This window comes from Protopterus annectens, chromosome 17.part0 (assembly GCF_019279795.1).
Source record: "Protopterus annectens isolate FY-2018-M chromosome 17.part0, PAN1.0, whole genome shotgun sequence".
Lineage (NCBI taxonomy): Eukaryota > Metazoa > Chordata > Ceratodontiformes > Protopteridae > Protopterus > Protopterus annectens.
Window position 1 is genome coordinate 381,479,299 of NC_056751.1, and position 144,179 is coordinate 381,623,477.

The following is a 144,179-nucleotide window of genomic DNA, read 5'->3' on the forward strand; positions in this document are numbered from 1 at the left end:
AATATCTTCATATCCACATAGGCTGTAATTATAGTAAAGGCAGCATAAATTAATATATGTTCAATTCTCCTTTTAAGTCTCCATTTGTAGTATATTGTATTCTAACTGAGCAATATATATATATATATATATATATATATATATATATATATATATATATATTTATTTTTTTTTTTTTAAGTGAACATGTTTATTACTTCATCTGATCAAAGTGCTATGCATTTATTAGCTATCTGCTAACAGTAGTTAATCCTGTCTTCTTGTGATCCTTTTCATATTTAGTTGGGTCCTTTATTATAAAATGTAACACTGACAAACATGGAGCTGTTAAGTTACAGTGCTTTGTTCATTCCTTTTATATCTGTTGCCCTGTGGCATGAATTTCATAGTTGCCACTGGCCATGTTTAAGCAGTCTTTTAATTGTCAAAAATAGACTCCAGAAAGTTTTGATTTTTTAAAATGTTTTAGAAAACATTCTATATATTGTGCCTCTGCTTAAAACAAGCCATTGAGTGGTATTTTTTCATAAAAATATATAAGGGCAGTGCTACATATCACAATTAAAATAGTAGATTACTAGCTTCTCTTGGTTAAGTGGAAAAGAGTGCAGATAAAATTAATTTACTTTGACTCTGGTTTTAAGACGTATATTTATTTTCTCAATTTCATTAATTTACACTCTGGGAAGTTTTATTAACTAAATACAGTTTTAAACTGTGGGACTGTGACCCATGCAAATGAAACTATTTAAAAAAAATGTCCCTATTCTTTCCATAGGCTACGTGCATTTCAGTTAAAGTAGCTTATCACTGGTAGAATTCAGAATTATAAATTAACTTTCAGGGGGTGAAAGATGATCAATTAATTTATTAAAATAGATCTTTTGACTAAATCTTCTATTGAAAATCAAGTCTCCAGCTGTGTGTTTCTCAAGAGTAACTGTTATTGTGCCTTGCAGCTTGGCATATCATCACTGGTGTTAAATTCAAAAATTTTGTTCACTGGCTGTGAAACTCACCCTCGTCTTTCAAACACCAAATATTTTGAATAAAAATATATATTCTGTTATGGCTGATGTTTTCCAACTCCTCTTACTCTATTAACAGTTAATTAATGAAATCTTTGCACTTTAAACATATTGGTAATATAGACTTTTCACATTAATGTACTCATTTTCAAAGTGACCCATAACAATGTTTACATATAAAGAACTGAGAGAGTCCTTGCTGGAACTCCCACAGACCTAACAGATAAATTCATCCTCTGGATTTCAAAATAATGCGCACATGAGGTAAGACGTATACCAAGTTGTAACTTACTTGTGAAAGCTTGCAGACTCTGTATAAACATTTGTTCCAAGCATAATTTTTGGGGACTCTAGGGAACTGTGAACTACTGTACGTTAGTGGACACACTCCAGCTGACAAAAGTAATCCTTAAAAGCACTTAGGGAACATATGTAAGCTCAGTTTCACAGAATTTCATTATAGAGTATGTCCAATACTCGCCTGCAAATCTTGCATGACATTGGCTTATCCAGAAATATGCTTAATCCAATCTGAAGCCTTATCTTTTTATTTGAAGTTGGTGATATCTTTTTAAAAATAATCCTTCCTGTTTCTTAGGTATAAGCAACCAGTCCGTAACCTGTTCCTGCATTTCCTATAATTGCAAATTATACATCCTGAAATAATGAAATAGTGCTGAACAGTTGTTGAAACACAAAAAGAAAATATATTATTGTGTAATGAATATAATAATTTCCATGCAGCTTTGTAACAATGCTTTTAAGATTTTTATATTATTTATGAAAGCATTTTAAAAGACTGTTCTAGAAGTGTATATTGTATCTATGCTATATATCTGTATACTATGACTACTGCGGCCCTTTACTCGAACCCTTTAATTTTCATATCACAGACACTTCATGCTCATCCATATTTTCTTATTTTGTACTTTAAATGTTTTTGTTTGTTTTTTTGAATGGAACTATTTATTTCCAATTATATGAGGTATTGTGATCATGCCTGCAACTTTCCTAAGTCAGTTATCACATGAGCATCATCTTCTCAAGCATACTCGATCTATTAAACAACTTATTCATTTATTTGTTTAATTTTAGGAGAAGATCCCAGACGCAGTGGCCCTTTTTTCAGCCATGACCTTGTTGTTAGCAAGTAAGAAGTATAAATCAATTAATAAATGCAACAAGCTCTACAAGATAAGTAACAAGCTAAAGCACTTTGCGAAAGTAGCACACAGAAGTTTATACAAAGAAAGGGCAATCACCTAAAAAATACAAGGAAATAGTAAGCAGAACTAAATTAGAGTCATATCATGCCAAGGCTGCAACCGCAGCATGCATCTCTGAGTAAAAAGTCTCTACTATTGCTCTGAAGTGATGTAAGTATTCCTATTACCATATTCATACCCCCGCAGAACTGAAGGGGTCTGGAAAGTTATATGTTTTTGGCATTAAGGATATTTTCATTGCTCTGTCATATATAGTATCAGCTGTTGATCCCCCCAAGTGCAGAATAACAATATTCAGGATGGTCCTTCCTCGTACAATATTGGTTGTAAGAGGAGGAGCTAGTACCCTGGAAAACTATTATATACCTCAAATGTCTAAGTCCTACTGGTTGAGGAAAATGGAACAACAGGAGGGTGGCCTAATGGTTAAGGTGTTTGTCTTGCAAACACAAGGTGCAGGGTTTGAGTCTCACAAGGGATGATTGGCTAGGCTTAAAATGGCTTGCAAGGGCAGTTAGCTTAGTACTAATCTATTATGGCGAAAGCCATACACACTCTGGCTAGGCTTATAAATGCCCTAGGGCAGATAGCCTAGTATGAACCTATGAACCTATACTAACCTCGAAAAAGGGCATAGCAAAATTAATTTAAAATGGGTGGCGAAAGCCATACACACTCTGGCTAGGCTTATAAATGCCCTAGGGCAGATAGCCTAGTATGAACCTATGAACCTATACAATCAGATCTAGTTTTACAGTAAGTTTGTAACTTTCATTCTCTGCAGCCATGCTAAAGTTGATATCTACATTTCCTTCTGTATATTTAGATATATTTCAGCATGTTAACTGTATAATGCCTAAATGATATTTGTAAATCCAGCCTTCCATGTTTAAAGTCGGTCTCCTTCAGATAGAATATTCATATTCATTTATATTCTCTGTGCATTCCCTTGGTAATAGTGCCATAAACCAGGGTCTGTGATGTTTTTTCCTTATACAAAGCATGAACATTTTAGCATGACACCTACACACAGTTGACATCAGAACAACACAAGTGGTAGCCTCAGGGATAACCTAGGGCCAAAGTTACATCAGCTATGAAAGTGGTAGCCCGTCAGCTCTGTAGAAAAGGACATAGAGCAATTCTCTGGAAAAATGTTTAACGCACTGCTGATGAACTGGTTTTCTTGTATTTTCTTTCTTTCCATTATTTCTTTTATGAACAAGTAAAGAGAGGCATTTGCAGCTTTCTCGTTTGTTCTTTGCCCCCTTGCATGCTGGCTAAATAATAGAGTTGTGTGGGGTCATAACAGACAATGGAAATCAAAGTGTCTTTCTGTGCTACAGATTATTTTGATGATCTGTCCTACTTCTAACGTTTTCCTAAACTCATGCACTCGATCCTTTCTCCAAATCAAAGACTCTAACTTTAAGTTGATTGCAACCCATAGCTCTGTGCATCATACAGCTCTAACACATGCTGTTTGAAATTCTCAGAAAACACTGGAAAGTTTCTATTATGCTCATTAACCACAAATGGTAACATCGCATGTGAGCCATATATAACTGCAGAGATCTTAAACACTATATACCCAGACTTCCTGCAGGAATCATATGCTGTCCACATCTACCACAGAGCACATATAAAAATCATTTTCGTTTCACTTCTAAGAAACCACATATCCCACCACCCAAAAAAACCTGGACAATTCTTTTGAAAGAATCATCCTGAATGAAGCAAAATATTCAGAAGATCTGCTGATAAATTTACAAAAGACCCCCTTTGGTTAAAGCATTGTTCCCAGATCCATTTATAAAGGGGTACTGTTCCCTGTGTGCCGAAACTTTAGGTTTGAGTTTGTTGTACTTCAGGGTATAGGCAGAGCTTGAACAACATTTGTTGAAGGTATCAGCTGTTTGTCCAGCTATGTATTGTTACATACGTCATCACTCTGGAATTGCCTAACTCCTATAAAAAAAAACATGCTTGCTAAATGCAAATGCTACATCAGGTCTCATCAGGGTTTCCTCAATGTGGAACTTGTATGTGACTGCATGAAAATGTAGAGCTGCTGTCAAAAGAATAACTAATGTGCAACATAAAGTATGACACTGTGTAAGTAATAATAGCTTAACAAGTAGATGGCACTGAGGAATAGTGATTAATGTGGAGATGACATTCAACCTTGTACAACAGTTAAGAGATTAACTGTACTATTGCACATAGAACCAAGGTATCACAAAAATATTTTGGCATTCAAAATTTTATTTTAAATTCCATTGACTAATTTCTCTGGTTCCTGCACTGCCTGTGAAACTAAAAAATCCAAGTGTCGCTACAAGTTCTTATGTAGCACCCCCTTCTATTCCATGCCTCTTCCTTTGTTCCATTTACAATGGATGAGCATATCTAAGTCATTTTTTCTGACTTGTACTCCTTCTGATAATGATTCCATGGCTGGTTCATAGTTGTGTACTAGGCAAATGGCCCTGGAGCCTTTACAAGCCTAGCCCATAGGATTGCCCTGGCATCGTGCCACCTGACCTTATTTCCCAGTGACTCTGTCGAGTAGAGCCACTGGAGTGATTCCCAGGGTGAATTTTCTATTCAGTCATTAAGATTTCTCTTGAAGAGGGCCAGTGAGGTGCTCTGTTTGACATGTATGGGAAGTCTATTCCATAGCATGGGCAGTCTCTATGTTATGAACCTGTCTCTCCAGCATGTTCTATTGATTGTGGTAAAGAGGTTGAGGTCTCTGGGGCATGTGGTGCAGAGGGATTGGGATTTCTTTGGATGTAGCATTTCTAAAAGAGCTGGGTCAGACATGGCTTAGTAAGTCAAGCAGCGATGGCCTCTAAGTAGGCGGTATGAGACAGAGAATAGTAGGAGTTTTTTGAGTCTGTCCATATAGGACAAGTGTTTAAGGCCTAGAATCCTCTTTGTGAAGTACTTTTGCGGCCTCGCCAGTTGTTGCAGGTGTCTAGTGAGGTATATGCCAAATGGGCCATTGTACTCAATGATTGGCCTAATAAGGGAAGAGTAGAGGGAGGCAATGACCTCTTTCTTCCTCGATGCAAAACCCTTAGCAATGAGATGTGCCACATAGAAGGACTTTCTGACCGCAGTGGCAATGTGGTGGTCAAAAGAGATGTTGCTGTCAACCTGTGTTCCCAGATCTCTTATAACACCTTCTGTGGTCAGTGGACTACCATGGATGTGGTAATTAACGGGAACTGGGTTTTTCCCAAAGGGGATGACGACATTTTTTGGCATTGAGCTTAAGGCCATGGTTCTGACACTAGTCATTGGTCTCAGTGAGGCCTTTCTGTAGGATGTCAACATCACTTGGGGAGTTAATAATAGCTCCCAACTTGCAATCGTCTGCGCACTTTGTCAGCCAGAGTCCCTTTCAGTTGTCCTGGACTTCAGAGAAGTACATACCAAACAGGAGAGGACCCAGGACCAAACCCTGTGGGACTCCACTTGTGACTGTTCTGCAGTCTGACTTGGAGTCAGCTACTTTCACACTGTGGGTTCTATCTGTGACCCAGTTTTCAACTCACCTAGTAATATAGGGGTTGATGCCTAGTTTACTGTGTTTTTTTCTATGATTCCTGAGTGGGGAATGATATCAAAGGCCTTGGCCAGAAAAAGGAATGCTGTATGAACCACCTTGCCTTCATCCACAGCTCTGGTGACTGACTCAAAGAAGTTGACCAGATTGAGCAGGGATGATCTACCCTTCACAAAACCAAACTGTGTGGGATACAGAGTTTGGAGATTCCATATATCCTTGTTTATTAGGTCCAAGAAGATGCGTTCCATAGCTTTGCATATCAGATTCATCAGGCTAATGGGGTGATAGTTCCCAGGGTCTGTAGTCGTTACTCCTTTGTGGAGCGCGATGACTATAACAGTGCGCCATTCAGTAGGGACAAAGCCTGAGGTGAGACTGTGATTGAACAGGGCACACAGGTGAGGTGCCAGTTCACTCTGTAGTTCATGTAGAACACACCCAGGGATATTGTCAGGTCCCATAGAAGCTGTATTCTTGGCCTTGGGCAGTGTTGTTTTAACCTGTGCAGCAGTAATATCGGGTGCCTGGCAATCTACTGATATTGTGATTAGTTCTTTAGGGGGAGGGTAAAGTTGGCACTGAATCTGTTGGCCAGTATATTGACGATATCTGTTGGCTCTGTATAAGAGGTACCATTGTGTAGTAGCTCCGAGCAAATCTGGGTATTGCCATGGAGATTCTTTACATAACCATAGAAGGCCTTGTGGTTGCCTCTGCTGCAATTCTGTTTTCATAGTTAGCTTTAGATGATTTTATGAGGGATCTCAACTTTTTGTTGAGGCTGATAAGGGAGTTTTTTCCAGTCTTAGGACTTCTCCTTATTCGGCATCAGTTTCCTCCATCTGTTGCAGATTTTGTTTATGGCAGAGGACCACCAGATTGGCTTCATTTTTTTGGAGGAGAGCGTCTTGGTTCTATTGGATATTGCAAGATCCATGCATTTGTGTACATGTTCATACAGTGTAATGGTGTATGATTTGGCGGTCATGCAACTATTCTCCATTTGCATGGGTGCCGTGAAGTTAGCCACCTCTGGTTTTAGGAGCCCAAAGTTAGCTTTGGAGAAGTTTTTCATGGTGGTTACCTTTGTGGGGGGGGGGGGGATGTGGATTTCCAAGGTGATTAGTTTGTGGTCGGATCTAACCAGGGAGGAGTTGACTGTTGGTGTAGAGCAATGGTCGCCCATGTTAGTAATGACCAGGTCATGGACATTGCTACCTCTAGTAAGGGTAAGAATGAGCTGGCCCAGGGCATTGGAATTAATGAATTCCAGAAAATGTTGGGCAAGGGTATTGGTACATGAGTAGTTTTCCCAGTTAATGGAGGGGTAGTTGAAGTAGCCCAGTATGAGAGTGTTAGGTTGGACCCTAATATTCTCTAGGGTGCTTAGGAACGTGGAGTGTGAGTCTTGGGACATGGTTGGAGACCTATAGCAGGCTACAACCTGAATCTCTGTCTTACCCACTGTTAGCTGCACCTGAAGTATCTCTGATGCGTTGTGTTGGGCTACCAGTCTGGAGGTGTGAGCATCCTTTATGAATATGGAAACACCACCTCCTTTGGAGCTTCGGTCCAAGTTCTGTAGCCAAAAGGTGTGGAATGAGTTATAGCCTGGTAGTGCAGGGGTGCTTCCTGCTGCCCTGAACCAGGTCTCTGTTACAGCATAAATGTCTATGTTCTCCATTTTAAGGAGTGCTTCGAGCGAGTGCATTTTGAGATTTAGACTTCTAGCATTGAGCAGCATGACCCTCAGATTGCATTTGTTTTTAGCTGTTACAGTGGTAATTTGGTCTTTGGAACACCACCTAAAAAGGCACTATTGGGGTGACAAGAGCCTTGGCCATTATCCAGAAGCCCAGGGGTGATAGATGCAGGCCATCACTGACAAAGCATCAAGGTCTGTCAGTCATGTCATCCCAGGCAGACAGATACTGGATCCCCTTAGAATGACACCAGAAACTTAGCCAGTTGTTGAAATCAATAATTTCCTGCTTACACTTTAGTATCATTCTGGGTGATGGTAGGAGGCGGCTGCTCAGGGCTAGGGCCATACCCGCCTGAGTTACATAATCTGAGAGCTCTTCCATTTCTCTTTTCATGTAGTCCGGGGTGGTACGTCTCAGGTCATTCACACCCACATATACAATGACAGAGTCATATTTGTACCTGTTGTTGAGGGACCTGAGTGCATGCGTTATGTGGCAGATCCTGGCACCTGACAGGCAGCTGACTGTTACTTTCTTCTTATTCAGTCTAGTGAGTGGGACATCAGTGTGCCTCACTATCAAGTCACCTATGACTAGTGTGTTGGGCATGCTGTTTTTCCTTAGGGGCTTTGGTTGAGTGGCACACTGTTTAGGAGAGTTATGTGCCTCGTGATTAATGTTCTGTTGTGGTGGTCGAGTGCATTTCTGCCTTGGAAGTCTCTGCTGTTTGGATAGATTTTTATTGATACCAAACAGATCCATGACTTGAAAGGAATGACAGCTTTTATTCACAAATAAAATCACACTAAGTGCTTTCACCCAGAAATTGGGCTTCTTCAGAGTCAGTCACTTACAGAAAAATCAGCACTTTTATAGCAATTAACACCACTAATCATACCATTAAAAGATTACAATGAAATAGTTAACCCTTTAGCAGTTTTACACACATAAACCTAGCAACTGCTACATAAGGAAAAACTACTATAGTCTAACATGATTAATCCACTTCTAAAACAATGTACAACTTGATAAAACTTAAAAAATTGAATAATTAAATTTTCTGTAAACTTTTCTTTTAAAAAAATGTTTCCCATCTATTTAGTTACTAACCAAATTTAATTAAATATTAAATGAACTGGGATTTATACTTCAACACACTAGCTATAGAGATATTCTCATTGATGCCAGGTGCTGTTGTTGCATCTGGGCATAGCTGCCACAAACATTATCTTACTTCAAGTAAAGTTTTAATGTTACCTCTCAATTTTTTTTTAGGCAACCTGTCAATGACAAAAAATAAAAATGTTTTATGATTAACACAGTTCTTATCGTGATTAAATAGGGCACTTGTAGACTTCCTGTTTTTTTATGTCCCTGTTGTGTTCCAGTATACGTAGCCTTAGTTTCCTGATAGTCATCCCCACATAAAATGCCATACATGATAAACAAGTGGCAACATACACCACCATGCCAGTGTTGCAATTGCAGTACCCTGGGCATTTTAATGTTCTTTTGTAACTATGAACTTGCACATATGGTCCGTCATTAATGAATTTGCACACATTACATGTACCACATTTTTTCATCTGTAAAATATTCTGAAAAATGGCCACTGAGCCTCTTTCTAACAGATCTTTCAAATTCAAACCCCCTACTATTAATGAACCTCGGACTGGGACCTAGTGTGTCCTTTAAATCTTGAGTAAATACACTATCCCATATTGTGTAAATAATGTTCTTAACTTTTATTCCTGTGGGGTTAAATTCCAACACCATTCCAATAGAGTTGTTCGAACTAGAATTGTTTTTATCACTACCATTTAATAAAGTATAATTTCTACTAACATCCAAAAGAATATGTATAAAGTCACTACACCTTCTTTTCTCAATTTCTTTACTAAGCTTGGTCAATAAATCCATGGGATATCCTCTGTTTTTAAACATATCAATAAGCTTTGACAATTCAACTTTAAAGCAGTCTTCCTGACTAATCAGTCTTGCACTCGAATCAACTGCCCCTTAACCACATTTTTCTTTTGGAAGTGGGGGTGGCAACTCTCATAGTGTAAAAAAGAGTTGCTGTATGTTTTTTTTTTTGCTAAGGGTTCAGTTTTAGAGCCCCTAGAGGCAACAATGGGCCTAAATGGAGGAGAATTAACATTCTTATGAATTTGGGGTATACCAAAAATAAAGGGGATGATAGGATTTTCCACTGAAAGATATTTTAATTCCTCATCAGAAATTATCCCCTCGCACATGAATTCATACCCTGGCCAATCAATTTTAGTATAGGCCCTTTGTACATCAAATCTGGACATCCTTTCATAAGTTACCGCATCGCTTAGTAACACTTGCATTTTACATGCATAGTCAGTGTTTGTCATGATGACAAGCCCCCCCACCCTTGTCTGATTTCATAATTCCGTATTGGTTTGTATGTGTAAGCTGTCTCAAACATAATTTTTCTGCGCTAGTTAGGTTATTTGGTTTACGGGTATGACGTTATTTTATTTTTCAGATTTTTATTAAGAGCCCCAGTGAAGGTGGGTGTGTGGTTTATGTTTTTATGTGAAGGCAGTGCTGGTGTGTGTTCTGGAGGGCTATGTGTTCCATGTGGTGTGGTGCAAGTGTTGACCTTCTCCTCTTGACCAGCTATTCCGGTCTTGGCTGGAGAGTGCGTGGCTTCCAATTTGGAAATATAAGTGCATCTCTCACAAGTCTGGGTGTTGGGAGGTAAGAGCAGAGGGTTGTCAGTGTACATGAGGTAGTTGCTACATTGTCTCAGGATGCCCAAGGTTCACCAGGTTAATAGAATAAAGCACAGGGAACTAACCTTTAGACATGCCTGAAGGAGTGGACATTAATAATAAGCACTGGAGCTGTTTCCTTGTAGAACGTTTAGTGTTGGTAGCCCTTTTGTGCGCTACAATAATTGCTACAAGAAGTCTGGTAAAGTGCTAGACTAATAAGCTAGTAAAAGTGCAGGAGAGGAGATAACTAGCAGATCTAATGGAAAAATCGAACAGCAGATGTTTTGGCACTGCTCAGAAGCTTACAAACAGTCCTGGATACAGAAAATTTGTATCTGGACTAGACTAGTTACAGGAAAGACAGGAAACAAGTGCAAACACAAGCTTTTAAACCAGAAAGTTGAAAGAGATGGAAAAACTGCTGAAACAGCCAATAAACTACAATTTCTGGGCCAGAAACCACTCCTCTTCTCAGTCTTCTGGTAGATAGGTTACCTAGTACTTACCACTCCCACTGACAACACAGAAAGGCTTGGTGGACTCAAAAGCTTACAAACAGACCTGGATACAGCAAATTTGTATCTGGACTAGACTAGTTACAGGAAAGGTGGGAAACAAGCACAAATGCGGGCTTTTAAACCAGAAAGTTGAAAGAGATGGAAAAAACTGCCCAAAAGGCCAATAAACTAAAATTTCTGGGGCCAGAAACCACTCCTCTTGTGGTAGATAGGCTACTTAGTGCTTACCACTCCCACTGATAAGCTAGAAGACTTCCCTGCAATAGAGAAAGACTTGGGGGTTTCAGAAGCTTACAAACAGACCTGGATACAGCAAATTTGTATCTGGACTAGACTAGTTACAGGAAAGGTGGGAAATAAGCACAAATGCGGGCTTTGAAACCAGAAAGTTGAAAGAGATGGAAAAAAATGCCCAAAAGGCCAATAAACTACAATTTCTGGGGCCAGAAACCACTCCTCTTGTGGTAGATAGGCTACTTAGTGCTTACCACTCCCACTGATAAGCTAGAAGGCTTCCCTGCAATAGAGAAAGACTTGGGGGTCTCAGAAGCTTACAAACAGTCCTGGATACAGCAAATCTGTATCTGGACTAGACTAGTTGCAGGAAAGGCAGGAAACAAGCGCAAACACGGGCTTCACCATGTGAGACACTGTTTTTTACAACTTTATTTTCGTTCTTTCCTTCTACTGCCCATTCCCTGGTCCAGCTCTTCTCATTCCTCATCTTTATCCTTGGTCATTTCATATTGGCCCTGAAAATATTGTACATCCATGTCATAAACCTTTCTCTGGGGAATATAGGTAGGACTTTCATTTATTTGTAATAAGTATGCCCCCACCCCAATGACATCAAGAAAGTAAAGTCTACCCACTTTTTGGCAAAGCTTTCTTGTTCAGGCAGTGAGCACTTTGCAGAGTAATGCCCCATCACCATGATATTGTGAGACAGGTTTTCACTGTCAGTCTGTACACTAATCACAGCACCACCCCACTGAAGTACATAATAGGCCAATTAGCCAGATAGTTCTTATGTTCCAGATGCCTGCATCTCTGCTGAATGTACAAGCTCCTGCAGTCATTCTGCATGCCTCCACCATTGGTACTGGTACAGTGGGGGAGGAAAACCCTGTCCATCTCCCAAGAAGATGAGTTTGCCATATATCCATCTATCTTTTTATTTCCCTCCCGCCCCTCATCCCATTTTGTGTCAGACTATTATTTACACCTGGTCACCAGAAGTATAAGCACATCTTTTGCTTCTGTACTATCAGACTGCTTATAGATGAGAATTTTACATTTGTTCTCCAGGCTTCTCTGATTCTTGTCCTCTTAACATGAATGTGCATGCTTCCTCATCCCATCATGCACCTGTTGTCTGATATGAAGTGCATATTTTAGAAACAGTGAATACATTTGTGATAAGCATGTCTGCATTTCTATACTGCTCTAAATAGTTTTAATCAAGTAGGATATAATATAAAACAAAATAAATAACTAATTTACCTTATTTCTTGAAATGGTTGCATTAGTTTATTTAATCACAACCTTCTGTTGCACCAGACCACAAGATTATAATTTATTTTGCTTTAAAAGCATACAACACAGTTCTTTACCAAATATCTTGTCTTCTAATGAATACATTTGCACAGTGTTTAAGTAATCACAACATCACATTTGAAGGTTAGACACACACTACTATAGGAATGGGAAAAATGCTGTCCATCAGAATTAAATTTGAAACAGTGTCTTGAATGATGATTTTTTTTTAACTTAAACCTCATATGCCTTTCCCTTCTACCATTACCCATATTCCTCGGTGTTATATATGAACAAATTGCTCTTAATTACACTCTCTAGCATGTTACTGCTATACTTTTGTTGAACATCATGGGTGCTTGCAATAAACCTTGTGTCATTACAGTCGATACCCACTTTTTCCTTTGCACTTTTCTTCCCGTTAGCCATTTTGCCATTCACTGAGCCACCTTTGATCACAATTTCACAGACATAAAAAAAGTTTGTTTCGCACAAATGTCATTTATTACTCCCCTGATAAATATTGTCTGACAAATGATAATTGGCCAGTGTCTGCCCATGAAAGGATGGGACTTACAGATCTCTGTACACAATCTACTGTTCCACTGCAGTTCTGATGTCAGTGGCAAATCAATACAGGATGAAATTCTGGGAAATGCCACTTCGATCATTCAAAACACAATAACCAATCTGACTGGCAAAATTTGTCTTGTGGTAATATCACACACTAGCAGTTCACTACTTTGGTGGTATTATGCAAAATCACCTGACTGCTTTTGTGATATCACAAACTGACACCTCACAGGTTTGGTGGTATCATGCCACCTGACTGCTTTTGTGATATCACACACTGGCACTTCACTGCTTTGGTAGCACCACATACATGTCACAACTTTGCTGGTATCACCCAATGACACTTCGTTCTTTGTTAATAGTACACACTTCACTGCTTTAGCGGTATCGCACACTGGCACTTCACTGCTTTTGTGGTATCGCACACTGGCACTTCACTGCTTTAGTGGTATCGCACACTGGCACTTCACTGCTTTAGTGGTATCGCACACTGACACTTCATTGCTTTGTTGGTTTCACACTAAATTGCTTTGGTACTGCCACATAGTGACACTTCCCTGTTTTGGTGGTGTTACACAGTGACACCACTGCTTTGGTGGTGTTACACACTGACACCAGTGCTTTGGTGGAGTCACACAGGGACACTTCACTGCTTTGGTGGTGTTACACACTAGCATTTCATTGCATTGGTGGCATTGCACACTGACATTTCACTGCTTTGCCATATAGATTTCACATGCCAAGTGTTTCCTCTTGCTTATGTTTACAGTTTACCCTGACATCATACAAAGTGAAACATGCATAAAAAATAGAAAAAAGTAAATGTAAAATAGAGGTTTTTATTGTGGAAAAGACAGAGCTCTCAAGCTATTACTTAGCTGATGTATGATCTTTTCAAGTATATGTTTAAAGAAATGGGTTTGAATTCTTTGTGTGAAAGATCTTGGGGGGAATTGAATGTACAGAAACAATGGATATAAATTTGAATTGTAAATATGACACATTATGCTTACAAAAATTGTTGGGCTGCTAAAATGTATAAAATAAATGATTTAATTTTCCAGCACACTCCCATTCTGTTTGGCTGAAATGATGTTTCTTCCACCTATGATAAAAAATGCTCAACTGGTGACAAGATTCAGGAATGAACAAGTTAATCCCAATATTCCAAATCTGGCAACAAACTTTTCAACAGGTAAACAAAAAATAAATAAGAAAAAATGGGTGTAGGATATCTGATTTGAAAATGAGCTCAACAAAGACAGTGAATTTAATCATATTTGCAACAAGTAAAAGAAATATTTGAAAACAAATTATTTGAAAATTTATACACTCATCTAAAATGCCCAAAGCTTAATGACAAAGAATTATCTGCAGCAATTGTCATAATAGGCAATGCTTTCTTAGCTCAGACACCCACCCAAATATGCTGCCTGCCTGATAGTCCAAAACCTAACATAGTGGCAAACCTAACCTAAAATTCTAAACCCACCTGTAATCTTTAAGGTCAAAACCTCAGTCACAACTGTAATGCAAACCCAGAACTCAAAACTAATGACTAGTATATTTACTATAGCAACTAGCCAGAGTTGGTCCCTCGGTTCTGGGGACATTTAGGCCCTCTCTTCCTAAGGGATACGTTTGCCACATACAACATTTTCTCAAATGGTATGACATGTCTTTACTTACATTAATTGGAACACCATTTATCATTGAACATACTGAAAGTGTATATATCTTTTTAGTAGCTTTTTTGAGTCTTACGGTTGTACAGATAATGTTATTCGACCTCCACATTTAGCTGATAATATTTATTTTGTGCATGTAGCTCAGTGGTGTATATAGAGCCACAGAGAATGGTTGACATTGTAATACTAACCTGTGATGCACTCACATCTTCTGTAACACTTCTGTTCTTTATGCCATTGTTTAGAATAATTTCCACTTATCTTTTACCAGCCACTTATTCAGTTACATAGCAGTTAATCTTCAATTAGTGCAATTTCATTATAAATTTGTATAACATTACAGTTATTATTGTAACATATTTTATCCATTGCATTGGTGTAGTCTAATAAATGTCATTTGTTTGTACTTAATTATCTTTAGTAGCTATTGCCCCTCTGGTAATCCTATAAAGTGTTAAAAACAGATGAATGAGTTTCCTTCTATGTAAATGATGTATCATCAGCTAACCAAATCTTTTTAATTCATCTCACATTATGTCTACATATTAAAGTTCATACATTTTTTCCTAAGCACCTCATTAAACGTATCAGGTGATAGACACTTGTGCCTTTTTATCAGTTCCTTTATACATTGGTGCTGTCAGTGCATGCCTCTGTGGTTTGGGAGCATAGGCCTACTGTAACACTATATTAAAGATGAAATGCATGGAGGTACTTGCTCAACTTAAATCATCTTTATTTGTTATGTTATCCAAAGCTGACAGTGTTTTCATCTCTACCTGCTTTGCATTTGTATCTGTATGCTGTATTGTTATTTTTGCAATCTCTCAATGTTTCAGGTCTGTTTCTATTGCTTCTTTGTCTTTGCTGTCTTCAGTATCATGAATAAGTCACTGGAATTACATAAAATAGTTACAGCATTCTTTTATTTTTTTTTTCTGTTACGAGTAAATATGTTACTGCTGTTATATATAAGCCAAGAACAATAGTGACTACCACAGCAATTGTTACAAACGTAAAATCCTTTAATAAATTGCAGCAGTAAAACAAAGCATAAAATGAGTGCTTTCAGACTTAAACTAAGTCCTTCATCAGATTTACCAGTTTCAGACCTCATACCTTTTTTATAGCAGAACTAGCCAATAGCAGCTTAACTTGAAGCCACACCTCTAACTTCACTTGGAAATTATGTAAAAAATTAAATCAGCAATTCTACTTCCTTCACTTTGTTTAAACTGCTATAGATACATCTAAACACATATTACAAAAATGAAATAATAAAATAATAAAACTAGAACATATCGATAAGAAATATCAGTAAAAATATATTAAAAAATATATAAAACAACAAAAATCTTGTTATTCACCTTACCAAATCAGGTGGTTCAACCAAAGATATTGTCCAATCAAATTAGAAAGCAAAAAAGATGGTTAGCATATCAACCCATTGGTTTAACAAGTTCTGCATCTGTACTAATCAAAAACTCTAATCCAGAATACTATCCAATCATTGATTTACCAACTTACTCAAATTAGCATAACTATCTAGTAAATAAAACATTGCCTCATACTATTCATTTTATCCGGTTACAATAGAATAACATAGCAGCTGATCAAATATATTTAACCCCTAATCAACCAAAAAGGTATCATATATTCTTCTTGCAAGAAATTAGCATACATATCTAAGGCATATCACCTAAAAACATCAAACCAACTCATTGCGTGAGTTTATCTAATGAAACGCATTGCACTGTGTGCAGTATCAAATATAAGCTCAAAGAATGAATAACCTGTTAATCTTTAATTACATGTGGCTGAAAGCCCGTATTCAAAAGCCTTTCAATAAAATGTTATGGCAGTAAAGTTCTATCCTTCACAAAACAAAATAAAATAAATATTCCTGTACATCCAATGAAAATGTCATTTTTACTCACAAACCTCTTGGTGTTCCTTTACAAAAAAAAATGTTGTCTTGTAAAATGTGTTCTATAACAGCAAACTTGAACCTATGCCCTTCATTGGCAATGATATGTCTACTGAGCACATTTGTTGACTTCCCTTTTCTTATGTCCAATAGGTGCTCATAAATCCTCTCTCTTAATTTTCTCAGTGTTTTCCCAACATAAAATGCTGGGCATTGCACACAATTGGCTACATAAACAACTTATTTTGAGTCACAATTAAAGTGGCCCTTGATAAAATATTTTTGGTTATGTATAATAATATGATCCATCCTCACAATATTAGGACACTGTGTACACCTCCCACATTTACACATAGCCACTTGTTTAGCGTTAATAAAACAATAATCATTAGCCATTGTAGGTGATGTTTTGTTACTTCTAACAGTTTCTTAAAAGAATTGTCTTTTTATAAACTATTAATGGTCTTTCCCATATTTTTTGTTCCAAATTCTGGTATTTTTAAACTCATTCCAGTTTTTACATAAGCTTGATATTACCTTGCTATCCAAATTGTAAGTAGTAACAAATAATTTCTTATTGTGGTTCATAAAGTTATTCTTAACAGTACTGAGTCCTGTACACAAAAGGTCAGTCTTATTGAACATTGTATTCTAGGTAGCCGAGCTACCCAAAAGTAGGCTGTAAAAACCTGAAGCCATTTTGTTCAATACTTCATTCTTTATTCCATTCAATACATTTAATGGATAGCTTCTATGTAAAAACATGTCCAATACCTTATCACATTCCTTAATAAAAAACTTCAGATACAGAAATCGTTTTATCCAGTCTAACTAGTTGGCCTTTCACTATAGCTTTTTTTCTGATAAAAGGGATGCCAACTAGTGAAGCATAAACAAGTGTTCGAGAAAGTGAGTATTCTATAAATAGTGGAGGTATATTTCCCATCATTCAAATTTTTACTTATTTTTATGTCTAAATGTGCCACTTTCTCACTACTAAAAGAATGGGTGAACTTTAAAAATCCAACTGTATTGTTAATATAACTAATGAATTCAGCCATTGTATCGACTGTGCCTGTCAATAAAATAAAGATGTCATCTAGGAAATGTGTATAAAATACCCATGAGTGACTAAGCTCACTATTAAACACGTAATGTTCCTCCCAAAAGGCCATTACTAGGTTTGCAAATGATGGGGCACAGGCCGCCCCCAATAGTAACTCTCTTCATTTATTTAAAAATCTGGCCTTCAAAATAAAGGTGTTTTTCAATACAGCTTCCATTAGTGTAACAATGACATTAATCTTGTCATCTTCAAGTCTACCCAAACTCATCAATTGTTGCTCAAACCAATCCAAGCACACATCATGTGGGATGACAGAAAACAGATTTTGAATTTCTATTGTAACAAATATGCTTGACTTCAATACTGAATTGAAAAATGTTGCTACAACAAATGTTTTCAATCTCTTAGCATCTGTGATGTGCCTTAATGGGGGGGTCATATCTCCTCCCCACTCTTCTTCCTTACTAATCTCCAGGCTTCAGAAAAATTAAAAGTTGAACAATGCTATAACAAAGTTACTATATTTGCATCACATAACTGTTTCAGAACCCACCACAGTATAGCACCAAAAAGCCTTAATTGGTTAGAATTGCAACATCAAGCAACATAGCAACAACTTTTTACCACCTATAAAATTATTCCGCAGCCATTTGCCTGTCCTGCATGAAAAAAACATTCTAATCAACTATGTTCCCAGTCGATCATTGTGATTCAGTAAACAAAACTCCAGGCTGTCTACAGACCTAGCAAATTTGCTGGACATTGTCTGTACTCATACAAGGTTGTTAAGGTCTGGAACTCCTTACCTGTATCCATCAGGTCTCTGCTGTCCCTCCCACCTTTCAAAACCACTCTGAAAGACTTTCTAGCAATAATCTGGCTTTATTCTTCCTCAAAAGCTAGAATAAACTGTATCCATAAATGTGAGCAAGTACCTTCTCATTCCTTATACCGCCTTACTCTCCTGTCTTCACTGACTTCCTTACTGCTATTTAATTCTCTTCCCTGACTTTCTCTCTAAATATACCATTCGCCTGTTTTTTCCTCACTTCATATTGCAATTCCTGTTTGTAACTACCTTTAATTTCTCTACAAACTGTCTAAAATTTCTCTAAATATTAAATGATTTTTATATACCTTGTATTGATTCTTAACCAATGTTTTTATATTATGTCTAATTTGTTATAAGTATTTAAACTGCAGGTGTTTTTGTTTTATTATTGAAGATTGTAAAAATATTGCTCTTAAATTTTTTTTTTTTAATAATTTGGAGCTTTTCTTCCCGGGCCTCCACTGAAAATGAGCTTTTAACCTGTTGGACTTTCCTGTTAATCACATTTCAATAATTAAATAAATAAGTTTAATTAAGTTCATTCGTGGTCATAGCAATTTCAGTGTGAGTTAAAGAAGGAGAAAGTAACACTGTAAAGCCTGGATTCATATAGATGCACCATGTGATGGAGCAAGGCTTGTGCTACATAATGGCAATCCACTGTATTGTAAAGTACATTACAATATCCAATTGGTAGCACAGTACATTCCTAAGCAGATAGCTGTGTTCTGATGTGGAAAGCTGAGTAATGCTGAAAAGCCACATGTCAACCACAGTGGAGCAGAGTAACTAGTATACTGTAGAGCAAGGGAGTAGCTGCATGCCAGGCTAGCATGGACTTCTTGAGACTGGAAGGCAACAGGTAGCCCAAATTGTCTTGGAAAAGGCTGTCAACAAATGGTGAACAGTAATTACATTGTAAATATCCAATCTCTGATGTTTAGTCATAGGAATCCATTGATTGCAAAAAGGGGAAGGAAATGGGAGAATAAAGCAAGCAGAGATACATTCAGAAGGAAAACATAGTTGAAGGAAGGCAGGGTACATTTTTTTGTGAGGATAGGCATCCAATATTATATGTATGGAAAGACAGGGGATTGTGGGAAGAGTGATAGGAAAGGGGAAGGAAAGGTAGAGAAGGATAGTCATTTGGGAAATACAAACTGTACAGGCAGAGGTGGATGTGCACACACTAGGTGGGGAAACGTGCTGAAGAGAGGTAAACAAATGGAGGACAGACATTGATGAGAAGAAGTAGGCATTAGACAAGGGCTGTGTTGGGGTGCACCTGGCTGGGGATAGGGTGGAGGTATATGCATCATTCTTGCTGACAACTTCTCCAGAGAAATGTCAGTGTGACACATCAGATGGCAGACATGGCTCAGGATGGTCAGTGACAAGAGCCACATGCTCCTCTGGAGGCCATGTGCCAGGTGCATTTTGGTCAAGTGAATTTTTGTTCAGTCCACAAGGTGCATGGTAGCAGCTACTGAGCATGCCATTGCCCTGCCAAGCACCTCCTCCACCATCTTCCACATAGACAGCTGGACCACGATAGAAGAATGAGCTGTGCTGTGCTACCTGCTTGAAGAAAGTGAGCCCCCCCCCCCCCCAGAAAAAAGCACTTTCAGCTCTCCCACTCACCACAGACACAAGAGCAGATAGGGCAGGGTAAGACAGAGGCTGACACTTTTGGGGAGTATTGGCATCATCATGACCTACAGGTGATATACAGTGGGAAAGGTGACATAAGTGAAGATATCCTATGAATGGTACAATTAATACAGAACATGTCACTAAATAATGCACAATTTAACCCCAGTGTGATAAAAGTCTTTACTAACTCCTACACCAGTCAACATCATGGGCCTCTCACTGTATTCATGCTGAAAGACAAAAAGGTAAAAAATCTTCGCAGACAAGTATAGATCAGATGCAGACAAGAGAACAAAGCTGCATTCCAACATAAACATGCAATATAGCAAATGCTTGCAAATGTACCACCAACCTTGCAACTAAACTACTGACCAAATTTTAGGGCATTTCACATTGTAAGGTAATGAAGAACTGTTAATTTGTGAGATTATGGACACCACTTCAAACCCCTACTGTAATGCACTTACAAGTAGGTCAGTGGTTTACATTAGAATGGCATATTGGCAGCATGTCAGTTTGATCTGGTGGAACATCACTTCACATTATATCACCTATGTGCTGCACTGAATTATAGCAATTCATAGACATGCACTGAACCAGCCCTCAGCTGAATGCATGCAAGATAAGCAGATGTGCCACCATTTTAAACATCAAACCACACAGCATAAAATCAACAGGAAAAGCACTAATGCAACAATTTGAGTCAAGCAGCTGGACGCAGAAAAGCAGAATTTAAAGACAACTCAACCCAGAGGAGGTGCACAGTTTTCTGCAGTGCTGTGATAAGATATATTTTTAGATGTGTTGTACATGTGAGCCCTTGTATTGTAACAGAATACAGGTGCATAGACTACTCTAGCCTATATCTGTCTGCAGCTTTTGCCTTCATGTAGCGCATACGTACTATATATAGACTGAATCTACAATGTACAAAAAACACTTGGGAACTACCAGGAAAACGGAACAAAAAAAAAAACAAAACCCAGCAAAAATATCTTCGGTTTGCCTCCACGGCCTGCCAAATGCTGTAAAGAAGTGTGAAAGCTTTAAAAGCAAAACTTTAATCTTCTTCTTCTTTCGACTTTTCCCGATTAGGGGTTGCCGCAGCAGATCACCTGTCTGCTCATGATTGGCAGTGGAGTTTTACAGTGTCGAGTTACCAGCCTGGCACCCAACCTTCCACAGAAGGCACACACATGCACACACACGCACCTAGGGCCAATTTAGTGTGTCCAATCCACCTACAGCATGTCTTTGGGATGTGGGAGGAAACCGGAGCACCCGGAGGAAACCCACGCAACCACAGGGAGGACATGCAGACTCCGCACAGAAGGCACCCCAGCCGAGGATCGAACCGGAGAACCTCTTGCTGTGAGGTGGCAACGCTAACCGCTGCACCACCGTGGCCACCCTAAAAGCAAAACTTTAATAAAATAATTAAAATAAAGCACAAGGAAAATCATCCACAAAGGTGAGCTATAAAACTATGATAAGCGCTTTCGGCTCTTGGCCTTCATCAGATCATAATTTCCTTCAGCTTGCCTCCTGAATAAAACTTTTAAGGCAACCAATAAGATGCATGTTGCTAAGTGACACCTTCAAACCAGTTGCTAAGGAATATACCAAACATTTACTAGGTAGGCACTTGCCTTTTAGATTATACCAACTGATATCCTTCTGTTTTTAAGTATAGGTTTAAATGGGACTACATTATTCAAGCCAGGAAAGCAATCTGCTCGCAAATTCACTGTCCAATTAATTTCTCTTAACTCTGGGCAATTAATAACATCACCTTCCTTTAGAGTTTGAGGTACACATTCAATCACTTTGAAAATAAACTTATGTGTAGGCTTGTCAAGGACATGTAAAGCTAATGTGTTGTTAGGGTCTAGTTTATTGATATCCCTTAGGTGTTGTAGAATCCTATCCTTAAGGCGCTGGTCCATTTTACCAATGTAAAATACATTACATTGGCAATAAGAAGCAAGATAAATTAGATGTCGAGTATTATAATCTGCATAAATATCAAAAACAAACTTTTTGTTGGTAATGGGGTGACAGAAAACATTGCTACTATCAATTGATGTTCAGGCTTTGCATCTATTACATTTAAAAGCCCCCTTCTTATCAGATAATGTTTTATTATTAAATCCATCTTTACCACAAAGTAATCTCTTGATGTATTTCTTATTCTTGAAGGAGAACCTCGGGTGGTCACCTAGAATATCTTTTAACTTACTGTCTTCAGCCAGTATCGGCCAAAATCTCTTGATTACTTCACAGATCTCATGGCTATCTGAGCTATATGTAAGAGTGCATCTCAGAGAATCATCCTTTTGAATAGTTTGCCTATGGACAGTAGAACCTTGGTTATTATAATATGGATGCCCTTTGTCAGTCCTTAGTTCTTTAAAATCTGATCTCACTTGCAAGTCTTGTTTCTTATATCCTCTGTCACAAAAGTGCTTCTGCAACTTTTCACATTCATTCAAAAACTCACTGTCATGAGTACAAAGTCTAGAAATATGAACCATCTGGATCTCCATAATATTTTTAAAAATATAGTTTGGATGCATGCTATTTCAATGCAAATAGTGGTTCTTGCAAGTGCTCTTTCTATGCAGGGTAGTTTGCAATCCAACACTTTAATGCAACATGAGCGTACCATCCAGAAAATCAATTTCAGTTTTGGAGAAGTTAACCTTAAATTCTAGGAAGGTAGTGCTTGAGTTTAAAAACTCATCAAACCGCATTAGCTCATTCTCATCCCCTCTCCACAAAATAAAAATATCATCAACAAAACGACCATAGTACAATAAATGTGAAACCAGGGGCTGGTATCACTAAGTACTTTTGATTGTTCCCATTGAGCAAGCACCAAATCCGAGTAACTATTAGCACAGGGGTGCCCATGGCAACCCTCCAAACCTGCTAATAGTAGTCTTTACCATACACAAATACATTATTTTCAAGAACTAGCTCTAATAAAGAGCAAATTAAATCCGCTTTAAATCCAGCCTGATGTAAAAATTCTAGAATGGCTTCAATGCCATAACCATTTGGGATGACAGTAAATAAGCTGTTAAGATCCATAGTGACAAGGAGGAAGTCTGTCATGTGGTAGGTTTTCCATTTTCTTAAACAAATCAGTCGGGAATCTCTCTGTGTCCTTCAAAACTGAATTGGCTCTTGGCAAGATAGATTTCAACTCATTTTCTACACAGGTAGAAAGGGGTTCCGTAACCGTTATCCATCCTTGACAATAGGCCTCAAGGGTGGGTTGTCATAACCCTTATGAATTTTAGGTAAACCACTAATACGTGGAATAATGGGTTCCATTACTTCAAAAAAATCAAAATGTTCCTGGCTTACACGCCTCTCCATGAGTATGTCAGACAGATAATGACGGAATCTATTGATCATTACTTCCATTTCCTTCTTCCTTATTTTTCTATAAGTACGTTCATCGTCCAACATCTCATTCATTCTATTTCTATACCATTCCGAGTCCAAAATGACAATAGCTCCTCCTTTGTCCACAGGTTTCACAATAACATCTTCCCTTTCTTTTAGCTGGAACAAGGCTGTTTTTCCAGCGTGTGTAATGTTATGAAAGTGCCCACCTTTCCTTTTACTTCCCCTGATCTATTCCACTTGATTCTCACATAATCTTATGAATAACTCAACTGTAGGATGATTAACAGGCACAAATGTGTCGGTCATTTGTACTGTACTCGATTATCTTTCTCATCATTATCAAAAATAGATTTTAGGGTGACATTCCTTCCAAAGAGTTTAATATCTGTCAGAAATTCATTAAGGTCTGAGCCCAGAGAAGGGATGAATGTAAGACCTTTCTTAACAAATCAGTTTCATCATGGGTAAGTGGAATGTGTGAAAGATTTACCACCAGGCACTGGTGCATTTCTCTCAAAAAGTCAATTTCTTAATTTTCCTTTCCTGTCTTTGGGATCTCGAGTACCGATGTATCTGCTGCTTCATAAAAAACAGGAGTTGACATGTGAATGGTGCATAAGTTTCTCCTTCTTTTGGTCTAGTTCCCATTGATGTACTCGCAGTTCCTTCTGAATTTTTAGCTGGCAGAATTAAGGAAGTTGCAACAATGTTGTTATCTATTGAGTCTAACATTCTAATATCAGACTCTCTTTGTGATGTTGCACATAATTTATTTAAAGGTGTCTGTCTATCCAGATCGACTACACTTCTTCTGATATCTACTTCTTTAACTTGCCCCAGCATAGCATCAGGAACTTCACTAGCTTTGTTCACACTAGGTCTCCTTTTGAAGGAAGGTCTGTCATGTCCATTATTACTTGACTCTGCTTTAGGCCATTCAAAAATATGACCTGACTTAAATTCCTGAAAGTCACAGAAAAAAATGTTAGTCTTTTGCTCTTTACATTTATCATCATAAATACTAAGATTAAACTGTCAGGTTTCAAGTTTATGTATACATGGTTCATTGAAATCCATCCGTTCCAGTTCAGCTTGTTTCTGCCTGATTATTTCAGCTTCTTTAACTTCTTCCAGTTTAAAGTAATCAAGGAGTAAACACATATATTTGAAGCTAGTTTTCAAGTTAACGGCCTGCCACTTGGCAAGTAAATCTGGAAAGCTATTCACATAAGTGGGTAAACATTTCACTCTCATTCCCCATGGTATAACCTTATAATACATACTAGCTTCAAGATGAAAACGCTGCCATTGCAGACTTTTAAGGTGGCAGGCAGCATTCTCTACCTCCTTAATTACTCAGTTAAAGTTTTCCTCATTAGCAACCAGAAGTTCAGGTTCAATTGCTTCATGCTCAAGGTTTAACTTTAAAAGAGGATTCATAGTTTCACCCAAAAACTCTGGAAAGGTTTTACTTCTCATCCCATCCTTGGGAATATTTTTTTTAGCCATGGTTTGATGATTACCTTCGGCCATGTGTAGTTCAAAAGAGAAAAGCTGAATATACAAAAAACACTTGGAAACTACCAGGGAAAACCAAACGAAAAAACAAAACACAGCAAAAATATCTTCAGTTTGCCTCCACAGCCTGCCAAATGCTGTAAAGAAGTGTAAAAGATTTAAAAGCAAAATTTTAAGAAAATAATTAAAATAACGCACAAGCAAAATCATCCACAAAGGTGAGTTGTAAACATCCAATAAGCGCTTTTGGCTCTTGCCCTTCATCAGATCATAATTTCCTTGAGCTTGCCTCCTGAATAAAACTTTTAAGGCAACCAATAAGATGCATGTTGCTAAGTGACACCTTCAAAAAAGTTGGTAAGAAATATACCAAACATTTACCAGGTAGGCACTCAACTTTTAGATCATACCAACTGAGATCCTTCTGTTTTTAAGTATAGGTTTAAATGGGACTACATTATTCAAGCCAGGAAAAATTATTTTATTAAAGTTTTGCTTTTAAAGCTTTTACACTTCTTTACAGCATTTGCAGCCCATGGTGGCAAACCGAAGATATTTTTGCTTTGCATCTACAATGTGGCTGGGAGACGGCAGCCAACCATCAGGATTGTCTCTCCCTATATTATCCTACATGTCCTGCAAAGAAATGCTATATGTATATGTTGTGCTATGGGGACACTTGTAGTATGCCTTCCAATGTGAAACTCCCTCATGGCCTAGTAGCCCAGTGTCACTGTAATTCTCTACATTCTCCCTCCCATTTCTGGATGCGAATCCCACCCTTTAATTGTATGTCCTCCTGAGCCTCTGTGTGTAGCCAACTCATCTGTACATGTGCAAACGTGTGTCCCTACCACTCACTGGGGTGTCAGTGGAGTACTCTGCTCTCCCTAGCATAACATATCTATGGCATCTACAGAGCTCCTAACCCTGTTGAAACCCACAGCGTTATGAATACTTATGCCAACTCACTGCTTCTAACTGTTATCCTACTATCCCCAGCATTTACTGGCCTACAGCTATGTCTCTTGTTTCTATAGGTGTTCACATGTCCTCAAAAGGTTCAGCCAGCAGAGTCTGGACAACTTCTGACACACTGAGAATGAAATTCTACTAGCATGCAGGACCCACACATGCCATCCATTGAGAAGAAGGGATGCTCAATATCCACTATGATGCCACATCTCAGAGACAGTGGTCGATGACATCAATACTGTTGGTGTGCAGATGGACAGAGCACAGCAATGTCCACTGGGTAGTCCTGCAAGAAGATGCATAGCATAGTCACAGATAGGCCAGCCATTGGTTGAGGGATAATTCTTACTGCAAGATATAACTGATAAAGAGGAGTTCCTAATGTCTCTATATGTATCATGCACAGAAGACTGGAAACAGGTTCCAGGACTGACCAACCCCCACATGTCTCAGAAAAAGGTGCACCAAATTAGTAACAGCAGCTCTGCACATACAAAGTGTAGTCAAGCCACATATACTACTGCATATGTTTCCCAAAGGTATGTCAGATGTGCAGGCCTACATGAGAGGCAGCCAAGGTATGTGTCTGTTCCTCATTTGCATAATCTATACAACTGCTTGCAAGCACAACACATGGCCTCACACACATAGTATAGGTATTCAGATTCACTCTATTTTATCTTGTATATTCACAGGCCAGATGACTGTCATGATGTCACCTATACAGGTTAGGTCAGGACAGCAGGCTATCACCACCTATGCAGGATCTGACATTGATACCGGGACACAGCTCAAGTCACAGTTACATGACACACAATCACTATTTGTTTCTGTCCTGGGTGGTTCACCACCCATTGTTCAGGATGACGGTATAAACTCCCTAAAGAATGAGCTACAGGTTGTAAAGCATGAGTGTTTACCATAACCCACTGGCGGCAGGAGCTCCTCTGTGACTGAGAGCACTAGCACTGCTCTCTCTGCGGCTAAAGCAGTAGAATAGCACATGCCATTGTAAGTAGGTATGTTAACCATATTGCAGACAAACAGGGAGTTACTGGCAGATGTCACAGCCATGCACTGATAAGGGAGAACAATATGGCTCAGCCATCAGACTATCATCCAAAGTCCATTGCTACCCATGCTTCTGTAAAAATGATTGGTGTGTTGTGTGGCTTCCATGAGGATGTAACCCATCACTGCTAATGCCTTGATGAGGCCATGGAGCTCATTGGCCATGCCATGCTAGCTCTAATGAGGACTGTGATGGCACACATCAATACTATATTCGTTTTCTGTGTTGATATTACATGCCACCCTTACTACCCTTTCTAGCAGTGATATCATAGTTGTGAGCTGATGCATGCATGTGGTCGCCACACTGGGAGGCTGATGTAGGCTTCACAGCCAGCTCCTGCATGTCTAGGAGTATCTCATTCCAGCATCTCATGTCATTAGTGAAGATGTCAGCCTCAAAAAACAGGACACCTCATCCAAGCCCATATCCAGCACAAGGTGACCTAGACGTCGGCCTAGGATCCAATTTTGGAATTCTGGGCCCAGCCTGTCCATACAAAAATGGACAGAATACCTGCTTTACTCTGCTACTGCTGCAGTCTCTTTTTCTTTCAGGGTTGGTATCTGGCAAAAGAAAAATGTCACAAATTGAGCCAATGAGAGAGACTTCTGAGAGCAATAATTACAGAAGCGCTGCATTTTTCTTTTGCCAGGTACCAGCATTGGTGCTGTTCTATAATCATATCAAGGGAAGATCAGGTCAGATGCAGGTGCTGATATGAAAGATCAGGTATCAGTGGAGAAAAAGATCACAAACTGAGCCAACGAGAGAGATTTCCTAAACCTCAAATCGGAGAAGCACTGTCTTTTTCTTTTCCCGAGTACCAGTGCTGGTGCTGCCATATCATCATATTGAGGGAAGATCAGATCAGATGCAGGTGCTGATATGGAAGATCAGGTATCAGTGGAGCTGGCTGCCATATCATCAGATCATAGTATAGGAGATGGAAGATCTGGTAATACTGCTGCCTGCCGTGTTGTTGGCTCAGAGATGCAGGTATGACACCAGAGTTACTGCATTACTGCCATATCAGTATGGAAGAAAAGAGATACACCCCAGGATTCAGTAAGGTTCCGTGCAGGAATAGCTTATTCCTGCATGGAAACGTCCGTTTTAGAGCAGCACGGCAACGCACCATGCATAGGAATGAAGGCACGCTGCCTCTGCTCCTAAACGGACATGGAGTGTGGACGAGTTCAGGGGGTGTGTCTGAGAGCAGAGCTCTCACAATACACATGCCCCTGCACTCAGGAAGTGCCACCCAGTAATAATAATGAGTGATATTGCTCGTAGGAGGCTGCATACCTCCCAACTGTACAAATCTTCGCAGAATGTCCACATGTCATGGCATACAGCACCTCAGTTGTCCTTGCAAATCACTGGGATGATCTCAATACTGAAGTCAGTAAATAACATACATTTCAGTGTCCAACTTCAAATATATAATAAAATGTATATTAAAACAAATCCTGTTACCCTAGCAACTGTCCCAAGTTTATAAGAGCAATAATGAAAATATGTCCATAGTTGTGCCACAATTTGTCAAACTTTGTCCAGATAGTGTGTCTGAAGAGGTTGAGAGGTATGGGGGTTGCTAGGATGTCTGCCAAATGTGCAGATGCACACAGGAATCCACAGCAAAAAGTGAAATCTGTCCCCTCCAAGAGAAAATAGCAGTAGAAATTTTTTTTATCAAGCAGATTAAACTTAACCATAGGTGTGCGGGTTTGCCCTTGCTTAGCTACGCATACTGTAGCTTAGATAGCACAAGAAGATAAATAGCAAAATACATGCAATTGAAGCAGTACTGCAATAGTGTAGTGGTCGGAGTGTTCGCTTTGTGAGCAGTCATTCCCGGTTTGAATCTCATTGTAGTAAATTCCATTTTCCATGTGAAATCACTTTATGAAAATTTTTTTGCTGTATAACCTACTAAATAACATGTATTTGTGAACTGGAGTACTGCATTAAATGCAGATGTGAGGTGTCATTTTAATAATGTTGTAAAATCCACAGATAAACACAAGTGCCCTATACAGTATATGTACACATGAATCAGGGATACGAATTGAAGGTATAATGTGTAATAGTTTCATAGTAGTTTCATAGTAGTGTACTAGGCTATCTGCCCTGGGGCATTTACAAGCCTAGCCAACAATGATGTGGCTTACACCACCCCGTATTATATAGTTGCGCCTCTCTAGTAGTGACACATGTGGGACCCCATTATTTAGTAAACTATACCTCTGTCTAGTAGTGACACTGAGGTGACTCCCGGGGTAAACTTACGATCTCCCATCCATGCATCGAGATTTTTCTTGAACAGTGCCAATGAAGGGCTCTGTCTCACATGAACTGGGATTTTGTTCCAGAGTACGGGTAACCTCTGTGTTATGAATCTATCCCTCCAGCATGTTTTATTCATATTTGTGCAGAGGTTGAAATCTTTAGCTCGCGTGGTTCTGGTGGATCTGGATTTTTTGAGATGGAGCATGTCCATCAGTTCTTGGTTGGACATGGCCCTATATGTTAGGCACAAATCACCTCTGAGCAGGCGGTATGCTACTGAATAGAGCTGGAGTTTCTTTAATCTAGCTGGATAAGGCACATGTTTGAGACCCATGATCCTCTTGGTGAGGTACTTCTGGGGTCTTTCCAGTTGTTGCATGTGCCGTGTGAGATACATCCCAAATGGAGCATTATATTCAATCATGGGCCTGACAAGGGAGGAATATAGAGGTACAATGACCTCCTTTGATCTGGATGAGAATCCCTTCATGATGAGATGGGCAAAGTAGAATGTCTTTCTGACCACTTTGACAACATGGTTGTCAAAGGAGAGGTCACTATCGACTTGAGTCCCCAGGTCTCTGATTACTTCTTCCGTACTCAGTGGGTTATTGTCTATGTGATAATTTGTGGGTACTTTGTTTTTCCCAAAGGGGATGACTATACATTTTTTGGCGTTAAGTTTGAGGCCATGATTCCGGCACCAGTTGTCCGTTTCAGTGAGACCTTTCTGTAGGATGTGTGTGTCAGCAGGTGAATCAACTATGGCACCCAGTTTGCAGTCATCTGCAAACTTTGTCAGCCATAATCCTCCCATATTTGCTTTCACATCCGAGAAGTAAATGCCGAATAAGAGTGGTCCCAAGACTGAGCCCTGTGGGACACCACTCGTGACTGGTTTTGAGTCTGACATGGCTTCAGCAATTTTGACCTTATGGGCTCTGTTTTTTAGCCAGTTTGCTACCCATCTTGTGACATATGGATTTACATTTAGGCTGCTGAGCTTGTTTATGATGCCAGAGTGTGGTATCGTGTCAAAGGCTTTAGCCAAGTCCAAGTAGGCAGTGTGGACAGCCTTGCCCTCGTCGATGGCACTAGTGACTGTCTCGAAGAAGTCAACCAGGTTTAAGAGGCAGGATCTGCCTTTTACAAAACCGAACTGGGTGGGATCAAGGGTCTGCAGATCTCCAATATCGCCATTTATGAGTTCCATGATGATTCTTTCCATAGCCTTGCAGACCAGGCTGGTCAGACTTATGGGGCGGTAGTTACCAGGGTCAGTAGAATTTCTCCCCTTTGTGGAGTGGGACCACTGTTGCTGTGCGCCAGTGTTCAGGTACATATCCTGTAGTGAGGCTAAGATTGAATAGCGTTTTTAGGTGCGGGTTTAGTTCATCTTGAAGTTCACGTAACACGCAACCGGGGATACCATCAGGTCCCATAGATGCTGTGTTTTTTGCTTTGTTGAGTGCTGATTTCACCTGTATGTCTGAGATGACATGTAGGTTACATTCAGCAGGGATAATTACTACATCTTTAGGGGGTGAGGGAGGGGAGAAATTTGCACTGAACCTATCTGCCAGAATATTGGCAATGTCGGTAGGGTCAGTGAATTTTTTGTCGTTGTGTACCAACTCAGAGCATATCTGAGAATTTCCTCCCAAGGTTCTGACATAATTGAAGAAGGCCTTGTGATTGTCTTTGGTATCCTTGGCAATCTTTCTCTCAAAGTTGGCTTTAGATGTTTTTATGAGAGAACGTAGTTTTTACTTGTGCTGATCAGGGAAGCCTTTCCCTTGTGGGATTTGGCTTTGTCCTGCAGTAGCTTCCTTCTTTTGTTGTACAGTTTGTTTATAGCCAGGGTCCACCAAACTGGGCGTTTTCCCTTGGTGGAGAGGGTCTTGGTTTTAGTTGGGATTGCTTGATCCATGCATTCTTGGAGATGTCCGTAGAAGGCTGTTGTGTAGGATTCAGCATTTTGGGATGTGGTTTCCATTAACCCAGTAGGCTTAAAGGATATCATTTCTGACTTAAGGAGTGTAAAGTCAGCTTTTGAAAATTTTTTCACTGTGGTTTTTTGTTGGGGGGGGGGGGGTGGGATATGTACATCCAACGTGATCAGTTTATGGTCAGATCTTACTAGTGAGGGGTTTATATCCGGTGCGGAGCATTTGGACCCCATGTTTGTGATAATCAGGTCAAGTATATTATCTCTCCTCATAGGAGAAGTGACCAGTTGCTCCATAGCATTTGAGTTAATGAATTCCAGGAATCTTTGGGCTAGGGTGTTAGGGCTAGAATAGTGGGCCCAGTCTATGTTGGGGTAGTTGAAGTCACCCAATATGATGGTGTTTGGTGTGACATTCATATCTTCCAGTGTTTTCAGGAATGCTTGATGGGATTCCTGGGATTGGGAGGGTGTTCTATAACATGCGACCAGTTGTATGGCAGTTTTGCCTATGGTGAGTAAAACTTGTATGGTTTCTGATGCTTCATGGGTAGCCACCAATCGAGAGGTGTAGGTGTCCTTTTTGAAAATGGACACTCATCCTCCCTTTGTGGTTCGGCCTGGAACTTGAGGCCGAAAAGCATGATATGAGGTATAGCCTGGTAGCGCTGGAGTGCTCTCAGGAGCCTTGAACCAGGTTTCAGTTACTGCACAGACATCGATGTTCTCCATACTGAGAAGTGCTTTGAGTGCTTGCATCTTGAGATTTAGACTTCTGGCGTTGAGCAGCATTATCCTTAATTTTTTTCCATTTTTGTTTTTTACGGAGGTTGATTTGTCTTTTGAGCATTGCCTAAAAAAGGCACTATGGGGGTGGCAAGAGCCTTGGCCAGTATCCGGAAGCCTAGTGGTGACAGGTGCAAGCCATCCCTTGCAAAGCAACACGGCTTGTCCAGCATGTCATCCCAGGCTGACAGACATTGGATCCCCCTAGAATGACACCAGTGATTAAGCCAATTGTTAAAACTGATCATTTTGTCTTTGTACTGAGGCATCATTCTTGGTGAAGGCAGGATGCTGCTCAGGGTCAGGGTCATACCAGTCTGGGCTACATAATCGGAGAGCTCCTCAATGTCTCTTTTTATGTAGTCCAGGGAGGTATGTCTCAGGTCATTCACACCAGCATGGACAATGACTGCATCATACTTGTACTTGCTTTGGAGTGTCCTGAGTGCGTGTGTAATGTGGCGGATCCTATCTCCCGATAGGCAGCTCACCGTTACCCTCTCCTTATACAGCCTGGTAAGTGGAACGTCGGTGTGTCTGACTATAGAGTCACCTATTACTAATGTCTCTGGCATAGTGTTTTGCCTTAGGGGCTGTGATTATGTGACACACCTGTTGTTTGAGGTATGTGTTGTGGGTGTTGTTTTGTGGGGGTGTATTTCTGGGTGTCTGCTTTGGGGGCCTCTGTTGTTTTGGTAAGTTTTTTATAAGAGCCTCCGAGTATGTCTTTGTGTTCTTATGTGTTTGGTTTGTAGTGGTGGTGGTTTTATGTGTGACCGGTTTTGCTTCGGGTGTGGGTACCTTCTCCTCCTGTCTGGTCTTGCCAGTCCTGAGTTGAGAGAGTTCAGCCTCCAGTCTGGCTATATAGTTGCATCTCTCACAAGTATTTGTGTTAGTAGGAAGGAGGAGAGGGTTGTCTGTGTACATGAGACAATTGTAACATTGTCTTAAGATTCCCAGGTTAACCAGCTGAACAAGAGAGGATGCTAGTGGTCTACCACTCGACATACTAGAATATTATAAGTAGTGCTGTGCCTTTAAGGGAAGTGGGTATTCACAGGGGGTAGTGGATGGCTGTAGTGCTTACTTTAGTATAAAAGTGCTTACTTTATTATAAGAGTGCTTGCTAAGACTAGAAGTCCCGAAAACAAGTGCTAATATATACAGCTAAATAGACTGAGTAGAGCTTTCTAAGTGAAAAATTGAAGAGCAGACTTGGCGGAGCCAGAAATAGTTTAAACCTGTATAACCGCTGCTGCGCTATGCGCCCAACCACGCAAAAACGCCCTGAGGCGGATTTTTATACAGGGAACTTGAAAAGAGCTAGAAATGGTCCAAAGCAACCAATAATTTACAGCTCAAGTGCTGAGGTCACTTCCCCCAGGGACAGATAGGCTGCTCAAGGCTCCCCACTCCCACTGGTGAGCTCAGAAACCTCCCTCCATCCAAGCAAGGCAATGGCCAACACAGGAACTACACACAGCCCAGAATACAGCAAAGCCTGTACACTGGTCCAAACTAGTCGAGCAAAGGCGGGAAAACAAGGAGTATTTTTTTTTGTTTTTTGTTTTTTCAGGAAAGCACACAGAAATGCAATTAAGCAAACAGTAAAATCAATTTACACAGGCTAGCACACTTTAGTGGGCAGCCTCAGCAGTTAAATTAACAAAAAAACAGTATTAATCGACCAGAGTCGACCAAAATGCTACTTTTAAGTGCAGATACTTCAGAAATCAGCAGATAGACACAAAAACAGTTATAGCTAGTTAAATGAAAGCCAGAGAGGACAATGCAGATAAAAAAGCCAAAAAATACCTAAATCTGGAAAGTGGTCGCTTCTTTCAGTTCTCTGTTGCCAGGACCCCTCTGCAGGACCACGTGGAGCTCTGCTTGGGTATATAGCCAGAAAAAAACTCCCTGAGGTGGATTTTTATACAGGGAACTTGAAAAGAGCTAGAAATGGTCCAAAGCAACCAATAATTTACAGCTCAAGTGCTGAGGTCACTTCCCCAGGGACAGATAGGCTGCTCAAGGCTCCCCACTCCCACTGGTGAGCTCAGAAACTTCCTTCTATCCAAGTAAGGCAATGGCCAACACAGGAACTACACACAGCCCAGAATACAGCAAAGCCTGTATACTGGTCCAAACTAGTCGAGCAAAGGCGGAAAACAAGGAGTATTTTTTTTTTTTTTTTTTTCAGGAAAGCACACAGAAATGCAATTAAGCAAACAGTAAAATCGATTTACACAGGCTAGCACACTTTAGTGGGCAGCCTCAGCAGTTAAATTAACAAAAAAACAGTATTAATTGACCAGAGTCGACCAAAATGCTACTTTTAAGTGCAGATACTTCAGAAATCAGCAGATAGACACAAAAACAGTTATAGCTAGTTAAATGAAAGCCAGAGAGGACAATGCAGATAAAAAAAAGCCAAAAAATACTTAAATCTGGAAAGTGGTCGCTTCTTTCAGTTCTCTGTTGCCAGGACCCCTCTGCAGGACCACGTGGAGCTCTGCTTGGGTATATGAATGATAAATCCATAGAGTGTCCATGTCCACCACTTTCCCAAGAGCCATGTTACATTTCTGTCTAAATTAGTGCAGGGGTAAGCGGGAGTAAGCACTTTTAAGCAGTAGTAAGCGGGTTTAAGCCCGTTTGCGTGGGGGTAAGCAATGCACATAAAGGTTAAGCAATGTTGAAGCTAACTCTCTGTAAGAATCTTTAACTGGAAGTTAACATTGCTTACCGTTGCGCAAACCCACTTACAACTGCTTAAAAGTGCCTTAATCACTCTGCATCCAACAGCCGCTGATCTGCCCAGCAACAAAATAAACAGCCCTTGCAGGTCTTGAACCCTGGACCCTGTACACTATAGTCACAGTAGTTAACCAGTAAGCCATCACAGCAGTACATAAGACTGAGATATCCCCAAACAGATCCTCACTATAAAAAAAATAAAATTTACATGTGAAAGACATCTATATACAGTTTTATATTGTATAACCTACTACATAACATAAATATGTGAACTGGAGTACTGCATTACTTCCAGATGTGAGGTGTCATTGTAATAAACTGTTGAAATCCCCAATAAACACAAGGACCTCATACAGTGTATGTCACATGAATCATGGATACCAAACAAATATATAATATGTAATGAATGATAAATCAATGCCAAACAGCAAATAGTGTACAAATGTAAAATTAAGCCATGCTAAGCATTGCACACCCCTGCTTACTAGGTGTAAGCAATGTGTAGGCCAGCTAAATCACTTTTCCCATTGGTATACCCCTGTAAGCAATGCCAGCCTTAGGTAAGCAGGTTTGCCCACAACTTAGCGTTTTCAAAACTGTCCAATCATGGCAAAGTGTGGGAAATTGGCCCTATTTAAACCCCACAGGCAGGGATACATCTCATAACTGGTTGCAGCTTCCTCCTGTAGGCACTATGGCTGGTGTGGGTGAAGGATCATGCTTCCGGGCACAGCACTGGGGCATCCAGAAGTCCAAAGTCATGGCAGGACTCTTGTTAAAGACCATGACCAGAGACTGCTGCAGGGCCAGTACCAGGGTTCCCAATATAAAGCAGAAGCCTGGGACCATCTCGCCCGTGACCTCACCAGTGCCACTGGCATCCCTCGAACTGGTGAGCAGGTCAGGCATCACTATGCTGACCTGAAACTGAGAAAGAAGGAGCTCTTGGATCAGTAGATCCAAGAAGCTAGGCAGACGGGTGATGTCCTAGCCATGTGCAAGTATCATTCTATTACCAGTTTAATAATTGCCAGCTCATGTATATTATGGATAGGTATGGCTGAATATTCCTCTAACTTCTTTGACAGCGGCAGATGAGTGGGCTGTGAATCGGGAAGCCCATGCCTGTAGGCTGCAGAGGCTGTGTCGTGAGGCAGATTAGTAATAATCTTGCATGTACTGTCATAAGAAATAAATCTAAAAGTAGTAGAAAGTTAATTGCTAGTATAAAACCTGTGTTGTGTATGGCATGTACTGAATAAACTAGACAATATGGCAGGAAGTCTCTCATATAGGGTGTATGTAAATAAAAGTTTAACAGACTGGCAATAAAGGTCTAACTCTTGGACTGCTTATGTTTACTCTGGTATCGTATGGTAATGTAGTGTTGCAATCTCTTAATAGTACCCTTGTATTAAGCACTGTTACCCACACTGTGCTACATAAATAAAATGTGTAGGAATGCCTGTATATGACTGTTGCAATCACAAGGTCATATTGTACAACTGAGAGAGACTTAGACAGAAAACAGTGAAAAGATAGACAACATAATCCAAATAGCACACTCAACTGAGACGTGAAGTGTTGTATTTTTAGCACACAGAGCCATGGTTCGAATCCTGGGAGAGGTAGTAAGCTGTATGCTGAATCATACCCCACAACTGTACAGATATTGTCAGAAAGTCCAGATAATTGGCCTAAGTCCCCTCCCTGTCACCCTGTCCCCCTGACAAATCAGTGGGCTGAACCCAGAAGTTTAGGCAGCAAATAATGACATACAACTGGTTTTCAGACATCATAGCTGTCAGAAATATATCTATAAGAACAAAGTGTTATGAGAGTAATAAGCAAAGTATGTCCAAACACCACCCCCATGTTATGAAGCTATGACCAGAATGTGTGCAGTAACAGAGTGAGATGTATGTGCATAATAATAATGTGGAATCTGATAATATTGGTGGCAACATTCAGGTAGTGTTAACAAACATTCCCCCCACAGGTCTGTCAGATATGAAAACTGTGCCTAGAAATAAAAGATTGAAATCCTGGACTGATACTGTTTAGTCTGGTATTGTATTAGGTTCATAGGTTGATACTAGGCTATCTGCCCTAGGGCATTTACAAGCCTAGCCAGAGTGTGTTTGGTTTTAGCCACCCTTCTTAGATTAGTTGACTGTGCCTCTGTATACTAGGTCACAGAAGATAGCCCATTTAAGGTTAGTTTACCGTGCCTCTGTCTAGCAGTGACACAGAAGAGATCCCAGGGGTAAATTTACTATCTCCCATCCAAACGTCAAGATTCTTCTTGAAGAGGGTCATTGAGGGGCTCTGTCTGACATGGATTGGGATTTTGTTCCAGAGTGAGGGGAGCCTCTGGGATATGAATCTGTCCCTCCAGCATTTTCTATTTATTTCTGTGCTGAGGTTTAAGCCACTGGAGCGTGTAGTTCTGATGGATTTGGATTTCTTGAGGTGGAGCATGTCCATTAATCCTGGGTTGGACATGGCTTTATATGTCAGGCACAGATCGCCTCTGAGTAGGCGGTAAGCAACTGAGTAGAGCTGGAGTTTCTTTAGCCTAACTGCGTAGGGCATCTGTTTGAGTCCCTTGATCCTCTTGGTGAGGTACTTTTGGGGTCTTTCTAGTTGTAGCAGGTGTCGGGTAAGGTACATCCCAAATGGGGCATTGTATTCAATTATGGGCCTGATGACTGATGAGTAGAGGGGCACAATGACCTCTCTTGATCTAGATGTGAACCCCTTCATGATAAGGTGGGCTATATAGAATGTCTTTCTAACCACTTTGGCAATGTGATTGTCAAAGGAGAGATTGCAATCTACTTGGGTCTCTAAATCCCTAATTACTTCTTCCGTACTTAATGGATTACCACCTATGTGGTAATTTGTGGGCACTTTGTTTTTCCCAAAGGGGATGACTATGCACTTTTTGGCATTTAGCTTTAGGCCATGGCACTGGCACCAGTTATCCGTCTCTGTGAGACCTTTTTGGAGGATGCTTGTGTCAGCCGGCGAGTCGATTATGGCCCCCAGTTTACAGTCATCTGCAAACCTTGTCAGCCATAGTCCTCCTGTGTTAGCCTGTACCTCAAAGAAATATATACCGAACAAGAGAGGTCCCAGGACTGAGCCTTGTGGGACGCCACTTGTAACTGGTTTAGAGTCTGACATGGCACCTGCAATTTTGACCATGTGGGTTCTATCCCTAAGCCAGTTTGCAACCCATCTTGTGACATAGGGGTTGATATTTAAGCTGGTGAGCTTATTTATGATGCCCGAGTGGGGTATTGTGTCGAAGGCTTTTGCAAGGTCAAGGTAAGCTGTGTGGACTACCTTCCCTTCGTCTATGACCTTGGTGATTGTTTCAAAGACATTTACCAGGTTCAAGAGGCAAGATCTGCCCTTAACAAAGCCGAATTGGGTAGGATCCAGTGTTTGGAGGTTCCCAGTGTCTTTGTTTATGAGTTCCATGATAATACGCTCCATAGCTTTGCAGACCAGGCTAGTTAGGCTTATAGGGCGATAGTTTCCGGGGTCCGTTGTGGCACCACCTTTATGGAGTGGGACCACTGTTGCTGTATGCCATTCTTTGGGTACATATCCTGTTGTAAGGCTGAGACTGAACAGTGATTTTAAGTGAGGGTTCAGTTCTTCTTGGAGCTCATGTAAGCAGCCGGGACACCGTCCGGTCCCATTGATGCTGTGTTTTTGCTTTGGAGAGGGCAGCTCTCACCTGTGCATCTGTGATGTCAGGGAGGCTACACTCTGTTGGGATAGTCATTTGCTCATTTGGGGGGGGAGGAGGGGAGTTTGCACTGAACCTGTCTGCCAGAATGTTGGCAATGTCTGTGAGTTCAGTGTATTTTTGTCATTTTGCACTAACTCAGAGCATATCTGGGAGTTTCCACCCAGGTTTCTGACATAACTAAAGAAAGCCTTGTGATTATCTTTAGCGTCTTGTGCAATTTTTCTGTCGAAGCTAGCCTTAGATGATTTTATGAGGGATCGTAGTTTCTTGCTAGTACTGATCAGAGTTGCCTTCCCTTTCAGGGATTTTGCTCTATCATGTAGTAGCTTCCTCCTTCTGTTGTACAGCTTATTTATGGCTGGGGTCCACCAGGCAGGTCTCCTGCCTTTGGAGGAGTGTGTCTTGGTTTTATTTGGGATAGCACGATCCATGCATTCCTGTAGGTATCCATAGAATGCATTTGTAAAGGATTCTGCGGTTTGGGCCGTATTTTCCACTGGCCCTGGGGCTTTGAAGGATTCCACCTCGGTTTTGAGAAGTGGGAAGTTTGCTTTTGAGAAGTTTTTGACCGTGGTTTCCTTTGCTGGGGGTGGGGATTGGATATGGATGTCCATAGTGATTAATTTATGGTCAGATCTTACCAATGAGGGGTATACCTCTGGTATGGAACATAGAGTCCCCATGTTGGTGATGATCAGGTCCAATATGGTTTCCCCTCTTGTGGGAGTGGTGACCAGTTGTTCCATAGCATTTGAGTTTATAAATTCTAGGAACCGTTGGGCTAGGGTGTTGGGGCTTGAGTAGTGCTCCCAGTCTATGTTTGGGTAGTTAAAGTCACCCAATATAATGGTGTTTGGAGAGACCTTCATATTCTCCAGTGTCTTCAGGAAAGCCAAGTGGAGTTCCTGAGTTTGGGAGGGTGGTCTGTAGCAGGCTACAAACTGGAAGGCAGTTTTGCCCACTGTTAGTTGCACATGAATGGTCTCAGATGCTTCATGCAGTGCCATTAGCCTGGAGGTATGGGTATCTTTGATGAATATGGATACTCCCCCTCCTCTTGTGGTTCGGTCCGAATTTTGGGGCCGAAAAGCATGGTATGAGGTATAGCCTGGTAGTGCTGGGGTGCTCTCGGGAGCCTTGAACCAGGTTTCTGTTACTGCACAGATATTGATATTCTCCATACTGAGGAGAGCCTCGAGTGCATGCATCTTGAGGTTTAGACTTCTGGCATTGAGCAGCATTACCCTTAGTTTCTTTTTCCTTGTGCTGTCTAAGGAGGTGGGTTTGTCTTTTGAGCCTTGCCTAAAAAAGGCACTATGGGGGTGGCAAGAGCCTTGGCCAGTATTCGAAAACCCAGGGGTGACAGGTGCAAGCCATCCCTAGCAAAGCAACATGGCTTGTCAAGCATGTCATCCCAGGCTGACAGACACTGGATCCCCTTTGAGTGACACCAATACTTTAGCCAATTGTTGAAATTGATCATTTTGTCTTTATACTGTGGTATCATTCTTGGTGAGGCTAAGATGCTACTCAAGGTCAGGGTCATACTGGCCTGGGCCACATGATCAGAGAGCTCCTCTATGTCTCTTTTCATGTAATCCAGGGAGGTATGTCTCAGGTCATTCACACCAGCATGGGCAATGACGGAGTCATATTTGTACTTGCTTTGGAGTAACCTGAGTGCTTGTGTTTTGTGGCGGATCCTGGCACCCGACAGACAGCTTACAGTGATCTTCTCCTTGTTCAGCCTGGTGAGAGGAATGTCAGTGTGTCTGACAATAGAGTCACCTATTACAAGTGTATTAGGTGTGTTGTTTAGCCTTAAGGGCTGTGACTGGCACACTAACTTTGTGAATTATGTAATACGTGGGTATTGTTGTGGGGTAGCAGTTGCTTGGATGTCTGCTTTGGAGGTCTCTGTTGCTTGGGCAGATTTTTATTTAGAGCCTCCAAGTATGTTTTTGTGTGTTTATGTGTTTGGTTTGCTGTTGCGATAGGTCTATGTGAGACTGGATTTGTGGTGTGTGTGATTACCTTCTTCTCCAGACTGACCATGCCAGTACTATGTTGAGAGAGCTCAGCCTCCAGTTTGGCTATATAGTTGCATCTCTCACATATACTTGAGCTTGTTGGGAAGAGGAGAGGGTGGTCTGTGTACATAAGGCAGTTGTAACATTGCCTCAAGATTCCCATATTCACCAGCTGGACTGGAGAGTAAACCTGAAACTGACTTTTGGACATACCAGAATAGTATAAGGAATTACTTTTTGACTTGATCAAAAAGGACCAATAGGGAGCCAAGTACTTAAAGGGAGTATAAGAGGGTGTAGTGCTTTAGTTTATTAGAGCTTACTTATAAGATATTTATCCTAGCTACTGCTGGGTTTTAGAAGGAAAATAGAGTGCTTACTTTGAGATTTGGAACAGTTCTAAGGGAAAAAGTGAAGAGCAGACTTTGTGGAGCCGGGAATAGTTTAAACCTGATTAAGCGGCACCGCCCAATGCTGCGCTATGCACAAAAACGCACTAAAGAGGGTTTTAAGAGAGGGGGATCAAGGAGTTTGGAATTGACCCAAAATGGCCAATAAAACTACAGTTTCTAGGCAGTAACCACTCCAACAGGGGCAGGCAGGCTGTTCAGTGTTTACCACTGCCACTGATGAACACAGAGACTTCCCTTTAGCCCAAGCAAGCAATGGCCTCCAAGAAACTTACAAACAGTTCAGAACAGCAAATCTGTAACTGAACTTTTTTTTAAATTTCAGAAAGTGGGGAAAAAAGCAAGATTTTTTTGTTTTTTGTTTTGTTTTATTTAAAGATAGCAGAGATGCACAAGTAGCAACAAGTTAGAACAGTGCAATAAATGACCCCATACTTGAGTGCTAGGCCAGAGACAGGTAAAATGCAATTTTTAAGAAAAAAAAACATTTTAAAATAAGTGCAACACAGGAAATGCATTAAACAGGCTCTAGATGTGTTCTAAATACAGTTCCTAATACAGATATCAAGTTTAGCAAGCTGGAAAATACCAAAAAGTAGGCGGCAATGCAGAAATCTTAACAAATAATCTGAAGAAAAATACTTAAAATCTCAAAAGTGGCTCCTTTCTTCTCTCAGCGTTTTCTCCTCTTGGTGGGTGCTTCACCAACAGCCAACAAGTCTGAAAAGATGCCAAAACCATGAGGCAATTAGATTTTAAGAGAGGGGGATCAAGGAGTTTGGAATTGACCCAAAATGGCCAATAAAACTACAGTTTCTAGGCAGTAACCACTCCCACAGGGGCAGGCAGGCTGTTCAGTGTTTACCACTGCCACTGATGAACACAGAGACTTCCCTTTAGCCCAAACAAGCAATGGCCTCCAAGAAACTTACAAACAGTTCAGAACAGCAAATCTGTAACTGAACTTTTTTTTAAATTTCAGAAAGTGGGAAAAAAGCAAGATTTTTTGTTTTTGTTTTGTTTTGTTTAAAGATAGCAGAGATACACAAGTAGCAACAAGTTAGAACAGTGCAATAAATGACCCCACACTTGAGTGCTAGACCAGAGACAGGTAAAATGCAAGTTTTAAGAAAAAAACGACTTTAAAATAAGTGCAACACAGGAAATGCAGTAAACAGGCTCTAGATGTGTTCTAAATACAGTTCCTAATACAGATATAAAGTTTAGCAAGCTGGAAAACGCCAACAAGTAGGCGGCAATGCAGAAATCTTAACAAATAATCTGAAGAAAAATACTTAAAATCTCAAAAGTGGCTCCTTTCTTCTCTCAGCGTTTTCTCCTCTTGGTGGGTGCTTCACCAACAGCCAACAAGTCTGAAAAGATGCCAAAACCACAAGGCAATTGGGTTTTAAGAGAGAGGGATCAAGGAGTTTGGAATTGACCCAAAATGGCCAATAAAACTACAGTTTCTAGGCAGTAACCACTCCCACAGGGGCAGGCAGGCTGTCCAGTGTTTACCACTGCCACTGATGAACACAGAGACTTCCCTTTAGCCCAAGCAAGCAATGGCCTCCAAGAAACTTACAAACAGTTCAGAACAGCAAATCTGTAACTGAACTTTTTTTAAATTTCAGAAAGTGGGAAAAAAGCAAGATTTTTTTTTTTTTTTGTTTTGTTTAAAGATAGCAGAGATACACAAGTAGGCAGTGTTAGTGTTGCAGTATGGCAGTGTTAGTGTTGCAGTATCTCTGACTAATAAGGTATTACTCATCACTGCCAACCACACAGTGCTACATAATAAAACTGTCTAGGAAACCCTGTATAAGAGTGTTGTAATTACAAGGTCAGATTGTAAAACCACGGGAGACTTAAAGACAGAATTCAGATGAAAGATACACAACAATATCTATATAGCACACTGACCTGTGATGTACACTGTTTTATTTTTAGCAAACACAGCCATAGTTCGAATCCTGGGAGTGGTAGTAAGCTGTATGCAGAATCATACACCTCAACTGTACAGATCTGTCCAGAATGTTCAGATAATTGGCCCATAACTACTGCCTGTTACCTTGTCCCCCTGGCATATCAGCGTGATAATCTCTGACATTTAGGCAGCATTTAATGTCATATAACTGACTGTCAGACCTATAAATATTTGGAAAATGTCTATGAAAACAAACCTGTCGTAGCAACTCACCAAAGGTTTATAAGGCCAATGGTCAAAATATGTCCCAGTTTCACCTGCATGTTGTCAAAACATGCCCAGAGTGTGTGCAATAAGAGATGGAGAGGTATGTGCATAACATCAACCTGGAATCTGGGAATATGAGTAGAAGCAGTCAGGTAGTGTTAACAAACAATACCTCCACAGGTATACCAGGTAAGAGGTGTATACTGCAGGTAAAACACAGTTCATGTATATAGTTGTCTACATCCATACCACTGTCCAAACTAAGGACATAGGGTAGTGTCATAATACCTGTAAGGTACAGATCACAGCACTAAGAAAGTAATGAGAACTACAGGGATATGCAAGTTGTTAATTGACGTCTCCCCTCCCCACCATATCTGCAACAATAAACTAAATACACAATTCAATCGGTATGTGCACAATTAAATCTACTGTTGGGACATATGTCCTATTGTTTGATAAATATTGAAATTTGTTTCTATGCATGTGCCATGTTGAAATACTCCCACATTGGTGGCATACTGCCATCAATGTACCTGCATGCTGCTGTAATGGTCACTGTGGTTCCATATATGCATGTGTTCGGTTTGCTATGCAGCTGTTCCATATCTGGTGTTTTGGGTTAATGGGAATATCTATGCATGCTGTTATACCTAATCCTGGAATGTGTTGACTGTTACTAACCCACATATGTTTTAAAATTGAAACACCATAACACATTTTGGAAGGCCAGTCCCACCTCATCTGGCCGTGGCACTGGGCACCAGCACATCTGGGGCCCACCCTGGGACCTCCTCGTCTGCTGGTCCTGCACCACCTTTGGAACTGCCTCAGGAGATGGCAAGCTCCGCAGATAGTTTGGAGATCTGTTATGCCAGCTTGAGGGCTGCATGGTGCATCTAGAGGGTCAGCCTGCCCCTCCTACCCAGCACAGCCACCTTTGGGGCCGTGAAGATGCAGTGGTGACTGCCCATGGGTGGGGACCTCAGTCCCACTATTTCCACTAGGGAGCTCATGGGCTTCCGACTTCCAAACACCCCTCCCCAACCAAGGTGTTTACCCCCCACATGTGTCAAATACCACCCCTGTATGCTATCTTGTCTGTCTTGTCTGTTATCCTACCCAACCTGCCTCCCCAAATATACTTACTATCCCTCACCAACATCCCACTCTCACCTTAAAAAAAAAAAGGGCAAACTGTTCCCCAAAAAAATATGCCCCATACATAGCTGTCCATTTTGCACACGTGTCCATTGGAAACATGTAATCTGGTCTAATTGACATCACAACATATTACTTTTGTCCTCACCCCTCTCCCAGGGGTTTGATTATCCAAATCTACCTCCAAATCAGTGTATATGCACAGCTTCTGGTGTAGAAGAAATGGGCAGCTGTGGACCTTCCCTACACCCATCCTGCACATCCCTAGCTATTTTTCCTACTGTCTTTTCCTCTTTGTGCCCCTTTTTTACCACATTCTTATTAACCCTTTTTCTTTTCTTTTAAAGAAATTAGTGTGGGGGTAAGTGGGAGTAACCAATTTCAAGCAGCAGTAAGCAGGTTTAATCCTGTTTGTGCGGGGTAAGCTATGCCTACACAGGTTAAGCAATTTAGAAGCTGAGTATAAGAAACTGTAACTGGAAGTTAGCAGTGCTTACCTTCGTGCAAACCCACTTACAACTGCTTAAAAGTGCCTTAATCACTCTGTATCCAACAGCCCTTGTTTTGCCCAGGAACAAAATAAACAGCCTTTGCAAGGCTCAAACCCAGGACCATAGCCAAAGTGATTTATCACTAAGCCATGTCAGATATACATATCCCTGATGTTTTCACAAATATATCATCCAGCACAGTCATTCAACAGTACAGGAAATGTATTTATTCATATATATATATATATATATATATATATATATATATATATATATATATATATATATATATGTGTGTGTGTGTGTGTGTGTGTATACAGATATATATATATGTGTGTATATACAGATATATATCTATACATATAAAAGAGAACACAACAAATACATATATGACCAAAGGCACTGTTAATGGGGGTGAGGGGGCCCAAGCTAAGTACCTCTTGTAATTATTATCATCCCCTCCCCCACAAACAGATCTGCCTTGCAACACAAAACCAACACTTGCAAGTCCCATACCCAGGACCCTACACAGCATAGCCACAAGAAGTTAACAGTAATCCATCCCACCTGTAGGATGTTAGGATGGTATCAATAATATATCATGCAGTACAGTCTAGCTGCCATAGGGAATGTACAGTGTGGAAGCAATAAGCATTCCAAAGATACATATACACACACATACACACATATATGCAGATACACACACACACACATATATATATATTTATACATATATATAGCTATATATGTAAATACACATACACACACACATATATAGGAAGATACATATTTAGAGGGTGCACAGCATATTGAACAGCCGGTATTCCTACAGTTGCCACCTTTTAAAATGGACAGTGTATGATTCACTCATATAAAAGACAATTATTGCATGAAACATGCACCCACAGAGAAGTCAAAGGATGTGACACCACACACAGGTTTGCATACATAAGAAATGTTTATTTGTGTACTATTACAGTTGTATATGCCATGTCATATAGCTGTTAGGTGTTTGGAATACATACTAAATGAGTAATGCAACTCTCAAGCAGATCATTTTATACAGTAATCCGAAAGCATAACATATATTGCTGTCCAGGCCAAGGCTTTCAAGTAGTACAACAGTAAAGAAAGACTGGGCCAGAGGATAACAATCAATCAACAGTAACTAATGCAGATGTATAGTTCAGCAGCCTCCAATTACACTCTGTACTCAACCCCTAGGGGGAAAAGAATTAAGTTGTCACAATGAGGATGTATCTGTTACATAACAATGCTTAACTGAAAACATCACTATCACACTGACAAACAGAACAGTCTGTATAACAGTAAGCACTAGGCCTTCAATGTTCCCAAGGTGAAATGTATGAAAATAGACAGCTGTATACCTTAAGGCATCTTACTGTTGATATCCCTCACATATTGTAACAGCCTAGGTTATATATGGTGCATACCCCTCCCCCATAGACTTTTTCAGGGGCATATAACACTGTTACATACACTGACCTCTGGACTGCAGAAGGGCACACATGTTTTGTTCAGCTATAGCCCACATATATATGGACCCTGCCCCACAATATGTGTGGGGACCACAACATCACTGAAATTATGGCAGGAATGGCAGCATGACATAATCACAGGCCACTAGATAACCTCTTACTGCATGTCATATGGACAAAGCCTGGTATATAGGTGGAGGACAAAGGCCAGAACACAGGGCCATATTTGAAATAGTGTTGTTATACACTGAGAAAGTTGCTGGTGTTACAGGATAGTCTGCAACATACCCGTAGTCAGGAATATGAAGTCAGAAACACAAATGGATGTAGCCATGTACTAATAGCACTCAACGGGCACAATGCCAGTGATATATCTGACACAAGACCTGTGTGGTGAACAGAAAAAAACATAACAGGCAATCCTCTAGCCATCATGTGGATAGGCCACAGTTGAGAGCTATGCAGACAGACTGCATTCCATGCTAAACTGGTATGTACACACAAACCCTGTAACACTGGTGGTATACAATGCATATAACAAAACTACTCACACTGTATGTAGGTCTGAAACCTTATACAAATATGTATCTGGCCTGAGTCTGCAAGTCCTCTTATAAAAGGTATTGCTACCTTTTGTCTATAACACTGCTCCCCACACACAGGAAGGATGTCCTGCATACAGGAAAGGTAAAGGGACCACGCCCACATGATGTAGGAATTTATAGTAGTGGGTTGCCATGACAGTGGCAATTGGAAGTACTACACAGCACGCTGCATGCAAGTAGCAAGTGGTGGACACTGATTGGTGCAAAGGCCATCACCTGATCATGTGCATCATCTACAAAATCCATGTTGCAATCTATTCAAAGCAGCTCAATCCATTTAGTGGAGAGAGACTGAGACAGAGAGAGAGAAAGAAAAAACAAAAAACAAAAAAAAAAATACAACAAACAAAAAAAAAAACACACACACACATCCATCCAGCCATCCACACAGCAAACTGTATCCAGAAGAGACATCATTCCCACAACAAGTATGTGAAGTATATATGAATGCAACTGAATGTAGTACTTGGTCCACAATAATGGGATAGATGATGTGGAATGAATTATATGTGCCATCAGGTGTTGTAATGATGTCCAGCTGAACAACTGCTATAGACAATAGTATCTGTCCCTGTGGGCAGTGGGCCATACCTGTCAACTGTGACAAGATGTAAGGCATCATAGTGTGTGTTGTGTAATGCAAGACATGTACATTAGTGTGGCCAATAACTGGTGGTGGAAGTAATGCCGTTATCATGGACACGTAGGTTCCAGAGCCCACCTCTTGCAGGACAGTCATGTTAATGTGTAATGTAGCATGCACAAATACCATAGGTGTGTAATAGGCTTACCTGCAATCTGTCCCTATATATACCCCCCTTAACCTGGTGGACTTCTTTGAGACAGTGACCAAGGCTTTAGACGAGGGAAAGGAGGTACACACAGCTTACCTAGACCTTGCAAAGGCTTTCAACACCATTCCCCATTCTGGTATTATTGACAAGCTCACCAGCCTGAACATAAACCCCTATGTCATGAGATGGGTTGCCAACTGGCTCATGGATAGAACCCACACAGTGAGAGTTGCAGGCTCTAGGTCTGACTCTAAACTGGTTAAAAGTGCCATCCCCCAGGGCTCAGTCCTGGGACCCCTCCTGTTCGGTGTATATACTTCTCAGAGGTACAGGCAAGCACAGGAGGACTACGGCTGCCCATGTTCGCAGATGACTGTAAACTGGAGGCCATAATTGACTCTCCAGCTGATACAGACATCCTCCAGAAGGGTCTCACTGAGACGGATACCTGGTGTCAAAATCATGGTCTCAAGCTAAATGCCAAAAAGTGCATAGTCATCCCCTTTGGAAAAAAAAACTACCCATGAACTACCACATACGTGATAGTCCCCTAAATACAGGAAATGTAATAAGGGATCTGGGGACCCAAGTAGATAGTAAGCTCTCCTTTGATAAAATATTGCCAAGCTTGTTAGAAAATCCTTCTATGTGGCCCACCTAATCACAAAAGGGTTTGCATCTATAACAAAAGAGGTTATTGTGCCCCTCTACTCATCACGCATCAGACACATCATAGAATACATCACCCCATTTGGGATGTACCTTGCAAGACACCTGCAACAGCTGGAAAGACCACAGAAGTACCTCATCAAGAGGATTACTGGCCTCAAACAGATGCCCTATGCAGCCCGACTGAAGAAACTCCAGCTGTACTCTGTTGCATATCATTTACTCAGAGGTGATCTCTGCCTGACATACAAGGCCATGTCCAACCCAGAATTGATGGACATGCTCCACCTAAAAAAAACAAATCCCCAAGAGCTACACATTCTATGGATCTAAACCTCACCACAATGATACATAGGATGTGCTGGAGGGATAGATTCCTGTTCCAGAGACACCCCATGCTTTGTAACAGGATTCCAATCTACATTAGGCAGAGCCCCTCACTAACACTCTTCAAGAGAAACCTTGACGAGTGGATGGGAAACAGAAAATTTACCCCGGAGATCACTGCAGTGCCTCTGCTGGACAGAGGCACATGGAACTAATCTAAGGGGGCGGCGAAAGCCAACACATTCTGGCTAGGCTTATAGATGCCCACGGGCAGATAACCTAGTACTTACCTATGAACCTATGAACGTATGTTAGGCTGTGTCCACGTGTGGCACCTGTATGTGTTGTACCAAGGCAGAACAGTGCAGCTGTGCAGGAAGGAGAATTAGAGAGTGCGGACCTGATGTCTGAATGCACTGTATATATATATATATATATATATATATATATATATATATATATATATATATATATATATATATATATATATATATATATATATATATATATATATATATATAAAATGTGTGTGTGTGTGTGTGTATATGCATATATATATATATATATATATGTCTACAGATATATAGAGACCTATATGTGTGTGTGTATATATATATATATATATATATATATATATATATATATACACACACACACACACACAACTCATAATATATATCTATACATATATAGAGCTATATATATATATATATATATATATATATATATATATACATATATGTGTGTGTGTGTATGTCTACATATATACAAACACACACGCACATATGTATATAAATAGATGTCCCCTACTTTTGAATGACAGTGCTGCATGATATGTGTGAGGGAACATCACACATATCAATACACACATATTTATACAGCAGTAAGTGTGTGCAAAATGGACGGTTATATCAGGTGTGAACCCATGGTTGGGAACACATTGTCCTTGTTTGTGAAGGTGGGATTGGTAATTTGGGGAAGGATAGCAGGTTTATTTTTGGAGGTAGGTTGAAAGATAGAGAAGACAGCCTACAGGGGTGGTATACGACACATGTGGTGAGTAAACACCCTGGATGGGGAGTGTCGTCTGCGATGTGGAAGCCCATGGGCCCCCATATGGAAACAATGGGACCAAGGTCCCCACCCATGGGCAGTCACAACATTAGCTTCACGGCCCTGAAGGTGCCTGGCCTGGGGGCTGAGCAGGAGGAGCATGCAGACCCTGTGAGTGTATACTGAGGACCTCAAGGTGTTGTAGCACATCCCCCAAGTCTCTGCGGAGCTCCCTATGCACCAGACCCTGGTGACAGGATTCCGTCTGTACGTGCTCCTGGGGGGGTGAACACCATCACCTGAGGTGGCTCCACCTGAAGGTAGTGCAGGACCAGTAGATGAGGAGGCCCCAGGATGGGTCCCACATGTGATGTGGCCTGGTAACATGGCCAGATGAGGTGGGAGAGGTGGTTCTGCTGGCAACTGTTCCCCAAACATGCTATTGTGTCACTGTTATAGAACATATGTGAGTAGTAATAGTCCACACATTTCTGGATCATGTCTAACAGCATGCCTAGATATCTCCACTGACACAAAACAACAGATGCGCAGCAATCACATAGCAAACAGAACACATGCATATATGGAACCATAATGGCCCAAACATGGCATGCAGGTGATATTGTCCATAACAGGCCAACAATGCTAGTGTCCCCACAGGAAACATGACTACAAACATATAGCACAAAGTGTTGTACTATATGACATATGTCCCAATGGTAGGTATTCTGTAGACATACTTGTTGAGTTAATTGATCAGATTGTTGCTGCAGATATGGTGGAGGGGGAGACAGAGATGTGTATTAACAACTATGACAACCTTGCAGTATGAGGTCCTCAGACCTGTTTCCATCTTTATGTCTTTCAGGCAATATGTCCAGGGAGTGGTTCCCCATTTATACAGTGGATGAGAATGATGTTATCATCTCACACCTGGTGCAGCACTACCACATGTTGTTCCGCTGAACAGCCCATGATCTGGAGGAGCGGACCACCCTATGGAACGATCTTGTCCACAGTGCAAACAATGACAGCCTGCATAACTGCAGTTATGAGCAGGTCCAGCATCGATGCACCGATCTACTTCACCATGCCCATCGGCGTGTTGCTGCAGTCAGGGGGGACCAGATTGCAACAGGGAGCGGTCATGCCATTCAGCCCCCCCTGACACATGTTGAGGAGCTCCTTGCCAGCCTCAGGGCACCTGCCCACCCACACACGTAACACCTGGCAGAGAGCATAGTGGAGGTGGGTGCTACCCACACAATGGCAGAGGAGTGTGCAGGTAAGGCCACAGGGCACATCAGTAGACTACTGTTAATATATCCATCCACATCTTTACAGTTAGAGCATGCATATGTGAGATGAAATATATATAGTCTGTTGCTGTGTAGTAGTAATAAACAGATGTGCATAATCTGTAGTATTGTGGGCTTGTACTGTTGATGTACTGTAATGCTGCACCCACCCTGTACCAATGCCACAGCTGTGACTACTAACATCACATCTCTCACACACTTATGTAGGTCCCTCTGATATACCTCCAGGGCAGCAGCCTGTAGCTGGTGAGTATTGTGTTTGTTCAGGTTTGCAAATACACCGGTCATGTTATGGCCATGGTATATTACATGCACACATTTAACACACCAATCCATAATGCATGCTGTACATGTTCACGTATTGTTGCTGTTAACTGCACTGCATCACAGTGATCACCCTGATGGTGTATCTGAAGGGTATGTCAGACTCCTGCAATATAACTAACATCCTGTCATTGTAAAATGTGTGCACAGAGATGAACATAATGGTGGGGCAAATGGCCTACAGTAGGGACATGTGTGAAACGGTTTACCTTTATAATGCCGATCCTGATATGGACGACTCAACTTGCGCGAAGGCCGAAATGCGATTGTCACCAAAGTCGACTTTCGAATGTGCAAATGGCAAAACCTCGCCCCTTTTTGACCCATGGTAGCATGGGTGTGGATGTGTTGTGCGGCCGGTAATGCCAAACGTTGAATGTTTTTCGACATTTAAAAATTTTCGCGGTTTCGGTTTGCCCAAAATGCATCAAAGAAGTGGCCGTTCGACAAAGTGCAATCGCTTATTTAAAGGTAAACCGTGTGAAACATCACACTTATACAGTGCAACATACCATATACCAATATTACAATGGCAACTGTTACAGATCTACACTATGGCATATCAGAATACTGCAGTCCACAACCCTTACAACCTGCAATGTGGGCCTAACATGAGCAATGAGTGTGTAATATGGAATTGTATGTTAGGACAGCATATATGGGGAATACATACCATCATAAACACTGGAAGCATATGTGTGCACACACTCCAGATAAAATATAGTGGAAGCAGCTGTTGAGGTACTGACAGCATGCATTCTTCATGAGAATGCACCTTCCAGCAAGTACAGGTCCAGAATGTCACACCAATAAATGGTCTGCTGTCCAAGACATTTGGCCATCAAATGTGCCCACTTACCTGCAACAGAGGCAGCCGTGGCTTGCGCACATCTTACATGGCATGGTGTGGACCCCATACCTAACAGGTAGCACCCAGGAGTTGGACATGTAACCATACCTCACCATTCAATATACCATGGCAAACAGTCATGTATGTAGCGAGGATGTATGGGACAGGATTAATGCTGAAAATAAACAGATGGCCATCCAAGACAGATGATGTCACATGTATCAAAATGGTCATGCAGGCTGCCTAGTAACATGCAACAATACTGAGGGAGTTGCAGGAATGTCTAGCAACTACTAGCTGTGCAGTACCTGTGTCAGCAATTGCCTGGACTCTGCATACATGTGGCCCATGGGATAGGGTAATCAGATGGGCAGTTGTACCACAGGAAACATTATCCAGGCCTCTCTACAGGTAGCATATGCGTAACAGAAAAGGTCCCCAAAAGGCATGCATTGCAATGTGTACTAGTGTACCAAGACCATGGTGGAAACCTACAGACAGTATCAAGTAAGATACATGTGCTGCACAACCAACACTTCACCCCACCTCAGGCCTACCATCCCCATCTGTACCTTGCTGGTGCCAGTGTACACCTGTATGTTTGCCATTCATTATCTGGGACTAGGCTGGTACACATGGTGTTCAGTGTTTGGGACTCTGAAAAATGACACACATGTACGCCATAGTTTATTTTATTATTTTATTTTTATTTTACATTTGTTGACTGGGACAGTCCGACTGGATACATGTCCATTTTCAGCAGAGGCCTGGGGAGATAAGCTCCAAAGGAAGCTACACAAGTAACTTTAACATAATACAAATTAAACACAATTTACAGACTCTGTTGAGTAGTCTAAATTATACAATCTCACAAACTTCTAATCTGGCTTAACAATTACAACACAGTTGAGTTCAATTTACAAAATAGTACTGGTGCACCAGTAAGACTAAATATTTAGTCAGGCTTGGAGCAAGGACATAGCCAGTGAGACTTGAAATATTGCTTGAGAGTTTTCTTAAAATGAGATAGGGTAGTGTCTAGGGTAATGTTAGCAGGTAGCGAGTTCCAAGTTTTGCCAACAGAGTTGGCCAACAGGGAGTCTCCGGCTGAATTGTTGGATTTGATGGTTTGTACTACCAGTCTGATAGATGAGCGAAGTGGTCTGAGGTTGGAGTGGGGATAGATGAATGTTTTTCAAAGAAGGTGTATCTTCAGGTCGGTTAAGTATTTTGTGAGCACAAAACGTTAGTTATACTGAATCTGCCTGGGTAGCTCTAGTCATCCGAGATTTTTTAGATATATGCAGTGATGTGTTCTGTAGGGCAGGCCAGTGGCAAATCTAACTATGCTATCTATGCTATTATAGCAGCTAGAGAGTCTGTTAAGTTCAGTTTTATTTAAGTTGGCAAGTAAAGGGTAACCATAGAAGAGGGTAGAGTGTAGATGGGAGCGGGAAATGGCATTCCTAGCAGGTGGGCTTAGGAATGGCTTTATCCTGTATTGTGAGCCCAGTTTTTTTATTAATGGATTTGATAGTTTTGTTAACATGAACATCAAATTTGAGATTGTTGTCTACAATAACCCCAAGGAGTTTTGTGTGGGCATCTGGGGAGATTATGGTACCATTATTAGACTTAATGGAGATAGATAATGTCAGGGATCTGTGGGTGGGGGAAAAAAGTAGTAGCTTTGTTTTGTTGGGATTTAGAATCAGACAGTGGTTGGCAAGCCATTTTTCAACTAAGTTAAAAGTACTCTGAGTAATTGTCTGCATCTCAGTATGGGAAGTGCCAGTGGAGATTAAAGTGGAGTTGTCCACATATTGAATGCAGTTAGCTATTGGGATGACAATGTGGAGGTCATTAATAAAAATGGAAAACAGTAGTGGTCCCAGAAAAAGACCCCTGGAGGACGCCTAGGGTGTTGGGTAGGAGGTCAGATAGTTTGTTCTGCCATAAGACGTCTTGTTGTCTGTTGTGCAGATAGGATTGAAACCATTGAAGACAGTGATTTCCTGGAGACATTTTTGTCAGGGTGCGGATGAGTAGATGGTGGTTAACCATATCAAAAGCCTTAGAGAGATCCACAAAAAGGGCTGAGGATAGCTTGTTGTTGTTCCTGTTATAGTTTATAGCATTAGAGAAGGTGAGGAGGGCTATGGTGGTACTATGATGTGGTCTGAAGCCATGCTGAGATTTAGCCAGTAGGTTGTTTTGGGTTAGGAAGTATGGAAGTTGTGGATGCAATTTTCCATGTTTTTTGCCAGGGGTGACAAGATGGCTATGGGTCTATAGTTAGATAATTCAGTAGAGCTACCAACTTTATGGAGGGATATGACAAGAGATATTTTCCAGACAGAGGGGACTTTGACTTCTGATATGGTCTGATTAATTAGGATGGAGATGGGGTACACTATAGTATCTGCAGCTTTTTGTAAATATTCAGCAGATAGAAGGTCAGCAGCTAGAGTAGTAGGTTTTAGTATTTTGATTAGAGTATGAATGAAAGATGCAGAGACTGGTTGGAAGCTAAAGGAGGGCTGAGTACTTGGAATGGTATCCTGTATGTTAGAGGAATCAGGGGTAATTGACTAGCTAGGGCTTGGATAGTCTCAGTAAAGAACCTATTAAAGGTGTTAGCGACATCCTCTGGTAGTTTATCAGTAGAGGCTGAGGGAGGTAGAGTGGTGGTTTGACCTGGATGCAGTAGTTTGTTTATTCCTGCCCAGAATTTTTGAGGATTATTTTGGTTTCCTTGCTGGAGATGGAAGTAATAGTTTTGTTTTATCTAGTAAGATGGATCTTTTTGTCTCATTCCTTATTTGCCGAACTTTTATTTGATCTAGAGGGGCTTTTGTAGCTCGCCAGGTAGTCCACGCCTTATTCCTGACTATGATTTTTGATTTGGTTTCTTTAGAGAGCCATGGGGCAACTTTTGTTTTGATCCTAGTGGAGCAAGCAGGAGCATGAGAATTGAGGATGGAGAGGAATTTATTGTTAAAGTAAGCAACAGCTTCGTCTAGGGGCAAGTGTTTTAGGATAGACCAATTGCATGATTTAAGTTCGTCCTGAAATTTGTTGGGATTAAAATTTTTATTACTTCTTATTGTTCTATAGGAGGGCTGATGGGAGTTATACGTTTTGTGTTTACAAATAAAGGTGAGAAAGTGATCACTGAGGTCATCAGGGATGGTCCTTGATGTATACATTTGGGGGTGGCTGTTGATTAGTATCCAGTCTAGTATACTTTCTCTTTGGTTAAGTTTACCTATTCTTGTGGGGGTGGATATGACCTGTGTGAACCCATACAGGTTTACATGGGTGGTAGGAGATTGAGAGGAGCAGGTGTTCCAGTCAGTGTTAAAATCTCCGAGTACTATGGTTTGTTGTGGATAGTTATCAGCTAACCAGTGTAGGATGTCTTCTAGGGTATTAGTATTCCTGGGGGAATGTACAAGCAGACAATATTTATGCATTTGTTTTTGTTAATTTGGAACTTGTTGGAAAGTATTTCTGCTTTATTGACTTGGGGTGGTTGAATGGGGTCTGAGGTAACATTTAGTGTGGATTTGAAGAGTACAGATACCCCCTCCCCTCCTAGTAGTGCGGTCAAGTTTAAGTATATTATACCCAGGTGGTAAAGCTTCATTATCTGAAGTTGGTGGCTTTAACCAGGTTTCAGTTAGGCACAGAATATCAGGGGACTGGACTTGTAGGAGGGCATGTAAGTTATGTACCTTATTATTTATGCTTCTAATATTTAGATGGCATACCAGGAGGGAGTTAGGGGACCTGTTTATAGATAGTGATTTGGTAGGGTTATTATCATATGAGGTTGCGATATCTAGAGTGGAAGGGACAGGGTTTGGGTGAATATCTCTGTCCATGGTGAGATTATAGCATAGGTTTACAATTAGTTTCAGGAATTTGTTTATAAGTTTTTAATAATGTTTAGATTTTGAGCTGATGTATCTAGGTTGAATAGGCTGATGGAATATTGTGTTAAGTTGTCAAGCATCTGCAAAAAGGCTGAGGGTGGGGAGGGGGTGTCATCATGACACAACAGTGCACTGCAGCAGGGACCCAAAGGATGCTACAAATGGCTTTATCTGTAGACTGTCAGGGTCAGGAACTGTGGCAGACATAACCCTGACTCCACAGCAATAGTGACGGCAATGTGTGAACTCCAAGGGATGTGCACATGAGTTGACTTTGCAATCATGCAGAGTTGGGGGACGTGTAGGGCAGACTGACCAAATACTGGCAAGTGCAGATGGCTCATGCTAGTATACCCCTGCCAGGAATAGTGACTGCTGTAGTACATAACAGTAGGTGCAACAAACCATCATGATAAGGGCATGCACACATATGCACCCACAAAGTGTATGCATCTCAATCAGCATCTGCACAACTAGCACATTTGTTTGACACTGCATTTGATTGTACAGGCCATATGTCACATATCAGGTTCATGTAATGTTAACATATGCAGTAATGTGGTCCCATGGCATATCAAGGAAGAGGGCATCATATCAATAAGGGTGTGTACACTCCTTATAGCCACAGTAAGGTTTGAAGGTTGTCAGTGTAATTGTATCGTATTGGCCATACATGCACTGCTGATGATGAGATCTGCAAATCAGACATCAGGCATTCACATATGACATCTATCCACATATCATGCCAGTTATGTGTCGGACAAACACATAGGGGCTGTGAGCAGCAGAGCAGACATAACTGACACAGTAATACGCATTCAGCAATGGTGCGTACATGTGTGAGGTATGCTGCACATGCCAGGGTGCCAAACAGGTGCTCATCAACACTGTGTACATGGGTGCAGTGTGTTCCAGGGGAAGGGGCATCACTTACTAACGCAACCCATGCATTACACACAGTTATAATGTTGCTAGCATGGATTGACTATAGCTGCACTGCATGCTGTTGAGTGCGATATATCATGCATGTTGTCAGATGGGTAATGGGAGGTCTGTGTGTAATAGCTTCATGCAACCTCACCTGTAAGTGTGTGTGTGTGGGGGGAGGGGGTATTTTGTCTGTAAGTTCAATCTGGTGGTGTGGATGGAGAGGGGTTGATGTATGTAGGATATGTGCGTGTTTGTGTGTCCATGTATGCACGTGTGATTGTGGGGTTGTCATGCAGTATATGGACATGGATAGACACATGAGACACTAGGAATACTTGTCTGACATGTAATCTCAGGACAGCTGATAGTATAATAAGGTCTGTAGCATGGAACATGCATTGGAACGGAAACTAGACACCAGGTATACTGTTATAATTGCAATCAGCAGAAAGGTGAAAGAATACCCACTTATGCAGCACTATAGATGCATTGGGGAATTACTAGACAACACCAGTGAGTGTTTCGAAATATTACTGTAGTCCACATAATAAGTTAATAGAGCAACAGATCTTGCATCTACTGAACAGTATTTATGTATGACACTCCAGTGTGTGACATTATTGAGTGACTGTAGTAGTCCCTAACATATGGGGGCCATGCTCATGATGTCTGGACAAACTCGGTGTGAACACTGGATGAGAGCAGTGAGTCTTTGAAAAACCGACTCCAATCAAGTCAAAGAGGTAATGGAGTAACAGGTCATGTTTTGTGATCACTTGTCTAGGCAATTAGAAGAATTATACATTAATGGTTGGTATTAATGAGTGCAAGTTTCCAAGTCTGATGCAGGATGGGGAACTTAAGAGAATAAACTTGGGACAGTCTGTAAACTCAGGGACAGGTAAGTATTATGGTGGAATGTCAGTGTGTGTGTGTGTGTGTGTGTGTGTGTGTGTGTGTGTGTACTGTTAAGCAATGAGGTACAGGTTTTCAAGTGCATTTTTTGTTTTCCACTCACAGGTGGTGAAGTGGATCAGGGTCCCTCCTGCAGGCAATCTGATGTTGGTGTCCATACAGACACTGAAAATGATGATAGGTATGTTGAGGCACAGGCGGGGTTCTCAGAGGCCAAAACTGCGCCATCGTTTGACATCCCCCTGTTATCCACCCCATCTCTGCACACAGTCACAGTGCCTATAGATACCTCATCACCAGTGGCCATAGCAAAGGGACAGTTAGTGGTTGATGGCAGTGCACAGGACAGTGTGGTATCTATGGCATATGTGTCTGGACACAGCAGCCATAGCCAGATGTCCGACAGAGTACCACATAGGCAGATGTACAGCGTTGCTCATTGGAGGGCTGCTGGTCATTATGCCCCTGGCAGAAGTGCCACATCTGGTACCATCAGATACATGTTTCAGGCTGCCATGGATGTGCAGGCATGTATGGAATGGTACACCAGACAGAGAGACAGGGTCTGAGGCTGCAGAGGGCTACTCTTTCAGCTGTAACTGACAACATCCATGATCTTGCAGGTGCCCTATATTATTACACAGAGGTCATGGATAGATGGTGGGGTGAGATGGTGGGACTTGTCGACTGTGGATTACCCGTGCTCGAGCATGTAGTGGGAGTGGTACAATAGCCATGTGGATGTAGGCCAGCAGCACCAACAGCTGGAGGTCGATGTGGACATGCAAGGACACCAAGCCGCTCCTGTAGTGGCAATACTATCCCCAGCCCCAGCACTGCAGGGGGGGCACTGTCCACACCACACCACAGCTGGCCATGTGTACATGGCCCTGGCCAGTCCCACGAGGGGCCTGGTTCCAGTGGACATATGTCATCATCAGGGGAGAGTACCATATTGTGGCTTTTACGTGGACGTGCCCATGGAACCTCTGTCAGGCACAGTTCTCATGTCCGTGGCTGGAGGTGGTGAACTATACACCCTGCCAGGTATGGTCTGCACCTGTCCAACAACCACCTGTATAGGGCAGCCACATGACAGAACTGTGTGCATGTATACTCACACACAATACAATCACAACTAGGGCAACCCCATACCTACATACACATCACCATGGCCATATCAATAATTAAAACCCCTTACTCACACACATGGTGTCAAACATATAACTCAGCCTAGGTGACTGGCAAACCAACAACACACCCTGTGTATATGATGATACTTGTGCCACATCCCTGTCATCCATATCATCGATGCAGGGACAGGCTAATATGGTTCTGATGCACACGGTGACTTACTACAGTGTACCAATGTACTGCTGTGTAACATGTCAGCAGTAAAGTTTAATGCTTACACGTCAGGAAGTGTAGCTGTCCTGCCATGATGCATTATAGCTATTATTAACACTGAGTGATTGTGATCTCCGTAATGTTATCTGTTTGTGTTGTAGGTGTCCATGTGTCAGCAGGAGGAGGGTCTGCTGTCATATCTCACAAGGGGTATGGCACTGTGGTGACACCTTGGCTGTGCCATATCCTGGGTACAGGTGAACACATGTCACAGGTCTGTATAACAGTTACTGCCTGTGCCACATGACTGATAGGTCTGCGGGTGGTGTATACAGGTGGGTGCATGGTGGCTGCTGTTAGCAGCCCTTCTACAGTGGACAATGGTAGTTGTATTGGGTGGTACTCACCACATGTTTGTGTATAACACACACAGAGGCTTTGGTGTTGATGCCCTACACAGAGAATACTGTACACATGGATGTATGTACCTGTGCAAGGAACCCATTGTAGCCTATATAATTCCACCAAGCCAGACTATGCACAGCACATTGTGGAATAAGCAGTCTGCTAGTTTAATGTCATTGACGATGGTACCGGCAGAGTATATGACCCCTTCTCCAATGTAGTGCAATCTTCAACTCAGTAAACATATGTGTGCTGGTGTGGGTGGCACACCCCTACCCTTTGTAGGGTGAGAGGTGCTGTAGAACCACAGATTGTGTGATAGAAAACTACATAACCTGTTAACATGAACTGTACAGTAGTACGGCCAGCTAAGCAGGGGAATACACTCAACAGTAACTGCAATGATGTTGGCTGTGTCCACAACAGCCACATCCAGCTATATATACCAATCCCAGTATTGCTGCACACCTATATAGTTGGGAAGAGGCCATTTACACATCTAACACTAGCTGTGATGGAATGTATGTCCACAGGATGATACCTGTGAAATGTTAGCATATGCCAGGCAGTTCTTGGACAGATGACCCCCTGGGACATGTATATTCTGTAAACTGAAGTAGATCCCTCCACATACATGCACACTCTTACTTGGCAACACTGGGACTAGACCCCTACCTAGGTATGTAGTGCTGCTGATGTGAGGGCTTTAATTGCACACACCACACAGCTTTTAGGATGAGATGTGTTCCAGTTTACATGTTACATGCAGAACATCCCCAGGCATGTACAGTATGGTAATGGGGTATGTAATGGATGTTTATGGACAATACATAGTGCGACATAATGTCGTATACACATTGACAAAAACATAACAGTCAGACACACATCTGAGAGATCTGAGCCTATCATTGCTAACTACCTTGTCAATGTGTCCATTGTGTTACAGGTAGGTTGCACACAGCACATGCATAACTGGGCTGGATAGTGTTATCAGTTACCTGTATGGTTGATGGTGACAGTGGTCACCATACAGTGGTACATGGGACATGTACTGGGGTACCATGGTGTAATGACAGTATACCCAGCACCCGCACCCCACTGTGGATATTGTACACACTGGAACCCATGATAACACTTTGACATACCCAACATCACACATTGACCAGGACTGCAATACAACCCCTTGTCCATCCCAAGAGTGCTATGCTACTACAGGGATATGCATCTAATGCACATGCCATAGGCATAGTAGGGTGATGCATTGTCATGCCTCTCCTACAGTCAGCAACATCACTATCCCTAATACTGTGTGGCATTACATATTGTAATAGGAGTATGTGGCCTCAGAATGCTGTACCCTACATATAAACACACATGCACACATACACTTACCAGAACTCAGTGGGTTTCCCATGCCTATCATCCCATTTTCACAATAGTGTTGTGCTGGTACTGCAAGGCCCAGGTAGCCCTTAGGGAGAAGAGCATAACAAGATATATGTAATATCTGGTACAGCAGCAGCCACATCTAACTATGGCAATGGGGGGATGCAGTGGCTTGAAGGGCCTCGGGGTATTCCTAACTACAGGTCTAAAAACACACAGACACATACTCTCAGTAATGCACATGTACACATTTGACAGTACTGGGGGGGCATTGGTGCAGATGTTCATAGGTGTGTACCAGGCTATTTTTCATGGAGAGATGGGAAGTGTAGGGGATGTGTATACAGTGGTATCATGCCACTTGCCATGTGCCAGCAGGCCATCTATCAACAGACACCACTGGGGTGATCTTCAGGGTGAGAGTGACATGCATCAGCCAATCATCTGGGTGCCTATTGCAGACGGCCAGTGAGGTGCTCCAGTTGACATGTATGTAACATGTATTACATAACATGGTCAGTGGAGACCTGTACCCAAGCATGATCTGTTGACTGTGGTAGTGTAGTTGAGGTATCCATGGCACGTGGTACATACAGGGCGTGGAGTCCTATCTGTGGCACTTATAACACAGCTGGGCAGACATGTCAGTGTCAGTCAAGCATAGATTGCCTGTAAGTATCCAAGATGGATACCTGACATCTGTACATCTATACAGAGGACTGACAGATATCAGCTAGCCAACTAGCTATGCATTAGGATGAATGTGTTGACAGATAGACATCTGACACCGATAGGTATGCCATTACTACATGATGGCAGCCCTCACTGACATGTGCTATACACACAGTAGTCTACAGTTATTTTCCACATGTCAGATCATTATCCAGTAGGAAATGTTTAATGACGCACATCCCACACACCAGAAATATGACAGTGAGGACTCAGAGCCCATCTTTGCATGCAGGGGTTTTGTTTCTAGTACTACAATTAGCAATCTACTCTTACTTGGAAAAGCACTGCCAACAGTAATAATGTAATGATACACTACATGCCAGTGTGACTGCATATAACCTGGGATACTATCCATGTATGTAACACATTCACACAGATAAGAGTGTTGTGCAAGCCATATATACTCAAGTGTCCCAGACAGTAGACTCACACCCCTTACTACTGTAATGACAGCAGATAGACGCATGTTATGTACATGGCATTGCGTATAGTTATTACAGATGTCATTACACTGCTATATTATCAGACTGGAATGTGAGCACTGGTTACCAGGGCTGAGCCATGCTTAGCAAGTGTCAGCATTGCTGCAATATTATGGCTAAGCATATTTACGCACTGGTAAGCGAAGCCTATACGGTGCAAGCCCCTGTACGTTTAACTGTACATTAGCATCACTTAGCTTCATGCAAACCCACACAAACGGGCTTAAGGCTGCTCAGAACTGCCTTAACCACTCTGTATCCAACAGCCCTTGTTCTGCCCAGCAACAAAATTAACAGCCCTTGCAGATCTTGAACCCAGGACCGCGTACACTATAGTCACAGCAGTTAACCACTATGCCATGACAGCTGCGAAGACAGTTGTTTTTCCAATATATCTGTCAATACACATATTTAATAGTATTGATCAATTGCTATATATATGTAGATATCTATAACTATATGTGTGTGTGTGTGTATATATATATATATATATATATATATATATATATGTATGTATGTATATGTGTAGTTGTATATATATATGTACATATATACATATCCATATATGTCCATATATGTATGTAGATATGTATATGTGTATATATCTATATGGTTATGGATTCACTTTATATCCTTGAAATACTGAAATATCAAAATTCAGTATTTCGAAGCTATAAAGTCGAAATTTTAAAACCACAAAAATTCAGAACCGCGAAATTCAAAATCTCACACACTGAATATTTTGAATTTCGCACTTCTACTCCACACACACACACACACACACACACACACACCATCCTCCCCATGCACAAACATAAGCTCTATACTACATAACACCCCCCACTTAAATATTCTAACTCAGTGGCGGCTGGTGACTTCAAATCACAGGGGGGCTGCAGGAGACGCTGAATGGGCGGGGTCAAAGGGAAGGGGTGTGGTCAACCATAAAGGGGAGGAGCTATGCACAAAACCACAAAAAAACTAACTTTAATTAAATACGCTGCCCTGGGTGGCAAACCATCATTATGAAAGTCCAATCAAGACAAAAATAAGTGTAGAAGAATAAAAATATTTCAATGCATTGGCTGCATGACAGCTTACTTAATATCTAGATGGAAACAAAAGGTTGTGAGGCATGAAAAATAAATTACTTTTAAATACATTACTGGAATGCCAGTCAAAATCAAGTATAAGAAAAACCAGAAGCACTCAACTCAAACCACTTCTCCTTGCACTGCAGTTCTAATTATAATATATTCAGCTTTATTAAAGTACCAAGCAACATGCTGAAAGTAGAAATCTATGTGATGCCCCACTTGTAAAAATGTTTCTTATCCAAAAAAGACCTGCTGCCTGACAACTTGTTTCATGGGGAAAACATGATAAAAGTAAAAATTGAAAAGCAAACAAGAAACAGGCTCAAGATACATTGCTTAAAGGATTACTGTACAGGTTATGGACCACACATGATTGGCATTCTGTTTAGTTTACGGGTAAAGCCTGTAGAGATGACTGGAAGTCTCCAACAAGTGTAATGAGCTTTTTAAAATAATGGAATCCTGTCCTTTAATACCCAAGGCTTATACATTATCTAGTCAAGTATTCTCTGCATGGCAACAACAGAAAGGCTTTCAATGTTGGCAATTCTTTAACAGTATGCTTATTAAAGCTTACTTGCATCTTACGATGTCAGACAAGCTTACCTTATGGTCATTAAAGCATTGCTACTTAAACACAGAGCAACAGGCACTTTGAGTAATAAGCATAAATCAACAGTACAAAATATGACAGAAACCAGACCATTCTGCAAAATCAAGGACAGATGAAAAGCCACTGTAGTACTTATGCAGTGTGTCCTCCCCATCCAAGGTAGATACAACTACTCCTTGCCTTGCTTGGACACATCCAGAGTCACTACATGGGGAGTGGGGTGCAACAAGCATGTCACAATTTGAAATCTCTCTGGCTGACTGTGATGGCCCTGACACATTTGTCATACCTCTCAACTTCAAGAGCAAGAAATCTGGACAAAGTCATACACAGAAGTGGGACAAAGGCACAACAATAAGGACAATTTTTAAGATATTGCTCTAATAAACTTAGAAAGATAATAGAATAGGTCTTGCATTAGTATGAATTTTCTGAAGGGTATAAAATCTGAAACTCAAATGTCTGTCATTTTCTAACTTCAGTCTTTAGTGATTTGTCACTAATTTGCCAAAAACACAATTTTATGAAAATGGACCAAAATGTGATGCAAAATATAAAATAGACACACAATACAGCTTCTACCTGTCAAAGAAGGGACACTTTAATATTAGTACTGCTACCTTGAGCAGCTGACAAAATAAAAGAATCTACATGCATTTCAAGTAATCTATAACTTTGATTATTACAGTTATTTATAATTGTAAACCCTCCATGTTTTCTTCCAAAATTGCTATTTTGCGGAGGGATTATTAGGGGAAGAGCAACATTTTGAGCCAAAAATTGGGGACAGTTGAGAGGTTGGCTATGCCTAATTCTATAAAGCAATTTATTTGCATGTACCTCTCAACCTGTTAATGCAGTAAATCTGAACAAGGCCAAATATATTGGGGCACATATAAACAGTACTAAAATTGCTCTTGTATAAATTGAGACAGTTGATAGAACGGCTCTTACTTTAACATGCATTTTATGAAGGTTATGAAGTCTGAAACTTATTATTTAGTGACTTCTGGCAAATCATTTAGGAATTAAAACTACAAATTTTATGAACAACAAACCAAAAATAAGAAGCAAAAATCTATTCATTCTTTGAAAATCTGGACAGTTGGGAGGTATAGTTCAGCTGGGCCTGTCTGAGTTTGCTGCCCTTCCCCCCCTGACAAAATAATGGTTGAACTGGAGCCTCTGCAGCCATTCCAATTAACCATTACTTGGCTATTTCACTCCATTTACCATAAACACTAATGTGCATACTGCTTTACTTCAATGATTGGACTTCATTTGAAAGTTTTATTTTGTATTTTACAGAACAAACATTAAGTCATCTGTTAAACAAAGCAATGCAGTCTCACAATGAAAACTTAGCATTAAAACTTCTCTGCCCTTGAAACTCACATTCATTGAAACAGCATTGAAACCCACATTCAAAGAAAATACATTTTGCCAGTGGCAGATAAAGATTAATTTTGGGCTGTTTTGAATCATAGGCCCCTTGCATATGAAACATACATGTGCTCTTTGATACACCTTCCTCATTGTACTAAAATTATATTCCTTGTACAATACAGTACACTTGTTAGAGGGTGTTTTAAATTTGTTTTGAACATTTTTCCAGTAAGCAATGAAACAAAACATATGCACCCATAATGGCAAAACTGCCCAGTTGAGAACATTTAACATAAAAAAAGTCTACTCAGACTTCCACAGTCCACCATTATTAGTAAATATACACAATTCTACAGTCCACCATTATTAGTAAATATGCACAATTCCACAGTCCACCATTATTAGTAAATATGCACAATTCTACAGTCCACCATTATCAGTAAATATGCACAATTCTACAGTGCACCTTTATCAGTAAATATGCACAATTCTACAGTCCATATTCAGTGAATTCAGTTCTTGCCATAGCTGTCAACCTTAGCACAAAAACCTGGACGAAGCCAATAATGGGGGAATACAGTCCCAAAAATAGGGACAAATTTAAAATATTCATCTTATAAACTTAGAATATTGCTAGAAAAAAAGGTTGTGCTACTATGTATTCTGAAGAACATGAAGTTTGAAATTCAAATGCCGGTCAATTTTACTGCGGACAGAACAAAAACTATTTTCAGCAGAGACGCAGGGATTAATACTGCAGACACGTCTTTGTAAAATGGCAGGGCATCAGAGCAAATCCACACAAACACAGAGAGGGGATGCAGACTCCACACAGAAGCCACCCCAACCAAGAATCAAACCAGAAAACCTATAGCTGTGAGGCAACAATACTACCACTGCACCATCAAATCTGCAAGGAATTAAACATTCAGAAACCTGAAGTCTGAAATTCAAATGCCTGTCAATTTTACTGCGGACAGAACAAAAACAATTTTCAGCAGAGATGCAGGGATTAATACTGCAGACACGTCTTTGTAAAATGGCAGGGCACCAGAGCAAATCCACACAAATACAGGGAGGAGATGCAGACAGAAGCCACCCCAACCAAGAATCAAACCAGAAAACCTATAGTTGTGAGGTAACAATACTATCACTGCACCATCAATTATACAAGGAATTAAACATTCAGAAACCTGAAGTCTGAAATTCAAATGCCTGTCAATTTTACTGCGGACAGAACAAAACAATTTTCAGCAGGGATTAAAACTGCAGACACGTCTTTGTAAAATGGCAGGGCACCAGAGCAAATCCACACAAACACATGGAGGAGATGCAGACTCCACACAGAAGCCACCCCAACCAAGAATCAAACCAGAAAACCTATAGCTGTGAGGCAACAATACTACCACTGCACCATCAAATAGGCAAGGAATTAAACATTCAGAAACCCTTAAGTCTGAAATTCAAATGCCTGTCAATTTTATTTAACATTTTTTAATCAGGACAGTCTGACTTGGAACAAATAAACAATTTTCAGCAGAGGCCCAGGAAGAAATAATGCAGACATGTCTTTGTAACATGGGAGGGCACAAAAGCAAACCCACACAAACACAGGGAGAAGATACAGACCCCACAAAGAAGGAACCCCAGCCAAGAATCAAACCCAAGAACCTGCAGCTGTGAGGCAACAATGCTACTACTACACCATCAAATATCAAGCATTGCAACATTTACAAACCACAGATATTATGAGGAACAGATCAGATCGAATATGAGGTAAAAATCTGAAATTTTTTTACAAATGGTGGTGGGTAGGGAACTCAAGTCTTTAACACCTGCATACAGGGTACAGGGTTCAAGCCTGAGGCATTCCCTACCACACCACCATAAGCACCTGGGGCATTTTCACACACACACACACACACTCTCTCCAGTAAAGCCCATACACAAACTCCAGTAAAGCACAAGCACCATACACACACAAATAAACATTGTAAATTAAAAAGCACAAACTCAATAAAAATAAACATTGTAAATTAAAAGGCACCTTACCTGAATGAATACATCCAGAGTTAACGTCCGTACATACATCCTTCCTGCGCAATACTGAAGACCCGCACAGACGTCTCCTTGTGTTCCCCTATGGGGACGGCCGGGCTGCCTTGAGCATGCGCATAGACCGATAAGTAAAATATTTTTTTTTATTTTTCATTTTTTTTCTTTCTTTTTTTATTTTTGAGGGGGCTGCAGTCCGGCAGCCCTATGCCACGAGCCGCCCCTGTTCTAACTCCGAGGCCGCACTGCAAATAAACACACACAAAACACCACCACACAAGTTACATTCACCTCGCACATGCACATCACAGCAACAAAACACACTGACACACACCACAGCCCCTACCCAAAACTCTTAACACACATACCTACCTGAATCCATAACAACAGCGAAAGCTCAGAAGCGCAAAATTCAAAACCTTTGGTATTTGAGGTTTTGAATTTCGCGCTTCTGAGCTTTTGCTTTTCTAAGGATACCACTTTATGGGCTCGAAATGCTGAATTTTTATATTTCAGTATTTCGAGCTTCTAAAGTGAATCCATGGATATATGGATATATATATATATGACACACACACACATATATATGTTTAACATATGTCCAGAACATGGAGTGGAGACATACCACAGCACCAACAGTCTCAACCTCTTAATGCAAGGGGATGCCATGTATGTATTGCAGGTATATATGTAGACTGTTGCTACTGTAACATGAGTTGTCTTAACAGAAATGTTGTGTCTGGGAGGTTACATCTGCTATTGCCATGCACGCCATCAGTTACTGACAGACATCCTAAGGTCATCATAGTACAGTACCACTGATATCACAGTTATGGTCCTGTGGAATACAGCAGAGATATGACAAATAAATGTGGACAGTCTGACACACTCTAGTCAGTCCAGAGGTATACACAGAACCCCTTAGTGCAAGACATGTGGACCAAGCCTGACAATGTGGATGGTAACAGCCATGTAAATGGGTATAGCACGTAAATACTGGAATACATATGCCCACACAGTTTATGCATTCACACACTCCTGTCTGCCCTGACACATAATAACCGGTGGTGCAGAGGTCACATGGCCACATACTACCCACTAGTTAGTGACATACATCTGTACAGCATCCTACTGCTTTGTCAGAAATACATGACAGTTATGATGGCTCAGCAGCAGTACATTTGATAAATATCTGGACATAACATCACACTGGTAAGTACACTAAGCTGCTAGGCATGTAACAAAGCACTGTGCAAACTACAGGCAGACTGCCACAACACTGGCCTACATTTCTTATGGGGAAATACACATGTACCTGCAAATATGGCAGGCTCTACAGGCATGTCACAGCACAGAGTAAGACACCTGTGTGAAAGTGCATACCCATAACCAATGTGAACACAGCCACATATGGTAAGTGATCTTAATAGTACAGTATATGGACTGTCTGATCAACTCCATCCTCGTATGTGTCACTCACACACTAACCCTACATATACTGGGCCACTACACAGTGTGGTCCAATGCCTGTCTGTGGTAATGAAAATGTGTGTGTTTGGCCCTACAAACATGTAAGCCAATAGGGTACCATGCAGTGGAGCAGCATGTAACATCAGATAGAACAGGACTAAGAACAATGACATCTACCACAGTCTGTACACAGGCCAAGGTACATATTCGCAATACACACACTGTTGACAATCACCATAAGTACACAGACCTCACTACTGTACACACTACCACAGAATGCCCAGGTTATGTCCTCAAATATAACCACTACTATACATAACATGTCTAGCAGTCTGATATCTCACTGGCTTGTTATCAGGTATGATGTCAATAAATAATGGTGTACTGAACATATGCACCTCTTACTGCATGACATATGTACAAAGGTTGACAGAGTTGTGGCTGGAGGCACAAACACAGGGCCAGTATTGACATGATGTGATAACCTTATACATTTACTGTTGTAACAGGGTTTGTTGTGACATATGTTCTATGAGGGATATGAAGTCAGTAACTCTCATGGCTGTCACCATGTACTGACTGCAGTCCTCAGACTATGCTTCTGCAGTTTTAAGATAGGTAATCTGTGAGTAACACAAGACACATAAGACTCCAAACACTGGCCAGTCTGCAGATAACCCTACAGGTGGGAGTTTCCTCAACCACACAACACTGTCATGACAGGTATTAAATCATGTAGGCCAGCCATATCAACACAAACACTGTTAAACCAACATTACTCCAAATGCAGAAGAGCAAAACTTACATTCTTTAGTCATGTCTGGAACACCCCCTCCTGTCTGTGGGTCTATATTAGAACATCGAACTTTCAAAATTTCGAGTGTTTTAATATTGAACCCTATTAATCAAAAATTTAAAACATCGAACATACAGAACAGTGAATTTTTTCCTAGGGAAATAAATCACTGTTTCAAAACACATGCACACAAGCACACCAAACAAACAGCAATCCACACACATACACCTAAACTCTTATACCTAACCCTACACTAAACTCTACATACACCATTAACTAGCCACTTACATTAACCCAAACCCTAACCCTAAGGTCCGTCACTATCACACAGTCACCTCACCTGCGCCCTAACCTGAACTCACCTACCCCACCCTAACCCTCATGTCCACACAATCGCACACTTACCTGACCCACGCCCTAACCCACCCAAACCCTCATTTCCACACAATCGCACACTTACCTGACCTGCACCCTAACCCTAACCCTCATGTCCACACAATCGCACACTTACCTGAACCTGACCCGTAACTTTCCACCACAGCACTGAAAATACCGAAGCAACAGAAACGGACAACCAAATTCTTTCCCTAGGAAAAAATTCGGTTTTCTGTTTCTTCGATATTTTCAACGGGTCAATATTAGAACACTTGAAATTTTGAAAGTTCGGTGTTCTAATATAGACCAGTGTATGTTATTAGAGGAATATCCCACTACCATATTTGATGCTGTTTGCCAAACACTGACATGAAGTCCTGCTCACAGTGAATGAAAAGGGCCAACACCCACATGATGTTCCTAGTTATAGGAGTGTGTTTCCATGCAATTGGCTATGGGAATGATACCACAGCTGTTCCCACATGCAATCAGCTAGTGGGGGACTGCAATTTGTGCACAGGCCATCAGCTGATCATGAGCATCACTTACAAAACACAAGCTGTTGCCTAAGCAAAGCAGGTGTACTTCTCCACATCCACCAGAGAGGGAGTGATAGAGACAGACAGAAACAAAGTAAAACCAGGAGGGGGTAGGAGAGTAAAAGCTAAGCATGTTTGTGTCACACACTTACCTGTCTGACTATGTATTGCTATTACATGTCTATGCAGTTATTGCATGTGCCACAGAGCTTACATGTTGGGGAGCTGTCCAAAGGTATATTTGATGGTGAGTGACATCAGCAACAGTGATAAAAGAGGGATAAGGTAGGTGTAGTACATGTGCCTGTCCACAAGAACAGGTGTCAAGGATGACACAGCCACACTCTCTCAGGGACTCACACACATTATCACAGTTGGCAGGGTCAGGATTAAACTTCCTAACTAGTTTGCCACACTACAGTAATGCCCAAGTATCACATGCACCACAGAGGTTATCAGGCTGATATATGGGCAAAGGGTATGTCAAGGTGTCTGACATCAGAAGGCATACTTCAGTAGGCCAATGGGAGGTGTAGTGAGTGTGAATGGCATCCAAATCATTATACTCCACACACACAGACACAGGTTTGCCAGTACTGACATGCATGGGTGCATTGCTTCACAGGTGTCTAGTGGTTGACTCTGCCAGAAGGCTGTACAAGGCTAGGTAAAGGTTATACATTGGCATCAGGCCACATGTCAATGGTCTGCAGTGTGGCTCAGGGGTGTAGTGTCTGGATTGGCCCACACAGGTGGGTATTGTATTCACCATCCACTCATCTGGGTTACTATTGTGGGTGGCCAGTGCTGTGCAATCCTTGCCATGTATGTGTTCTATATTCCATAACACGGATGTTTTGTGACATGTGGAAGTGTACCTGGGGTGTCTGGGGCATGTTGTGTAGAAAGATTGTTATCATCAGAAGTGCCATACCAGACCTCATGTGCTGAGAACTGGCAATGGAAACCAGGTTGACCCTGCACCTACATTGACAGCATGATACAGATATTCACTGGTGACAGTGGCATCTGTCCATACAGGGGCATGTGTATAAGGCATGGTATGTCTTTTGTGGGTTACATTTGCTGACGCTACAGTTGTTGCAGGCATCCAGAGGGGAACATAGTGAAGGAGCACTGTATGCAATGATTTGCCTATTGTAGGGATGGGATAGAGTGCCATGTCCACTGTAGTCCACTGCAATCACACCATGGTTACTATCTGTGGGCCATATGCAGGGAACTACCAACATAGTGGTTGTTGCCTAGCCAAGTGTGTTTGTGTATGAGACATGGGTGGACAGTGTTCTCTGGGTAATACAAGGGTTGCCTATATTGTTCCTCAATCCATGATGTCACATGTAGGGGTATGGATTGTCTACCCCAGCCTCTCTGCTGTTTAACATCTGTTATCCTTGTAAGGTGGACATTGTGACATTTAATAGGCCCACCATATAAGAAATTTGCAAAACCCGCTCCACAATGAGTCCTGTCATTACACACTCACATCTACCTCCACACAGGATACTAATGACAAAAACACACACACACACACACACACACACACACACACACACACACACACACACACACACACAAACACACAAACACACAAACACAGAGTCTCACAGTTGCCATGTCTGGGATTAGAACTCCCACCTAACTAGTACATCACACTACATCATTACGCAGTTATAGCACACGCCACAGAGCTTACTGGGCTACTACTTCCCCAAAGGTGCATTTCAAAGTGAATGACATCAGCAGGCTTACCAAAGTAGGACAATGGAAGTTGTAGTGATTGTGAATGGCCTCAAAAGCATTGATTCCTATACAGACAAACAAACACACACACAAAGTTTTGCAGTTGCCATGTCTGGGATTAGAACACCTACCTGACTAGTACATCACACTACAGTATTATGCAGTTATAGGATGCACCATGGAGCTTATTGGGCTACTCCTTCCCCAAAGGTGTATTTCAATGTGAATGACATCAGCAGCCCTGCCAAAGTAGGGCAATGGATATTGTAGTGAGTGTGAATGGCCTCAAAAGCATTGATTCCTACACAGACAAACACACACACAGTTTTACAGTTGTCACGTCTGGGAATAGAACTCCTACCTAACTAGTACATCACACTACAGTATTACGCAATTATAGGATGCGCCACGGAGCTTACTGGGCTACTCCTTCCCCAAAGGTGTATTTCAAGGTGAATGGCATCAGCAGGCTTGCCAAAGTAGGACAATGGGGAGTGTAGTGACTGTGAATGGCCACAAAAGCATTGATCCCTACACACACACACACACACACACACACACACACACACACACACACACACACTTGCCATGTCTGTGATTAGAACTTCTACCTAACTAGTACATCACACTCTAGCATTATGCAGTTATAGCACATGCCACAGAGCTTATAGGGCTACTCCTTCACCAAAGGTGTATTTCAAGGTGAATGACATCAGCAGGCTTGCCATAGTAGGGCAACAGGGAGTGCAGTGTGTGTGCATGGGCCATAAACCATTCATCTGGAAGCAGACACACAACACTCAGACACACACAGGTTTATATTTCACAGGTACGTGTATACAACTGCTAGATGAATACTGACTTGTACAGTCATGTTACGCAGTTATCACAAGCACCACAGGCACTATAGTGCTCAGGAATGCATTTGCACATCATGTGGTTTTAGCAAATTGGATGTGTGCTGGGTGGGACAGGCCTCATGATGGGAAGCTCTTTGTCACTCTTTGTCACTCTTTTCTGCACATCTATGTATGTGTAATTTTGGCCTATTATAGTGTGCTGTCCTTGGATATATATGTGTATTCCTATCCAATGTGTGTGCAAAGCATGATTAGTGTGCAATGTGGAGTGCGTACACAAACATCTGTGACTGTCAGATATGTATAGTCCGCTGTTGTTGCCAGACATGGGCTTCGTGTGGGAGCATGCCCAGTATGACCTTCTGTAGTGAATGTGTGAATCCATTCCAGGTAGGTTGTACTCCAGTGCAGGCTTTTGTGTTCTACACCTACAGCTAGCAACCCGTTTCTGCAGGATATCTGTAGATTGGTTGACAGTATGGAGTCAAAATGTTCAAAGGATAGTGGGCTACTGTAGGTAATTGTGTATGTGCTGCTTCTGCTACATGGTTTTGGTGTTAGAAGAGATATTCAGACATATGTACTGTTTTACACTGTGATGTTTTATGTCATCAACTACTGAAGGTATACATATTTGCTTGCAGTAATTTCCTGGGGAAGGAACACAGGGTGAATGTAGCTGTGTCCAGTATTGTTGTCTGCAGCCTACATATTCTTGCACAATCATGCCATTCTGGAGGGGAAGCTGCAGACACGTGCTGATGGGTCTGTGTAAATGGTTCAGCACCTTGGTACAATGGTGGTTGAGGATCCCATGCTTGTACATCCATCGACGTGACAGTATGTCCATATCCTGTTGCGGCCATACCTCACAGCTGTACAGATTCACACAGGTTACCCAGAGCCAGGGGTCATATTTCTGGTCATTACCCCCTTCACATTGTGGTTTACAAGCAGGTTCGTAGCCATCCATTCCTGTGTTTGCAGGCAGGAATAGTATGTGCACACAACTGAGTTTCAGACTTCACACACTCCATGGCATCCATGCTCCTACCCCCCCCACCCATTATTCTATCCTCTTCCAAACATTATTTGATAAGTTCCCTATAGTTATCACTTCATCCCAGCAGTAATTTGGTGTTGGTCCACAGTTCATGCAGTAGGACATGGTGGACATGTTACTGGCGTTTGTCGACATGACCTTGCATTTGGGTTTTGTGGACTGTGTTATGTTGTTATGTGGGAGTCCATGACATAACATACATTGGCAGTATGGGTGAGACACAGGCCTTTGGCAGAGGACTGTAGGGCATTTGGTAGTGATGCAGGCCAGCTGCAGCAGGCCATTGCATTGTGTCACTCCTACAGTCCCAGACTGCAAGCCACTATATTCCCTAGGGTGACAGGGTAGGTGTGCAAGGTGTTAATGTCAAAAGTTTCTGTCCTTATTGATCCAGTGGTGTGGATGCTGGCAGGGTCACACCTGCATGGGACACCTCTTCAGCATGCTGCATTCTGTGGCTATTTCCATACGGAGGTGGGGGTCATATTGTACTCATTCCCAACAGCAGGGATAAGACCTTTGAGGTACCCATGGGTGATAATGGGGTGAGCTGGGTGCATGTGTGCTATGGACATTACTTGCATCTGACTCGCAGATATACATGGGGCATTCCACTTATGCTGGCTTGTGCAGGGACATCAGCAGTTTCTCAGTACTTCATACCTATGACCTTTGTGGTCTGCCAGTGTTTGGCCAGATGACTTCTGTATTCCATACTACAAACCCAACTAATGTGCTGCTAACCTGTATGTACAATTCCAAAGGTGTGTCCATTTGACAGTAGCATATTATACACTGTCTGTCTGGGGTACTTCCACCTGTGTACTGTTTGTATGTCTGGGCCCACATTCATGCCATGTCCATCTTTCAGATGCTGATAGTTATTACATCCAAACAATTACTATGGCTTACTGCTGGAATGTGCTTTGCTGGGATCCATTGTGTTTGGCACTGCAGTTGTGAGAACCTGGCCCTATCATAAGCAGTACTGGCCAATGGCCACCAGGACAAACCTCACCATGCCTACATACTGACCACTCTCACACAATATACAACACACCGACCTAACACATGCAGCCCTGCATATTGTACACGTGCTACAATCTATCCTGCTACTTTGGCCGGCTCAGGTAATCTGTGCTCCACTGTTATTATACCTACACATACATGTTACTACATTTCTACATAGGATTGTAGGGGGGAGGCACACCTGACAACTGTACACATTTGCTATGACTGTACTGGTATTTCAGGTACTCTATTTCATTACTTATTCTGATCTATCATGCAGACTAGAGGCATATCAGTGTACTACAGTTCTTAGGTTTTATTGACCTACATTTCAGTTTCAGACTTCTTACCATTCAGAACTAACATCCCACTGCCTGACCTGTTGTTGTCTATCTGTGTAGGTCTGGAGGGGGGCTGTTCTCCATAGCCATCAATCAGAGGCCTTGGCACAGCCTTTCTTTGTGTTTGTCTGTGCCTGTCCTGCTGGCTGAGACTGTTGTTGGGTATGTGAGCCTCCCTGACTGGCATGTGTGTGTTCTATGGGCACACATTTGGCCCACCACATTCCCAGCAGTGTGTTTTGTCACCCTTGTCTAGTACTGGCTACTGTGGTGACACCAGTATTTGTTACAGATTTCATTGCTGCCACTATAGGTGTCTACTATCTGCTGGCATCCCATTCAGCCACCCGATTCTCTTGCATGCTCACATCCATACCATAGATACAAGTAACAAAACATACTACTCCATTTGGTAATTGATAGGGAGAGTGACTTACCTTGTGGCTGTGCCAGTATTGAGGATGGTGCTGGAGGGCTGAGTATGTTGGATGCACATAGTGCACTCCCTATACATGGTTAAGCACAGGTAGTGTCATGTTTAGCATCTCTTTTACTGTATGTGCGAGTCAGAGAGAGATGTAATTTCCTGGGTTCCTACCATGTCAGTGTATGTGCTATGCGTTGCCTCTTTGTCAAGGCCTGGGCATACTGGGCATGCCTCCTTCTGCCTAATGGGGCAGGCTCAGGTTGTTCCTCCTCTGAGTCACTCTGTGCCTGTGCAGGCCTTGGCAATGGTGGGGGGCTGTGTGGCTCTGCCGCATGCTGTTCCTGCTGCAGCTGTTTCTGCAGGATCATATTGTGTAGCATGGCACATACAATGACAATTTGGGTACATGTAGCTGGTGAGTACTGCAAGGCTCCACCGGATATGTCCAGGCACCGGAACCGTCACTTGAGCATCCCAAACACACTCTCTATTATGATTCTAGTCTGTGCGTGTGCCTCATTATGGAGATCTTGTTCGGGTGTAATTGGCTGATTCTGATACATTTCACCTGTCAGCTATGCTAGTTCTCCTTGATTACCTTCCTACTGCTGTTTTCCCTTCCCATTGCCTTCCTGTTTAAGCCCAGGGGAGCACCGTGCAAACACAGTGCTCAGATGTGCATGGAGCTGCTATTTCCTGGTTTACTTTTTTTTCCATTTAAAACAGGGTGTGCGGTTCACACACCCGCTCAGGCAATGTAAAGAGTGCTTGGCAGCTTCAGACACACCCCCTTCCTTAGCTCTGCTAAGCTAAGGGCAAACCTGAGCCACAGGGCTCCAATAAGCTTACAGTATGCCTGACACACCCCTCTATGATGTCAGCTAGCTCTTAGGCTTGCACCATGGTCTTCCTGCACCTACATGGTTGGGTGCAGGCTAGCCATGAGGGGGAATCTGGGATTCAGTATCATTCCCCTCATTTGCATATGATTGCCTGCTAATGCCTAGTTACAAGTCTGACACTGAGCCTTCCCCCTTAGCAATCACTATTCACTGGCCTTGTTGTCTTCTGCTTGCCATTGACTTTAATGCCAAAATTGTGATTTTGCAGGGAAAGCTTTTTTCAGGGTTTTTCTGTTATTTTCCAGCCGATCTATTTGCATGCCACTGCCCTACACTTAAACGGCCGAAATCGGCCAAAAAAAATAAAAGTAAATTTTTTTATTTCTGCAACTGTTTTCCATGTCAATGGCCATATATTTGGCCATTGGCATGCTTTACACATTATATACACTCTTTATTTGGAGTTGTCATGGCTCCATTTTGTAGTTTGTAGAAATGTACTCGGTTACTAACCGAGTACATTTCTGCAGATTACACTATTCCTGCACAGCTCACTGCCAGCTTCCTGGATTGCAAATTCACCTCATTTACATGTTTTTCACCTGAAAATGGGGTAATTTGCATACAGGAGCTGTGTCCATGCAGGAATGCTAGTGCATGTCTCAGGAGCTTGTTCCTGGATGTCTCTGTGGCCATATTGCCTCCAGCAGCTCCTGCACTATTCCTGCATGCCATGCAGAGCTTGCTGAATCCAGGGGACAGTTAAGCAGAGGAGAGATTGGAAGTAGATGTGTGGGTGTGTGTGATTCTGCCCGAGAAGTCTTCTTTCTTCATTTGAAGAAACATTTATAGGTAAATCACTGAAGATTACAGTCAGTTATTAATGTCAGTCATTAGAATTTCATAGTCTTTCTTGTTCGGAAAATGAATGCTTCATATTTATGCTCTATCCTTTTTAATTTTTTTCCTGTTCAGAAAATGTGTGTCTCATATTTGTTCTTTATCCTTTTTTTGTTATTCTCTTTGTTATCTAAGTATCATGAACACTGTCCAGTTAAGTGAATTGCCTGATGAGGGAACAAAGTCACAAATGGCGCTACAAAGAATCAAACCCTGTACCCTTGACCTCAGGAAGCAGCTCATTAAGGGTTCAGAGCCTTAGTCCACTGCTGTAACTGCCAGAGCTTCATTAACTTATTCATTTTTTGATTAACTAAAGATGGTAACAGTCTGTAACACCACTCATTAGAGTTTCATAGTTATTGTTGCCCAGATAATGTGTTTCAGCTTAGTTAGAGTTGTCTGGTACTTAAGTCTCTGAGCTGTTAACAAAGTGCTCCCTGTAATCAAAAGTACAAGGTTTGAGTTGTTCCACCTCTGTCTCCTGAGTATGTGCCTTTGAATAAGTCACTCAGATAGTGTTCCTGGGTCACCCCTGAAAAGGTGTACTTTGTGCACTGAGTTTACTTGGTTAACCATTAGATAAAAGAAAATATAATGTAAAATTTGTGCCTTTCTCCCTCTTTATTTTTATTTTTATTGAGCAGAAAAGTATTTTTATCCATCCCTTGTAACATTTCTGGCTTTCTTGCAAATTGCTGTGGATTGCAGTCATTAAATAATCCCAAGTGTGAGTTTCAAACTCTGTATCCTTCGGAAAATCCTTGTTAATTTATTCTATTAGCTGATTATATAAGATGAACATTCAAAATTTGTTTCTATTTTTGCATCCTTTTCTCTGATTCTTGAGCTAAGAAGTTGAGAGGTCAGAGGGGTGCTGAAATGTGTTCTAGCATATGGTTCTGACAACAGCAAGCTGAGATACATTTCTTTCCCATTATTTATGACTGTGATCATTCCCTTCTTCTCAAGCAAATATCTTAGATGTGCAATCATAAAAGTGTTTGTAATTGATGGCTGTGTGTCTGTGTGTCTATATGTACTTGGTTCCTGTAAGCCGCAGTAGTTATGGTGTAAAGGATGGGATCAATTGTAGCAAACAGGGCCATCATCACTAGACACATTTTATGGATATGATCCTTAGTTTCCTTGATTGTTGACAGTATGTTTATTATTTGGTTGTGAATAAACTGGATAGCATGAAGTCTACAAGTTTCTTGTTAATATTTTAACTATGAATACATTTTCTTTAATTTAGCTTATATTTGTTTTAATTTAGCCTTTTTAATATGGCTTTAATTTAGTTTGCATTTTTACAGGCACAGAGGTGCAAAATGCACTGTGTTGGTTTACAGCAGTCTATCTGGTACACAGCACAGATGAATACGGCTAAGAGATACTTCTATATTGCAGGATTTGATTCACTCAGCCTTTATTTGTCTACTGTGCACCACATCACTTCACCAGACAGTACTCCGGGAGTGCCCTGAAAAGGGACACTTGCATTCATTGGGCTGTTTGCCTTTTGAATTGCAGCACACTTCACATAGCCATGAACTAGTTCTTTACTAATGCTATTTGACCAGGAGTCACAGCATGCATATTGTAGTTTAATGGGCTGTCAGCTGCATTTTCAATAAATGTGAGATTGAAGGGAAGAGAAATCTACTGTTGTTCATGCTAAATCTATTTTTGGAATGATACTGTTTTGTTTTGTTTAGTAAATAGCTGTGCTTTTAGTGTAAAATTTGAAATAGCAGTTTTAAATTAAAATCCAAATCTCTGTTATCTTCGTAAAAGTCAAAAAAAGAAAATATTGTGCATGCTGACATGTTCGAATAGTGCATTATGGTATCTGGGGAGAGACAGCCAATAAATGAAATGCTGGTATGGTTGTGAGGAGGGCACAAGCCATTACCCGGCCTATGGCCCCATTTGAGCATGACCCAGCTCTGACCTGATCAGTGGACTCCACTCAGGTCCCATTCCCACATTAGCACAACCCTGTCACTGGTGGCATGTAGTCCTGCCACATCTGTCTTGCACAGTTGCCTCAAATTATGGTTCATAGGTGTTTACTAGGCTAATAACCACAAGGGCCTTTTTAAGCCTAGCCACGCATCCTAAATCTCTGACAAGTTCTGATACCCTTGATAAGTGTAAGCATGGGCCTGGGACATGAACAATTTACAGGTTACTTGTTTGCATCAGAGACATAGGTGCTAAACAAGGGTTGAATTTCTGGTTTCCCATCCAATTGTCCAAGGTGCACTTGAATTGAATTAGGGAGGAAATCTGCTTCACATGGATTGGGAGCCTGTTCCATAGATGGGGTAGTCTCTGGGATAAATACCTATCTCTCCAGCAGGCCCTATTTATATCACAAGCAGGGTTTAAGTCTTTAGAATGGGTAATTCTGGTACTATTTGTTTTGCGAATATGCAGGAGGTCCATCAGAGTGGGTTCTGACAATGCCCTGTATGCCAAGCATAGATCTCCCCTCAAAAGCCTGTAGGAGACACAATATAGGGATAGGCCATTGAAGCGGTCTGCATAGGACATATCACTTTTCCTGTTTTAGTGAGGAACCACTGTGCACGTTCCAGTTGCTGGATATGCAGGTTAGGTACATACCAAAGGGGGCATTGTACTCAATGATAGGTCTGATAAACGCAGAATACAGTGGAACAATGACTTCCTTGGACTTAGATGCCATACCTTTGTTTATAAGTTGAGCAACATAGAATGATTTCCTCACTACTGTAGACATGTGGTGATCAAAGGCTAGATTGTTATCTATGTGTGTCCCAAAGTCCCTGACTACTGGGTCAACTCTTAGGGGTATGTTGTCAATATGATAGTTACCAGGAATGAATGACTTCCCAAAGGATACTATTATGAATTTCTTGGCATTTAGTTTTAGTCCATGACTCTGACACCAGTTGTTTATCTGTGTCATCCCCTCCTGGAGAACATTTGTGTCAGTGTAAGATTCAGTGACAGCTCCTAATTTGCAATCATCTGCAAATTTAGCCAGCCAGAGACCACTGACATTGGCCTTGACGTCTGAGAAGTAAATGACAAAAAGAAGCGGTCCAAGGACTGATCCATGAGGGACTCTACTTGTGAATGGCCAATGTCAGAATAACATCTTTTTCTACTTAAAAACAAATTGTCAGCCGCTGGGCATTTAAATGGTGCAGATGATATGTTGCTGGTAACATATTCATCCACTCTATCTGCCACAAGGTCATGCTGCGGAGTGATAGCACTTATAAGTAAGAAGTGTTGCTGCATGAATGCTTCTGCTGCTCTTAGTATCCTTGATTCTTATAGTCTAGTAAATTTCAACCTGCTTTTCACTGTTACAGTGATGCACAATGAGCAACTAGTGTGCCTACTGCAACCCACGTCGGTCAGTCATGACCTGCTTAGAGACACTCATCTGTATTTCCTATACACTTAGTAGACTGTAGAATTTCATTTTCCTGTCATTATATGGTCATTCACATACTCCTATTCCCAAATGGTTTTCCTCACTGCTGAATTGCACTTGATGGTGCTGAAATTATGAATCTCACCAAGCCTATAGGGTCACTTTCAATGCAGCAGCATGATGTATGCTGTTGCAGGCTGACTGTGAATACAAGTCTAACTGTACATGTGTTTTGTCCACAGTTTAGTAGTTGCCACTCAGCCTTACTTCTAACTTTATATGCAGTTTCTCTGGATCCTGGAAAGTGCAAACCTGAAAATGTCCTTGAGTCAATTATTTTGTTATTACTCAGAAACAATGCTTCTCTCTTGGAATTTGGTGACTGCAGTGTCAGAAACAAGATTGCAGAAGTAAATTATTAGTGTGCCAGTTGATATCCAGAAATGCCCTAAAATCTGATTAAATTTAGTGGCAGAGCTGTGGATTGAATGATCAGTAACCCATATAATATTTATGTAAGAAGTAGTGTTTTAACCTGACTACTAGGATTTATGATCCTTAAATTCTGAAGTATGACAGCCTGGACTGATAACCTGTGCTCAACCCTTGCAGGTATGAGTTAGTCCCTTGTTTAGCAGCATGGTACTGACTATTTTACTACTGCTTTCATTTTGACTGTGCACTACAACAACTTTGTATTATCCCTGCATTTTTTAAGGGAAGGATGGAGAAGACATCGCTATCTATGTGATCTAAAGTCCTTGTACTGAATACCCCAGCCTTTGACAGACACAACATGTAAACATCTTTTGTGGAAAGGTGAGGTTCTCTGCAGTGAAGTGAAGGAGCAATGCACAGGCAGAATGCCCTACAGCAACTTGAAATGAAAATTGTTGAGGGAACTAAAAAAACAAGAGAAAGTACCTTAGGTTTCTCTTGACCCAGTCGACCCCTGTTCTTTTAATAATTCACAGTGCTCTATTCTTCTGTCAGCTACCTACAAATAAATAAGGAAACTGTAAGGCACATAAGCTTTGAGACACTATAGTACCCATAGTTCTTTCTTCAACTGGATTTAATCACCGATTTTTTTTGTGTGTGTTTGTGTGTGCGTTTTATCTCACACTTCTGTAGGTAAATCCATATCTTTACATACACTCTGCACTGCAAAAAACATTTTTTTCATAGAGTTTGTTGCTCTTTCAAAAACATTTTTGGCATATAATCTGTATTCCTATATGGATGTGTGAACTAACACTGCCAAAATCAGCATTGCATTATATCACCCCTGCCCAGTGTGGTCCTACTAGCCTTGCCTTATAGTTCTCAATTTTTAATGGGAGCATGTCTGTAGCAGTGGATGTCAAGCATCTAGCCAGTATCATGTTTCTTTATCTAAGAATGTCATTTGACTGGTGATTAGGCACACAGCACATGTTTGGATTAGTCTCCCTGTAGCTTAGTTTGTATAGAGGAAAGTACTGGCAAATACCCTAGACATTTGTAGCCTGTGCTGTTTCAGTATTGTTACATATATATCATGTCTTCTGGCATCATCTGCACAATCATGCTCTTCACTTTCACTAGAGCTTTGAGTGGTGTGGTATCCTCAGAGCAGAGCACAGAGATGCTTCACACACTGACCTGTATGCCATTTATGCCTGACTTAGGAAATTGGAGCTGTATGTCAATCTCATGAGAATAACCTCAGTTGTGAGTGCCCCAGTAGCCTTCCTAAATGTCATTAAGAGAGTATGAAGAACATCTGGAGATATAATGAGCACCAAATTAAATTACTCAATGCAGTGTACTTTGCACCTACCACAGCAATCAGTACAGCAAGCAACAATACTTGTATCCTTTCCTCTAGGGAAAAAAAATCTGTTTTTGTATAACTTCCATGTCCTATCATAATAGACTGATGTGCTCACTTCCAAAGGAACTCACAAAAAAAAAAAAAAAAAAAAAAAAAAAAGTATGATATTTATGTTACGCACTTCAGTTGAAATAATAAATTGTATAACTGAAGCTACAATAAGACAGCAAAACATTTTATAATACAAAATTCTAGCATATTGTCAGTTAGTCTTCAAATGGGAGAAAAAGTCTATTTCACTCTTATATAATGAACTATTTAGCCAGGGGCCAGTCAGTACAGTATATTCATTAACAAATAAGACTAGATGAACAGCTAAGCAAAAGTGAAGGTGACAAAGGACTGAATTATAACCATAATAAGAAACTCTCTTTGTCTTAAGTTAAAACATATTTCAAGAATATAATCATATCAGAAGCTGTCAAAAAGGTTCCAAATTGATACAAGGGTGTAAGTTATTAAAATTTCAGATTTGTAGTCATCCACAATTACTCTCAAGACTGTGGGGTGATTAGTTTTTACATTGTTCTTTTTAGAGCAAACTAATGAGAACATGTGGGCACCCTCTATAAGTAGTGGGAAGATGCTGTCATACTAAAAGGGTTCAGCAGGCCTGACTCACTGAGAAGCTGCCCAGTCGAATGCCTGAATAACAACTTTACTAATCCACCTGATGCTCTACAGCAAGAGGGGTATAGTCTTTTTCTGCCATGAGGCATCATTTAAATGTTTAATCAGATACAGACACACACTGATCTGATGATAAGTTCAAATAAACATGAATGCATGTTACAAAAGACAGATGATTACAGGCTTAAGTATGCTTTGTACTAAGTCTGGTAATGTCAGGTGCATCATTTTTGTTTACATTTTTTTAGCTTTTTTCATGCAAAATAAAACGGCTGTGGAATACAACAATGTGATACTACTGAATACATAATCACAGGAGAAATCTGGTGTCACTGACTTTGCGTCTTATGAATGAGAATCATAAACCTTAGCCATACTCTCTGACACATCAATCAGTAGATATGACAAATGAGGGGGTTGCCAGTATGCACACCTCACCTCCTACTCTTCCCAAACCCACATCACACTTACCTACATACGCGAAGGTCCTCACCAGAAATATACCTAAACACCAGAGACCTCCCACACACAAACACAGGCATGCTACACATAATACTTCCTCAGCAAAACACAGTACACATAATAGCTTGCACATCAGTGTCTCACCGGTCAATCCCTTAAGGCAAAACACAAAATCAAACATATTAGTCATGGATGATTCCATTGTGAGACACAGTGACGTCCTTCTCACCAGACTGGCTAAAGAAAAGGTCACCGTCAGCTGTCTGTCAGGTGCCAGGATATTTCATATCACACATGCGCTCAAGTCTCTCAACAACAGATACTGCTATGACTCTGTCATAGTCCATATTGGTGTGAACAACTTGAGATATACCTCTCTGGACTATATGAAGAGAGATGTGACAGCTCTTGGCCTATGTATCTCTGGCAGGTATGTCTCTAGCCTTAAGCAGCATTTTACCTTCACCTAGGATGATGCCTCAATACAAACAGAAAATGACTTCAATAATTGGCTTAGCTTCTGGTGTCATTCTAAGGGGATCCACTATCTGTCAGCCTGGGATGGCATAATCAGCAGACCTCAATGCTTTGCCAGAGATAGTCTTCATCTGTCACCTCTGGGATTTTGGCTACTGGCTAAGGCTCTTGCCATCCCCATAGTGCCTTTTTAGGCAGTGTCTCAAGAACAAAATTCCCAATGTAAAAACTCCATCTAAAACAACCTCAAGGTTATGCTGCTAAACGCTAGGAGTCTCAACATGAAACTGCACTCACTGGAAGCTGTCCTCACTTTGGAAGACGCAGACATTTGTGCAGTCATGGAGACCTGATTTAAGGCTGTGGACAGCACCCCAGCCATACTGGGTTACACCTCCTTTCACATGTTCAGACCTCAAACTGATGGTGTGAAAACTAAAGGAGGTGGTGTATCAATATTTATTAAAGATAAATACATCTCCAGACTGGTTAAACAGTATGACTCATTGCAGACACTTAAATTGGATGATACCACATATACTAAGCATGTGGACATAGCTAACCTGTTGGCTGATAGGCTCTGTGAAAACTTCACTCCCCTGTCCCTACCACACGTACCCCATGACATCCCTACCACCTGTCTCCTACCTTGTATCTCTAAAGAACAAGTCATAAATGCCCTCTCTAAGACCAAAAACACAGCATTTATGGGACCTGATAACATGCCAGGCTGCATCCTACATGGGCTCCAACATGAATTAGCAACACCATTGGGTACTCTTTTCAATCATAGTCTAAGCATCGGCTTCATACCAGCTGAATGGAAACAGCCACCATTGTTCCCTTGCACAAAGGTGGTGCTTCCACTGACCCAAGGAACTTTAGACTTATTAGTCTGACTAGCCTTATCTGCAAGGCCATGGAGCAAATCATCATGGATCTTATCAACAAAGATATAGATAATCTCCAAATACTTGACCCTACTCAGTTTGGATTTGTCAAAGGGTGATCATGCCTGTTAAACCTGGTGGCCTTCTTCGAGACAGGCACCAAGGCTCCAAATCTGGCATACAGCCTACCTGGACTCAGTCAAGGCATTTCACACTATCCCCCACTCAGGCATCATTGACAAACTCATCCAACTAGGCATCAACCCTTATACCATTAGATGGGTCACTAACTGGTTCACTGATAGAACACACATAGTCAAAATAGGGGAATCCACCTCCAATAGCAGACCTGTAACCAGTGGTGTTCCACAGGGATCAGTCCTGAGACCTCTACTCTTTGGAATCTATTTCTCCAAAATAGAAGCAAAAACTGAAGGTATGTGACTGACAAAGTTTGCTGATGACTGCAAACTGGGAGCAGTCATATATTCTCCAAATTATGTCAATATCCTCCAAGGAGGTTTTACACAAACAAATGATTGGTGCTAAAGTCATGGCCTTAAACTCAATGCAAAAAATGTATTATCATTCCTTTCAGTAAGAGCGATGTTCCTGCTAACTACCACATCAATAGCAACACCTTAAGTATGCACTCAATGGTGAGAGTCCTAGGCACACAGGTTGACAGCAACCTTACCTTTACCACCATGTCTCCCCAGGGGTAAGAAGGACATTCTATATTGCTCATCTCATAAGTAAGGACATTGCTTCCAGAAAAAAAAAAGAAGTTATAACCTTCCTGTACTCTTCCCTCATCAACCCAATAATTGAGTACAATGCCCCTTTTGGTATGCACCTTTCTAAGCACCTGCAGCAAATGGAGAAACTACAAAGGTTCCATGCAAGGAAAATTCAAGGTCTTCACCATCTGTCCTATGGGGATCATCTGAAATCACTGTAACTTTATTATGTCTCATACAGGCTATGCAGAGGTGATCTCTGCCTTGCATATAAAGCAATCTTTGACACTGCATTATTAGAAATGCTTCAAATCCAAAAATCAAATGGCACATTGGTTACTCACTCTAGAGACCTTAACCTGATATCTGACATTAATAAAACCTGCCGGAGGGGCAGATTTGTCTCCCAGAGGTTACCACACCTTTTATAACAGACTCCCACTTCATGCCAAACAGAGCATCTCATTGGCGCTCTTCAAACACAATCTGAACAATTGGATGGGTAAACATAAATTCACCCCAGGCATTCCCCTGTGTCCCTCTTGGATAGGGGCAATAGATGCTGATCATGGAAATAAGGGTAAAAATTTGGCTAGGCTTGTAAGGGCCCTAAGGCTATTAGCCAAGTAACTTCTATGATTAAACCAACTGATCTATAGTAAATATTTCTCATGACTGGAAGTTGATACAGCACATCTGTTCAGTAAAGTATATGTTCTTGATATTGCTGCCACACATACACAAGTTCCCCATGGTGAGAATTTAACCTTCTAATTATTTAGTTACACAATCTAGATAGCACAGTGTTAGTTGCAAGCACCACAGGAGAAGTCTGTCATATATGCAAGTAAGAAAATATTTTGTATAATATACTGTGGGAAAGCATAGATAGCTAAATAAGTTAATAAATAAATTAAAATGCAAGCATACATAACTAAAATAAGTAGAAATTGAAGGAAGCAAGTTTGCCATAACTTGATCCTTGAGCTGTGGCCTAGTCTGCATGTAGGAGCAATTTGTTCTTGCAGTTATTTAGGAATAGGGTACAGACCCAGTTTACAACAGCAGCAATATCAAAGGGCCTTTTTAGTGAGTGAAAAGCTGCCTCAGCATAGTCCAGAATCTGTAAGAAAACACAAAAATATCTATTTGAGTAGGAGACTCTCTCTCAAGATATATATATATATATATATATATATATATATATATATATACCCGCATACATGCTCGCAGAAATGCACACACACACACACACACACACACACACACACACACACACACACACACACACACACACACACACATATAGTGACATGTTGAAACTCCAGAAAATATACATCATTGTGAAAATAGTGAAAAGTAACAATACTCATTCTGAATGATTTTAATATTTTCTAATTAAAGGGTGTTATAGTGTATCATAGCCTGGGCTTTTAAAAAGGGTAAGACTATAGTAATTGACTGAATAGGTTTGTTGAATAATTTACTGAGCTGTAAGAAAAGGCTAAGAAAAGCACAACATATAGAGTGCATTCACCCTTGCTAAGTAGAACCAAGAGACCAAAGTAGCTACTATTAGTGGAAGTCCATGTGTGAAGGAAGGAAAGCACAGACAACGTGTTAAAATGTGCTCTACTGTGAACTCCAGGAAAGACTCTTTTACTAGGAAATGTTTTCCCAACAATTTCAGGCTCTGTTACTTCGTATGAAAGACCATCAGACTCTGTGTTATCTGGAAGAACCTGCAGTTTTAGGACAGAAACAATGAGGGTAAAGGTAGAAAAAGAAAGTAAGTAAGGACCCTCAAAATAAACTGGCAACAGGAATTGAAGTAAAAGGAATACAGAGTTCTGTTCCCATTTCTGCTGATGTGCATCATAGGTTAAAAAAAAAACAGTCTGCAACAGGTAACTGTAAGACAACTGCTGCATCTTTGCTATAACTTAAAAAGGCATGATTTCTTACTTCTAAAAATATAGGACTGGAAAGCTTAACTTTCTGTAAAAATTTTACGGAGCTGCCATTATATTTTGCTTATTTTATACTAATTAAAGGAAATGTCTTCTTGGTCTGTAGTGCAACATCTGATCTGGTTCTCTGTGAAGGTTTGCATTTGGAGAGTACTGCTGAGGGAGCTACCTGCAAATAAAGGAATCTATTAATAAAAATAAATATTACTATTAGAAAAAGTGACAGATACAGATATGCAACATCTTCCAATATTGCAGAATAAGACCTCCCTTTCAATCTGAGCAAGTCAGCAGAAGAAGTAAACATACAAGGTTCTTTTTACAAACTGAACAAGTCAGTTAGGGAGATAAAGAATATCAATGTGAGGTTCGCATAGTGAAGCTTCTTGAAAGCCAGCAGGCCATAAACATGATAGTTGACCTTATAAATACATTGCACATGAAGAGGAGGCCGATCAATAGCAGGATCCTCAGTTTATATTTTGGCACTGTGATTACTGAGACTTGGGGAACACATTGCTCATTATAGGGTTGTATTGTTGTCAGCCCTACCAGGGAGTGTGTTATGGGGGTGAAATATAGAACAGGTAGACAAACCAGAGGCAGAGACAAGTCTTTATGTATGGCAAAAAATGAGAAACACCTGCCTCTAATATGACCACAATCTCTTATAAGAGTTAGACTCTTGACTTTTCTGACTAGAGAGGCTTCTGAAGTACAGTCTCCAGGGAACTATGTTGAAGGAAAAAAGGCTATCTGGAAGGTATACTTTTTTGGAAACAGTGGTTAGAAGAGGTAGAAAAATGCTTAAGACACTGGGTTTCAAAGGGAAACAGAGGTCTGCACTGTGAATAAGTTCTGAAGGGAGAAAGAAGTCTTTGCTCAGTGTGAGGACTGCAAGCACTCTGACAATCTGCTTATTGCTTGATTAGGTTTGCTACAGTGCTGGGTACAGAGAGAAGACTATTAGACCCCATGACTTCTGTGGATTATGCACTATATAAGATACTTTTTATAAGCTGCCTGTGCACCCGTCAAAGATGGGGGTTTAAGTTAGCATCTGTCAGTTTAATCTTGGGCTAAAATTTTAAGTTAAGTTTTGGATTGCTACATTTGAGTATGGTGGTCTTCAGAAGTAGATTTATGTTGGTCAAATGAAACATTTTTTTTTTTTTTTTGCTAAAAAAAACTAAACATCTAGATGCTGGTATAAATTGAATCCCGAACCCCTAATTGTCCTCAATGTCTAAACACAATAAATTATTGAGGGAATTCTCCTTGAGATATCACGTATGTAAAATAAATCATGAGAACGAGGTAGGTGCATACCTCTCAGCTGTACAGATTTTCACAGAATGTCCAGATTTTTGCCTCAAATATTTGGTCTGTTTCTCATAAAATTTGTGGTTTTCGGGCAAATAATGGAGGACTGAAGTCACTAAATGATGATCCAATAAAGACATATATTTGAGTTTCAGACTTCATATTCTTCAGAAAATGCATGCTGGAGGGGCGTGGCCAACATGGGCACTGAGTAGCAGCAGAATACAGCAGCTCCACTAAGAAAATTATATCTTCACTGGATTTTTGTCTTCTAACCAAAAACATTTAATTTTTTTTCTACAGAGTTATAGTTTATATTTACAAGAATATATAAAAAATAGAAAGAAGGCAACTTTTCCAGTCAAAATTACACTTGGAAAATTTCAACTCATCATCTGAAGCATTTCATCATGAGTCCCACAAAAACTAACAGTCAGGAATCTACTTTCAGAAAAGAGCTTCAAACACTGTTATCAAATATCCAGGTACTAACTACAAACATTGACAAGACTGACATCAAGATAGACAATTTTAAAGAAGAAACTGCTAAACAAATGGATCTTCTCCACAAGCACTTACAACAACAACAAATCCAAATATCTGGCATAGAGGATGCTTTGAATGATATGGATGGTAGAATAAAAGAAAATGAGAATAACGTGGAGCTCTTATTAAAACAAAACACTTTGCTACAAAATAAGCTCGATGACCTTGAGAACAGATCTCGTAGAAATAATCTAAGGATATTCGGACTACCTGAAAACATAGAGGAAAACAACTTGACTGGTTTTCTCACTACATGGCTACCAAAAACATTAGATCTTACAGAAGCTATGTCATTTGGGATAGAGAGAGCTCACCAGTCCCTGACTAGTAGCAGTACAATTAGCAAAAAACAACCTAGATCAGTCATTGTTAAGTTCAGTTCTTCATCTGATAAAGAACTAATTTTAAAGACAGCCTGGTCTAAATCTCCCATAAAAATTAATGATACAATCATTTGTTTTGATAATGACTGTTCATCTTTAGTAATAGCAAAAAGAAAATTGCTCTTACCTCTAATAAAAGAACTGAAGAAGGCTCAAGTGAAGACTCATCTTTTGTTTCTGGCAAAACTGAAGATTTTCACATCAGAGGGACCCAAACTATTTGAAGACCTGGACTCTGCTCTTACTTTTATAAAAAAGCACAAGATTGTGGAAAAGATGGAATGGGCTAGCCCTTCTCTTAAAAGATTGGCATCAACTTCTGCTTGGAAAACTACAGAGAAACTTAAAAACTAAAGAACAAATGAACTAAGTTATATTTCATTTCCTTATCTTGTCATACATATGGATGCTAACATGTTAAATACATTTTTCATTATATTGTTTCCTGATGAGGTAAGCTCTTTCATTCTCATATAAATTAAATATTATTTAGTTATATACATATCCCTTTAGTTTAATTAATTTTAATTTTAACAATGATTATATGTTGCCCATTTAGATATTTTGTAGTGCTAACATAAAGTAGTTGTCATATAAGACTATAAATACTTTAAACATACTAGATTAGTGACAGGATCTTATTGTATTACTGAACATATATCCACAGTAATAATATAAAATAGAAAGGGGGGAGGGGGAAGGAGAGAGGGAAGGGAAGGAAAAAATAGAAAAGGAAAGGGGAAAAATAAATAACTTGATTTGTTACTTAAACAGATATATGCATAATTTCACTTTTATGTTATAATATTGTGCTGGGTAGGAGATGTGGATACATAGTATAATAGGGTAATGATTTCACCTTTAAAGATAAACACCCAATACATTTTCTATATTTCAATTTGGTCACTGTTTAAACATCATAGCTTCATGTAATAATTATTAACATATTTTAGCATAACTTTCAGATATATCACTTTATACATACAGTTAATTTGTCATAAATAAATGTCTTTAAATAATTCCCTGAACCTGCATCATATCTCTATAACCTAATATGACATGATATATGTTATGTTGATATATAGCTATATATTTATGTTGCTTGCACTTAAAAGGATAAGCAGGGAAAACAGAGAAACCACCACTAGTTTTTTTTTTTGCTTCCTAGTAAGGTGGGTTGTTAATGTTGGTGATTATATATGGGAAAGGTGATGGTTTGAATGCTTCTTCATGTAATAACCTTGTATTTAACTAATACAAATGTACCAGAGTTGTTTCATATTGAATGCACATTACAGTTAAACGATAACACTTCAGATAACCCTCTACTCATGAGCTGACAGCTTCACAAGCTTAATTATTTGAAAAAAACAGTTTTTCTCTGGTATTTTCCTGCCGATGACTTTTAGAGAAATCTTGGGTCTTGCTTTGACTTGCAATGATGATCCGCGAGCTTCGGAGGCCTTAAACATCTTTGGATCAGCTGTGCACTATCTCTGCAATCCTCAAACTGCTTTGAAGCAATGGGAGACACACCAATTACATCAGCATGATGAAGAACAACCTTACCAGGAAGTTCTCAAGTCTGTAATGCTCGGAAATCATAATTCCCACTTGAACACTTCATAATATATAAACTACTGCTCTAATAAGTATAATTAAAGTATCGGCTGACTGGGATATCCTACTACACAAAGAAAATATTTAAATTTTGACTTTTTATAACAGCAATATAGGCGGAAGTATGAAGAAAAAAGAAAAATAAATGAATCATCTCTGTTTCAGCTTTACTTTGGAGTCGCTAATCATATCAAGTCAGAATAAACTTTGCACAGTCAAATATCTTATTGAAGAGAACATTTGGTGATATGCTAATACAACAAAACCCTTTATAGCCAACTAGATATTTGAACAGCCCACCTTACTGCTTAAAAGAAGATCTGCCCTATGTTGTTCAAGCTTCATTGATAAGAGGTATGGTTTCATTTACATACTATATTAATGTCAAAAGACATGTTTTACATGTTTAATCAGACTAGATTTATGAGTGTTTTTTGGTTAACAGGTTGAAAATAAGCAGGTTTACAGCTTTCTTCATAACTAAATGTCATATATTTGAATCACTTTTACAAATGTACATGAATCTATGATACAGTTCACTGACACATTGGGCAGATTTTGTTAACCGCTACTAAAGGGAAGTATTGCAGAAATACAGTTTGTTTGCCATTAATACATGTACAAAATAACAATGTATGATGTCTCTTCTTTTCAGGAAAAGTTATATGTTTTATTTTATTGAAAGAATATGAGCTAATGCTTAATAATGACATAATTGTTAACTTCATTATAACATTTGTGATGACTATACATATTACATACAAATGGACGGTAACATTTGTAAAATTTGGATATAACAACATAATAACATTAATAGTTAATGCTACAGGTCTTTACATACTTTAGAGATTTTTTTTCCTCCTCCTTTCCAATCGCAATAGTGTGGGGATTATATTTTTGAGGTTATATTGTTCAGCTACACAGAATGCTTTAAAGTTGTGGAATATTAGGAAACTATTTATCATAAAGTATAATAAGTTAGTTTAATATGGTTTAACAAAATGGATTATAATGATTAGACACTGTTTTTATATTGTGGTTTTCATTACGTTTTCTGGTCATAACCTAATGTTTAACAAAACTGTTTTATATTATTCCTAAGGGAATAACAGGTTATAAAATGTTAAACTAAATGTTTCTTGGCCTTACTGTTTAGACATTTTTCTCCTTATTTAGTTATGTTTCTGACATACAATTTACTTATTCCTTAAAATTGAGTAGATATGATGGATGTTATAATAATTTATATATGCTTTAATATAAAAAAGAAACAACTTTTATGATATTATTGAATGTTAATTACATTACATGAATAGCATGTGGTCGCGGTGATTTGCTGTTACAGTTTGTTGGTTTTATCCAAGTGACAGCTGTCACTGGGAAAAGAAGTTTAGAACTCCAGGCAGGGAGCTAGTGTGTTTTTGATAAGTCACTGTAAATATTTTCTTTTGTAACATGTTTCACTTGACATCCATTTCAATACATCCACATAAGAACATTAATTATATTAACAATAAGACCTCTGACATTCACTGTAAAGTTTAGGTCATAGTCCTCAGATTAAATAATTTTCTTTTAGAAAAGGGATTTATAAACTATTTATATGAAAATGATGGGATACAATCTATGTTACTACATCAGATTGACATACCATGGTCAATCTAAAAGGTTTATCCATTAACATAAATGGTTTGAACAATCCTATTAAAAGAGGTAGTCTCTACAAATATCTTGACATACACAAACCAAATATGATTTTCATACAGGAAACGCATTTATTGAATATAGTATTAAGTATATGAACACTAACAAATACACAGTCCTAATAAGCTCAGAACACTGAAAACAGAAGAGAGGTGTGGCTATTCTTTGGAATAAATCTCTCCCCATAACTAGAATAATTAAATTGTTTCGAGATAATAAAGGGATGTTTGTCTTGTTATTGTGGAAATAAAAAAAGTGTATACACTAGTAAATAACTACTGAATCCATGGTATTGGAACCTCCACTGTTAAACAACAATCTGAAGGACACATTATTATGGCTGGTGATTTTAATTGTATTCTAAATGAGAAAGATTCTAGTACTTTAGGAAAAAGAAAGATAACTCCACAAGCCAAACAACTAATACAATTCATGGAATCATATAATCTAAAAGATGCACATGATTTTTCTGATCAAAGTTCATTACAATATACTTTTTATTCCAGCAGATATAAGACTTATTCTAGGATTGATAGAATAATTTTTTTCCACGCAAATAACTAATGATCTAACAAATAGTAAAATTATATCTTGTCCGATATCAGATCACAACACTATTATTTTTTAATTTAATGTCAATAATAAACATAACATACAAATAAAAAGAATCCCAGCTTATATTACACAACTAAAATATTTTCAAACCTTCTTAAAAGAAGAAATACATAACTTTATAAACACAAACTCAACTCCTGACATCTCTGATGTCTGTATATGGGATGCTATGAAATTCTACTTATATGGTCAAATAAATAAATGGTATTATAATAAGAGGCAATTCTGGGATAAAGATCTAAAAACAATACAAGATAAACTTGACATTATATACCTTAACAGTAAAGATAAGCTTACTACTAAAAACATAAGATATACGATAGACAAACTAACTGGGGAATACAGAGCTATATTACATCACAAGACTACGATCTCTTTAGAAAAATATAAATTCCTTGCTTACTCCCTAAATTCAAAATACTTGACCAATCTTAAGAATAAAACTAAAAGAATAAATAAACATAATCATATTAAAGAAATCTATTCCCCTAAAAAAAGAGTATATAGCATACATGATATTATAGAGGAGTTCAGAAACCACTTTCACATTATTAATCAAGCCACACAGAATATAGAATCTAAAATAAAAGACTTTATTAATAAGAATCTTTATAATAAACTCAGCAAGCAACAGGAGGAAAGCATAGATAAACAAAGTACTTTAGCAGATATACAAACTCAAATTAATAAACTTAAACAAAATAAAGCCCCAGGTAATGATGGAATTATACCTGAAATATATAAAATCATACCTAAAATAGCTATCTCCTTGTTACATAAAGTATATAATCTGGCTCAAAGCAATACTATAATACCCCCTTCATGGAACTACACTTACATATCATCCATTTTAAAACCCAATAAGGACCCTAAATTTTGCTCTTGTTACAGACCCATTTCTCTATTGAATGTGGATTACAAAATGTTCATGAATATATACTCAGACAGATTAAAAATTTTTACAGCATTTAATAGATGATGATCAGACTGGTTTCGTAACTAACAGAAGTAATTTTGACAACATTAAATGAACATTGGCTTTACTTGATCATGCTCAAAGAAAAAAGAAGAATTTAACTGTAATAAGTTTAGATATAAATTCAGCATTTGATTCAATTGATTGGTATTATTCATTCACGTTATTAGAATGTTTATATTTCTCAGATAACTTTATTAAACTATTAAAACACTTATATCAAGGAGCTTTAGCATACATCAAAATAGGGTCATATACTTTAACCAAAATAACTATTATAAAAGGAACTAAACAAGGTTGTCCCCTCTCCCCTTTATTATTCACTCTAATAATTGAGCCATGGGCTAACAATATAAGAAATAACAAAAATGTAGAAGGATTTGAGATTAATAAGGAAACAACCTCCAAAATTCAACTTTTCGCTGCTGATGTTCTAATTACCACTAAGGGAAATGACCCCTCTTTTACTTCTTTATTTGACTCCATTAAGTTATTTCAAAATATGTCTGGATTGTTAATCAATGATAATAAAACTAAAATTTTACCCATATACTCCAATAAAAATATATATACAACTGATGACAAAAACAATAAATCCATTACTGATCAATTGACTTAGGAAGTATCTTAGCTAAGGACTTGAAAACAATTATACAACTAAATTACAATAAATGTTATGAAAATATGCAAACGTTAATACTGAAATAGAATACAATGTTTTTTCACTACTGAAGAAAGGTTAACAATCATAAAGATGATAATCCTTCCTAAAATTCTATACATTATTCAAGCCATCTTATTACTACCTAATAAAACCCTAAAAAATAAACTAAATTTTCTGATGTCAAGTTTATTTTGGTTTCCTAAAAAATCAAGAATAGCTCTCAAATACCATCTTAACAGTTGAAGAAAGGGTGGAATAGCATTCCCATATCTGATTCTATATTCAAACTCTTCTATGATTAGAACAATAGCACAACTTTGTGATACAACATATTCAGCGAAGTGGAAATTATTTTTGGAAGCTTTGGCTATGAATTTAATAATAAAACCTCAACCATATAAGTTAGAAACAATTAATATTTCAATCTTATGGATATTAAAGGATTATTTTACCACTCATTTAACACCCAAATATCCTCCAGGTTATATTAACAACATCTTATCAAATTTTAGAAACTTTATATATAAGCATGTCGGATACAAGGAATGTTTTTTCTTTTGTTCCCTATAGCATTCACACAAGAATCTTTATTAACATCAGTCTCAAACAAAATTGCATCATTTACACAAAGTAATCTTAAGTTTTGGTTTCAATTGATCTCAAATAATAAAACTTAAAACAATTGATCAAATAATACAGGAATTTCAGCTAGATAAATTCCTATGGTTAGACATACAAACTATTAAACTATACACTGATAATAAACTACATGTAGTATCTCCAACAGTAAAAATGACACATATATTTTATTAGAATATTTTCAATCTATTCTTCAACATAAACTTTTTCTGGTAAACTCTCTTTTATATTTAGGACTATTAGATATGAAACCTTAGGATGTTCAGAAAGTTATTGGAATTATTTTCACACAATTAATAATGAATATCCTAGTAACCAAGACAAAATAAATATACTTGCATCAGCAGGGAAAACAACTTTGTCCCTTAATGGCAGTTATATTCTTGGAAATGTATGCACAGATCCTTCTATACTCCTCAAAGAATGAATAAAATTAACAAGAGGCAAATATTTGTAATAAGTGTATGTCAGATATTAACATAGATTGGGTCATATGTTTTTGACTGCCCGAACATTAAAACATTTTGGAAACAAGTAAATGAGTTATTACAAGCTTTATTTACAGATAATTTTACTCTTAACAAATCTCTAGTGCTTTTCAATACACCCATTCCACACAACATTAAAAGAGTAAAATATCCTTTGCTCTAGGCAATACTGGCGGTGTCCAGAAAGAGTATAACTAAAAACTGGATATCTTAACTCTCTCCCACTTTCACTGAGTTTAAAAATATGTTAACTGAAGTATGTGATTTACAAATTAGAACCATTATTTATTTATTTTATTTATTTATTTATTCAGTTTGATTACCGGGGAGGTCCACTGGGCTAGGGGGCCCATTTTCAGTGGAGGCCCGGGGAGAAAAGCTCCATAGAACAAAGTTTATTTAGATACACATTTTTCAAAGATAGTAAAAAATACATAGAGTATGGTTCATTCTCCAAGAAATAAACAATCAATACAATTACAATTTAGTTCAAGAGATAAATGAGAATACAGTATAATATCTAGAAGTAATATTTAGTTATGAGTACAAATTAGTAATTGAGAGTGAGGTTAGGAAGGTGAGAGGTTAGCCTGGAGTGAAGTGGGAGGAGAGTTTGAGAGGTAAGGGTGGAAGAGTGCAGTTGCATTTCCTGTTTAGGTAGAGGTAGGAATGAAGTTGAGATTTGAAGTTATTGTGGTTGTTGCAGGTCCTTAGAAAGGAGGGCAGAGCATTCCATTTTTTTGCTAGGGTAAAGGATAAGAGAAGCTGGCCAGCTGAGCACTTAGGTTTATGAATGGTGATCAGGTTTTGGTGAGAAGATCTAAGAGGTCTGAGGGGGGAATATGGTTGTAGTATGTTGGATAGTGCGGGGCAGTTTGAGGGTTGGAATAATAATTTGTGGACTGTGGTTAATTGGTGAAACCCTAGTAGGTTGGGGAGTTCAAGCCAGTTTAAGGAGTGAAGGGAATTGCAATGGTGAGAGGAGGATTTGGCACTGGTGGCAAATCCGGAAATTTTGTTGTAACATATTTCCAGTTTGGAGGTAAGTGTGGAAGATAAGTTAGTGAGCAGGGGAGAGCCATACATGAGAGAGGGAAGGAGATAGGTAGAGGCAAGAGTTAGTCTGGAGGAAGGAGAGAGGAAGTGGTTGTTTCTGTAAAGTAGGCCAAGTTTTATGTGAGTTTTTTTGATGTTTAGCTGGATATGGGAGTTAAATTTTAGCTGATTGTCAATAGTGACACAGAGAAGTTTGGCAGAGGGTACGATCTCTATTGGCGAGTTGTTAAGGCTGGTAATATGAAGAGAGTTTTCATCAAGAGGGGATGATTTAGAGGGGGAGAATAGAAGGATCTTGGTTTTATTGGCATTAAGAGAGAGGTGATTTAGGAGCATCCAGTTTTCAGTGGTAGAGAAGGCATTTTGAGTCAGAGATTGGAGCTCTGCTAGGTTAGTGGTGCAACAAATCAAAGTGGAATTGTCGGCATATTGTACAATTTTGTAGTTAGGAATGACTTTATGGAAGTCGTTAATAAAGATATTGAACATCTAGAAAGACCTATAACTACCATATGTGGATAAGCTTACAAAATATATTGGAAAAGAATGAATCAACACAATAATTAATTTGAGTCTTTTTGAATAATATGTGATCCCTAATTAATATTGTTCAATTCTTCTCATGTATGCAAAGTTTAATGGATGTCTGTAAATACCTCTGCTTGTTTATTTTGTTAACTTTTTTATATATTTAATTGAATTTTAAATGCAACAACTTCTGTATTCATACTTATATGTTAATTTATGTGATTGATATATGAATTTCTTTTATTAAAACTAATAAAACTATTTAAAAAAGAAGAAAATGCATGCTAACACAAATCCTGTCATTCTAGCAGCTTTTTAAGATTTTAAGGGAAGTATTTAAAATGTGTCCCTATTTTTGAACCTTTGTTCCCCATTATTTTAGGATTTGTACTGATTTCTTACATTAAGAGGTTGAGAGGTATGGGTAGGTAACTGATACACAACAAAAAAAAAAGTTTAATTGATTGAGAAAGAGCATAGTTCTAAAAATATGAATCATTCTGAGCACTATGAACAAAGAACAGGATAGATTTATCTCTAACTGCTATACACACTTAAACTTTAATTGAGATAGAATTGTTTGTCAGTATCATGTGATATTATTTAGATGAAGCAATTCAAGTACAGAGAAGATCACCTATGCCATTGATTAGAGAGATAAAACCCAGACTATATCCCAGGGAACCTGAGTTTGTTTACTGGCTCAGGAATTTGATGGCACAGGCAGGGGAGATGCAGAGGGGAGTGGGACACTCAGGAGTGCTTGGGGCACACTGGCTTAGTTGATCCCCTGATGAAGATCAGGAAGACAGCAGCACAAAGTGGTGCCTGTGTGTCAGTGGGCAGTTTTACTGACATAGGCTCCTTACAGGCATGAGAGGCAGGACAGCACTGGTCCACATTCAGCATCCCACCCATGGGGTCCATCACTGTGTGGCCACAAGAGGTTGGAAATTAAATAGAGTAAAGGGAAAACACTCCCCCGCATCAGTATGACACTTCCTCAGGTTTTTCAATTGCCATGCATACTCCAAACACGGGTCTCAAACAGCCCAAGTTTGTTAAGAGGTTTGGCAGACCCGGCTCACAAGGAGAGGCCCTGGGAGAAGCTGCTGATTGCTGTGGACAACCAAAAACAGACACCCAAAAAAGTACAGCAAAGACAAGTTGCAAGGGATAGTAGAAGGTCTTGTTCAAAAAATAAAAATGGTTTGCAGTTCATTTATCCTCTTTCTGAATTAGCTGATACTAGGGACAGTTGCTACGGCAGCAGCGGTACTAACTGGCATTTCATACTCTTGCCACACTGTATCAAAAACAACAACATGAGCAAGTATTCATGGAACTGGGCAAATGGATCCCTAACTAGACTCAGAGTTTGATAATATGGGTCATATTTTATCAAAACAGAGGCATTTATTTTAAATACAAGTTAGAGAGACAGCCCTTGCATATCATGTTGAGTAAAAAGAATCATGTCACATTACAAATAAGTTTACAAAAAGAGTTTTGGGATATTAGTCCAGCAACACATATTAAAACAATACAAGTGATAATTCAGGCTTTTTTCTATCCTGTGGCCCTATTGTTATTTCATGAGCCTGTTGGAGGAAAAACATTTGCTATAAACATTTTAAGTCACTGGATGTATCAAGGACATCTAACATTAATCTTGTTCATTAGCAGAATAATCTTAGATCTGGGAGCATCTCTAATTTCAACCACTTCCTCAAATAGACGTGTGAAATATTGGGTGCATTAATAATGCTGCAATAATATATGTAACTACAAATGCAAAGGTTTCTGAACTCACTTCATTCCTTTTTTTCTCAGTTTCAGACCCATCTTCAGTAAAGTAACTATAATACTGTTACAATACATTTTTCTTGTTTGTCATTTTGTTCATTTAACTTCATGGATTACCATCTCTGCTTCTTAACAGTCACAGAGCAGCCTCGTAAATGCATTTCTGCTTTCTTTTTCTAACTTAAATGTCATGCTTATTACTGTCTTGAGACCCATCAAGTACATTAACCACAAAACAGAAACTGATAGTTGTCAAAACACATCAGTCCAGAATAATGCTACTAACCTTTGGGAATCTCACTGTTCTAATAAAGTGAATTGCTTTGAGGTCCTGCTACAACTGTAGTGACTCTATATGAATTCCATAACTTGTGAGGAATGAGTTGTTTAATTCTCATTTCTTCACAGCTATCTGATCAAAGTAAGGTCTGCCTAAAGTCATTGTGTCCCCTTCTTCAGGATGGCATTACCCTGGAGATGATTTTCATTAAAGGAGTGGGTGCTCAGGGGCTTCCCCTTCTTGGGACAAACAGGAATAGTGGCTACTACAAAATAAACAAATAAAGATAAAACAAAGACATCTGATAGAGTACAGGCTTAAGGCTACAAGTAGTTAAGCTGGTTCATGTGGGCCAGGGTTGAATCACTCAGCCTCCATTTACCTGCAGTCTGACTCTGAGAAAGTCACATAACCAGAAAGTGCCCGGGGCCACCCCTGAAAATGGACATTTCTGTCCAGGATTCTTTCCTAGTTAACAAATAAATAAAATTGTCCTTGTTGACATTCCAACTCAAAAATATGATCTTTACAGGCTTTGTGTGTCATGGCCAGCATACATTTGTCTGCACAGATCAAATACATAAGTCCTGCTTACAGAATGAGTATTAGAGACTTACAGTTCAGGACAAAGGCCAACAGAAATTATAAGAAGTGACAATATATTACAGTGCTGTAAATGATACCCCTTTGCTAATGCAAAATTAATGGATGTACATATTTTTACTTGGAATCTACAGGCATATAATTTGATTTCCTGGAGCAGCTCATTTCTGAAAATAAAATGGACAGAAGGACTACTCTTGTGATGGTACTAGAGATGGTCATATATTCTTCCTTTGGAGACTTTTGTAGCTTTCAGGGACCAAGTTTTTAAAAAAATGCAGTAAATCATGGTGTACATTTGGTAGTAAAGCACACTACAATATGCAATTTTAGCTTGGCTTATTGTTTTCACAAAGATGATCCTTTCCACAGCTGCATTTTGGATAGAAGCCAGCATCCTTGTTTTGTTTCCTGTCAACAGACTAAACATATAAATATTTCAATTTCAGCTTGGCTTAGAGAAGACGTAAATGTTTATCTATAGCAGAAGTATACATTTTCATTGTCATGCCATGTTCTTGACTACAAGTGATATCGATAGTTGATCAGACTACTTCACAATCATATTACTACTAGATAAAACATTTTGCTGTATACTGGATATGTATGATATCAGTCTATTTATATATAGATAGATCAGTATTTCTTTTTTCTGTATCTGCCTACATCTATTTCTATATATGTACAGTAGATATAAAAAGTGTACACACACCTGCTAAAATGCCAGGTTTTTGAGATATAAAAAAATGAGACCACAATAAATAATTTCAAAACTTTTGCCACCTTTAATGTGTCTTATAACCTGTACAATTCAATTGAAAAACAAACAAATCTGTTAGGGGAAAATATAAAAAATAAAAAACATACAGTAAGCTCGTTGCATAAGTGTGTACATCCTTAAACCAATACTTTGTTGAAGCACCTTTTGATTTAATTACAGCATTCAGTGTTGTACTGTTCCAACCTTATCTGCAACAATGAAGAGACACATTTGCCAAACTACTTATAGGTTCATAGGTTCATAGGTTTATACTAGGCTATCTGCCCTAAGGCATTTATAAGCCTAGCCCAAATTTTTGTGGCTTACGCCACCCCTTATATGAAAAAATACTGTGCCCATTAGTTTGTTGTGCCTCTGTCCAGCAGTGACACAGAGATGATTCCTGGGGTAAACCTACGATCTCCCATCCACAGGTCAAGATTTCTCTTGAACAGACCCAGCGAGGTGCTCTGCCTCACATGGACCGGGATTTTGTTCCACAGCATAGGGAGTCTCTGAGTGATAAATCTATCCCTCCAGCACGTCCTATTTATATCCGTGCTAAGGTTTAAGTCACTTGCTCTAGTGGTTTTGGTGGATTTGGATTTTTTGAGGTGGAGCATGTCCATTAATTCCGGGTTGGACATGGCCTTGTATGTCAGGCACATGTCACCTCTGAGCAGACGGTATGTGATTGAATAGAGCTGGAGTTTCTTCAATCTGGCAGCATATGACAGATTTTGGAGTCCCTTTATCCTTTTGGTGAGGAACTTTTGGGGTCTCTTCAATTGCTGCAGATGTCGGGTGAGATACATCCCGAATGGGGCATTGTACTCGATCATTGGTCTGATAAGTGAAGAGTACAGGGGAACAATGACCTCACTAGATCTGGATGTGAATCCCTTCATGATCAGGTGGGCAATGTAGAAGATCTTTCTAACCACTTTAGCAACGTGAGTGTCAAAAGAAAGGCCGCTGTCAACCTGGGTCCCCAGGTCCCTGATAACCTCTTCTGTGCTTAGTGGATTGCCACCTATATGGTAGCTTGGGGTTACCTTGTTTTTCCCGAAGGGTATGACTATACATTTTTTGGTGTTTAACTTCAGGCCATGGCTCTGGCACCAGCTATCTGTTTCCGTGAGTCCCTTCTGAAGGATATCCGTGTCCGATGCACTTTCCACTATGGCGCCCAGTTTGCTTGTTTCTCATCTAGCAACTTCAGCTTTACTAACAAGATGTTATTCTTATTCACAGCTACAATCTTGACCATACAAATACCTCTGTCCCTACAGTGACTGCAGCTACAGTCATGACACCCACCCCCACTAAAGGCTTCAGGTGATACATCTTTTAAGGATGGCATGTCCAGTGGGTGAAGGAGCTCTTTAGAATATTCTTTTCATCTTCTTATACTATCTTTAATAGAAGTGAAATATTTCCTCTCCTGCTTCACACAACAAGAGCAAGGTCCCACCACCACCACCACCTGAGGCAATAAATTATTTGCCAGAAAATTATGAGGCCACCTGCTATTCCTTCTCCTTGACCTCTCTAAACTCCTTCCATGCAAAAAGATTTTTTTTATTCATTTATATTTGTTTACCCAGGTAGTGCAATGATCTCAATGGAAAATTTGCAGGCACAACCCACTTTAAGTACTTCTGCTTTTTTGATGAGCCAGTACCTCCCAGTTTAACCAGGAGATGCATCCACAGGTGTTGCTGAGAGGGTCACCTTCTTCACCTTGGTAGCATTCCTCACTGCTGATGTCCATGTCCATCAGCATGTCTATGACCATGGCAGACAGTAGTCAAATTCCTTGGTGACTGAGGTTTTAGACTTTGGCAGTTGTGACTCAATATCCACAGTTTCATTTGGGACACAGTAAAAGTCTGCTTATAGGTAGAAACTGAACTAATTTAAGAGACATTTTCAGATGCTTCTAGGAGACCATTACTTGTGAACTGGTGACACAGGATTGTCCTGTCGATCTAGCAAATACAGTTCCCTACAAAGCTGTAATCAGCTAACTGTTCTCTCCACCATTTTAAGCAGAATTCTGGAAACTATGGCCTCAGTTGTGATGATACTCTCACAAAATCAGTCATCAGTTTCAGCCCAAGATGCTCTGATACAAGTGTGGTTTATGTCTGGAAAACTCAGACAATAATGCCCTTTCTGTCAGAAAGGCAATCCAAAACATTTTTGTACATGTTGGATACATTTTCTGCATGTCTCTGCATGGAGGTTTGCCTCCCAACATCCTAAGCTAATAGTCACTTTAAATTTTCATAATCTTGGGTCAAGATAGAAAAACTGCCACTGATTGCCTGTTGAAATTAAATGAATTGAACTGCTTAGTCCAACTAAAAAGTGAGTTACAGATATCAATGAAAACCTTCTGGTGTAGGACCTTCCTTCTATTTGAGCATGGTTTTGAAATGGGCAGTATATTACATCAACAGAATTCCAGTACAGTTCACAGTTCATATACACAGCAGAAAGAATTTCCTCTCAGTCGTATTTCTTTGTATATCTTCCAATAAGACCTGGAGTCAGTAAGTGGCACCCTGCTCAGCACCTTGACTCCAGCTTCCATGAAGATTGAATAGTATGTACAACTTTTCACTACATAGCACAGACAATTGTCAGTGTTCTTCTCTTTTCAATGTATAGCTACATTGAAGCAATCTTCTTATCCCTCAGGAAAAATTCCAACGTCATGGCCATTGGCTGGAACCATAATTCTGTATACATCCACACTATGCCCTTTCATGTGGTGACGGTCCAGAATAATGGGACATGGTCTTGACTGTGTGCAGATGCCATGATGTGCAGAGAGTCAAATCTGACTGTATTGACCCAGTACCTTTCTAATTATTGCTCCACCTGATGTTTCTTCCCCCAGTAAAGTGTTGTTGTGCTTCTGTAAAGCCAGTTTCTGTTTTTAGGGTCTAAATTGCCAGAATATGACACAGGCATGCTAACTCCTCTCTAGCATTTCACTTAACCCCAACCTTTAAAGTACAGATGGTAGTGCCAGTGTGAGAAGATGGTTCAATGTGCCCATTTTAGCCTGCATCTGTCCATTATAAGAGTTGTCCAAGCACAAAATACTTAATTGTGGAGACCACCCCCAGACTTGGCTCTAAACTGTTTCCTAGTAACCCTAGTCAAGGCAGCATCTATTTAGATTTCTTCTGGCCTACCACAAGGATCTCTTGATTGAGTGTAAATATATCTGCCCTGTCATTCCAGGAATGTTCACCATGGAAAGCCCTAACAGGGCAACAAGACTTTAAGTAGCATTTCTATGTAGTTTAGTAGGGCAATATTTCTGTTTTAAAATAAAATGTGATAATTCAACAGACTGAGTGCTCTTATTGCTAATATGAGAGTTAATTGACTTCTATTTTATTAAATAATTTATTGTATTTCTTGCTCCCTGCATCTGATGACCATCTGACCCTCATTGCACTTCAGCCATAGTATGACTATTATCCAGGCAGCCCTCAGACTTTTTCCTATTTAAGCCCTAGCAGATTCTCATTGCACAGTCTTCATTAGTCCACGAATGGTGAACCTGCAGTGGGCAGCAAGGTGAACATCCCTCCTTTCAGTGGTCAGTGTAACATACAAGTTCCATGCCCCCTTCCCATGTAAGATGTCTCATATTTGGTCTCTCTCCACTCAGGATCCTGCACAGAATGTTTGCATTAGAGACATACATACTCTCACTCTGCCACCAAAGAGAAACAAATAGACATTGCCTCATCATTCTCTTCTCCTTAACAGCTGTGTCTCCCAGTGCCTGGGCCTGAACCTGGATCCTCTGGATGATTGTCAGAACTCTATCCCTCTACATCATGGAGTCAGCATAAGTGGCTTATACTTGGGTTCTGTTTTGACTTTGAAGTTTGTACCTCACTCATCCACCAAGGATAAAACGTGTCAGCACCATAAATACCTGTTTCAAATGACATTGGTAAGCATAATCCAGCTATCAGTTTTACTCTCCACACTCCACATCACTAAATGTACCCCTACAGAGGTAGCTCTGCTCATTGCAATTCTATAAACTCTGTTGCCAATAACTGGCAATATGGTCCTTTTGTCTCCTGTATCATCAGCCACAAAAGACATCCATAAAAGAGCGTATGCTTACTACACAAGTCATTTCATACCATTGCAGTTGGTGGCTAAATCTCCTGGATGAAGTTGAGTTGTTTCAGAGTTCTTCTCAAAATTTTCATCATTATTCTAGAAAGAAAATGACCCCTGTCTTTTCATTCTTTCACAGACCAACATTCCTTGATCTGCATTTTGTAAATACCCTCGCCTCCTGTTAGAGTCACCAGCTACAAAGAGTTTAAACAATTAATCAGTTCTATTGTTGGTTAAATGATTGCTATTAAGTAACAACTTGGTTGTTTCAGTGTTAAATGTCCAGAACTTTGTTTTCCAGGAAAGATGAGCATTTGAAATTTTACTTTTGTTGCCCCTCCATTTAAAATATCAATTTACATTTTTTTTTCAGTTACCTTCATAAAATGGAGATGCTAGCAGTAGGAAGCAAGGTGCACACAGAAGGAGTACAAAGCACATAAACAAAGAGATTGTGTCAACATCTAGGAAGAGCATTGTCGCCCTTTAATTAATCCTCATTAGGCCAGTCATTCAGTATAGTGCCCCCTTTGGCACATGCAACAACTGGATCACCCACAGATAAACCTTACTAAAAGGATACAAGGCCTAAACAATATGTCCTACAAGAACTGACTCAAAGCACTGTAACTATACTCGGTATCCTATAGATTGCTAAAAGTTGACCCGTGTCTGGCTTACAAAACATCCTCCAACTCAATATTGATGGATTTACTACACATCAGCAAGTCTAGTGACAACAAAAGTACTCAGACTAGGGATGTAAACCTCTTCTGTAGCATCAACAGAATGGTTTGTAGGAGCAGGTATATCTCCCAGAAGATACATCTGCTCTGGAACAGAATCCTTATCCACATAAAACAAAACTCATCCCAGTCCATAGTTAAGAACAACTTAGGCCTGGTATATTTTGCAGAGGATACCAATGCTCTGGAACCTACTTCCCATCCACATAAAACAAAGCTCATCCCTGTCTGGAACATATTTCCCATCCACATAAAACAAAGCTCATCCCTGTCCACATTCAAGTGCAACTTGGATCTATGGATGGAAAACAGAAAAAAATACCTCAGGACTGCCCCCTGTACTACTACTAATGGGCAGAGGCAGCTCCTAAATGCTTTATTCCATGCATGGATCCCCACAGATTACCTATGGTTTGACTCTAGTTATTCTCATTAGGATAACATATAATAATTGACCATAGGCTCAGTAAGGCCAGTCTGTGACCAAAGGGGATAGGTTAATTTGGGCACAAAAAGGGAGGATGGCTAGGTTTAAAATGCCCCACAAGGGCAGCTTGGTCTATATCACCAGATCGAATGTTTAGGTTATCGAACACCTAAACATCAAACTGGTAAGACTGAAAGCAGAAAACCGCGAATGGCTGATTTAACGCAGGGAAAGATTTCCTTTTGCGTTAGCTAGATTTTGCTATTTTGTCTACTGTAGAGTGATCTCGGAGTTGGTATCTTTAGTTAGGCAGGGTGTGGGGGACACAGGGTTTGGGATTAAATTTGTTTTTTTTTTTTTGTGGCCAACAGAAGTCTTTCCCTGTGCTGTTCACGGTTTTCAGTTTCGGACTTACCAGTTTGATGTTTAGGTGTTCGATAACTTAAATATTCGATCTGGTGATATAGACCCAGGGCAGCTAGCCTAGTTCTTACCTATGAACCTATAAAGTAAGGGCCAAGTATTCAGTGAAAAGATTAATATCACCTATGAAAATATTCTTTAATTATATTTGAACTGTTCCATGGTGTTTCTGTTAGGCGCTATTAAGTGCCCTGGCCTAAGTGACACCAGTTATACTTTAAAAATACTTTGACACATCCTTTCTGAATCCACATTTTTTCAGTAACTTTTGTGTCTGCCATGACAGCAAGTGATAAAAAGGATGTGGGAGGTGGTGCATCTGTTGCAGGTGCCCCAAAGATGTCATCAGTGCAACTACCAGTATCTCAGAAAACATATTTCAGGATGCTAACATTCCCACTAATGCTGGCCAAGGTAATGTGTCTTTTGTCATGCAGTTAAGATGAAAGGTTCATAAGAATGTTCTGCAGGTCACTTAGATCATTTTGTTTTGACTTCTGCTGGTGTACAGATAGTCACAATAAATGTAAAGTCATGCCCCCCCCCCCAAATAAAAATAAAGATGGCTATTTCATCCCAAAAATGTTATTAAAACAACAAAAGCAAAAACTTTTCTTATTAGTCTGGCATTTCATGTCTGCGAGTTAAAAAAACAGTGGGGAAGAAATGTTGAATTTTATAACTTCAGTGCAGTTATTGAGATGATTTTCCACCTTTGTTTGTTTCTTTTACAGAAAGCTACTAAGACTATGTTTAATCACAACAAATATAGCACAAGTAGAAATATAAGAGGGATGTAAAGGTATTGTAAACCAAAACATTACTGATGAATTCCCTGACTAATGAGTGACCGGTGTTCCACACCTGAAGTCAATGCCTCATTGGTCCGATCCGACCATAAGCTAATCACCCTAGATATCCACATCCTGCCCCCCACCCCCCATTAAGGAAACCACGGTAAAAAAATTTCTCCAAAGCCAACTTCATGCTTCTTAAGACAGAAGTGGTGAACTTCAGGATACCCATGCAGATAGACAATACAGTTACGACTACTGAATCCTACACAATTGCACTTTATAAGTACTTACACGAGTGCATGGATTGTGCTATCCCAAACAGAACCAAGACACTATCCTCCAAAAAAGGAAGCCAATCTGGTGGCCCCCTGCCATAAACAAACTGTACAACAGAAGGAAGAAACTGTTGCAAAAGACAGTAAAATCCCATGAGTGGAGGTGCTCCCTGGTCAGCTTCAGTAAGAAGCTGCGATCCCTGATAAAATCCTCCAAAGCTAGTTACGAAAACAAAATCGCCACTGATTCTAAAGACGTCCACAAAGCATTCTATAGCTATGTCAAGAATCTCAATGGCAACACTCAGATCTGCTCTGAGTTACAGCACAATGGCACTAAATATGCAGACCCAACTGATATTGCCAACATCCTGGCAGTTAGGTTCACTGCTAACTTTACCCCCCTCTTACCCCCTAAAGGGCCCATCTCTATACCGGAAGAATGCAAAGTTCCTGTAATCACAGCTGCACAGGTAAAAACCACACTCTCCAAAGCCAAGAACACAGCATTCATGGCACCAGACAACATCCCAGGCTGTATTCTACATGAACTACAGAACAAACTGACACCTCACCTAAGTACCATGTTCAGTCATAGCCTCACCTCAGGCTTTGTGCCTGCTGAATGGTGCACAGCGATGGTTATCCCACACCACAGACCCCGGGAACTACCAGACCATTAGCCTGATGAGCCTGGTCTGCAAGGCCATGGAATGTATCATCATGGAACTTATAAACAAAGACATTGGTAATCTCCAAACTCTGGACCCACACAGTTCAGGTTTGTAAAAGGCAGATTATGTTTCCTAAACCTGATAGACTTCTTTGAAGCAGTCACCAAAGCCGTAGATGAGGGTAAGGTGGTTCACACAGTCTATCTAGATCTTGTCAAGGCTTTCGACATGATCCCCCACTCTGGAATTATAGATAAACTCACTAAACTAGCTATAAATCCCTATGTCACAAGATGGGTTGCCAACTGGCTCACTGACAGAACCCACAATGTGAAAGTAGCAGACTCCAAATCTGACTTCAGACCATTGACAAGTGGAGTACCACAGGGTTCAGTCCTGGGTCCTCCCCTGTTTGGTATCTACTTCTCTGAAGTACAGGCTAACATAGAAGGTCTTTGTCTAATGAAGTTCATAGATGACTGCAAATCTAGGAGCCATAATCGAAACTCCTAACAATGTGGACATCATACAAAAGGGCCTCACTGAGACAGATGCCTGGTGTCAAAGCCATGGCCTCAAGCTCAATGCCAAAAAGTGCATTGTCATCCCCTTTGGTAAAAACTCTGTACCCATGAATGACAACATAGGCTGTAGTATACTTAACACCGAAAGTATGATAAGAGACCTTGGGACAGAGGTGGACAGTAGTCTCTCCTTTGATAATCACATAGCCACAGTAGTCAGGAAATCCTTCTATGTGGCACACCTCATCACAAAAGGTTTTTCATCCAGAAAAAAAGAGGTCATTGTTCCCCTCTACTCATCACTCATTAGACCCATTATAGAGTACAACGCCCCTTTTGGTATGTACTTCACAAGACATCTACAACAACTGGAAAGGCTGCAGAAATATCTCACAAAGAGGATTACCAGCCTCAAACAGATGCCCTACGCAGACCTTGTCAAAAAACTCCAGCTTTACTCCATCACATACCGCCTACTCAGAGGTGATCTCTGCCTAACATACAAAACTATGTCAAACCCAGAGGTGTTGGACATGCTCCACTTAAAGAACTCCCAATCCCTGAGAGCTACACGCTCTAGGGACCTAAACTTTGTCACTGCAATAAATAGAACATGCCGGAGGGATAGATCCCTGTCCCAGAGACTTCCCATACTCTGGAATAAACTATGTATCTATATCAAACAACGCTCCTCATTAGTACTCTTCAAGAAAAATCTTGATGATTGGATGGGAAATAGAAAATTCACCCCGGGGATCACTTCTGTGGCTCTGCTCGACAGGGGCACAGGAAAATAATTTTCTCGGGTGGCAAATCCAGGCTACCTTTTTGGCTGGGCTTGTATAGGCCCTAGGGCTGATAGCCTAATGCCTACCTATGAACCTATGAACCTATGACTAAAAGGCATTGCATGTTATGTTGAGACCAGAAAACAAGTAAGTGAAAATAATGTCAAGCCAGGAGAAACTTATAAGTACTGATGTAATCAATTGGATTCATTCTGATCTATTCTTGCAAATATGACCTAAAACTACAAAAAGGGGCCAGTTCAAGAGAAGAATAGGAAAAAACTAACTTAATACATGGTGCATAGGAAGAGTCACCATCAGTACAACACAAGATGATCTTAGCCACTATATACCAAGATGGAAGTAAAAGTATGAAAGGATTGTGAAATACTATAATTCTCAAATAAGATAGCATCAAAGACTAGGGGAACATAAGCATTTAAGAATTATAAGTAAATAAATGCAGGACTGAGAATCATGTTGTTTACATCAGAACTATGCAACTGAAAAACAAAGGTTCACATGAAAACAGAGACAGACATTTCGGTCAAGGAATAAGACAAAACCTTGTAAATGTACAAGGGGAGAAAAAAAATGACATAGAGATGATTTGAGAAAATCAGTAAAATATGGATTAGAGTGCTTAGGGAATGGTAATGAGAAGTTGGTAAAACTGTTAAGCTTCCATCTCCTTAGCATTTCTTAAGATAATGAGTATCAAATGCAGTGCAGTGCAATTCTAATAGGAAAGCTTAGGATAAGTGGGAACATACTATAACAGTCACAAAGATAGGGGCCTGAATTAACTGCAAAAGCCAAATGTAAACAAAGCCATGGGACCTGAAGTTATTAACTTTAGAATTATTATGGGACTGGTGATGATGATGATGATCTTCTTTCGGCTTTTCCTGGTTAGGGGTCGCCACAGCGGAACTCCTGTCTGCCAATGATTGGCAGTAGATTTTTACGGTGCCGAGGTGCCGGCTCGACGCCCAACCTTCAACAAAGGCACACCCATTCACGCATGTCTTTTGAATGCCACTTGACTGCGAGGAGGACATGCAGACTCCACACAGAAGGCGCTCCAGCCGAGAATCGAACGGGAGAACCTCTTGCTGTGAGGCAACAACGCTATTGCTGCACCATCGCGGCTTTCTTATGGGACTGGTAATGCTGCTAAATAAACTTAACAAACCTTGTTGAAGAGCTGTGATGGAGGAGTGTTGATCAGTAGACCAACTGATGATGAGAGTTTCTCATGTGGGTTTTGAGCTGTTGGGTTTCCTCATGATTTTGTGGCAGCCTTTGATGTGGACATAGGCGGTAGCATTTAGGATACATCTGAAAATGTTATGGAACTGTACTGCAACCTACTAAATTGTTTGTGGGTTTACTATTAGCTCTGTTGAGCTTAAGTGCTGATCTGGCTGGCCTGGAGGTAAGTGCACAACAATATTTTAACACACAGTGTTTAAATTGCATCTAACTTTGTCTGTGTATTTCCATTTTTGGGATATCTTAAAATTTATTCTGTATCAAGTTACATTCATGTTTACTTTGAGTGGATTATCTAAGATTGATTTTTATGTGTGATTCTGACCATATTTAACAGTTTTTTTCTTTTTTCTTTTTGTGAATTATTGGTCTTTGCTTTTCTTTTTTCAGAGGCTATATATTGCATTACATTAATGAAGCTTTTTTTTTTTACCATCTTTTTGATTATTAGTTTTGTACGTTGGATCCCTTATGTTACAAATACCTAGTATTTCTACTGCTTCAGCCCATAATTCATATTAGAGACTTAGAAAGCCTTCAGCATCAATCATTATTCTAAAGCTGTGTTTTATACTAAAGCCTTCCTTAAAAAAAGGTGGTATGTTTAGTGTGGAGGGATAAGTGGAGGGCCTTTTGGACTCAGATGACATGATGATGATAATTGTGAATCCTTTGGGTATGAATTGAAATACATTTACCCAGTAATGGACACATTCAGATGGAAATGGGAAGAGTTACTGATATCTCTTTCATTTTATTTTCTTCAGTCAAATGTTTGTGAGGATATTTTTGTAATGATGTGGGGGGTCTTTTTTTGGTGTTTTTAAATGGTGATAAGAATATGCAAATGTATAATGCTGATTTGGGTTATTATATGTTCATAGGTAGTTAGGAAGAATGTAGTCTGTGAGACTACTGAAAGGTTTAGCATAATTGCCCGTTTGCCCCAGAGCACCATCTTGTTATGTGACTTGCTTAAAAATCACACTGTAGGCAAACAGAGGCTAAGAAAATGAAACTGTAATACAGGGATCAGCTTGTTAGTAGCTCATAGCCTTAATCCCCTAGTGCTAACTATAGCTGTTCTTTAAATAACTTGCAAGCTAAGCATCTACATAATACCGTAGGAGTAATTGAAAATTGTGATGAACAGGGAACTATGAAATGCAAATGTTTTATGCCTGACTTGTACATTTTTGGTATTACATCCTGTAAAGATAGGACATGGGAAGAAAAGTGGGAACATAGATCATTTTATAATTGACTGAAATGTGGGTAGATTGGTAGGCTGGGCAGAGGATCTAGAGATATTTGGGGACTGTTAACGGGGATTGTCATTTGTCATTTGGGGAAATGGGGGAAAAGTATGGCAGTGAACAACTTAATTATGGTTATCTGAGGGGGAGTAAACAGCTCTTAACTTATAAAAAAAATGTTAAAGGCCCTTAAACTTAAAATAACTGATGAGGAAATGGACTATGGAATATTATGAGGTAAGATGCCCTTACATCGCCACTGCTAATTTTAAGGCATAACACTGCAATTTTAGCTCTCAGATTTAGCTTTGCTCCACCTAGATTTATGACATTCCTCATAAAGTCAGACCTGATTATGAGAATATATTTTATTAAATACATAAAGTTAGCCAATGCAAAGATTAAATAACTTTAACTAAATAGGATCTAGTATATAAATACCTTCTATTGTGAAAACTAAAAATGTGCTTCTCACTCTGACCCTCTGCTATGATTTATTAAAGGCCAGTGTTGTGATTTTTAATGCTTGGTGGTTGAGATGTATGAAGATAATGATTAGCAATTGATGGATTTTATTTGTGAATAATTAGGGGGGTTATAGCAGTAGAGGGAAAGGGGGTTAAATTGATGAATGGGGAAATGTTGAGATGGCCAGTGTCTTGGAGAGGCCAGTGATGACTGGCACTACTTTCTGTTGTGGGAAATCATTGGTAAGCAAGGTGACTCCACCCAAGGGTCATTGAGATCTAACTCCATACGAGTGTCAGGGTGGTGTAAAGGTGGGTGGAATGGTGTTTTAGTGTAGATACTTGGAATGTGGAGTACTGGTGGTCCAATTAAGGGGAGAGACTGAGTATGCATTTGGCAAGGATGAAAGCTTATACGGTCATGATATAATAGGTAAATGTTGACATTAGAAAGAGGGGATGCAAATATATTGTAAAAGAAGATTTATGTGTGGCTAGGGTTGAGTTGTGATTAAGTGGAAATGGGAATGGTGATTATGGTAAAGGAGATAGGAAAAGTACAAATTTGTAAGAGATGGGTATGGCATATGTGTGGTAGGGTGGTGTTATCAATCAGGTTTGGCCTTATTGTTTGCAGAAAGGAGGTTTTGGGGCATGTTTGGCAAACAGGAATTCAAGAACGAGGGTGACAGGGTTTTATTAAATGGAGACTTTAATATGGTGCAAGAGCCAAAGAAGGAGAGGTTGTTCATAACCTGTGAACTTTATAGTAGTCAGGCAATGCTTAAAAATGTTAATTTGGATTTGGGAGATGTATAGAGAGTTGAGAAAGTAAATGATGAGCAATTTACATGTTCAAGGGATAAAAAACAACCAAGTATATCGGATAGGTCTTTGGCCAACAGAATACTGGTAGGGAAAATGGAAGATATATGGATGAAGGAGAGAGACCTATCACATCACATGATGGTCATAAGATGGGAGATGGAGACTGTCAGGGGAGTAGAATATGGCACATTGATTTAAAGTGGAATACATGAAGTGATAGCAAACAGTCGTGGAGGGATGATTTGTGAAAATGTAAATGACCATAGGAAGGTGGGTTATAATGAATAGAATGAGATCAAGACAGCATGGAGGGAAACAGTGATGCAGCACAGGGATAAATGAGAAAGGAATGGGATAGGAAGGTAAAAGAGATGTAAAATAGATGGAGGCAATGGCAGGAGTTCATAAGTGAGCAGGGGATATTGTGGCAGAGGATACAAAAATGTTGAAGTAGCTGACAAAGGAGATGGAAAAGTCTAAAATAGAAGGATAAATGACAAGAAGAGGAGGCAAGATGGTGTGGCAGGGAGAAGGGGATATAAAATGCCATGCTGGTGGATTAAGGATCCAAGAAAGATAACATTGTCTTTTTAATATGAAATGAGAAAAGACAGAATGCAAGTGAGAGTATTACTATTAGAGAGATTTTAGAGATTTTTATCAAACCTATATTGCAAGGGCTGAAACTAAGGTCAAGGCTTTAAGGTCTGGCAAGATATCTGTTTGGGGGTTGAGGAAAGGGAGATTATTAATATAAACATTGGGGTGGGGAAGTGGTAAAGCAGATCAGGCATTAAAAACAGGAAGGCAGGGGCCTGGATGAGTACTTCATAGAACTATATAATGGGGTCTGGTTGCAGATAAATGATTCTCTGTCAGCAGCATTTATAGAGATAGAGGAAATAGTGAAGATAATATAATCATTGTATGAAGATGCAGTGATGGTGTTGTATAAGGGCAAGGGGAGAGGAAGATTCACTGAGTTACAAACCAGTCTTGCTATGCAATCCTGATGCAAAAATATTTGCAGGAATTCCACTGACAAGGTTGAAGAGTTTTGTAAACAGTGATGGTGGAAGAGCAAATGGGTTTTATAAAGTGGCTGTCTCTGAGGGACCTCTGGAGAATACTTCTTAGTTCTTAATTTAATAGAGTGGTCTGTGAGGGAATGTAGGGAAGATATGGGAGTGGTCTTGAGCGATATTCAGAATGTGATTGGTAGTATGGAGTTGGCTTATAAAAGTGGTGTTTTAAGGCAAGTAGTAAGAGAGGGCTGATGGCTAAGTGAGGTAAAGACTGTATGGAAGTCCAAAGATGAAAGTGCTAATAAAGTGGTATTTTAAATGGAGGTAATAATGGAAAGATGGCTGCAGCAGGGGCACCTTCTTTCACCTGGGCTTATGTTATTGGCTGCACAAGTGTTGGTGAAGCATATGACACAGACATTGAAGGAGTGAGGGGGTCACTTGGAAGTGGGATTCATTGTTTTGCAATTTATTGTATGATCTTACTAAAGGATATAGAGTAGCAGTTGCATGAGATAGTGTATATTTTTGAGATGTTTTGGGCAAGGGATGGACCTGTGCTTGCTCTCAAAGAAGTCAGTGATGCTGAAGTTAGGGAGAGTGGAAAAGAGATGTAAAATAGATTTGCCTTGAGTTTGGGGACACATACTTATGAATGCAGGTGTAACAGTAAGTGGGGGACAATAAAAATAAAACATGTAGGAAATGCATGAGATGGGGCATATATTAGGATAGATGATCAAACAGGATATTTGCATTAAGAGGTAGGATGGAGTTGATGAGTTGTATGGACTTGATGGTTGTGTCTTACTTAGTTAGGCATGTTGGAGTTAGTTCACAGGTTGGGGAAATCTTCAAAGTTTTGTCAGGTTATGTGTGGAAGGGACAGAGCAATAATATAGAAACAAGAAGGATGACAGTGGCTAGGTTAGTAGGAGGATGGAATATGCCAGACTCGCAAAGATAAGTGGCAGCAACAAACATGGCTTACAGGATGACGGAATATGAAAATATGGTATTGAAATGGGGAAAGAAAGCTCCAGGAGATTTTGTTATTTGAGCAGGGTTAAGTGTATGGAAAGGGACAAAGATAAAGTTACTAAAAAGAGTTTTGGTAGGCTTGTTAATGGAGTGGCTGTAATGGATCTGTTCCTTAGGAGCCTACCTAAGGAAGTGGGGGTGAGGTGAGGAGAAAGGAATGAAGGAGATTTTTGGATAGATGAGAAAACGTGAGTGAGTAGGGAGGATGACTTGGTGAAGCAGAAGGAAATGAGAAGCTTTTGCTTTGGTGGATTTTAATGAAGTGAGAAGTAATTATGGGCTGAAGGAGGGGGTGGTTGAATTATGAATTCATGGAAGGAATTATAAGAAGGGTTTGCATACAAAGATAATGGAAGAATGCCTAGAGAATTAGGCATGGGATATGATGAGATTGGAAGGGATTGGCTGAAATTTAGATAAGAACAGAAGTAATTTCCAGATCTTTTTGGGACAGTGGGTTAAAATGAGCTTGAAAAAATAAAGACAATATTGGAGAAAGGAATGTGAGCTGTGGTTTTTGTCATTTTTGGAAGAGGTATTGCAGGTCAAATGAAGAGCAGACTATTATGGACTCATGGGGGATGTGTCCTGAGAATTACTATATAGATTGTACAAAATACAGCTATCTAAACTTTGGTTATGAGGGCACATGGAGTGGAGTCAGAGATATCAAGTTTGTTCAGAAATCCTGGTGAGAGCCCTACTGCCCATTCAGTCCATGATTATTCCCTCTTTTTTAATTTCTCCAATGTTTGGTTTCTAATACCATGACAGGAATGGACCCCATTCCTAATTCAAAGCATGATTAAAGTTCATGAAATTAGCATTGTTTCAATCTTCGATGTTACCCAGAAGTGCTCTTCATAGCACCCGCAATGCGCCCAGTAATGACTCCTTCTGCAGTTTGTACACAGTTACATGTATCAGTAACATATCTAAATACAGTTGTAGATTATTTTTTATAATATGAATTGTTCCTACGCCTGGAACTGTCTGGCTATCTTTCTTCTACATTGCTCTCATTTCTGCCTGCAAATCCTGATATTTTATGACTTTGTGTCTTTCTGTACGTAAGACACTGTAGTCACTGGGTGTGGCAATTTCACTGATCAATGCTACTTTTGTCTTCTTTTCATGGACTACTATATCTGGTTTTCTTGCATCTATTTTTTGAACTGCTGGTAATAGATGATCCCATGTAATATAAACTTTATAATTTTCTATGATGCTTTGAGGATCATGTTTCCAGTGCATTTCAGCTACTTCAGTATTATAATGATTACACAATCCCCAGTGCAACAGTCTTGCCATATTATTATGCCTTTCAGTATACAGTCCTCCTGACATTAGTATATCACAACCATCAACAAGATGCAACTGTTTCCAATTCTGACTTACAAAACCTACATTTGTCTGTTTCTCCCACATGCTATATGGAGTTTGTACATAGTCCACTGTCTTGAGCTGCCAATAGTAACCTTTCGTCTTTTTGGTTTAAATTCACCTCTTCTTAACCATTCCTGCATTCGATCCTGATCAACATGAGATTGTTCCAAGAGTTTTCTATACTTGCAACTATATTTATGTATTTTCCACATTTCTTGCCTTCTCATCTGATCTTTCACCTTATATTCTTTCTTTTGTTTTTTTGGCACATTCAGTTGCTACCTGATTTTTATCTACTTCTAGTTTGATTTCCATTCCCACTTGACACCAATATGCTTCTGCTAAACGAAGCAGGGAAGTCATCTTAGAGTTATTATCCTCATGTTTCAAAACTTTCACTATGTTTGGGCGTTTTGAGGTCAGCAGATTGTAGATCTATACATGTAATCAATTTTGAGGAGAACCAGACCTGCTTCAGAAAGGGGAATATATAATCTCGGTGCACTGATTATAATAAATCATTGATAAGCATGAAGCATCTTTCTTGTTTTCCTGTCTAAACTATCCAAAACCATTTGAGGCCAGTCAGTTACTCCAAAACTCTAAGTTAGGATAGGAAGAGCAAACTGGGACTTTATTCCTAGATGTCAATGCTGTTTTCAGTATTAATTTAAGTCTTCTAAAATATTCCTTACTAAGTTTTATTTGCATTTGTTCATGTTTTTGTTGATCCTTCATCAATTCCCAAATATTTATACACTCTCACTTGTGCAAGTTATTTTTTATCACATTCCTGTCCCAAACCGTTTTTTTTTTTTTTTTTTTTTTTTGGGTTCTGCAGCTTTCCTGCTTTAAAGGTTGCTTTTGCACATTTATTAAGACCAAATGACATTCTTATATCATCTGAAAAAGTTTTGACCACTTGCAGTTATGCTTTCAGTTCTCATCTGATGAACTATGTAGTTTTAAATCATCTACAAAAAGAAGAAGAGAAGTCTTTACACTTTGTTGTCTTCTAGGAGGTAAATTGTAGCCATTATCTAATCTGTTAAGTAGACAACTTAATGGGCTAAGGGCATAACAGAAGAGCAGCTGTGACAAAGAATCACTCTGGAATATCCCCCTTTGAATTTTTTTCTCTGGAATAATAATTTGTCTGTTATCATGGCTTAACTGCAAAGTGGTTTGCCACTGTTTCATGGTCACTGTAATATAGGGTGTATCTTATACATTTGTAAGCACTCTTTTATCCATGAATGTGGGATACTGTTGAATGTTTTTTTGTAGTGTATTCATGCCATACTTAGATTCTTCCTCTTTTTACAGTTCTCCATTATGACTTTATTTAACAACAAATGATACTTTGCTCCCTATGACTTTCTTTTATTAGCCTTTTGTTCTACTGCCATCATTTAGTTTTCTTCTAAATGACTATAAACTCTGTCAGCATCAATTCAAGTGTATAGTTATACATTGTCGGAAGGTAAGTTATTGGTATATAGTTTTTATGATAGTTTGCAGGTATGCTCTTATGTAGTAGTATTGTTTTTCCTCTTGTTAACCGGGTTGGTGTCTGTTCAGGGTGTGCATATAAGTGGTTCTTACTCAAGGTTAAATCTTCTTGCAAAGATATTAATACTTTAGCTAGAAGGTAGGTACTGCATCTGGGCCTGGTGTTTTCCATTTAGGAACTTTTCTTAACTTTGTTTCAGTCTCTCTCTCTCTCTCTGACCATTACTTCATCCCATTTCATATCCTGTACCTTTGAACTTCTTATTCTTTCTTTTACTTCTTCTATCCATTTAGCATTTTTGTGATGCTCCACAGGATCTTCAAAGATATTTCTCCAACATGTATCTATTTCTTCTTTTTTGGTGGTGTTTCAATTCCTTTTGCCTTGCTTCCCATTTCTCTATAAAACTTTTTTTGGGTTATCAATAAATCACTTATTTTGTACTTTTCCTTTATATTTATCTACATATCTTCTAAGTTTTTCTGCCTGTGCTGATATTTTTACTTTATTATTTGTGACAGTGCATGATAAATCCTGATCTGTTCTGATACAGCGCATTGCTTTTTTCATGTCTATTTTCTGATATTTTTATTGATCTTTTCCTTCTTCTCTTCTCTTCTAACAGTGACACTTCTTGTCTTAATTGTTTTATAGTTTTCTCTATTCTATATTTCCATGATGGCATTCAATTTCTCCAATTCCTTTCCCTTACTACCCTGTGTTCTTGTGTAAGACTTTATCAGGTATTAATTTAGCTTCACAGTAACATACCCTATTTACTTCTGTTACAGTGCAGGAATCTGTATGGACAGTCCTAGTTACTGTGTTCATTTGTTTTATCCAACTTCTAACTTTTTGTGTTTTATTGACTTTCTGTAGTTTATTTCTTTCATTGATCTTAATATGTCTGTCCATCTCTATTAAACCAAGCAACTCTTCTCTTAGATCATTTTCTTCTAAACTGATGGCACATTTTTTGTTTCCTGCGGGCACTCTATAGAAATTTGCAGAGCATCTTCCTTTGCCACATTCTCTTCAGTTTCATCGTGTGTCATCCGTTGCTCTTTCATATGGGAACTCACTGCTCTATCACTCTATAATATTGACTGCGTCAGAGTTGACACAGTTTACTGTTCCACTCCTTGCTGTGCAACTCCAGCTGAACATTTATACTGGCTTCCTATGGAAGGCTCCAAAATATCTTCATATGGCAACTGATCAGATGTTTTTGCTCCACTGGTTTCTCCTTAATTTGGGGATCCATTGCTCTATCCTGCTGTGGTGTTTTCTGAGTTAGATTTTCTACAAAAATCAAACAAACAAGAATAAAACTAATAACCACACTAGATATACGGAAAAAATAGCAAAAGTCCAGATAAAATTCCACAGATTTATTACAGATAGTTTGTCAGATTTTCTATACTAAATCCTTCACTTCACAGGTAATCCATAACCTCAGTTTCTGTTTCTTTAACTTCTTCATTACTAATCCTCTTTTCTACTTTTCCTCTTTGTTTTCTTATTTTTTTGTATTGTAAAATTTTCCATGTTTGGATGCCTTTGCCTGTATTTCTCTTCAAATATCTTAGATGCTGCTCTTTTTGTATTGATTAGTTTTGCTTTCTCCTTTGCATAAATATTACACTATATTAAATCTCTTTTTCTTTCCCATGTCCATATTTCTTCTTCAAATGTCTCCTGATCCTCCTGTTTCTGCTTACTTTAGGGACTCATTCCATCATACTGTGATGTAACCTTTCTACACTAAATACTTCACTTCACAAGTATTTCATAACTTCAACTTCTACTTTACTAGTTTTCTGTGCTACATTCCCTGTTTGTGATCTTATTTTTGTATTGTGAAATTTTCCATATCTGGATGCCTTGGCCTGTATTTCTTTTTGAATATCTTTGGGGCTGCTTTTTTGTGTTGATTAATTTGACTTTCTAATTGCATAATTATTGCACCATATTAGATCTTTCTTTCTTTCCCATGTCCATATTTCTTTTTCATACCTTTCAAAAATCTCTAGGTTTATATTTTTCCACATCCTCAGATGCTTCTTTTTCCAAACAGATCAAGGTTTCTTGGTCTATATAACTTTTTTCAAAAATCTGCTGTTTTAATGAACACATTTTTTTATTTGAAGCTTCTTACATTTTTTTGTGGAAGTATTTTTCTTTCCTGTAATTTCTCTCTTAATCTTTTTGTATATTTCTGTCTAGAAATTCTGGGCTTCTTGTATAATAGTAACAATATGTGATTTCGTCCTTATCCTCAATAGTCCACTCTGTTGTCTTTATGGCTCTTTTTTGACCTATCATTTTTTGTGATTTTTGTGGACTGCTGCTTCTTTCTACAATAGGAGGGACATCCTCCCCCTGGGCCTGGCCTTGCCCCATTGTAGGAATGTTTATGTGTCTTGATCATTCTACACTGTCAGTTTTTTCACCCTGGCACCAGTGCACCTACCAGGATTGGGCACTTTTTTATACTTGGTTTCGTGCACCCAGCTATCTTTTTATATTTTAACCTACTTTTGTCCATGATATATGCTATAGAAAATACGGTCTATATATCAGTGTCATCTTGGTGAGATTTTGTGAAAAACAGGGTCCACCTTGTGAAGGTATTCACCAAGACTCGAGGATGAGTTCAATTTCAGCAATACTGCTTTCCTTTGCTTGCTGACTTATCATCTCTCCATTTTGTTTTTTACAGAGAGCCTGGTGGCAGCCCTATAGCCCATTCATTCCATGGTTGTACAGACCACTTATTCCCCATTGAGGAGAGACATATGTTCAGGCAGGCTGTTATTCTTACAAGAGCGAACCTTACCTAACAAGCCCACTCTTGCCATAGGTTTGATTTCCAATATTGCTTTTCATGGAACTATTGACTCATATTACTACACAAGTGCATCCCTGGCAGTGTGGGGTGCATCTGAGAGTGCAGGTACAGTCATCCAGAGGTAGCCATGTGCAGATCCTCCCAGTGTGGTGAGGGTGGTATCAATTGCTGTGCATTTTGCTTTGTCTGCTTCTTTGGAGACCAGCTCTGGCAATCTAACCTGGATCATCTTGGCTAAAGTCAGAGCTTTATTTATCTTTGCCAGTAGAACTTGCTTCTAAAACTGTGTATGTATGCTTAATGGTTGCATGGTATACTAGTATTTTAAAGACCACACAGCTTATAAGCTCTGGTTAATGAAGCTACAAGATTGAACATTTCTTCATCCTTTGCAATCACTGTGGCTAAACACACAACCGCAGATCTACTGATTCCCACTCCCACCAGCCCAGATATGTTGTCTGCATGATCACCACTGATCACAATTAAATTAGCATTTCCCATAATTCACAACACTATTTTCAACTTCCTAAATTAAAAGTTACAGGTTCTTAGACAAGATTTCCAGTTTATCCTTGTAAGCACACTATTTGAAAAATACTTTATTTTCCTCTTTCCTATCCAGTTTTTCTTCAGATATCATGAAAAGGAGAAAAAAAGTGCATAGACTGCTTAAAAAGCTAAAATCAAAGAATTACCTATACAGTTTGGTAGTCGATGTCACCATCAGGAAAAAGCTTTCACCACTTGCCTTTATCCTTCTTAGTCTGTGTTATCCAAACACTTTGGAAAAGGTTCACTATATAGGAAGTACAGGCTAATAGGTTAGTGCTTTTCAAAAGTAAAAAGAAAACTATCTTTAAATACTGTGTATTTTTTCAAGTTTATCAAGAAAACTGTTTTTAAATATTGGTATAATTTGAGTATGTATTCAGTGGCCAAGCAACATATCAAGTATCAAAGGAAGTTTAAACAAATAGAGAAAAATTATCTTTATTTCAAAATAAATATTCTTTGGAAGCAGTGGATTAATCAGTTTAAGCCCCATGAGGCCAGTTGGCCTGATATTAAATAAGGTTAAAGTGACTTCATCCAAAAGTATAATTAGGTATGAAATAATCTACCATTAGTAAAGGGATTCTTGCTCCTGTTAAAATAACAGTACTACTAATTTTAAAAAAGACCTGTGTAGGGGGAAGGATTATCCATGTCTTCTGAGCAGGAACATATAAAAAGTCATGTTTTTTGAGACTGATCTTTTTTGGCTTAAACATCTGTGACCATTCCCAGCATATTTCCCTTTAAGCAACATTACTGAATGGTTTCCTGGTTTGTAAGTGTAAACACACCAAGCATTACTTCTTCAACGGAGATTTATACGGGTGTTGGAACCATTATCACTCACATGCGTGAAATGTAATGCACTCAGTAGACATTAATTAGTCCTTTTTATGGTGAGATATTTAGATTACTCAGTAGGATAAGTTCCACGTGTATCATTTCACTGTTAGTCTGTGTGAATAGTAGAGTGTTACATATTATTTTATTCAGTAGCGCTGACTCAGAGTTGCATTGTTGCTGAATGCAGAATTGTCTTGTTGTGTGGCGCACAGAGAACGAGCACTGATTGTAGCAACGGTGACTATAATTTGGCTAGCAAGCCTGCAGACCAGAGGAGCTGGCCAGTGGATAGGAGGAAGTGTCCCGAGAAACATGACAGAGGCAGAAAGACCTTTTACAAGGGCACCACATTTGCAGTGCCTTTGTGGTTCTGCAGCAGAAATCATGATTAGATGAGGTCTGAAAGTCTGCCAAACAGTGTAAAAACATTGTACCAGATGGTTGGGAGGATAACATGAACATATGCTGATTACAGAGAGTTCACCCACCACTGCATAAATGGGGTAGAGTACAGGAACAACACCCAGTCAGACTGTGGGTGACAGTATCTTAGGTTCTGACTCATGCTGTTTACTCTGTATCTGACTAAGTAAATAACAGTAGCTTCCCAGGAGAGTGACAGCATGAACACATGTACAGTTATATTACTGCAGGACAGATAATTCTCACCTCTGCAATATAAGCTATCTCTCAAGGAACGATCCTACACTCTTTGAAGCCCAAAAGGAATTTCATCAATAAGGTTCCCTTTCAAATCTTCCATTACTGTAAATGCTTTTAGCAGACTTGCACCAGCCTACTTTAATAATATAATATTAGACAAATAGAGCATATAGTTTAGTTCAGTTCAGGGAGAAACTAACAGATTATATACTCAAGGAGAATACATGTACCTGTTTACCGATTCTAGTCACTCAAGGAGAATACATGTACTTGTTTACCAATTGTAGTCAGTTGAGGAGAATGCATGTACTTGATTACCGATCCTAGTTACTCGAGGAGAATGCATGTACTTGATTACCGATCCTAGTTACTCGAGGAGAATACATGCACTTGTTTACTGATCCTAATTACTTGAGGAGAATGCATGTACCTGATTTCCGATCCTAGTAACTCAAGGAGAATACATTGATTACCGATCCTAGTTACTCGTGGAGAATACATGTACTTGTTTACTGATCCTAATTACTTGAGGAGAATGCATGTACCTGATTTCCGATCCTAGTAACTCAAGGAGAATACATTGATTACCGATCCTAGTTACTCGTGGAGAATACATGTACTTGTTTACTGATCCTAATTACTTGAGGAGAATACATGTACTTGATTACCAGTCCTAGTTAAGTAACATACTTTGATGTGCTCTGCATCTATGTGCACTTGCAACCATGAATTATAGCAAATACTGATGGCTATCCTTTGTTGCACACTGCAGCTGGCATTGTCTCTAGCCATTTCAGAACTTTTTCACAAAATGTACCTTTCATATCTATATTGTAAATAATGTCCATGGTGCTCCTGTTTAACTGTATTATTTCAAAGTATGTATATAAGTGAATACTTTTTAATGTATATTGGCTGAATCCTCATGTTTTGTTACAAATTTAAGTTTTATTCTTGTTCAATTTTTTTTTGTTGTTGTGCCTTCTTGGGTGGGCTGTGACTATAAAGGTTATAAGGACCAGTTTACTTACCCAATAAACAAAAGTAATAAATAAATAAAATACATTCATTCATTCATACTCCTTTGAATGCTGATTGGGCGCGCGCACACACACACACACACACACACACACACACACACACACACACACACACACACGCACACATATATATGTGTATATGGATCTACTTTAGAACAACAAAATGCCACTTACCCAAAACCCATATCACTGAGACGAAAACACCGACAGCACCAACACACCAATGACCCAGAACACCAACTAATCACTCCAGGTAAGTAACCACTCAGCCATCCAACACAAACACATAAACAGAAGAAAACCACACTCCCCTATGTGGGGGGCTGTGCCCCCACACCCCCCCTAATTAAATATACCAACTCTGAGATCGCACTACCATGGGGGTAAGGGGCAATGTTCAACAGGGTGGCCAAGCAGTTACTTACCTGGAATAGTTAATTAGTGTTCTGGGATGTTAGTGTGTTGGTGCTGTCAGTTTTTTTTCATCTCTGTGATATGGGTTTCAGTTAAGTGGCATTTCGTTGTTCTAAAGTAGACCCATATATGTGTATATATATATATATATATATATATATATATATATATATATATATATATATATGTGTGTGTGTGTGTGTGTATATATATATATATATATATATATATATATATTACCTTAAATTAATTGAATGTTTGGAATATTAAATGCTTGTTACCTGACATTTGTGATCAAGTACTGATATGATCGCAGAATGTTGGTATTAGTCTGTGTGGGGTTGTTGTACAGTGGGACATAAGAATGTGCCCTTTTCCCACTGTTGTGTGATCTTGAAGTTGGTAAATTTAAGCAGTAGAGGGTGGAAGGGATGCAGCGACACTTGCTCCCTGCAAAAAAAAAGCTGTCTTTTTTAGGGGTTTTTTTCGATTTTGCTGGTTTGTTCTTTTTCATCAATATTATGTGGTTCATTGATGTTAGTTTTCTCTGGCCAGTAACACAAAAGTGTCTTATATACCTTGTTGTGAAAATGTAAAAAAAGAGCCTGTGCAGAAATTGCCCACATACAATCATAAGTCACTATTAAGGCACCATTTTATATTTGTAAATGAAATGCATCTAATAAGATTACTTTTATGAATGGTTTATGATCATAAAAGCACTTTATAAGAAGTATGTCATCATCAGATGGAAGTTTTGGGATTTAAAGTTAATGCCTAACTATGTTATTATAACATAAGTCACATACAGAAAACAGGAAGGCCATCCAGCTTTGTTTGTTCTTTCTAAATATGGAGTAACTATGTATAGGATAGACTTCTGATTCTTCCACAAGATTTTAGCAGTGGAACGCATTCATGTTTTTCTTTTTCACTATTCACATTAGTTCAGCTAATTTCTCTGATTTACTTACAGTCATAGAATACATTTTCTTGAGCATTTTTGCACAGTCTGTGGCATAGTAATATTGAGAGAGGGATGTATAACTTTTATGTAAATGCTGTTCGAAGTTGTACACTGTGAAATATGGGATAAGGATTCACATATTCTCGTAACTTTCTCTCTTAGAAAGAAATACAGTAAATTAACAGAAATTTTAATGAAGAGTTTGCTTTTATGCTTAATTGCCTAACATAAGGTAGTGCACATATAAAGGCTTGTTTAATTCACCATGGGTATACCAACTTGTATATGGATATAACTGTGCTAAATCATTTTTATAAGTCATTGGATAGCTTTGTATCAACTTACTTTCCCCAAGTTACTGGATAGGCAAGATACCTGAAAAGTTGTATCAGTGTCCTGACTTTGTAGTACATCAGTCAGATATATAAAGTAGTGTTTTCATTTTCCATTTGATTGTAATTGTAAACTATGCACTTCTCAATGGACAATAACTTAACAAATTGCTTTTATTTTTTGCAGTAAAGCTTGTGAAATGACTGATACACTGTGCTGAGCCCTTGAGTCCTGTATAATTACCACATTTGTTTTCATTATAGATAGTTTTGGTTTGCTCTGCTGGTATTTTCTCTTGAAAGGAATCCTTAGTTCAAAAGTTATTTATGACCTGCTGCTACTTTTCTTCATGATCAAAGCTTGTTTAGTCTTAAGTGAGCATAATGGTTAAAAATAATTCAATAGATGAAATGTAAAAAGGTCATCCTCCCCCTTTTGAAACTAATGTTTTTGTTACATTGCACAATATGCCATGAAGCACTAATATTATCTTCCATAGTGTCAGCCATTTTACTTTTACTCTGTACAATGAGATATCGCCGAAACATTTATATAACTGATCCCACTTTTCTTTCTCACCAACTGTTCAAGGCATTTAGAGAAAATATCAAGATGCGCTTGAATTTGTTTTATAGTATCACATTTATTAAAGATAAATGATAGTACTAAAGGTGCATATAATATAAGATTGATTTTACATTCAAAATTAATAAATGGTGCCTTATGGTAAGATCGTTTAAGACTATTATTGCCTCTGCAATTGTACAGATACTGTTTACAATTTTATTTGACTTTATAATTGGAGGGTAGTACCATCATCAAAAAAGTGAGGGTCAAAAAATGATTTGATAATTCCATGAGACTTCTATTCCAGAAACACAAGATCACCTGGATAAATAGTATAATGTTGGGTCTTCTATGTTAGAGAGAAAAATGTATCACAGAAGTCAGATTACCAAAATTATTCCATGAAGTTATGTCACACTGAAATTACTCATGCAAATGAGAGCAAGCCTCGTGACCATTAGCTTAGTCCTCATTTTTCTTAATATTATATAGAAGTCAAAGGACACAGACTTTTGGTAATGGTTATATAAACTTAAATTGGGCCAAAATCCATTGTAATCAAGTACATATATCTTCTAAGCAATCATCAAATAGTTAACACTTTCATAACTATACGACTTAGAGTCTGTCAGCAAAAGATTTAGAAGACAAAATTATTATAAAATAAATTATTTAAAGTAATTGTAAAAGCATAATAATTATATTATTGGAAGGGGAAGTACCCCTATTCCCCTGTTAGCAGATTATATACTGCTCTACTAATCTTTGCCCTTTGACTTTTATATAATATTAACAAAAATGAAGAGTAAGCTAACTAATGGCTCATGGGGCTTGCCATGTAACCAGTTTACAATCATCCATAAAAAACAAACTTGGAAGCTGCTACAACAAAATTGCCAAGTTTGCTACTAATTTATCCTTCTTTACCCATCACTGTAAAGCTGTGTATACCCTTAGCTGGCTGACCCATCACTGTAAAGGTCTGTATACCCTTAGCTGGTGGACCCATCACTGTAAAGGTCTGTATACCCTTAGCTGGCTGACCCATCACTGTAAAGGTCTGTATACCCTTAGCTGGCTGACCCATTACTGTAAAGCTCTGTATACCCTTAGCTGGCTGACCCATCACTGTAAAGCTCTGTATACCCTTAGCTGGCTGACCCATCACTGTGAAGCTCTGTATACCCTTAGCTGACTGATCCATCACTGTAAAATTCTGCATACCCTTAGCTGGCTGATCCATCACTGTAAAGCTCTATATACCCTTAGCTGGCTGACACATCACTGCAAAGCTCTGTAAACCCTTAGCTGGCTGACCCATCACTGTAAAGGTCTGTATACCCTTAGCTGGCTGACCCATCACTGTAAAGCTCTGCATTCCCTTAGCTGGCTGACCCATCACTGTAAAGCTCTGTATACCCTTAGCTGGCTGACCCATCACTGTAAAGCTATGCATACCCTTAGCTGGCTGGAACACCCTCTCCACCTCACCTATATTCAACCATACCTCTCAACCTCTTAGCACAAGAAATCTGGACAATGCTTAAAATAATGGGGGGACAAAGGCCCAAAAATAGAGACAAATTTTTAATATTGCCCTTATAAACTTAAAAAGTCACTATAATAACAGGATATATGTTAGCATGCATTTTCTGGAGGATGTTGTTGTTGTTGTTGTGTCTTTCAGCTTTTCCCGATTAGGGGTCGCCACAGCGGAACTCCGGTCCGCTAATGATTGGCAATAGATTTTTATGTGCCAAGTTGCCGGCCCTGACACACAACCTTCAATGAAGGTACGCCTATTCACGCATGTCTCCACACAGAAGACGCTCTAGCTGAGAATCGAACGGAACAACGTCTTACTGTGAGGTGACAACGCTACCGCAGCACCACCACCGCAGCTAAAACTCAAATGTATGTCATTATTTATTAACTTCAGTCCTCAGTGATTTGTTAGAAAACCTTAAATTTTATGAGGAAAAAGGCCAAAAATTTGAGGCAAAAATCTGGCATTCTGTGAAAATCTGGACAGCTGAGACATTTGTGTTTAGTTTATAACAATACACAAAATTACACACAAAACCATTAGCCTGCCCAACTCTTGCCCCTTTAATCAGCATATATTTCCCTATAAGAACTCTCACATCAGAAGGCAAACAACGTCTCACCATAAATAAACCAAATAAACACCCTGGACAAAGCCTATACTCATACTCTGTAGGACAAATGGAATTCCCTACCACTAATCACCAGAACTATTTCTAACTACCCACCTTTAAATCCTCCCTAAAAGAATACTTTACAAAATCTTGGACCTGCTCCTGTGCCAATCCTGGCTGATCTTACTCATTATACTTCAGTCACCCCCTTCAACCTAAATCACACCTCACAACTCTCTCCAACCTCCTACTCCACATCTTTCTTTTGTTTTTTCTCACTACCTTACCTTATCACTTCTTCTCTGCAGACCTTTCCTCTACCTTTTTCTCTTTCCACCCTACCCACCTAAGCTACCCGAAGACACCCCACCTGCACTCTCGTTATAATCTCCTTCTCTCCATCCTTCTGTAACTGTAATATGAACACCATCTCCCATACTAAGACATCACTCAATTTCCCCTCACTGACTCTAATCATGCAATCTGTAAAATCTCTTTTAAATATTTTATTAGAATTGTCTGAGGTCTCATTTATCGCATACTAATCTATGTAACAAATAATATGACTAATGAGTTTTCCTAACATAATTTCTCCAACTCATGTTCTTGTTTTTCATTGCACTCCACTATGAAATATATGTTTGTGGTTTTCTTATTATAACATTTTTTCACTCCTGTTATTTTGCAGTGTTGCATGATACTTCATGAGTTAAAATGTCAGTAATTAATTTTTGACAGATTGTGATTGTGGTGCTTTTCTCCCGGACATCCCCTAAAAATGAGCACTTTTGGCCCAGTCCGACTTTCAAGGTAAATAAATGTCATATAAATAAACTAACAGCAAGGTTACATAACACAAAGTAAATTCCCTCTGTACCTGATGCAGTGCAACTCCAGAGTTTGTATATCCTTTATGAATACCAGTGAATAGTGTTTTTACTCCATACAGTGAGGTATTTGCTAAACATTTGCATAACTGATCACACAAATAAATGTGAGCATGCTGAGGTTGCATAGAAATGGGTAATGCCTTTAAATGGGGGTGGAGTACAGTCCTCCCCCAGAAACATTATTGAGTGAAATCTTAAATGACTGCTAGTTAAGTCATGTATTCTAAAGAGCTGTGTGGTAAGCTATGAGTCAAAAAGGCTGAAACTGGAAATAATATATTTTATGAGATGATGCATATAATGTTTGACAATGCAGTTTGTAATTTACTTGCCTATGATTCTAACAGTGCCTAAGTAGATGGGTGTGTGTCTATGTGTTATGTCAGTCTGTTTATGCACTTGTAACTTGACGTTAATAACCCACATGAAAACTGGCAAATGTCCTCAGATTTTAGGGCAAAAAATATTTCCTAAGTTTCCTCTAATAGCAGCAGAAAACAATTATGTTGTGTCTGAAACACCTTAATATGATGCTAAAAAACAATAGAAAAAAATTCTACTCAAATTCTATAAAACTGAGCTCTTGTGAAAGTAATAAAATGAAGTCCAAGTCCAGTTTTTTGCAATGACTGCGGGTATGATTTGTTTTGCAAAATTACAAATTTCCATTAAAAATACCCTACTTTGAGCAATTGAATATGCTGTGGGTTCCTAATTGAGAGGAAAAACTCTTTAGGGAAACTTCAACATTTATCTGTCCAGTGGATCTTGTTGGTTCAGTTGTAATGACAACAGCATGGGACGCTGGAGGTCTTGGTTCGAGTCCTAAATGAGACCTAATATTATTCTTTCACTTCTATGATTCTAACAGTGCCTAAGCAGTGGACTTTCTCTATATTTCTATATGTGTATGTGTATTTGCAATTTGATCTTAATTACCATGATAGGAGTTTCCTAGGTAAAAAGATAAAGCTGTTAAGGGAAAACTCAACACCTATCTGTCCAGAGGCTCTGCTAGTCCACTGGCAATGATGCCAGCATGGTATGTTGGAGGTCCTGGGTCTGAGTTCCAAATGAGAGATAATATTATCCTTTCACTCCTATGATAATCACGCTATCAATGACTTGTGGCAAGGAAAACACATCAAAGGAGCAGTCATAGGAAGCTAAGGAAAAAATATAATTAACTAAATACTAGCTGCATTTTCCTATAAACATGGCGGTGAAGGGTTGAGAATGGCTTGATTTTGTCAAAGCAGCAGATAGTTATGGCATAATGAATAGACATCCCTAAGGCGGGTTATAGTAAAAACACGCAGACCTATTTTTGATGACAGATACAAATGAGTGCAAGTACTTTTGGACTAGAAATGACTATTATTAAGCCATTCTGTTAAAGACTAGGCCTGCAAGAATCACCAATCAACTATAAATCAATAAACCTTTTATTCGGTACAGGCAAGGTCATGGTATACGCGATACTGAAAACTCCTCTGGAAGATCTGAAAAGTACAGGGAAACATAACATATATCAACATTAATACACTAAGAAAAGATGGTACTTGTGTATTATTGCAACCACATTCTAAACGACTTATAGTCGATGTATTGTGTCAGCCCTTCAAGCTATCTTTTTCTTTGGAGGGAAATTCCACCTTTTTTAGGGTGTAATGTTTCAAACACAAAGTATATGGATATTGAACACATGAAGATGTTTTTCAATGTTATGCTAGTCAGCATGCAAATCGCACTCTATGATCTTTATTTTTCTGACTTTAACTCCTGCTGATATTCAACTGTGCTTTCAGGTTACTTTTTGTCCCATTTCTTATGTAACGCCGTTTGATCATGGCAATGTTTTAATTGCTGTAACCCCCTTGTGTTCTTCATTGTTGTTTATAACAGCATGAAAAAAATATGTGTTAAAACAAGAAAGAAAGATACTGGTAGACCCCCGAATGGTATAATAGGAGGTAGAAGTTTGATGAGCTACATCGAGAATATGTTCCGTTTCTGAAGAACAACAGTATCTTTCTAACATTGTTATGCATACATCCAAACCTCCAAGTTCAACATATCTGTCCAAAAACAAAACATAATAGTGGGGGACAGGGTAGATAAAAGAAAAAAGGGACAGATTTTTAGGCATTTCTAGTACAAACTTGGAAAGCTGCTACAATAACACGGTTTGTGTTGGCATGCATTTTCTTAAATGATATGATGTCTACATTCAAAGATATGCCATTACTTAGCCACTTCAATCCTCAATGACTGCCAAAAAACAAACAGACATTTTATTAGGGACAACTTGAAAAAAAAACAAGGACTTAAATCCTCAACGACTGCCAGAAAACAAAACACTTTATTAGGAACAACCTGAAAATTATGAGGTAAACATCAGCACATGCTGTGAAAATACAGAAAATTGACATTTTGGACAACTGAAACATTTAGTATTAATAATAACTTGATAAAAATAGACATATGTGCTTCACTTAGAACCCCCCCCCCCAAAAAAAAAAAAATCGAGGATAAAGAAGAGGCATGCGGTTTAAAAATCTGAGAAAAAGGAATATTCTGAGAAATGATATCTTGGACTTTGTATATACAAGTCTGATCTTTTGGTCATTCAGTCTCCACATTTCAGTACTTGGTGTATCAGGTCCCGACATTAAAAGTGGTTACAAACAAGGGCTATAGCAGCATTAGCTTGCAGTGCATGAAGTACTGTGACTATGCCCTGAAACTGGAGAAAGGACAGGCTGGTTAAATACTTTTCTGACAGTAGAAAGGTGCTTAGCAAGCTTTTGTGAAGCACCACCACCATGGTTCTGCTCTCGTTTCATGTTAGAGCACTACCAGTGGTAAGCAGCCACCATAGAACATTGTCAGGAACCAGAAAGAGCTTTAAAATGTTAAACACGTTATTCAGCCTTTTTGGCTAAATGAAGTTCTTAATTTTTTTTAAAGTTGTTTGTTCTGCCAACCACTGTTCCAAGGTGGCCACCATCTGTGTGGCAGAGGTTAAATGTGTCACAATTTTCAGAACTATAAAGTACTTCACACTCTTGCACTTTAGCTGTTGTAGTGTATGCACACCATTTAAGCTTTACTAATATGGAGGTGAAATTCTTGCTATCCATGCCTCAAACATAAAACAAACTGGTTATGATTAGGCACCCAATCATAATCTTCTATATTAGCGACTTATCTGCTGCCTAGTTTTGCAAGTGAATGCAAGTGCATCTTACAGCTCTCATGTGTCTCTTTTGTTGCTGTGTTGTTTGTAGAATCTGAGATTTTATAATAAAGGAATGAGGACTAAAGTCACTAAATCGCACCATTTAAAATGTACAGCCTTCAAAATTATCTTATATTAATGTCTTCCGAACTGCAAAGTGCTCCTGCGTTAGGACTTTTGTCACTTATTGTTTTTTGATTTCGCAATGATTTTTTCAATAAAGAGGTTGGGAGCCATGACTTACCTAAAATATTCCATTTACTGTACAGCCATTGTGAAATGTTTAAAAATGCATGTTTTAGCTGACTGAATACATCAGATCAGACAAGTGCTGTGTGTCTTACAGACACCTGTTGAAGACAGTAAAAACAAGTTTTGCTGCAGCATTCTGCATGACTTGCATGATATTCCCACAGTGGACTTCAGCCTATTTTATCATAATTCAGGCTCAGGTCTGAGCATACACATCTAAAACAGCCCAATGGCCACTAAACTGCTACAGCCTTATGGCCAGCATATCTGAAGGACTACTACCAGTATTATCTACAACTTCATAATACCGCTCTACTGATCTTTACTTTCTTACTCAAAAAAGATAGCAGGGCAGCAGGCACTGGGTGAGGGTAAGTGATTCTGCCCTGTCTTCCATTTTATGTTGTTTGTTATGTACATCTGCTACATCTGCCTAGTGTGTGTGTGTGTGTGTGTGTGTGTGTGTGTGTGTGTGTGTGTGTGTGTGTGTGTGTGTGTGTGCGCGCGCGCGTGTGTGTGTCATACCAGCATTCTGCTTTTCATTATTTCGTTTTACGCTATAGTTGACAGAAAGCTGTTTTCCTAACCTGTGTCATAGAAAGGATAGCCTTTAGTGTGGGCTGTAAGCCATTCTGATCATGAAAATTCCTGTTCACACTGCTTTAGTCAGTGAAACAGGAGGAAAATGCACATAAACCTCCATCCCTGGCAACTGCCGATGTGATGAAAAATAATCTGCACTCTGGTCTCCTGGTAAGAGAAACAGAAGCATATTTCTGCAGCTTTGTAGTGATACAGAGGAAATGTATGGGAAGTAAAACTTGCAACTGTTTTGGCTGTAAATTGCTGAGATAATCACACAGTGGAAGAAATGGTTAATGGTTAATCGTCTAGTAGTTATTAGGAAATCTGCCACAAGGAAGCAGCTACACGTATTAAAATTATTACTGCCCAGTACAAGTAGTATTCATTGTTGTATGGAAATTTCCAGAAACTCTAACTCTGTTATTGTGTATCTGGCCAAGAATACTGTAAACAACTATAACTACTTATAGTAACTACTGGAGAATGACGTTTCCCGACACTTATTTATGAAAATGGCTTATATGCAGTGTGAAATGTGGGCAAATGTATTATATATAATGTGAAAAATAACTTATATACAACTTACATGTGGTCAAAAATATGTGGCATATAATCACGTATGAAACAAAATGCAGTGGAATCAAGAAAATTGATATTTATAATGTTTGCAGACTACTAAGAATCATACCTTTAAACATTCTTTGGGTCAGGAATAGGATTACATTCTTTTACAGTACTGAGAAGTTTTGAGTAAATACATTTCCAATAAAAAGACACAGTACAGCATTCATTCATTACAGCTGCTGACATCTCATCCTTCAATTTCGAGTGGCTATGCAGCTCCTGGCATCTCTCTTCAGGTCTGAGTAGCTGCGACTCACTGCTGATATAGCGAAAAAGTATTAAAAGCTGCTGTTATTGAAATGAAACTATTAGCTATTGACATGATAGAGTAGTACAATACAGATGTAGGACTACATTGTGATATTCTATCTGCAGCAAGAATACCCAATGTCTCCTATGGTGTTAACATCTGCTGAATATAATTTAACTTTCTGCATATGTGCATGCCCTTTAGCCTTTCAGTTACCAGTTATTTAGACAAACATTCAACAGATTTCCTGACCAAACTTGTTTTGTACCACCTACACCTGAGCCTCATTTCAGCATATGTTTTTTTTTAATAGTGCAAGGTTCATTACTGGACTTTAGTTTAACCGACTTCCTGATAAAGGCACTGTGAATAGAATAGCTGATAATTTTCCATTGACCTAAAAAAGTCTACATATTAAATACAACAGACACTTTGTTTTGTTCTGTGGCTGCAAATCTCTAAGAACAAAGCTCATGCTTAATTTCAGAGAAAAATATTGATAATTTTAATGGCTTGCTCAGAGTTATATGTTTTTATGGTTTGTTCATCAGTTTTGTGCATTAATAATAGCACAGTAAATGCCAGGAAAACAACAATAGTTCTCAACAATTTGTTGGTGAATTATAAGAAATATAAAGAGCTGTTACATTTGTAGATGAGGTTAAAGAACTGCAGTGTACACCTTAACAGTTGTGTGCAGCTTTTCCTTAATATAAGAGATGCCTTCTGCCTAAACAAGTAAGTCAGATCTAGCTGCAGTAGTTTATGACCACATTTCTGATGTTGATTGACAGCTATTTATCAGCATTTGAAATCTTCCTTGAGGTCTGGGGTCTTTATGTCTTTGTTATGGGAGACATTGGTTGTCCCAGTTTTCAAGAAACTATCCATAGATCCTCATATATTGGATAATTCCACCCTATTTCAAACCTTTTTGAAAAGAGGCCATCAAGAAGGTCATTACTGTGCAGCTTGAATTTCATAGTTAACAAGCTCATGGATCCATATCAGTCCAAATTTTGTACAGATTGTAGCGAGTAAGGCTTCCCTCATTACAGTATTTAATGATGCCCATAGCAATGCTTTTATTCTGTTCTGGTGGTGGAATTCTCTGCATAATTTGACACTGTGGGTGACAAGTATTCTGATCTAATGATTACAGCCTTACTGTGGAATTCGTAGTACTGTACTTGACTGGTTTGATTCTACATTTCTTGTCATATAAGGAGGATAGTTTCAAGTCGGAACTCTTCTTGTTCATACCCTACGGAGTCTGTAGTTCCTCATTGTTTTGATCTTCCACCTTTAATTTTTCAGAGTGGCAGTAGGATGGATGGGATGCAGTTTGTGTTAAAAGATCTCATTCTTGGCATTATTACATTTGCTAGCTAACATTTAAGGGCCAGTTTTCAGCTACAGTGAAGTCACTTTGCTTTCATCTGACAAATATCACCAGATCTAAGCATTTGATTCCTTCTGGGTATTTCTCTGTTGTTTGTCATGCCTTAGCTGACTTTCTTCTCGGTTATCACATTGCCTTTTGCTATGGCTCTCCAGCCTAACTGATTACTGATGTACATTGTTGCTAGCATATGATGCCCATGATGCAAAGACTGCACTGGTTCCCGGTCTGATTCTATATATTTACTTAAAATATCTAAAATCGTGCTGCTAGTATTCTTATCCCCACATGATATTTGTCTCTCTTACTGGAAGGATTTAATTGCTCCATATTGCCTACCAGAAGCATTGTAGTCTGTCAGCGTGGGGCTGTACACACATTTTCTAGGGAATGTGTTTGAATCAAGTGGTATATGATGTTCTGCATATCAGGTTTATACTTGTTAAATCTAATACTTTGGTGTTTTATCGAGTATTCTGCATTGTCCTGCTTTAAGAATTCTCTAAAACTATATATGATTAAGCTGTCTGTCCATGACGACCCACTGCTGCCTAATATTTGTGTTTTTGTGTTTTTCGGCTTTTCCCGGTTAGGGGTCGCCACAGTGGAACTCCGGTCCGCTAATGATTGTCAGTAGATTTTTACGTGCCGAGTTGCCAGCTCTGACGCACAACCTTCAACGAAGTTACGCCCATTCACGCATGTCTCCACACAGAAGACGCTCTAGCTGAGAATTGAACAGGACAACGTCTTACTGTGAGCTGCCTAATATTTGTGTATTGATGTTTATTGTTTTTTGTGTTATAAAAGTGCTTAGTAAGTAACCATGCTAATATATCTATATATGAATTTGATCATTTCCAGTAGTTCAAATTATATTGGATTTTGATTAGGGATCATCCTAATTTAAAATTATATTTAATGAAAATTCTAAGCTCATTCTTAAAGGACAATTTTAAGTACTCTGCATTGTTAACAGACCTAAATATTAATAATGCCTCATTTCTATTTGTTTTTTTTTTCTTCTTGCAACAATTCAAGATCAAGTCATGCAGCAAGTTCCATTTATTAGGAAGCATTTCTAGCAAGAAATCAAAGTCTTACGAGTCTGAAGAGCAGGGTCAGTCCACCCAGGCATTCTACATAGCACACTCAAGCAACTCTGCAGTCTGCGGGTACCACCTCACCCATACAGTCTAAGAAGGAATCAGTACTGTAAAACTAAAACAAGGATATACTTTTTGATTCTGACGAGCAAGGTTAGGCCACCCAGGCATTCTACATATATGTGTTATGATAGTGAAGCTTTAACATTAGCTGTGTTACTTAGTAGTTCTCAGCATGCTAATAAAACTGGCTGTATGAGCCTTGCATTACTCTCCCGCTAGTGCACTAATCCTAACTGTCCACTAGACAGTAAACACTTAATTCTGGTCTTTCGTATTCCCTGTGAATAAAATTAATTCTCAAACAGCCCTTTCAGGGCTGTTTGCCTTAGTTTTGTATCACTTGAGCCCCACCTGTTTATTTGCATCTCTATACCTTCCCCTTCATTGCTAATATATCACCCTACTCTAATCTGTGCACAGACTGACTAGTAATAAACAAGTCAATGTGAAGACACACTCACAGCCTTGATAAACTTTGCTGTCTCTTCTCTCCTTCACTATACAGGTAGAGTTTGTATTATTACTCACCCCCACTGAGGCCTTCATGATAGTTTTCCACTGCTTGCCTCACTGGTTTGGCTAGTTTCTTTGCATTGCACCTGGTTCACACTCTTTTTGCTAACCCGCTCCCCCAATGCTAAGTCTATATTAGGTCCCTGCTGTGTATGGAGACATCCATAAATTACTAGTCTCCCATCAGGACACAAGTGCACTTCAGCAATTGAATTCTGCTCACTGGTAAGCCATTAAACACTTACCTGGTGACCAACAGCTTGGAGGGGGTTAAGCCCCGCTCCATTTGCCCATGCTATGCCCCCTAATTCCACCTGCCCCTACTGCATCTAGATTTATTCTAGGCACTAACCCCTCCCAATAACCAGCAACCAATCAAAACAAAACTAGGAACTTATCTCCTCTGCCATCCACAGTACCCCACCCACTTCCAATCTAACAGCTCACCTGACACAGTCATGCTACTACCTAATGTGCTTATACTCCTTACCTACACTCTTCTTGCACACTCGGTGCTCCCCAAGGCTCCATCCTTGATCCCCTACTATTCTCTCTCTTCACCAATGATCTACTGACAGCTACCAAGCATGCTTCTCTTATACAGTATGCAGATGGCTCCACCCTCATCTGCTCAACCTCAGCTGTACTTGAACTTCAAAAGATCACACAGGAAGCCTTTTCATCTGTAGAAAGCTGGCTATTTAATTCCCAGTTATTACTCAGCCCGAGCAGGACTAAACTCCTCATCTTCCAACCCAGTAAATCTAACCCAATTATTCCCCACTTTAATATTCTAGCCAAAGACAATACCGTCATCTCCCCAACAGAACACACCAAACTACTTGGTGTTGACATTGATAACAATCTCAGATTTGACACTCATTTCTCTTACCATAAAAAAGGTTCATAAATTCACAAAAAGCTAGGTGCATTGTAGAGAAACAAACAATTCCTCAGCAAGACAGACAGAATTTCTGCTGCCAATTCCCACCTAATCTCCACTTTACTCTACACCTCTCCTATACTTATCTACCATAGACAAACAGACCTAAACAAGCCCGAGGCTTGCTACAATAAAACTGATAATTTTGCCACTGGTGTAGCTTATCGCAGCCACCACTGTATCTCATTTAGAGAACTTGACTGGCTTGAACTCCCTCAACTTCTTCACCTGAATCAACTATCTCTTGCCCACAAGTTAGTAAACTATCATCTTAAAGTCCCATCCCTTCAAAGCCTTCTACTGCTCCACTAGACCACTATGCTCCAGCAGCAAAAATCTACTGCTAGTGACCAAACCCAAGAATTCAGCAGGAGAAGTACTATTCTCCTGATTCATATCCAGATTATGGAACAACCCCCCCCCCTCTCCCATAACCTTACCATACTAACTTCTTGAAATCACTACAAGACTGCACTAAAATCTCACTTAAAATGTCTCTGGTTGTGCCCGTGCACCAATCCTGACTAGTAACCCTCCTTTTTACCTCCCCTTCATCTCCCCTCCCCTAGCCACCCTGCCTTACACCAACTGATCATTGCATTCCTTTCTCTGCAGGCTCTGTCTCACCCTTTACCCTCCCATTTCCTCCTCACTCAATCTCTCAGACCTGTTATAACAAGCTTAACTACCTCACTTCATCTCAACTCCAAATATATATCCAACTGACTTACACCTGGCTTCCTCTCACTACCACGAATACTACTCCCTCAGTCTCCTCTCTTACTCCTCTATCTTCCCCTTCTATCCCATTAGCCCTTCAAGCTTGTTTCACTTTCTTGTGGGGCATCTGCTTTATATCTGTTTGAGTTTAGTGCAATATTTGTATATAAGATTTAGGTTTATGAGTTTAGAACAGTATCCGTTTGAGCTTAGTACTATCTGTATATACATCCTACCTTTACTCCTAGCCTCTACCTAGATATTGATATATCTGTTCATTACAATGACTAACCCGCTGTGGTGGTGCTGCGGTAGCATTGTCGCCTCACAGTAAGACGCTGTCCGGTTCGATTCTCAGCTAGAGCGTCTTCCGCGTGGAGACATGCGTGAATGGGCGTACCTTCGTTGAAGGTTGTGCGTCAGGGCTGGTAACTCGGCATGTAAAAATCAACTACCAATCATTAGCAGACCGGAGTTCCGCTGTGGCGACCCCTAACCGGGAAAAGCCGAAAGACACAAACAAACTATGTTTCATATTGTATGTATATCTGTTTGCTGCAGTATGTATTATTTGCTATTGTGTATATATATATATATATATATATATATATATATATATATATATATATGGGTCTAGGTTACAACGTCGACAGATGAGAAGACCGACAGCGAAATCACCGATGCGAGAAGATCGACGGATGAAAACACCGACGCGGAGAACACCGAGATGGGGAAAGGATGTGTAAGTATGCGGTAGTGACGGACGTTAGGGTGTGAGTAAGGTAAGTGTGCGATGTTGGCGGTCTGTAGGGGTAGGGGTGGGTTAAGTGAGTTAGGGTTAGGCCGAGTTAGGTAAGTGCAGTAGTGAATGTTTTGGGTTAGGGCGGGTTAAGTGAGTTAGAGTTAGGCGCGAGTTAGGTAAGTGCAGTAGTGAATGTTTTGGGTTAGGGCGGGTTAAGTGAGTTAGGGTTAGGCGGTTAGGTAAGGGTGCAGTAGTGAATTTGTTTGGGTTAGGGGCGGTTAAGTGAGTTAGGGTCAGGAGCGGGTTAGGTTAGTGTGCGATAGTGACGGACCTTAGGGTTAGGGTTTCGGTTAGGGTAGTGGATAGTTGTGTATGTAAGGTTTAGTGTTTGTTTGTTAGGATTTAGGTGTGCTTGTGTTGTGTGTGTGGTTTTTGGTCAGGGAATTTGTTTTGTTTATTGGTTGTTGTGATGATGTGTTGAGTGTGTGTGGTGTCGTGTTTGTGAGCTGTCGATGATGTGGTGTCGGTGATGTCGTTGTCGATGTTGTGTGCTGTCGGTGTTATAACCTAGAACCATATATATATATATATATATATATATATATATATATATATATATATATATATATATATATATATATATATATATATATATATATATATATATATATATGCTGCAGTAGCGTTGTCGCCTCATAGCAAGACGTTGTCCCGTTTGATTCTCAGCTAAAGCGTCTTCTGTGTGAAGGCATACATGAATGGGGCATGCCTTCGTTGAAGGTTGTGCATCAGGGCTGGTAACCCGGTACATAAAAATCCACTACCAATCATTAGCGGACCGGAGTTCCGCTGTGGCGACCCCTAACCGGGAAAAGCCGAAAGACACAAACAAATATTCAATTGTTTTTCATGTACTCTGCTGTTCATTTATTGTTCTTTGGAGCTTTTCTCCCCGGACCTCTGCTGAAAAAGGATCTGTGTCTAGTTGGAATTTCCCAGTAAACAAATGTAAATAAATAAATAAATAAAACAAATAAGTACTTGCTAAAGATGCTAGCAAGAAATCAAAGTACTTGTAGACAATCTGTGAAATTAGTGAAATACTATAGCATAATGTCAGTATAAGGAATGAATTTGTCACCATATCCTGCACATTCAATTTATCCATTTTTATACTTATTTTACATTTGGATGGTACTTTTTCCCATTCACTTCAGTGGTACACAATAAGTGTACACTTTTCTACTGTAACAAGGGTTTACATAATTCATAATGGTGTTGGTGAATGAGCTGTCTTGTTGTGGGATGAACACTATTTCTGGTGGTGAGTTTAAATACCTTTAATATTAGTTTTGTGGTAATGTTTTGGGGTTTGCTAAGGTTTTTGTTATGATTTTGTGACTGTACAGATTAGTAATATGTTTCTCTTACTTTAATATGATTTAGTGTATATTTTTATTTGGGACACTTCTTGGTTCTGGTATTTTCTGATTAGCTGTCTTCAGCTCTGATTATCTTTTTTTATTTGTTTTTTATATTTTGTTTGTTGACTTTTTTAAGGGATTTTTTTGGACTGTCTGTTTGTATTTCTCTTCCTTATGGTAAGTAGAGAATTTTGGGGGTTTTTTTCCCTGTAAGACAGCATCTGTGTTACTGATAATGTATATTAAGTGGTGAATAAATGCTTTATAACATGGACGTGGTAGTGATAAAATATATGATAATTTGTTTTACACAAATGCATCACTGTGTCAGTTTCCATTTCTAGCTTACTAGGATATATATATATATATATATATATATATATATATATATATATATATATATATATATATATATAGGTCTACTTAAAAAAAAAATGAAATACAACATTGCCGAAAATGAAATGAAATGGTATAATAATGCTGATTAATATATTTCTATTTATATCTCTTTGAATGAATTCATCTGTCAACCAACAAAATTCCTGCCTTTATGTATATATTCTGTATTTATTACTGTAATCACTATCTGTAACACTGTATCTACTTTTGTACCAATTAATGTTTAATATTTTCTGTATCTGTGTTCTTGTTGGAGCTTTTCTCTCCAGGCCTCCACTGAAAATGGGCTCTTTTAGGTCCAGTGGACTTTCCCAGTAAGCAAATGCAATAAATAAATAAATAAATAAACAAAATGAGACAATGTTGCCGAAATCTTAGTTTCACAAACGACCAGAATGCTGAAGGATTTCACAGGATAAGTATCTGATTGGCCACCATCTTACAACAGAACACACTGCACTACCTCAAACCCACCTAGGTGGGGGGGCCATGCCCCCCACACACCCCCTAACTAAATATACCAACTCTGGGATCC